At 40.2% G+C, this 126246-nt stretch overlaps 4 protein-coding genes across 9 annotated transcripts; 1 reads left to right on the plus strand and 3 right to left on the minus strand.

Annotated features, from left to right (window-relative positions):
- Positions 1 to 8593: 8593 nt before the first annotated feature.
- RAD54B (RAD54 homolog B) lies at positions 8594 to 71315 on the minus strand. Of its 2 annotated transcripts, XM_039706345.1 has the most exons (15): positions 71083 to 71315; positions 67778 to 67938; positions 66952 to 67123; positions 31855 to 32055; positions 28417 to 28704; positions 25878 to 26040; positions 24971 to 25196; positions 19426 to 19633; positions 18747 to 18886; positions 17886 to 18176; positions 16306 to 16481; positions 13893 to 14154; positions 12531 to 12597; positions 12008 to 12208; positions 8594 to 9432 (listed from the first exon to the last, which is right to left on the minus strand). In XM_039706345.1, exons 1-15 carry the CDS (start codon positions 71195 to 71197, stop codon positions 9206 to 9208), a joined length of 2898 nt encoding a protein of 965 aa, XP_039562279.1. In that variant the 5' UTR covers positions 71198 to 71315; the 3' UTR covers positions 8594 to 9205. The 2 variants fall into 2 exon arrangements, with proteins under 2 accessions (XP_039562279.1, XP_039562280.1); XM_039706346.1 differs by lacking the exons at positions 66952 to 67123; positions 67778 to 67938; positions 71083 to 71315 and adding an exon at positions 53411 to 53860.
- LOC120500868 (fibrinogen silencer binding protein) lies at positions 47002 to 53141 on the minus strand. Its single transcript, XM_039706350.1, has 2 exons — positions 52706 to 53141; positions 47002 to 48478 (listed from the first exon to the last, which is right to left on the minus strand). The coding sequence occupies exons 1-2, from the start codon at positions 53074 to 53076 to the stop codon at positions 47953 to 47955; spliced, it is 897 nt and encodes a 298-aa protein (XP_039562284.1). The 5' UTR covers positions 53077 to 53141; the 3' UTR covers positions 47002 to 47952.
- On the plus strand, positions 71276 to 91691 carry LOC120500867 (RING finger protein 151-like). 3 transcript variants are annotated; one of them, XM_039706348.1, is made up of 8 exons: positions 71276 to 71399; positions 76136 to 76244; positions 77191 to 77417; positions 78644 to 78783; positions 80541 to 80703; positions 82480 to 82600; positions 83558 to 83772; positions 90818 to 91691. In XM_039706348.1, exons 3-8 carry the CDS (start codon positions 77212 to 77214, stop codon positions 90927 to 90929), a joined length of 957 nt encoding a protein of 318 aa, XP_039562282.1. In that variant the 5' UTR covers positions 71276 to 71399; positions 76136 to 76244; positions 77191 to 77211; the 3' UTR covers positions 90930 to 91691. The 3 variants fall into 3 exon arrangements, with proteins under 3 accessions (XP_039562282.1, XP_039562281.1, XP_039562283.1); XM_039706347.1 differs by having other exon boundaries at positions 77194 to 77417; XM_039706349.1 differs by lacking the exon at positions 90818 to 91691 and having other exon boundaries at positions 77194 to 77417; positions 83558 to 84897.
- A 1280-nt stretch (positions 91692 to 92971) lies between these two features.
- On the minus strand, positions 92972 to 119819 carry VIRMA (vir like m6A methyltransferase associated). Of its 3 annotated transcripts, none has more exons than XM_039706209.1 (25): positions 119711 to 119819; positions 116937 to 117052; positions 116606 to 116692; positions 116165 to 116213; positions 115533 to 115701; positions 114500 to 114622; positions 113349 to 113651; positions 111531 to 112677; positions 110014 to 110505; positions 109117 to 109271; positions 107103 to 107185; positions 106566 to 106659; positions 105885 to 106429; positions 105081 to 105316; positions 104097 to 104349; positions 102346 to 102563; positions 101035 to 101167; positions 100331 to 100483; positions 98391 to 98551; positions 98022 to 98118; positions 96896 to 97062; positions 96407 to 96738; positions 96247 to 96327; positions 95423 to 95566; positions 92972 to 94968 (listed from the first exon to the last, which is right to left on the minus strand). In XM_039706209.1, exons 1-25 carry the CDS (start codon positions 119771 to 119773, stop codon positions 94811 to 94813), a joined length of 5559 nt encoding a protein of 1852 aa, XP_039562143.1. In that variant the 5' UTR covers positions 119774 to 119819; the 3' UTR covers positions 92972 to 94810. The 3 variants fall into 3 exon arrangements, with proteins under 3 accessions (XP_039562143.1, XP_039562142.1, XP_039562144.1); XM_039706208.1 differs by having other exon boundaries at positions 96247 to 96330; XM_039706210.1 differs by lacking the exon at positions 96247 to 96327.
- Positions 119820 to 126246: the final 6427 nt, after the last annotated feature.

Raw genomic sequence — 126246 nt, forward strand, 5'->3', positions numbered from 1 at the left:
CTAGGGAAAAGAAAAGAAATTGTCTGAGGATAACTTTTACAGGCACATCTCAGTGCAGAACTAAATAAGCCGTGTCCTGGGGGAAATTTCATGTCCTCTTGACAATGTATGCTCAAGGTGATTGCTGGTGAGTAATATTTTTCTTGGAAACTTCTTTCCAGAAGTTGCTTGCATGCCAAAGTAGGGGGAAAGCAGAAATTATTTTCCAAACAAATTTTGTTCATAGGAGTGTTAAGTTCAGCAATATTTTCACGTTCAGCATGTTCTTCCCTTTTAATACAGTGTCTGTGGTTTTTTGAGACCATCAAGGTAATTTCTGGGCTGTGTTTAGCTTTCAAATCAAAGGTGAGATTTTTTTGCAACACTTCAGCAGTTTCTTCAACAGCTTCTCAGACCATTAAACCTTGCAACATCTTTGGGAGGAGATACACAGATTACTATTGCTTTTGAGTTAAGCTTTTCTTTATTGTACAGCTATGCAAAACAACATAGTTTGTCAATGGCTAGACAAAGAATAGAGTCATTGCTAAAAGCATCTTGATGAAAGCTCCTGCTACAGTTTCAAGTGGCTTTCGGGTTCAGGCAATAGTCCACTGTTCCTCTGCATGCCGCAGGCTCCTTGTTAACTCTGGCTTCTGGAAGCTGCCAACACACAGTTTGTAAAAGACCTCACAACTCTTTTCAGCCTGCTGATTTCATCCTGGTCGTATCCTCCACAAAGCAGGATTTCTGAACTCTTTCATCATATCAGGTTTTAAAACCTCATTGCTCCTGAGCAGATTCTTTGTTCTTCATCTATCATAGGTTTTAGACCCCAAGGAACCCTTGACAATAGTTGGTGACCATTAGTCAGTCACATGCCTTACAGATCTGTACTTTCTCCATATTCCTAATACAGGCCAGGAGGAGCCTTAGGAGGTCCTCTAGTTTAACCTTCTACTGAGAAAAGCACCAACTTCAGTGTTAGATCAGGTTACTTGGGATTTTGTTTCAGTTTGGTTTCAAAAACTGCTAAGCATAGAGCTCCCACAGACTTCTGGGAGGCCTCTTTCAATGTTAATCTCTTTTGATCTATGGGGTGGTTGTTGTGGTTGTTGTTGTTATTATTATTTCCAGTCAGATTTCAGATTTTCTCATTCTACAGTCAATAACTATCTCCTCTTTTGTTGTGCACCTCTGATAAGTGTCCAGATCCCCCTTCTCTCCAAACCTAAGGTTGGATTACTGATTTCTCCCATAGACAGACAAGTGTTGCGCAGAATTTGATGAATTTATCTTCACATCACTGCTATCTGATCAAGAGTTCCTAACTGCACCTATGAGGTGGAGCATAGATACCAGAGACAGCAATTGAAAGTCACAGAATCTCAGAATAAACTGAGTTGGAAGTGAATATCAAGAGCAGCGAGTCCAACTCCCGGCGCTGCGCTGGACCATCCCCAAAAGTCACACCTTGTGCCTGAGAGTGTTTTCACTTTTTGAACTCTGTTTGGCTTGGTGCTGTGACTACTTCCCTGGGAAGCCTGTTCCAGTGCCCAACCACCCTTTACCTAAAGAACCTCTTCCTGACATCCAACTAAACCTCCCCTGAACAACTTCAGGCCATTCCCTTGTGTTCTGTCACTGGTCACCAGAGAGAAGAGATCAGTATCTGCCCCTCCTCTTCCTCTCATGGTAAAGAACATCTTCTTTACCAAAGATGTAACACAATTTATTCCCAGATTGCTGTCCATCCTCTTAGCTGGATGAAGCACAGAAATGGAATCCGTGCTCACCCAAGACTTCACTGTGATGCATGTGTACAAGGTCATTAAATGTTCCTCCTTTGGATGCTCTCTAATAATATATTGTTGTGACCAAGATATTGGCTAATTTGGAACGACTGCTATGAAATGATACCAGATTTCTATATATGTAGAAAGCACCAATCCATTCACATCAGCTGTAACACAATTTATTCCCAGGTTGCTGTCCATCCTCTTAGCTGGATGAAGCACAGAAATGGAATCCGTGCTCACCCAAGACTTCACTGTGATGCATGTGTACAAGGTCATTAAATGTCCACAAGGCAACACTAATCCTGAAAGTCCACAGCTTGCAAAACAGTATCTGTGTCTTTTAAGACGTCATGCTGCAATGAAGGCTGTAAACTTTTTCATCTGGATTATACTTTCAAATTCCCAGTGATTCACAAATCAATAGCAAAGAAGTCAATGACTCTAGAAGCTTTCAGACATGAGCTGAGAGGAAATAATTGCTTTGCCAGTGACTCCACGGGTGTATTGGGTTTGAGTATGAAGATTTTGGCAGCAGGGGGCTCCAGGTGTGGCTTCTGTGAGAGGCTGCTTAAAGCTTCCTCCATGTCTGATAGAGCCAATGCCAGCCAGCTCCAAGCCAGAGCCACAGCTGGCCAAGGCTGAGTCAATCAGGAATGGTGGTGACACCTCGGGGATAATGTGTTTAAGGGGGAGGCAGAAAGGAAGGGTCTGGAAATGTGGAACAGCTGCTGAAGGAGAGGAATGAGAACATGTGAGAGAAACACTGGCATAGAGGATGAGGAGAAGGTGTTCCAGGTGCCAAAGCTGAGGCTCCCCTGGAACCCACGGTGCAGAGCATGGGGGTCCAGAGGGGAGCAGAGATCCACCTGCAGCCTGTGGAGCACCCCACCGGAGCAGTGGGTGACTGAAGGAGACTGTGGCAGCATGGAAAGCCCACACTGGAGCAGGCCCCTGGCAGGACCTGTGGCCCCATGGTGAGAGCAGCTTTGCTGGCAGGACTTGTGACCCTGCAGGGGAGCAGCCTGTTCCTGAAGGATTGCACCCCAGGGAAGGGACCCTCTCTGCAGCCTAAGGGAAGGACTCACATTGAGCAGTCTGTGGAGCATTCTGCCTCCCATGGGACAGACCCCATGCTGAAAAAGGAGTAGTGTGAGCAGTTCTGTCTCTGGAGAGGAAGGAGAGGCTTAGACAACCTGTGATGAACTGACTGCAACCCCCATTCCCTGTCCCCCTGCACTGCTGGGGGGGAGGAGCGAGAGAAAACTGGGCGTGAAGTTGAGCCCAGAAAAGTGAGGGTGTGGGAAGTTATTTTAAGATTTATTTCTCATTATCCTACTTAGAATTCAATTTGCAATGTTGCATTTATTTCCCCAAGTCAAGTCTGTTCTGCCCATGATGGCAATCAGTGAGTGATTTCCCCCGGTCCTCATCTCAACCTGTGAGCCTTTTGTCATATTTTCACACCCCTGTACAGGTGAAGAGGAGAGTGATAGGGCAGCTTTGGTGGGCACCTGGTCTCTAATCAAGGTTAACCAACCACAGTGAGCATTTACTGAAAGCAGAATGTGAGACCAGGAATCAAGGAGTCCATTACAGGACCTGGAGGAAAGCACTCTCACTCCTTTCACCAAACTCAATCCCTCTTTCTGTTTAGTAGTGATATCTGGTTCCAGTCCTGATTTTTTTTTTTACCTTTTGTCCCCACACATCCTGCTCAGTCAGCAGGTCAGCATTTAAGCCTTTGTTTGCCCAGTCTTCATCCTCTCTCCCATCATCTCCTTGCTTTCCTACGTCCCCTCCACTCCCTTTTCTCTCTCCATGACAACCCTGATCTCTCCAGTTTCCTTACCCCAAATCACCACCTTGGTAGTGTTACTGCAGTGAGTGACATGGTTCTTTTTTCCTCCTGGAGGTGGATGGGATGGCTGATTTAGGACGTGGATGAGACAGTTCCTGGCTGTCAACTGAGGCACTGTGCCCTGCCCAGCAGAGACCAACTGGAATGAAGAACTGCAGAAAGAATCTCTTGAAACAACTCTGGTCAGACTGCATTTAGTCACTCTGTGGGATATGGGGCATTCAGGTAAAAGCTCTGAGGGAATGCAGCTTGCTCAAACTAATAACACTTTGCAGCTCTGAGTCTCATAAAAGCCTAGTGTAGAAGAAATCAGGGTACATTTTAGCTGCTCAAAAGAAAAAATATTCCTACTGCTTGTTTTTTTGAAAATATTTATAAACTGGTGCAGAAACTAAGGGGAAGAGTGAAAAACATGTTAGTGCAGAAGCCATGTCTTTTTCTCCTATTTTTTCCCACCTCTATTTTAAGTCCTTATCCAAAATATGAAGGCAAGAAGGCATTTCAGCAGAAGGGTTTCCAGTTCTGGAATAAGGACAAAACAAAGTGTTTTCTCCTACCCTGTCTTAGGAACAGATCAGATATTTTTGCTGAAGGTTTTGATGTGACACAAACATAAATCAGCCTGGCAGCAAGAAACTGATGGGGGAAAAAAGAGGAAAAGTTTCATAGTAGCAAAGGGAAGAGGAAAGTGGTGTATAGCAGGAAGTGCTGGCCAGCTTTAGCATTAGGAAGTACTGTTAACCCCTTCTACATTTGTAGTACATACATCAAATGTGACATTAGCATGAATAACACACAAAGGTTCATCTACTTAACTCATTGCTTTGGGAATTGAATTTAGATCTTGGCTCTGCAAAGTTTTGGCTAAGCCTTGATTCCGGCACAGAACTCTGACTCAATGAGGCTGTGGAGACCTGTCTGCCCAAACCACCTACAGGATGAAAACCCTATCAAAGGCAACATGTTCCAGGTGGAAGGAGGACATTTCAGACTGAACTTCTATTGTTGAGCAAATCTATCCCTCAAAAGGAACCTTGAAAAGTCAAGAGTCAAGAGGGAACTCACTATTACATGTCATAACTCACACTCTAGGAAACTAAAACCTGGGCCAAGGTAGGGATATGTGAACTGGGGGAAAAGATCTATGACTAACTGACAGAAAACACTCAAAAGCTAGCTCACAGGGGCCCAGGCTTTTGTCACAGTGACTGACATTTTGCCTACTTGGAAGGAAATTAATTAGAGGAGAATGAAGAGCATATGTTGTCAAGTGGGTGTAAATCAAACTAAGCAAACAAAGGAGTACAGGGAGAACTCAGGCTGACATCAAGGCTGAGAGAGAAGAAAAGGCTGGAAGCAGCAACAGCCACAGAGATGGGCAAATTTCCTCCAAATCTGTTTATATTTCCACATGTTGATGAAAGGCCAGGAGAAAGGTAGCAGCAACCAAGGTACCCAAGAAGGGAAATTTCTAGCACAATACTCACAAGCTGGTTGCAGTGTTCAGGATTACTGACCTGGTCCTGACTGGTGCTGCTTGTGCAAACACGTACCATCATACATTCTAAGTCCTGTGAGTACCTGTGCCTACAAAAGCAGTCTTGCTTTTGTACCAAGGAAAAGCACACAAGGCCACGTTAAAAGCTGTTCTGAATTCAGCTTATTCTTCAGTTACTCCATAAAGCCCAAAGTGGTTTTTCTCATTGTTCTTTATAGCCTTCCCAGATCTTCTGGCCACAAACACATAATTTATTTAAGCCACGCATAAACAACCATGATTTACGTCAACTTTTCATTCAATGGAAAGCACATGAAAGAACTACTTTCCTTCTGTGTGTTACTTGCCTGCAAGGGCTGGAACATGTCTTTCCAAATTCCTGGTGGTAAACCCAAGCAGTTGTCAAAGCTTGTTCCATATTTGGCATTTTAAGAACTTCCCATGAGTTTTTTCCATTACAGAATCATTCAGTCACCATTTGGCACCTCTCTGTACCAGATGACAAGTGAAATAACTTTATGACCTCTGAAAAAGGCAGACCTTTAACTGGACTTGATGTCATCCTCTTGTCAGAGTGCAAGACATATCTGGCAGTTGCCACACAAACTTGTATGACACTGAAGTGAATCGAGTTATAATTCAGCTTGTAATTCTTTAAGAGAATAATGATTAAGGGTCACCATCTCAGTGATGAGGAAACTTGTGCCAAGATGGTTAAAAGCTGAATCAACAAAAACAGTCACATGAAACCCATTAAAAAAAAACTTTGCTGCAGTATACAGAAATAAATAAAACACCACTCCTTCTGCTTTTTAAAATCAGGGTTGGTCTCAGGCAGGAACACGCAGTACACTTGTCTCTCTGGCAGCATGCCCTGTACCAGAAGTAATTGAAATTCTCCAAAATCCCCTCCTCCCATCTAAGATCTGGCAAGGAACAAACACAGTATCGATTGCTGTATCTGAGGGCTGGCTGACAGGCCTCCCTGCCCAGTGTGATTCAGAGACCTGAGCAGCTATTCTAAGGTTAGCAGTCCATTCCCTAAAGAGTGTGTCTTCCTGATCTGACAGGGTAAGCACTCCTCACTGGGCCACTGGCGAAAACCAGCTCAAACCAGTGTTGTTCCAGGGAGTGCCCTAAAACAGCCTCAGCTCAGACGGAGCACACTCTGACCTGATAACCCTCAACATCTCACACCCACAAAGGCACTGGGATGTGTAGCTGGCACTGCACTCACCACCTGCTGCCCCAGGCATACCTCTATACTGGTCCCATAGCACTAATTAATGTCAAATATTGGCAATTTATGCTCAGTTGTTGTTGAAAGGATATGCTGCTTGCCACTGTGCTTACACCTGTAATATCTGCCACTCTTCGTGTGGCAATGAAGAGGCAATTTGAGACCTGTTGTTAGGCAGATTTTCCTTGCTCCTTGGCATCTGTCCATAAGAACTACCATTAGGTGGATTAATGCTTGCCTCCTTCAAAAACTGGAAAAGGCAACCAAGTACATTAATTAACACCTGGTATTTCAAGCATTGCACTACAACACAGCCATTGCTCCAAGATCCCTTGCCTCCCCCTTTCTGCAGAGCAAGCCTTTGATCTAAGACACTGATTTGTGAGACCATGCAACATAAACTGCATAGGGTTCTAGAGCTGGCAGCACTGGCAAGGAATCCAGAAGCTGCATTTGAGACCATCTGCTAGACCAAGTATCAGATCCACCTGATATTTGTCTTTCAGCACACCAGCCACCTTCCCCATTCTCTAGGGTTTTACACTTGTTAAGAGAAGGGGCAGTGTGGCACAGCTGGAGACTTGAAATCCCCAACATACCTCACCAGTCAACAGCTAGATCAGGGTAAATTCACCACAGGGACTTTTCCTAGGAGGCATTTCTCTCCTAAGGGGGAAGGAATGCACATGTCTACTTGCTGCAGTCTGTATAGAAATGCTGATTATTATACTATGATAAAACATGAGCAGAATGGGCTGGTCTCACTATGAAGGTTGTTGCAGACTACTGTGAGATTCACAGATGGCACAGTAAGTTAGAGCCTGTGTTCATGCTTCCTATATTTTCTCCAATGTATTCTTCCAGTGAGAAACATAATTTTTCAGGATAAATAAAATTTCTGAATCAGATTTTCAATCTGCATCACGTGTAATGCCACGTGCAACCTGTTACTTGGATAGTATTGTCTTACCCACACAACCAAGAAGCACATGCACACTTCCATCATGCCCTAAAGTCGTGACAGGTGAAGGGGGAGACACACTTGACTGGCAGGGTGGATGCAGGAGGAGCTGTCCCCTTGCAGCTGCCACTGCCAGAGATCTGGGACAGCTTGGATAGCTGGGCACAGACAGGGAATTGTACTGAAGTGTGACTGCCACTGAGTGTGTTTGGATGGGCTGCTTTGGCCTTCTTGACCTTGAAGCAGCATTACCCAGTGTGACAGCATCTGCAGAGGTCAGCATGTGCTCCTACAGGCAAGGACAGGAGAGAACTTACAGACATTCATGGGCAGCACAGATATAAGTATCATCAGTCTCAGATAATTATTAATTACAATAACCATCGTTATACAGAGTGCCTAGAATCTCCACCTTGAGATGCAGAGCTGCAAACCTTGTCCTTGCTAAGTGAAATAAGCTGTGTGAACTTTGTCTGACAGCAAATGGGCACCACAGCAGCTGGATAAGTGTGGCCACCACACCACCACTCACAGGGTGAGGAATGAGCTCTTTAGCACCCAGCCTAAAATGTTAAAGATTTAAACTCTACCTGTTAGCATAATTCTAATTATTACCAAGAACACAACATGCATGCCAAAAAGATGTTCAGAATTTATTACTTTCTCAATCATTGTCTCACTTTGGTCTTCATTACTTCCTGGTGTCATCCCATATTAGAGTCACAGGAAACTCAAAAAACCTTCTGAAATAAATATGGATGGCAAATAGAGGTCAGTGCACATGGCTTTCAAGTTCCAAAACTGCATCAAAATGCAAGGACAATGTCTGATGATGGGTTAGGATGGGCTGTGAATTCAATGCCAGTCTAGGGAAAGAGGCAGTACTAACAGTAACACAGGGAATAATTTTAAATGCTTCTGAAATGTGGTTGGGCAATTAGGCTCTGTTGCCACATATACCAAATACCATCATGTGACACAATGCAGAATTATGACAATGGAGCCCTCTCCTCGCTCAAGGTATTTCAAATTCTGCAAGTTTGCAGTATTTCTGAATATTATCCATTCTTCTGCTCTTGTGGGCATTTCAAAGTACTTCACTCAAAACCTACAAACTGATTTTGAATGTTTTGCCTTCAAAGAAGGGTAATACAGTCATTAAAAATATACCATAAAAATGCTCAGTACTTCAGTCTGGCAAAACAAATCCTTAAAATGAGTTAACAAAATGAAAATAACCCTGTACTACTCAACTATGTCTGAGAAATACTTTATTTTCCCAAGTAAAAGCAATAGGAGAATTTGAGAATATTTTTGACACAGCATCAAGCTGTGCCCTCTGAATTTTGGACATTAATGACTATTGCTCTGAATTTCATTAAATTGAAAATTCAACAGAAAAAAACATCTACTTTGTTATAAGGCTGCATTTATACAGACACATAACACTGTTATAACAAAATCCAATCAGAGTCTTGTTATATACATATATATATAGCATTGCCTAATTTATAAAATTTGGCTGAAGATTTGCCAGCTTTACAAGTAATAAATTATTATGATCAAATGAAAACTATAAACCAAAGTAGACTTACAGTAGTAATGTGCTTAAAAAATAATGTGCATATTAATTATGATAGCAAAGGAACAGCATACTGGAAAGCAAAGTTTGTTTTAAAAATCTGTATTATAATTACAGCAGGTATTACTAACTTAGTAATAACTGTAACTTTCTATAAACACCAGGAATCACATTTACCCAAAAACCTCACAAGAAACACACAAAACAGAACTGGGCAAAAAGAACAACAGGTAACTGCACATCAGTTGCTTACAAGGCCTATGACAAGGAGGATGCAGAAAAAGACACTCAAGTTTTATTAGGTGGGGAAGTAGGATTGGTTACATTCTGGAAAATGAAAGAAACATTCTCTTTTATCCTTTCAAGGAAAGGATCAGCAAGAGTCTGATGTTGCCCAGAGAAATGCTTCCATTGCATCAGCTGTGACATGGAAAGTGGCTTCTTTGAATTAGGCTTCCCATGGCTTTGTTCAAGCTGGCAGCTTCTAGATATGGGAGGCTTTTCTGAGGAAGTATCTGAAAAAAATGATGCAGTAAACTAATCAGAGAAAACTCAGACAGAAAAATTCAGTCTGAATCAATAAGACAGCTGGTGATAACAAACAAGAGAAAATAGAACAGCACATATAATCATTCTGTACCAACAAAATCCAAACATATATCCACAGTAAGAGAGGGAAGGCTGCTTCTTGCTCAGTGATTGAGGTTATCAAAATTACCACATGCTAGCATAAAGACAAATCCTTTTACACATGGATGGGAAAGGAAATATCTCATTTGCCAACTTCCTTTCCTCTGTCTTCCTAATTCTGTGACATTTGGCCTGGTCTCATTCTTTGAGTAAATATGAATCTAGATGTATGTTGCAGCAAAATTCACGCTAGCTTCAATTTCTTCCCAGAGGAATCACTCCAGCCAGCTAAGAATAATTTGAGTAGCTGTTTCATTGACTCAGCACACTAGATCTGTACAGTCTGTACATCCAGATTATGCCAAGTTGTTCAATATACACAACACTGTATATCACACTAAGGGAAAGACTATTCCCGGGAGATTAATTCACTTTTAAGATAGGATCCTAAAGCCCCAAATAGCATCAGGTCATTGCAGTGCATGTCACACATTGGTGGCTTTATGATTCACCTGATGCATGGGATAAGTGAAAAAATAATTTTGTATGGAAAAAAATTGCATCAGTACTGTTACTGGTTTAAAACTTGCCATTGAATATTTTCATAGCAATATTATGTGCTCGTTAGGAAAGACCAGTGATATGAGCAGCATGACTCAGACTATTCCTGGTATTTTTAAGTTTCTGAGAGCCCATAAAGACTCATAAACACAAAACTTTCCTTTTGACTGACGTATGATGTTTGAAGTAGATTCAAAATATATTTTTTTACTGGCCAGAAGAAAATTTAGAATAGATGTGTTTACAGATTCTGCCTTCCTAACTCCTAAAATACACTATGATCAGGTAAAAAAACCAGGCTTATAGCTTTATAGCTGAAGTGAAGGGCAGCAGAATAGCAAGCAACCCATCTGCATGATCCATGCACAGGAAATATCCTCCTCTCAAGACCCCTGTAGTTTTCTAAATATCACCCTAGTGTGAATGGACCACAGGAGATGATGGTTGTGAGACCTGTATTATATTGTTTGGCTCCCCTTTAGTTTCTCTTAGAAATGGAGGAGACGATTCGTTGGAAGTTGTTGGCTTTTCTGTACAGCAGAATCTATCCCCAGTAACCTGGAATCTGGTTCCTTGATGCAATAATTTGACAGTCTTCTGTTCTTAGGAAAGGCAAGAGACCAGCTACTGGGGTAGCATTCTGGGGTGATCAACCTGAAGCCCATGACTCAGAACAATTTGACTAGGGAGACAATGAGCCAGCTTGTCCTCTGCTCTTTAGGAAGTCAAACCTTCCCCTCACTCTATCATTACCACCACTTAAGGCTAATAATGGCCTTCAGGTTTTTCCTTGATTTACTGCCAAAAGATTTTGCTCACTGGGAATGGGAACTACCCTTGAAAAAGTCACAGAACCCAAGAGGCCAATGTTGTGATTGAATTGATGAAACCAAAGTATGTTCAAAGCACAAGATAAGAATTCAAGATGTTAAGACAATTGCAAGCTGCTAAATCAAATTGCAAGTACCAGTGTTCATCACAGTAGCAACACAAAATTTCTCTCTCAGAAGGTGCCTTTCCCACACAGATCCTGTAATAGTACCTAAATGGAGGATGGTAAATTTAGAAAATCACTTATGAAGAAACAGAAGGTCTAATTTTTTTCAATCATTAAAGAAAGATACAAAGACGATTTAATCAGCATATGGAGCAAAAATAAAGGAGAAAATCAAATCCCTATGGCTACAGAAGCCCTGTGCTATCTCTAGCCAAGTCCTCCTCATTTTGGGTAGAATGAGATGAGAAAGAAGTACATGTCTAACTTATTACCTGGAAACATGCAAACCATCAAGCAAAAAAGTATTGGGTTTGCATTACTTATTTTCTAGCCCCTGTCTATTGAGAATACACACTCCTGTACCCATTTCCTGAGCTCTTTTTATTGAGATTTCTGTGTGCATTTAGAAGACATCAGTATTGGTAGCACACTATCACTCCTGGATATTTCATGCCCCAAAAGAGAAACATACCAAAGCAATAGACATTCTTTCCTTCAAGAAGCTAGATGAGCTATAAAAACTAAAATTTATAAGATGCAAACATAACTTATGATCACTTATTTTTTTAATCCTGTTTCCAACTTAAACCTGTACACAGCAAGGTGTGAAAACAATTTTGATATGCCAGAAGAACAGGAGACAGGTCCCTACAGAAAGGATAGATGTGAATGTTTGCTACTTGCATGATAAATGAACTGGTTGTTACTGCAAGGAATTAGTCTTCTCCTTTCATGAAGGATTCCTATGGATTAGATAAATCAGACAGAGTGTGGAAGATTCCATAATGAACCTCATTATTTCAATCCTCTTTTACTGAGAATCAAAGATTTCTCCAGAGACAGACTATATATAAAGAATGGATTCCACAGCAGTGGCCAGAGATAATGAAAAACAAACTCACTTTGATGGTCAACCTTTCCCATACAGTCGCACTCAAGCAAGTCATGAGTAACACAGCTGGAATCTTCATGTAGAGTAAAGAGATTTTTCAGCTCCTCAATAGAAAAATGTGTGTGCTCAGATGTCTTGGAAAGGTCTACGACTGCCCCAGAAAGGTCTTGTTTGCTGATCTGTCTTTGATAAATCTTTTCTTCTATTGAACCTGCATTGAAAAGAAAAACAGATAAATTGGGATAATTTTTGACCAGTATTTACAAAGAAGTCAAATCCATTTCTTGATAACAATATACATAGGAAATGCTAAATCGCTATTTTCAGTTATTCAAGAAAAAGTAAAGTGAAGGCAAATGAATCAATGTGATATCTCCATCTTAACTGAACTCAGAAAATATATATATATTTAATGAACAAATAATATATATATTTAAAGAACAAATTATTTTCAAAACCATTCCCTCTCTTTCTTTTATGGACAAAATATCAACACCTGTCTCACTCTGGGTAAGTTGAGCACCGTCTCTGACCTGTGGTTAGCAGCCTGTAGATATGGACAGCATGTTTCTGACCATCTCTCCACACTCTAGCCATTGCCTGAGGAAAGCAAGAAGATGAAGAGCATGAACAGCCTGCTATACAAGGATACTTCACTAAAGCTTGTAGCCTTCACTGACCAAATTACCAGTTCTGCCCACTTGTTCAAAGAGATGTTGTCTGGATAATGCATTCCCTAATAACTGTGCTTGTTTTTTTGTAAGTTTTCTGGTATTAATTGTAAACAGTTTTGAAAATATAACTTTCTTTCTGCCATTTATGCTTCTCTTCCTTTCTGTATACTAAAGTAAGAAAGTAGGTGTTTCAATTATTTCCTGAAAGAAATCCCCTCTTCATATTTGTTTTCCAAGCATTAACAACTATTTAGTATTTCAGGAATACTGATCATTCTTCCTCATCTCCAAAATTGTTTTTTTTCCCACAATACATTTTTAAAAGTGACATTTACATTTCTATTGAAATTCTAAAAATTATTATTTGCACCTCCTTTACTTCTTAAACAAACAAAATGTAAAACTGAGTACTGCTATATGATCTTTTTTTTTGAAAATGAATGGGTTACACCTCAGTACAAACACACACAACAGGTTTGCAGTCTCTGGCAACCTGTAGCAATTTTGTCTGATTTACTAGACATTTTCAAGCAACAAGACAAGTGACCACATGAGGGTACTAATTCACCCTGGGAAGATGAGCAAGGGCTTATTTCAGGTATTAAGGACACAGCATTACTCTACAATAAAACGTTTCTTACTGAGTTAATAAAAAGATTTTTTAATTGTTATTTTTAAGGACTATTTTAACTGAAGACTCTTAAGCCAACTAAATAATCCCTTGAGGCCAACAGTGCCTTTACAAGAATAGCACAGCATTGGCTTTCTTTTCTTTCTTTTGGCATCACTGCCATGTGATTTTCTCATTCTTGCAATTCTGATCAGAGTCTCTCCCTTTTTCTCAGGGATTGCAAATCAACAGCAACGTTTGCTATGCAATCTAATCCCATTTTACTTTTCTTTTTAAAAACACAGCAACTCTCCAGATAAAAAGACATCAAGAGACAAAGAAGATACATGACTCACTCCTCCAAAGAAAGTAGAATTTAATCTTTTTATTTTTTTACTGCAAGAGGGCTTCTACCGATCCCAATATATATAATATGACAGAGAACTATTTATTCTTTTCTTCTCAGGAAGAGTTTTCCCTCATTGTTGTACTTGTCCAGACACAATGTGATAATTGGTAGCAGTAAGACATGTAAAGTCAAGCAATTCAAAATCAGTCAAGAATTCATTTGATGCCCAGCCCAGCCCACATGTACAGAGTTGCTACCAGACCTGAATATCTGTAGCTGGATTCCAGTCAATATCATACAGGATCAAATGAGATGCTCCAACCAGGTTCAGTCCCACTCCACCAGCCTTTGAACTCAGCAAAAAGATGAAAGTTGGGCTGAATTTGCTATTGAAAGTATCCACAATATGTTGTCTCTGTGACACAGGAGTATGGCCATCAAGTCTAGTATAAGAGTATCCATGATGTTTGCATATGTCTTGTAATATATTTAATGTCTGAGTGTAATTGGATACCAACACGACTCTGTCAAACAGCAAAACAAAGTCATCAACCTAGACTTTGGTAAAATTAAAGCCCAATAACAAATCACTGAACACATCTAAGAAAATAAAATTAAGGTGAAAAATTACACATCAACTCAGGCATACTTTTACTTTCTACAACATAAAGCATCTCCAATTAATTAGAAGCACATACCAGATCTGGATGCTTTATACTTACTGTCAAGCATTCAAGTGTTAAATAATTAATGTCTCCTTTTGCAACAGAATTTGGCATAATGCAGACAGCAGGCATTCAGAACCAATCACAAAGAAAGATTATTTTTTAATCTGTTTACACAAAATAACTGTTGTTAAGACAACATTTGCAGAGGATGTTGTAGGAGCTACTAAATAATATATATAGATATATAAACTCTACTTACTGAAAAAGCTGCTATGATTTTTTACTAAAAACCTCAGAAAATTCTAACAAAAATCATAATGAAAGTCAAGTAGGACAGCAGAGATACTTTCCTACATTTTATGGCTGAAAAGAACAGGCATGAAGACTAGTGAAAGATAGACACTGAGTTCTTTTAGAAAGCAAAATCAGTTTGATCCTTTACATTAATGGTCCAAGCTATGTTGGTCTATTTTCTCTGAAATTTTGTCTAATTAGGTTTCAAAGGTTTGAAAATCTAGCATTCTTATCCTACCTAATATTGAGGTGATTCTACTAAGTAGACAAATATCTTTTGAATGTAAGCCATAAGTGAAAGTACAGGGCATTTTCTGCCAGATCTCATTTGGAAGTCTTTAGTCATCTAAACTAAATGTAATATATTTGATTTTTTTTAAAAGTAATGATACCTTTCATTATTTTTAACAATAATTTAGATTAAAAACAAGTTCTGAAGAACTAGACAAATAATTTCAGCAGAAAATGAAAATATTAACATTTTAGAAGTGGTTTAGAATATTTTTATTATTACACTTTACAGCTGAACTACATCCATGACCTGTCTGTAAAGCCTTTGCAAGATTTATTTTTTTGTCAATCAACATAACATTCACAGCTTTGTGTGCACTCAAAAATAGAATACCAACTTCAGATTAGGACTGGAATTGAGTCTGTATATTGCAAAAACTATTCAGTACCAATGAAAGCAGAGAAACCAAAGAAAAAAAACCATGAGCTGCACTGAATTAATGCAACAAAACTTAAAGGCATAAAGTAATGCCTCAACTCAGCAGCCCCTAAAGTACTGCTACAGAGAGATGCACCTTTTACTGACACTCCTGGTTTCTCTGACCTACACAAACTAAAGCCAGTGCCTTTAGATATTCAGTTGTCACTGGTTTCAATGGATGCTAAGTATATAAACTCCATCAACGGGCTCAACTTTCTGATTTGTGAAAAGAAAGTATCTTCATATGCCATTACATCAGTGTCAAGATATCTTCTGTTACTTCCCACTACTGAATTACAGTGTGTCCTATTCAAACATCACTTGAAATAAAAGTTAAATACTTTTGGAGCAGTTGGGCTTTAAGGCATTAGTCCATAAAAAATTATCCTGGGACACCAGGTCATGTGAGGTTCCCACAAATCAGCAATTGCACAGAAATTAATCATGTGCATCCTATTACCCCGTGATAACCAGAAGTTTTCCTGCAAGTCAGTGGCATTTACCACAGGGGAAATAAGTGGTTGCTGGGCAAGTTCATCTGTTGAGAATGGTTGCCCTGAACTTCAAAAAGGCAGCAAGCAGTGAGCAGTTAAGCATGATTAAAGAGGAAATAACTTATAATGTAGTAATGAAAATATTCAGTGCAATTTCATAGACTAATACATCTCATGAAGATATAAAGAACTGGAAAGCCTCTGCAAGTACAGGGTGCAGCACAAGGGCTGTAGCAAACTATCTTACTTGCTTTACAGTGTAAAAAATACAAGTATCACTACCTGGAAAAAATATGAAGAGCAACTTTACAAATTATGTCAGCTGCAATTTCTAATTTCACACTTTAACAAGAAAGCCAGGACTACAATGTTTAAATTAATTTGGCACCCCTGCAAACAGCTGCAATACCTTTATATTGAATGTTATACTCCCATGCCTTTGAAAAGTAAATCAATATCCAGAAGGTCACTCCCATTACCTCCCTTCTACCTGTCTTTCACACTTGCCTTTCAGAAGAGTTGAGCTCATGGATTGCTGCCAACAACTTCACCAGCACCTGCAATTTTCCTGAATCAGTTTCACAGAAAGTGTCTGAAGTGTAATCTTGTGGGAAGACATCTATTACACCTTCATAGAGGCTGGACTCATCATATTCCTCAGACATAGGATCACAGCTTTTTTCCTGTTGAAAAAAAAGGATTAAAATTCCATATCCTAACATATATTTTTTTAAGATTGCTATATTTTTATCACAAAGACAAAAGGAGGCATAAAAAGGTGCCACAAAGCAATGTAGTATGTGAACATGAGCATGACAGACTCCTAACACGGGATTGAAAGCAAAGGTTTAAAATACTTACAGTGTTTATTTTGGTTTACATTCTCTAATCAAAGACATTGTTTGCAGCTAAGTAGAAAGTTGAAATACTCAAAACTGAAAAATGTGTACAATTTCTCCACTTAAACAACCACACAAATGTATTTCCACAGTAAAAATATCTTAAACTTGCGAGTGAGGAGCAAATCAATACATTGTTTAGTCTTTCTAAATCCCATAATATCTTATTATGAAACTTCCCAATCATTCACTCTGTTTAGGAAAATACTGTCATTAAGATTCAGTTATACTACTGGAAATGAAGAAAAGCTGGTAAGCAAAACCAATAAAATAGAAGAAATAAAGGTAATATTTTGCTGTACTTAGAAAATCAGTGTTTCACAGGGAGGAAAAGGCCAAACAACTCAAATGCCAAAACCACAATGGCAATAAATGATTTGCACATACAGTTCTCTCCATCTCTGTATTTAATAAAGGCTTGTGTTTTTGCATATGGAAGGTTTCTAATGCTTATAATATGAAGTAAAGGCAATGAACTTTACTTGGCAGCATTGAAAGTTACAGGGATACTGCACTGTGATATTCCACCAAAGTCATAAAGCATATCTTATAAGAAAGAGTTATATTGCCACCCCCCTTACTTGGACTTCAGCTAGTGTTAGAAGATAGAAGTTACTATTATCAAGTTCTAACTATCATACTATTTGTCTATAGGAATAAGAACATTTCTTTATATACAATCCCAGGAGAAGTGGTGATGGAGACATCTAGTACCACTAGATGAGCTTGCAGCTCCCAGTGTCATTAAGCTTGGAAAAGTGAAAATATCATGTGGACAGGGAGGTTTCAGAGAAACCAGCAGACATATTAGTAATACTAGTACATACTAGTAATCTAGACTAGTAATCTCTTGTTAACAGTGGTCTTTGTAAAATTCACATTTATGTGTAGTTTTACAAATATTCAGAGACAAGGTTAAGAGAAAATACATTAAGAAAGAGAAAACAGCATAAGGCAATAGGAAACTGGTGAGATTCCTTTCCTGAGTACATTCAGTTTTCCTAACACTTGTGCTTTTGAAAGCAGACTTACTAGAGCAAGCTGTATGTGAGAGTATGGAAATTACCTTAAGCAACATGCACATGGATAACACAGTTTTAGTCACTTGTGTCTGCTGAAATGACTAACTGCAAGCACACACCCCCATGCAAACAGGTACCTAAATAGATAAATAGATAAAGCTATAACCTTTATAGCTTTAAACAGAAGACATGGATGATTGCAAAGTTTTTTCAGGGCTCCTATACATATTAGGTGGGGACTATTTTCCAGCCTGCCTTGCAGACACGATGTAATAACACGAGAACCAAGCAGTTTTCGATACAATTCAAGCTGCAGCGCTGTTGGTCGGCAGAAGATTATGCTCTCCTTTTTGGGGGGCAGAAATTTGTTTATAACTTCCTGTGTCCTTCTTAGAATAAAGAGTCCAGTGAGGCGTGTGAGTTCTGCTGCTCTTTTTTCTCCCAATTCCTTTTCCTCCTAAAAGAATAAAGCACAAATAAATTATAATCTTGATTTATCAAAACAATATTCTGTATTATTTTAATTAGGTATTTAAATAACCTTTTAAAATATGATACCACTTTCTGACATGGAACTGTAATGACCAATTCTTCTCCAATTAGTACCACTGCATTAGTTCTATGTCTGGTTTCTAAAGTCTTAAACAAAGGAAAATAATATCCCAGATGACATCCAAGGCTTGAATTATATTCTAGAATTTCTCGAGAAGCAGTGAAAGCATGCAGTGCTGTGGAGAAGCTAAGAATGAATAAAGTATCATCACGTGGCAATGCACATGGCCTTTTGGGGAATGGAGGTGTTGGAAGCACAGTTGTTGCCTGATAATTATTAGGCAGCTGAAATTAGGTGATTTTAACATGTGTGTTTTCCTTCTGCTCCCTTTGGAAAACAAGTGACTATATGTCAAATAGGAAAGTGAAAAGCTTCAGCTACCATTAGTAGTCCTGAGTTTCACTTTGCTCCATAGAATGCAAATTTCACTTTACTATGAATTTTCTTCTATGACTGAATTTTTAAATCAAATACCTCTGTTGCTGAAGGTTCTCTAGATCTGACAATTGGCTCCTCATATATCTTTCTATACGTGGATAAAGAACCGAGTATTCCTGGATTCACAAACTCTATTAATGCATAAAATTCTTGCAGGTCATTTTGGATCGGAGTACCTTGAAAGAGAAAAAAAATAATTCTACAATTGGTTATTTTTTTCTTTAAAGTGATGGAAGAACATTGAATGCAGGGGTTAATATTGACAATGTATCTTGAAAACAGATGTTTTATTTCAATGTGAATTACTCAGAGTCCTCAATTGTTCTAAAACTTTGCTATGAATAACAAGATACCGTACTCCTAACTAAACAGACTGCAGATATAATTGTTCTGACAAAGGAATTTAAAAAGTCACGTTCTAAATCAATTTTATTAAATTGGAAAGGAAAACATTGAGTGTATGCAAAGGAAAACATTAAGTGTATGCAGAGTCCCGATTCTCTTACAGAAGATCTAAGGCTCCTTGCTTGCCTCTGAAGACTGACTTATTTTGCCTTTATGTAAAAAAAATTTGGAAATAACCTGTTTTTACAACACCTGAGATCTCTTAATTTAATACCCATTGCCAAAATTCCAACTGATCTCATGCTTTTCTTTTACCCAAACCTAGCACTATCAACATAAAAAAATACTAGAAGTAACTATAGATACTAACCAGTAAGAATAACTCTCCTCTCACAAGACAGACTAGTAAGGGCTGTAGTTGTCTTAATAGTGCTATTTTTCAGACGATGTCCTTCATCACAGATTAGGAGGTTAAATTCCACAGCCTGAATTTGATCCGAAGATCGCAACAGCATCTCATAACTGATTATCATAACAGAATAAAGTGGAGAACCCATGAATTCTTCTACTTTGTGGTCCTGCAGGCATAAAGGAAAATGCATCATACAACTATTTCATTGAAGATCACAGCCTTAAAAATTATCACATTCCTTAAATATCCACAAATTTCTTCTCACATGACACCAGATATTTACTATCTCCTTCATGACTTGGGATTATTGATTCTTTCCTAATTTGCAAAAGAGCAATTTAGAATTTTATCACCTCATTAAAAGAAAATTTATTATTCTTTTAAGCCTTTAAATCCTCTGAGACACATTGCCATGAAGGTGAAAAGCACAGAGTTCCTGTAATAGCTTCTCACTGCTCGCATTTGGGTAAGCTTCAAATGAATAATTAAAGCCAAGATAATGAAGGGCCACAGGTAGCTCCTTGTACATTCACTTTGGATCTCAGCCTGGTAATGTCCAGTAGGAAGTTATCACAGTCGACCAGAATTCCCATTGTAGATTATTATATTATATTATATTATATTATATATTATATTATATTATGTTGGTATTATTTAACCTATTGGATTGGTTCTGGGTCTCAGGATATAGAATAGTAAAGTTCAGCTTGCTTGGAGCTCAGGTGGGAGAGATTCTGCAGGGAGCTTTCATGGAGGCCAAAGGAACTCCCAGATGCTGGGAGTTTTTCATGGTTGCTCTTCTGGAAGCATGAAAATAGTTCATCCCCTTTAAAAAAAGGGAAATAGATGGAGCAAGAGACCCCTTGGCTTAACTGCAAGCTTCTGAGGCAAAATCAAAAGCAAAGTGCACCAGCAATGGAAAGGTGGATAAATACCTGTTGAGATCTACAGGGGCATTGCAAGAGCCTGAAGAGATGCAGACAGAAAACAAAAGCTCAGCTAGAAACTAATTTAGCCAGAGATGTTGAAAACTGCAAGCCACAGTTCTTTAGGTATGTACAAAAGCAGAAAAGGAAAGGAAAATATTGGCTCACCAATAAACAGGAGAGGTGAATTAGTCACAGCACCTTTTTCACCTCTGTCTTCACCAGCACTGCTGCGTCCCCAGCCCCAGGAACAAAAATCCAGGCTAATTACAGAGCCACCAGGGTCAGTGAAGGAAGGGTGGGGGTGAGTTCCTACAGGAGCTTGACCCCTACAGATTAATGGACCCTGGCACTGCCCCAGGGGTATTAAGAGAGATGACTGACATCACTGCAAGGCCAATGCATAACTTTTGGAGAAGTCAACGGAGAGCAGGGGATGTCCCAGAGGACTGGAAGTATATCCCCACCTACAAGTAGAGTTTAAAGGATGAACTTTTAAGTTATGGAACAAATCTTCATGGGAGCTATCACACATCAGATGAAGCAAGGGATTGGGAAAAGCCAACACGACCTCACCAAGGACAAACTGAGGACAAACTGGTCACCCTCTGTGACAAAGTAAGCTGCTTGGCTGATGTGGGCTGGGACCTTATCACCCTGATCCACTAGTTAAAGTGAAGATGGAGACTCCCTTTTTACAAGAAGTCACATTGAAAAGACAAGGGATAATGGGTACAAGGTTACTCCTGAGGAAATTCCAATTGCACATGAGGAAGATGTTTCACAATGGCAATCACCAGCCATTGGAATAATCTCCCCAGGGGAGTGGTGGAGATTTGTCCGGACAGGATGCTGGGCCATCTTGTCCAGACAGCACTTTTGCCAAGAAAGGTTGGACTGCATGATCCTTGAGGTCCATTTCAATGGGATATTTCATGATTATTCTATAATTAACTTTGTTACTAGAACTTAACATTGATAGGTTCGCCCACAGGTAAGGTCACCCTCAGATTCAGAAAACAAAGAGTCTATAACCTGCTCCAGAAAACATGTCTGTCTACAGGGATTTCTAATCCCTGTATTACTGGTCAGAAAATTACTGCAACCATCTCCTCTCTTATATATCACTCAAGCCCTTTTCCTTCAAAAGACACCAAGAATTTTCCTGTCTATTGAAGGAAATGCACACACTAAATAGTCACTGTAATGGGACAGAGAGCTTCCTCCAAAAAGAAACAGTTATATTTTTGTGCAGACTTGTAAATCTATTATGATTGTCTACCTGTCTTGCAATTATGCATAAAACTGGAAAAATCTACTGTGGCCATGTCCCTTACCTTTCCACTTGGCTCCAGATGCTAATTTCTTGAATGCTGCTTTCTATCTCCTAACGGTGTTCACTAACTAAGCAGGCTATGGGTGCAGCTGACAAGCTGCAACCTCTTTAATTCTGAAAGCAAATCAGTCTAGAGCCTTAGAAGGTATTCTTATTTCCAAACAAGATCAGTTACCAAACACAGACAACTAAGTCTGAAGCCAGATGGCGTAATACATTGTAAAAGCAGCACAAGTTAATTATCACAACCTTTAGAGCCTCCTAGCAGGTGATTCAGATGAATCCATGGGATGAATCCAGCACATTAATCTCACAAAGTACTGTGCAGCAGCTCAGTCCCCTACATGCTGCTCACAACGAGGCCCAGCACATCAGAGGAAACAAGGAGTAGTAAGGACCAGGTAACAAGGACATGCACATTTCTCCAGGTGTTTGGGACTGGACTTGAGTTTTCCTGTTGTTTCCAGGACTGTAGTTAAATGCCTGTTTTCTTGTTATATTTTTACTGCCATTTTCAAAACAGGAGCAGAAAATTTCCCAACACAGGAACAGACACACAGAGGAGCCCTGTAGGGAAGACCCAATGTTGTCCCCCCAGTACACAGGCTCCACATTGTAGCCTTAAAGACAGAGGCAATGCCTCTCTGAACTTTTCCTGGCATGGTCAAGCATCAGAAGATGCCCAGGGTTCAGAAACCATTTTCTTTTTTGTACACTTTCAGGCTGTGAGCTGAGATGGGGAAAGTGCTGAGGCACTGGGGAACAGCCACCAACATCCCTCCCCTGGAAAAATATCAAGTGCACAGGAGAGTTTGAACTCCTCTAAAAAAATATAAAACAGGAGAGTCCCTTACAAGCCTCCGGCAGTCAAACATAATGTATTTCCTACTGTATGTAACAACAGCAGTGGTTGAAGGATGAAAAATTAAAATAAATTTACAAGCTAATTTCAAGTAATTAATTCATACTCTTAACTGGCTCCAAGATATGTCTACATTATAGCCTCCATTTTAGCAATTATCCAAAGTGACTTGACAGATTTAAGTGAGTTGCCTGAAGCCACATATGGAGCAATTATCAATCAGTATTAGAGGTCCACAATGTCCCAGACTTCCACTTTGAACAGATCTCTCTTTGCACTAGTTCAAATACAATGTAGCTGGTAAAGTGTAAATTCAAAAATGCTGAATTATAAAGCAATGTAGACTTGTAATTAATTCTTTTTCCAGGTATTTTGACTCAAAAACCAAATTAAAAAAACTCCAGTATCAAGTGATACTCTTCAGACAGATAAAGGAATTATTCTCTCAAACACATTGCAAATGCTTAAAATAGGAATAAACAAGACCTAATAGCACCCTTTGTGAGGATGTCTTCATTTTAAAAGCAATGTCCTCTACATGGCAATTGCATATTAACATAATTAAACTGTAATCACGTTTTAAAAGCAGGTAATACCCTGGTGTTTTAAAAAGTCTATTACTGAAGGGTTAGGATCAGTTTGTGTCATTTCAGTGTGAAAGTGAGGAAAACATTTTAAAAAACCTACCAGTTCTTTGAATGCATTCCTTATAGGTAAGAACAGAAGAAAATGCTTGAGACAAGCTCTTTCTTTTAAGTTATACTGGAGAAATAACAGTATGGTAATTGCTGTTTTTCCAGAGAAGATAGACAGTAAATTATTTTGAAATACCTCATTATACCCCAGGCAAGTCATATTGTGTCTTCCTTTTGCATGACAGTGTATTCTGTGGTATTTGGGAACAGAGTTGTTGAAGCTGCTGAGTGTCCCCAGTCAAATAGATCCAATGAGATGAGTAAGTTTTAAATTTATTTAAATTTAAAGAAAATGAAAGCTACTGTCATTCTGGGGCACAGTAACTGTCATTAAATTCAGGCTTTCTCCTCCCAACATTATTCATAAAAACTGCAAGAAAACACTTAACTATCTCTAACTAGCCTTTTAGGTTAAAATGTTGCCATATTATATTTTGCCTTGTATCTATTTGTTTTAGGAAATTTCATATCTCCCATCCCAACCTATATTATCTTACAGTTCCTGACAGGTCATTTCCACAACCTGAAACAAGTTACTAAGAAAAACAAATGATACACAATGCACCTATTACACATGCATTGTCTTCAGTGGAAGATCAGCAATTTCAAGAGTTTGCCAATAATGAGTCAAATTTAAAGAAATAATTATTGTTACAAAATTGTGTACAATCTACCAAGAAGTAAAATTCCATTGAAAACTTCTGTTTCATCTGAAATATTCATTCTTCCATTAAGGATAATAGAACAAACTAAAGGCAAATCTGGTTGGTGTAAGAATTGGATAACCTTTAGAATGAAACACTATTTGCTTCATCAGTCTACCTGTATGAAATTATTAGATTAAAAATAATTTTGGAAGATAAGTATCTTCATCTTTGTTGCAAGCACCAATGGAGGTACTACAAGCTCTCCACTTGCCTGGAACTTGTGAATGTTAATACCAGCAGGAACAGCTTCACTACAGGATGGGACAGGGATCAGCATCATCCTGCTTCTTAATAAGATTTGTACTTGTCTGCATTCTTCTAGAGGTGAGAGATAGTCTCATTACCTAACACTGAGACTCTAGGCTTGGTAACTCTTGAGACTTTAAATCATCCCAACAGAGATCTAACTCTTGACTGTGACAGTAAATGCATTTTCAGTCTGAAGTAACCCAAAATAGGCAGCCAAAACAAATTAGAAGTTTTCAATACAGAAAAAAGCAACTACCACAGAAACAGAGTACAAGGCAGATGCTTTGGTGTGTAAGCAGGGAAGGTGTGCACTTTGATACATAACAGAAAACTCCTTAAGCTGAAGAGGCACAGGGAGGAACATGTCACCTTTTACAACTTCAAAGGTGGAACCAGAAGAAAGGTGAGACAGACATATGCTACATGTGAGCTTGGGTTAGGACATTATGACCTGGTGACTGACAGCAAAATACCCATATGGACAATTATCTGAAGAAAAAATAAAGTCTTACAAATAAATGTTAACAGAGAGCTTGGTCTCTAGTTTAAAAAAAAAAAAAAAGAAGAGGAAAAAAACTCATAATTCCTATATTACAAATAAATGTTAACAGAGAATTACTAGGCTTGGTCTCTAGTTAAAAAAAAAAAAAAAAGAAGAGGAAAAAACCTCATAATTCCTATATTCTGAGCCAATAATGACCTAATCCCCTTTTGGAAATAAATCTTACCTGATCAACTGTAAAGACTTTGATCCTTTCACTTCCCAGCCATTTCTGAAATTCCTTTTTCCAGTTTTTCACCAGACTCCCAGGGGTGACTACCAGCGCTCGCTTGAGCACAGGTTTGCATCCATAGGGCCCTTGGCGCAGGAGAGTCCAGACAAGGGCAATGCACTGCAGGGTTTTTCCTAAGCCCATCTCATCTGCCAGAATAGCTCCACATCTGCCACTAACTCTGTAAGAGGTAATGAGGTGCTGCTATCATTTTAAAAGACATATCTGTAACTATCCACAACTGCTTTAGGGATTTGCTTCTGTGCTTGTTTTCTGAAGTGTAAAGAACCTATGTATACTTACTATGTCTCCTGTAGGTTTTTATTCAGTTGTACTAGAAGATCTTAGAAAGAAAATTCTTATTTTCTACAGTAATTCATTAGTCCTCTAAAACAAAAGTTTAAATCTGCCTTTAGAACTAGAATTATCCAATAGCTTAAGGAATCTATGACTTGGGAAAACACTTTTGAAAACAATGTTTTTTTTAACAGGTTGAAATAACATCTTTTTTATTCTAAATGCCAGAATTATAAATTACATGAATAATTTTGAATTATAAGAAATATAAATCCCAGAAAGCAGAGTTTTTCAGCATGGCTTTAATTATATCTGTGTTTACAAAATTTGGTATGTAGAAATGACAGGTCTTTTGGTGCTGTAGCTTCTCATGACATCTGGCAAAATCATGGCAAGTGTGATGCTACATTTAGGTCAGAAAAAACTTGTGCAGCTGCTTTTGAGAGAAAATTACTAATATTAATTAACTGAACAATTGCTCAACACTTCCCAAGATGTCACATTTCAAACATGGGCAGGAAAATATGATAGGTATTAAAAGTCAAAAGGATAATTATTACCTTACCTCATTCCCATTACACATTCATACAGGAATATAACTCCTTCTTTCTGATGTGGGCGGAGATTACTTGCAATGTAAGGATCTACAACTACATCCACCACAGGTAAGCCAGCCTTATTGAACATCCACTGATGACTTGCATTTGGTCGTGGCATAACCAGAGAATCTTCAAGTTCAAAACATAATCAAGCATTACTTTGATTCTGTTAGCAAAACCTATTAAAGTCAATGATCTAATTACTGTTAAAAATACTGCATATTATATTGACCATTCTCAGACTGAAAATGCATTTATAAGTACCTAGATTGCCTTCTACATAAAAACATTCTTTTAAAGAGGTTTTCCAAATAGTTTGTATTTTTCTCAAAGGTAAAGGTGATAAAGTGAGAAATATGAGGGTATTTTTCTGATGAGGTGAAACCGCCAACCTAATAAAAGTTGTTTGATGACTTTGAATTCATAGAGTTAAATTAGAAGTTCCAAAATACTTCTGAATTGAAAATCTAAGGAAAAAAAACCATAAACAATGACCTACATAAAATCTAAATACTCTAAATAGTACTTTTCAAGGGAACATTCTTGCAGTAGCCCAGAAAGACTTCTCTGCCCAGGAGATAAAAGCCACTGATATCCTAAAGGAAAATAGGGGAGGATTGAGTGTGAGCTGACAAAGACTGCCACAGTGCATGAATAAAAGAAGTTGATGTGTTTGAAGACATACAGAGGCAAAGAGAGAATGAAGTATTGAGCAACATCTGAATAACAGTTTTGCTTGCCATAATCTGTTTACAAATATTATGATTTTGCTAGACAATGTCCATACTTGGGTTGCTTCTGCTGCTGCTACACACCTTCACTGAAAAATTGTATTGTCAAAGGACAAAATGAGAAAGCAATTTATGGCTTCTGGTATTTTTATGTCACTAGAGTAAATCTATACTGATAATTTATTCATGGGAATAGGTTGGTTGAAGGCTTATATCAGTCAGGGAGATTTTGTTTCCTAGTGACAAAAGGCTGAGTTCTGATGGATTAAATCAAATTGCCTATGTATATATTTAAAAGCCAGTGGTGACAAAAATATAACTTTTCTGACAAAAATCTGCATGAAAATGAAGAAGAAACAAGGCTTGGATAAACACTGGACTAAAAGCTTAGAAACTCCATGTGGAAGTCATAGCTTTACAGCTTTGTCACTGTGCTCTGCTTTGATGGCTTTCCATTCTCTAGAAGCTACATTTTAATCAACTGTAATCATAGACTTCATGATGAAGTGAAAACCTCTGACTGTTCCAATATCAAGCTCCTGGTCTTGCAAAGTATCTCAGTAACTTCTGGAAGGGGTTATGCAATCAGGCATTAAATAACATGATTCTCCTAAACAAACCTAAAGACTGAGTCCAACCTATTGAAGTGCGAAGTGCTCACAAAATATGATACAATGTATTCAAATTCACCAGAAGTCACAAAAGATAACTAGAATAAAAAGTAACTTTTTAACAAACTAGTGCAGAAACAGCAAGGTTGTTAATTTACATGCTGAATATATTGGCCTTTTTTGGTCAGATTTTCAGTTAGAATGTTAATGCAGCATCATATTGCAATCTCAGGAAGGAACATCCTTAGATAAAATGTAATCAAGTTAAATTAAGACCAGAAGTTGGGTGTTAATAAGGATGCTCTTTTATAATTACCACTTGACTAAGATTTTAATGTTTATTTACACAGCAGCCAGGTAACAGCTTTGAAAAGTCCCACAGTATCAGGATATGATGTAAGAACTCGGATGGAGGTATTATAGTAAGAATGTAGAAAAAAAAGTTGTATTTTTTAAAATAAGCATTGCACTGCTTAGCAACATTTTTTTTATGTTCATTTTTATCTTCTATCTGAAAGACAGAGCTACCAGCAGAATATAGCTCCTATATGGTTTGTAGAAAAAAGAATAGTTCTGCTAAGATAATCAACACCACTTACACAACTGCTCAACCAGCCTGTTCCTATACAATATGTGAACTCTCATGGCTCTTCAGCACATACTGCTTCTAGCACTACAAAACTAAACATTTATTCCAAAACATATCTGGTTGAGTTTTGGTTACACTCACTGGCTGTGAAGGATCAGGCATTGACAGAAGCAATTCTCTCAAAGTGGCACAATTTTTCTATTACTGATCCTCCACTGCAATTACTGTGCTGCCACGTTATGGCTGTATTTCACTGATCCCAGTGGGAAGCTGGAACTCATCTAGAGCTTCTAGTATGTGTCAGATTGTTTCAATGATCAGTAAAACTCATTTTCCTTGGCAAAACTCTTAGAAACTACCCTAATGTGTTTCCACAGCCATCTGTAACAACTATGAAAAACTTTATTCAGTGCAGAGTATTTTACTTGTTAGAAACACACATGACAAAATCCTAGTACTGTCTGTCAGAAATACTTCAGTAATACATTGAGTAACATGAAAATTTTGGTTACACATTCAACATTTTTTGAGAGTCAGAGGATGTTTAAAAAAAACTTTAAAATTTCAATCTTACTTGTAGCATTTGGATCATGGCGAGGTTTGCAGTTCTGAGATTCTCTGAGCACATTCTCTTTAGTACTGGGTTGACAGACATTTTTGAATGGTTTACAGAATGGTTTTGTATTCGTTTGAGATAATGCAGTTGCATCTGTGTCGTGAGTCCCTATTCCAGCCTGAAAACACCTGCCACTGCTGAAATCATCTGCTGAAATTACACCCATCACTTCAATTTCTTTCCCACCGACCATCAGTGTCTGACCTTCATCAAGGCTGTCTAACTCTTTAGCTTTATATCCAGTACCTAAAAGAACATAAAAATGAAATAATTAGGACAACACAGCAAGTACTACTTCCTTAACATAGTACTCATCTGCAGGAAGGAAACACTGTAAAAAAGTATCTCACTCTGAAACATTTAATTGTTACACATAAAGCCTTTCCCTCCTTAACAGAGTGACATGTGAGTGCTAATAATCAGAATTAGCAGAGTATATGAGCAAAGACTCAGTCATCCTCATCACCAACCAAGTCTACCGAATGTCAAATAACTGTTCAAGGCAGCTTTTAAAAAGTAGCTCCATATGGTAAAATCCAGAAGTTTCCCTTAATAACCATCCTAAGTCCTTTTCCCTTTCTTTCATGCCACCAAAAGAAGTCTCCTAACCCCTCTCGCTATTGATATAAACAGTGTATTCTACTTTTAAAATAATTCTTAATTAGTTTTCTTACACTTAATGATTTAGATGCCTCTGAAATCTTCACTTCTACATATGCTCTGGAACATGCTCTGATTATTGCCAAGATTTATAAGTAAGTTCAATAGTTGTTGGGCTTGGTCAGGTGGGCATTCTCATTGCAGCTACAGCTGGTCTCATTACAAAATACAGCTACAGCTGCCTCTTCCTTTTAAGACAACAGTGTAGGAAAGAGTGGGGGTTCCTTCTTTTAAATAGCATTCTACTGGTTGAAGCTCTCACATAAGAAACAGAGGACATATAATTTATTTTCTTAACTCAGAGAGGTCAAAGCCACATCTCTGCTTCAGAATTCTTTACCTCAGTTGTTGAATTTGTGTAAATTTGGATAAACAGGCTTGGATTAAAAAACAGGCCAAACAAACAACAACAAAAAAAAACCACAAAAAAACCTCACAAAACACCAACCTCCCACCTCCCCCCCAAAAAAACCAAAGCAGACCAAAAAAAAGGCATGACTGCATAGACCAGCAGTTAAATCACTCAGGTGTGAAGAAAGAAGCAAGGCCACCCAAGGCACATTTTATCCAACAGACACCATATATAAAGTATAAAGACTCCTGCAAACTGTTTGCAAAGCTTGGGTCTGTCACTTCTAGGAACGTGAAAGATTTGAAGGTGAAGCTCTGCATTTGAATTCCTTTAAGAGGAAAAAATTACCGAGGTGTTTCACAGTCTAAGAGTCTAAGCAAGTGCTGAAAAACAGTCAGGCCAAAAGGGAAAGGGAGATACTTTTTTCCTCTCCTCTGGAAGTATTCAGAAAGCACACAGTGAACCTCGTCTGGCTCTTGAAGGAACACTTGCTTTCAGGAAAGAGCTGAAGATGCCTGAACACAAAAGAATACATGTGTCTTCCTAAAGAGGATGCTTAGGGAGGGCATTTATGATCTCCTTTGCTCTGCATTTTTGTTTTCTGTTATAATCTTTACATAGCTTCAGGTTGAACATACTCCATACAGGTGTATCCCTGTGCAGGCTCTGGTCAGAAAAGTCTCATGCTAAGACAGGATGGGCTTTAAGGGCAGATGGAAAATGAGAAGGCAAAAAGCAAAACTGTTTATGCAGCTGCCAGAAATAACAGTTTCTGTAACATACAGCAATTTACAAGAGAGCACGTCCTAAATTCTTTGCAATGCATTATTAAGGAATTAGGACATTGCAGAGGAGAACAGTAAGATGTTCTGCTGCCTCAAAAATGAGCTATAAGCTGTGCTGATTTTAGGTTCCCTTGTGCCATCCTTGATCCTGCCATGGTAAGCCTAAGGAAAAAAAAGAAAAATTCTTCCTTTGCCTTTTTCTTCCCATTTAAAAATAATAATCCCAAGGGCTCATACACATTCACTATGAACTTCCCAGTATTACATACAATTTTGGAGGCAAGCACCACTGCTGGACCTTTCCTTCTCGCTCACTGAGTTAAATAATTGCAGAAATTTAAGACTCACACTGCTTAAATTGGCCAATTTGTTATCTTCTTAAAATCAATATATGAATTGAAAGCAACTCTGAATGGGCAAGTTAGCACTAATGACATTGGTATTGTCCTCTCTGACACCATCAAAGACGGTAAAAAAACTTTCAAGTTTTTTTTAAGTTAAGTTTTAAGAGAAAATCACAATGTTCATTTTTCTATTGTGTTTGCTGCTAATTCAAGAAGACAGGACTTGAAAAAACACATGAACAACAGGGTGGTGGCTGATGCATTCCAGGCATTACTCTCTTTCACTCTGCCTTTTTCAAAAACAAGCAAGTCTGTACACATATTGCTTTGCTATAAATAAATTCAAATTAACTTCTAAGTCACAGTCTGATTTGCAAATCAAAACTGCCTGGTCCTAACAAGGCTCACAATGTCATGAGATCACAATGTCATGATTGTAACAAAAGAGCAGAGAAGCCATCTCTGACCTAAAATAAATCAAATTATGCTTTGCAAAAACATTGTCCAATCCTGCTCCCTGACAGAATATCTTTGGCTCCATTAGCAAAGTTAATTCTTGCTTTGCTTTCAGTAAAAAATTACTGCTTCAAGTTGATGGCAGCCTATGGTTTGCAAGTCTTATTTTTAACTCTGATATCAACCCAAACTATGTCTTACAGCAGCAGCTGCTGCTAAAACTACAAGACTAAAAATTGCTACACGGTTGACTTTGGCTGAGCTGGAAAATGTTGCTGTTTGCCTGTCTTTCCAACAAAGATAATATTTTTAGTTGTTTGACTGGCTGAAAAGTAAAGATCCAACCTCTAAAATTCCTGATCGCTCTAGTGCTGACTGGAATATCTACAAGAAACTTACCTGTATCTTTTCACCAAATTTTAACTCTTTCACTTCTGCATTATGCGAGCAGACAAAGCTGTTACTTAGCATTTCTGCTGAAGTACAGCCGTTGATTTCCAGATTCTCTCTTTGGACTAGCATTTGGTGTTTCTGTGAATTATGTTATTCAGCCTGCTCCAGCCACCCCCATTCATCTGCCTTATATGTAATAAATATAAAGCTGTCTTGCAGTCTTCCCCCCACCCCGAGAAAAAAGACAAACCAAAAGCAAACCCAAAATCTCCACCGTTTTTTCATCCGGTGGTCAACACTGGTGTGAAGAACTAAAATATCTAAAGAGCTGGGTCTCTGTTAATTCAAAGCACAGTGATTTTTTCTGCCAGGTGTTCCGTTGAGCAAGTATGACATTCTACAGTACCTCTGCCAATGTCTTTGCCTTCCATATCTTTCAATATTACTGACTTTCCTTTTATAATGAGAATAGCATCGCCTTCCCACTTCTTGTGCTTTTTCTTTGATGCCTTACACCACACGACACTGAAATACTTCACAAGGCAGTCAGGTGCTTCCTGAGCTGCTTCTTCCTTTGCAGTCCCTGATGTTGGCAAATACAGTGCATCTAAAAGGGAAATAAAATAACAAAGAATATCTCACGTTCTCCTGATAAGGTGTACAGTCTTTTGCATTTCAAAAAAACAAGACCAATCTATAAAATTCATCTTACATACACAAAGTGGTATATTTCTTGTCTTATGGTAAATTTGGATTGAGACAGAACACCACACAAGGACTAATCCTGAAAAAAAATCAAACCCAAAACAATGTTACATTGTTTCAGAAAGTATGTACTTGCAAGGAAATCAGATTATTTGTCACATTAGTAAGTGACCTCCGAATTTGACATATATACAAAACTATAAGAATAGAAAAAGAATAAAAAGAAAAGCTGAAAAAAAGCAAAAGGGAAATGACCACAGGAGAAAATGAAAACAGGGTCCTCGTGAGATGGTGCTGGACAATGTTCTGAAAGCAAGGACAGGAACACAGAACTCAGAAAAGGGAACAAAGGAGTCCAGGAATCAGATCTGGAGCTGAAGTCATCTGTACTAAGTAGCAGAATAACCAGAACTGTAATAACACAAAGTGTAATTTCAACTTCTTTCCTTGCACCCCTCAAAAATAACTAATTGCACAAATCTTGAAGCAGATCATCTCTTCAACTCAAACACTGTTAGGCTTAGATTGATTTAGATTTGTCAGCAGTTCCCCAGTTATAAGTGCCATGGATGTAAATATTAACAGGCAATATTTAGGTTAATAAGGTTAAGAAATGACAACAGAACAGACAGCAATCTGAGACAAGTAATGGTAGAGAAGTCACCAGCATTACCTAAAGGAATATCTGTAGCATTCCTTTTCAGCACATGCACAGTTTCAAAAGGAGAATCAGACTAATTTTCATTAAAATACCCTTGCATGCTGGTTAAAAGCTTAAATAGGTTTGCTCCTTTGATTCCATCTGGGATTCAACACTATACAAATCTGTTACAAAAAAGCACTTATGCCACAGACTAACTTTTCCAAAATTTGCAAGTGTGCTGGTATTTAAAGGAGAAGCAGCAAGAGGAAATTCTTGCTCACAGTAACAGTCTGACAAAGAAGCAGCTTTACCACTTCTACATATTCCTAAAACTGCAAAATGCTCCTAAGTTACACACCTAAAATGAGTTCAATTTTTCAGACTAATGTTTACTAAAAAGGTATTATCTAAATGAAAAATGCTGTATTTATCTAGTTGAATTTTCTTTCCAAAACCCCCAGAAGTTGTATTGTCTGTACAGAACTCTATGCTGATGCCTAAAGCAGACAGGATTTTCCATACGTAGATGTTTCTTCAGTGCATTAGCCAACATCTGTAGTTTCGTGCAGCAGATGTGTCCTCATCCCCAAGGAATAACAGAGCAGCTACTAAACACTGGCATTTCACAGAAGGATAAGAATATGGAACTCAGTAACCCTTTTTGAAATGTAGGGAATTCTTTGTAGATGAATCTTGGTAAATGAACCAGACAGCAACAAACAATCCTTGCAGCTCTGTGAAAGAGTTAAAAGGCTCTATTGGATCTTCAGTATTCACAACTGCTAAGATTTAGAGAAGTAAAAGAGAGAGGGGGGAAGAGAGGAAACCTGTACCTTGCAAAAGATTAATTTTATTCTATATTGAGCTTCTAATTGTAAATTGATTCAACAGATAAATACAAGATGGTTTTCTTTTTGTTTTTCAAAGTGATTCTCTTAGTTCAGTCAACTACTTTCCTTATATTAAGATTTTTAACTATTACTGCAAGAATTGGAGATTTCACTGCAGGATTTTCTTCTTCTCTCTTGAAGGATGGCATCCATAAACAAATGACCACTTATTTGTCTCCCTCACTGACCTCCCACATGAGTTTGGTGACCCCTGAGATCCGTGTTATGCTCATTGCTCTTTTACTCAGGGCATCCTGGATGGTATTATCTGAATCACCAGTAGCTTAACTTTCAAGTCAACAACAAGTGTTCAAACTTTTCTTATCCCTGCTTCATTTAAAATAATTAGAAAATAAATAATTTAGAAACAAACCTGGAAATTGACAGTCTTTTGTTATAGTGACTTTTTCTGAGAAATATTTCCAAAGCATGCTTTCCCCAGTAAGAAGCAAACTGGGCACCAATATTCCAAGCAATACTACCATGCTCCTATGGGGAAAATGAAAAATTATAGCCTCTGCAATGTTCAGATTTCTTCCCTCAATTTGTCTTCTGAATTACCATAACTTCTGTTTACAGAAATATTCAATAACAATTTGTTTCTATGCCACATAAATTATCTTCCTTTTACCAATAACTACAGTATACTTTCAGATAAAAGTGTGAGGTTGGTTTTTTTTATTAAACATTTTTATGTAAAAATAATTACATCCTCTCAAAATTATCTTTCACATAATTTCCTTGCATAGAAAACCTAAACCTGTTCCCCAACAATGCTGATTAGGTACTTGCATTCAACCTTCTTTTTATCTTATCAGATTTGTTTGTATTCAGCTTCACACCTATTTAACTTTAAAGATTATTCCAGTGCAATAGCAGAATATTCAAATTCAATAAATACAATGTCATGAGCTTTTCAGGAACTGAAATGAGAATGGTATGATATGCACAGGAACTAAGTTCAGTGTTTGATATAGGGGTACAGTGAGCAGTGGATTCAAGAGACTCGCCTTGCTGCTCAGAGACCATAGACAGTATGTGAAATAGAGCTGGATTTGCTGACACCCTGGAAGACAAACTGCAACTGTACCTTCTGGGCTCTGCTGTTAATCAGTTCAGAGTGAAAATAATAAGTAACAGCAACCATGCATACCCTGTGGTATGAGAAACATCAGGAAATCATGCCCACTCATTTCTCTCCCAAGCAGCCAAAAGCCCAGCCTGGCAGGGGGGTTTGCTTAACCATGAAGAAACAGTAGCAAGAGGCATGGCTTTCCTCCTTAAAGGAAGGGCTTGGGAACTTTAAAGACACGGCTAACAAGGCTTGGAAAAGCTTCCACAAATAAAGCTTTCTCTCTGTGGTTGAGAAAACAAGGGATTAGGTTTCAAGATATAAACCATAGCCTCGCTGATATGAGGAAAAGTTTCAGCAGCCTCAGGAAGGTGATGATTTACAGAAATCGGGACGGGATCCAGGAGAGGGGACGGGAGCATTCCAATGGCAAACCAGTTTAACCAGTTTCTGATGAGCAGGATTTAGAGAAAATGCATCGATTAAGTGCATTAGGTTACTCCCAATGCAGCAAGAAAGCAGCTGCTCTATGAAAGACTACCCAAGGTGACTCCAGCATTCATCTCCAGGGCGCTGCGGCTGCAGCGCTGCGAGGGGCACGCTCCGCTCCGGTGAGCCAGGCACTGGCTCCTTGGCCTGGGTGTGGTTCAATGGATGGCATGGATGGCTTAACCCCATCCAACTGCAGGCTGCTGCCACAGCCCATGAGCTCACCTTTCCTTCCCTCTCCTGCTCTGCTTCTCATCCAGCAGCTGCAGGAAAGCCAGCGCCATGAATGCCATCACCACCTACAGCCAATATAGGGAAGGGGTACGTGCAGCTTGGACCAAGGAGACTGGGAGGCTGCCCATCTTTCTGTTGCAGCTACTGTTAGGTTGGGGTGATTTTTAAACCATGGGTCCTGTGTTACCCATTGCCTTCACACCTGAACTTCCACAACATAAGCATGTATGAAATGACAGGCAAGTTTTCCCTCAACTGCTCTGAATCTTGTCAATAAAAAGTACTGTCACAATGCAAAAATTACAGCTTAGAGAGGACAACTTTGATTCGAGTTGCACTCTATAGCACTAAGGAATAATCAAGAAGTAGAGGAAGGCAAATCAAAAAATCTGAACTGCAGTAAAAGGAGACTGAGGCTTTGAATGAATCACAGCCCAAATCCTAAGCCAGAGCTCTGCTGTAGCCTCTGCAGTGACTCTGCTCAGGTGCCATCAGTCTGTTCCATGGAGCCTGTACCATCTCCTTCTGAGCAGAGGAAGTAATGGAAAAATTCCTTAATTCATTTGTAACATTTTGAGAACAGACATTTACATAGCAGCTAAATGTCTAGTTGCATATGGAAGATCTATATGTCACACACTCCTAAGATATCCCAGGAATATTTAAAGCAATATGAGTCAGATAGCATTATCTTTCACTTGCAAAGCTATTTCAGTCTAATAATAAACTTAATACTATGTTAACATGTAAATGTATATCACTGTGCCTCCAAGATGGAAAAAAAAAATGTAATAACTCTTCCCAATGCACTTCTGTGAGACCTCAGGAGGAGTGCAAACAGTAAGAGTCAAGCTGCCTTGCCCTAAACCTACAGGGATCAATGACAGTTGGGATTACATTTCAGTCATTTGATTACAAGCCAGTGCTTTGTACCTCTCTTTCCAAGACAAAATGTATTTGTAATTAATTTCTAATGTATGAGCATAGATCACAAACTCACCTAAAGACTGATATTTCAAGCAGGAATATTTTATTTGGAAAACACATCATTGTTCTAAATGCAAAATTATTTTAAAATAAAAGTTCAAAAAAAAATTAGGATTTTTAAACTTCTGTTTCAATGTCTCTTAATAATATGAAATGCCAATCAAACTAGCCTCTAGATTCCTGACCATGCAATACTATGAGGATTTCCTTCAGTAGATTTGATTTTACAAAGCTAATAACTTTGGAGTCCACAGTACATCTTCTATGCTAGCTGTCTCAGTTTAAGCACTCATATTCACACACATGCACAATGTTCATAGAAACTGGCAGTGAAAGAAAAATCACTGTTTATAAGAAAAAAAATCACAGATTAATCCAGTCTTAGCCACAATGAACTCTTATTTCTTGTAGAAGATCTACTAACTCAATACTCTGGCAAAGAATCTAAAAATCTGTGGAGGAGATAACACGTTTTTGGTTTGGTTTTTTTTTGCTAAGCTAAAACTTTTTCCATTTCTGAAAGCTAAAAGCTCTTAAAAAAATGCAGTTTGTATAGTATCTACAGCTTAATTTCTTGAGAATTACACACTGGACATGCTCTAACTGAGACTGAGAACAGCTTTCACTGCTCAGATCAAAACTGAGTTTCTTCCACAATTCCAGCAGGGAAATTTTCCACAGCCTCTCCTTCAGACTATGCTCCTCTCTCCTGGCACCACACAGGTTAGGATGGCAGAAGGGACATGGACCAGCTATAAGAGAAAGCAATTTTGGAGATGAAGCCTGAAAACAAGAAAGACTATTGCTGGAAAGGAAGGCTGAGGTTGAACCAGTGGAAAATTGGCAACTGAATAAAAGACTGGAAGTCTGAGCTGGAAGCAGAGCATGCAGGGAAAGGCTAGAAACCAGACAGGGAATAAAAGAGCAAGAAGTCAACAGGGTATGTTAGGAAGATGGTTAGGGAGAACCACTCAGGCAGACTGGGATTGGGGTCCAGTCAAGGACCAGACAGAGAGTTGGAATTTTCTGAGTAGGAGGTGGTGCAAAAAAAAAAAAACCTTACTGCCTCTCATCTCTGACCCTCAAAATGCAAGATTCCATATGAAAACGTGAAAACAGTGGAAACAGCTGGAAAACACTGAGGGAAACCACAGGACAATTTGGGAGGAAAAAAATGAGAACAAGACCTGATTAGGCAATGGGAATGACAGGGAAATGGCAATGAGAGGGAAAATAGAAGTGAAAAATGACAACAGAAGAAACCAACTAAAGACAACATGGTATTGTCACATAAAAAATGGCAAGCAGTTGAGCACGGAAGGGCACTGACTGCACAAAGACATGAAGGGCATTCACATAAACACAACATCCTGGTATACAGGGCAGACTTGGGCTTGGTACCTGCTCTACAGGTAAATAGGGCTGCAATGGAAGGCTTAGGTGCAATGTAAGAGATGGAGATAATTAAGCTCCTGAACTGGATCCATTTCATACATCATTCTCTACAAGACAAACCCAAATCAATTCTGAGTTTAGGACTAGCAGAAGACCTAGTGCAGAATCAGACACATATTTCTAGTGGACAAGTCCACTTGATTTGTCCACTAGAAGATATACCACTTTGTATAGGCAAAGCAGGAGCTAGATCTTGTATCACAGTATCACCTTTGTTGAAGTCCCCTCAGTACCTTCTGCTCCCTAACATGAAAAATTTTTGGTCTTTCTATTGCTTTGCTGTCATCAAACTTGGGCAAAACTCACTGGGCAAACCACTGCATGACTTGATATTAATGGTGTACACCTAATTCAATGATGTCTTAATGCAGTAATTTTGATTTATTACTTCAAAGGGGAAAGATAAGGTTGTCAACCCTGTATTACATAGATGAAAATACCAAATTATATGGAATAATCTGTTTAGAAATGTTAATTTGCTCCAAAACCCAAAAGATTAACAACCTTGTGGTAAGAAACTATGTTACCTACCTGCCCACCACCCTTATGACCCATCTTCATCAAGTGAATAGGTCTAAGGTTGTGAAGTCAAGCAAAGTTTGAAGATGTTAAAAATAAGGTGTTCCAGTGACCTGATCTGCCCCACTGTGCATATACACCCATGATAAAGTCTTCAGAGAAAGCATGCTGCACTACACTGCCATGGGACCTCTTGTTCATTCAGTGCAGAGAACTGAACTGCTGCAAAGGCAGGAACAGTGGCAGGAAAAAAAGCTGCTGTTGCCTCTGCCACCCATGCACTGCTTTATTGCAAATTGCAAAAGGTGTGGGATGGACAAGGCTGCAAGGACAGATAGTCAAATCTTGTGGTTAGATAAGCTGAATAATGCCATAAAGAACTGGACTTTAGTTGCATGTCTTCTGGAGTTTCTCTGTGATGTAAAGAAAGTAATTTAACCCCAACTTTGAGCAACAAACATTTGTTTGAGCACCTGACTTGTGATTCAGTCTCATTAGTATGAACAGTGAACACTCATGGGTGTAACTGGAAGTTGTGGTTGGGAAAGATTAACTGTACAGTATCCTAAAGCACTGAGACAATGCAGTCCTCCATGATTCAGTCTGCACCATCCATAAAAGTAGGGCCTTTTGGTGTTATTCTCTCTGCCTCAACTCACACTTCATCTCCTAGAAAGTGGAGGTTGCATCAAGTTTTTGTCTCACATGGATGTTGTGAAATGTAATTAATTACATCTCATAGGCACTCAGATACCATCACAATGAGCACCAGAGTAAAAAATTTAGCTAATTAATTCAAAATAGTTTGAAAAATGTGCCGAGAACAAGGTGTAGCTCTATAACTGAACAAAGAGGTGGAAAGAAAATACTGAATAGTGACTCACTGAGTTGATGGAGTCCATTCTGTGACCTGGCAAGGAAGCCCACAGAAATACAATCCTTAATCATGTACCTAATGATGATACCCAACCGAATGTGAAAACTGGGTTCAGGTTGTGCTATTTGAGAGTTTTTGAACACTTGAGTAGTAACCTTTATTTTCAAATAGGAGCCTTCGATATACAATAACAGAGCTGGTACATGTACTTAATTCAAACCTGTAGCAACAATCCTCTCATCGCCATTTAATGAAACATTTACCTCTTAAGGGAATCATCTGTAGAAGAGGGAGGATGGAGAGCACATACTTTCAAAATTACAGCTCCATGGCAGAAAACTATTCTTCCTAAATCTCTCAGCTATCTAAAAATCCAACCGACTCCAGCTTTCACTGTAAAAATTTAATGAACTAAGCTGAAAGCTTCTGTCAGGTCTACAGAAATAGATGTGCAAGTCCTATTATCAAAGGAAAAAGCAGCATCATTGAGAATTCTGAAAGGCTGCAGGCATCATTCGGTGCAGTGAGCCAGATCAGCTCGGTAAAACATTGGAACCAGCAAATGCCATCCAAATCGACTGTTTACTATACTTCTTAATGTTGCCATCCACACTGAAAGTTGTTTTGATTAATTTGTCAAGTAAAGGGGTTTTTATTTCAAAAAATAAATGCAGAAGTGAGACCAAAAGCAAAATGTTTTCTTGGGTTCTGTAAATATTGAACGTTATTGCAATAAATTATAGTGTAAATGTGCTATGAAAATACTCCAAATATTTAAATTACAAAAAAACCCATATTATTAAAAAATAGTTAATGGACTATTACACAATCACAGGCTAATTGTAGACTTCTCAAAATGCAGTCATTTTTGGAAGCAGTTTGCAGAGATATACATGTTCATCCTTTTGTGTTTAAACCTAAATGGAAGGTACTCAGCTAAACCCATATGTGGTACTTCGAAAATATGTGGTTTGGCATTCTCTTAAGCATTTCTAATTACTTCTGTAATTTTTTTTTACAAAACTATTAGAGAACTATTTCTGTACTGTACAAAATCTCTGTTTCTGAAGTGCAAAGACTTAGATCTGTAACAAAAAGCAAGCAGGCAGAAAGGGATTTATTAAGATTACATATCCTTCATATTAACATCTGTTGTAGCACATACTGAAAGTAAAAATATTTTTAATGTCCTGTTTGTGTTTGTTAATGGCCATCTTTGATTTTCCTGGATTGTAGTAAAGAGTCTTTAAAATACAAGTAATCAATAAAACTTATGCCCACTGTCACAAGCATGAAACACAACATATTCCTGTCCTAAATTATTTAAACAGCACTGTTTAAAATTTATGACATTACCCTGGGAAGAGGCACACAAAGGATGAGTCATATTTTTTAGAATTTTCATGTGTTATGCAGCAATGATTACTTGCAGAGTGGCTGACGAAATATTTGGAAAGGGGAAAAGTAATCTTTCCAAATCAAGTTACATAACTTTGATTTACATAAATGTAATCCATTCAGTAGTCCAAGCAGAAAAGTAATATTTATGGCCCAAACACAAAAACCTAGAGCTTTAGTTGTAATTCTTACCAGGAAAGCAAAATAGAACCAGGAAAATGAAAGAAGGAACAGAAGAAATTCATCACTGTGGAGATACGAGGTGTTTACTGTGCTGCCTTTGTTGGCTCTGGATGTAAGAAAACTGAATACAACTTAAATTGCATAGAAATTCCAATGCAAATTAACAAGATGACTCCATGCAGGAAGCCCAAAATTCATAATGCCTTTAACAGAGCCTAGTTTATGTTAACCCTGCCTATTTTTGGTCCTGAGCTGACCACTTATATAAGGAAACGCTAGAAGACATGGAGATGTGGCAGCTTTCCATCTGCAGCCCAGCTCCACTTGCTACTCCCAAAGGACTTCCTTTGACCCTTGGTGTCACTGGAAAGCCTCTGCAGCACGTGCAGCTCTTCTTACCAACTGCCCCCATGTGTATCTCATTGGGTATATGTGTGCCTACAAACAAACGTGCATGGGCATGCTCATGAGAAAAGGATGACATTTAGAAAAAGATTAAATCTATCTCTATTTCCTTTGAAAACAAGTTTTAGAGATGCCCACTACATCTTCAGAGCTAAAGTATCTGAAACTCTCCGAGTAGATTTAAGTCCTGCAATGCTGAAAAACATATTTAGTGCTATCTCAAAAGTTCACTTAGGAATTGTGTATTTTCAAAATGCAAGTACAGCAAACTAGCACATACAGTTACATAACAAAAACTATTCTGAAAGGAATAGATTTTATCTAGCAGAAATAGTTATAACAAACAGCAAAGGCTAAATTCCCTAAATGAACTTAGTCCAGTCCTTTTCGCACACACACTATGCAGCACTCTGAATCACAGAGCTACAACCCATATTTTCCAGGCTATTGCTGGTCTTTTTGGAAAAGAGCTGGGCCATTACCCATCCAGCTGGACAGTCCAACAGCTCTGAAATCCTTGCTGCCCTAAAAGAAGGACACATGTGCTTGAGATCCTTGTTGTCATCTGCAACCTTCTGGATGTAAACAGAGGCTTCCCCACTGAGGGTGTCTGTCCCATGACTGGCAAAACTACAGACACATTTTCCTGCTTTCATTCAAGGTGCTTGCAGCTGAGAACTCCCTGATCCACCCTCAAGAGTGCAGCATGCTTAGGCTGGAAAGCTTTACTAAGAATCAGTTGTTAGGGACTACATCCGAAGTGTAACAAACTTGTTGTAAAATGATCACCTTCTGCGTTCGTTAATGACCTACACATTAATACAAACTTGAGTGAGGTTTTATAGGAATGGCCAAAGACCAGTCTGATGCCAAGTTTCAAGTACTTTTTCAAAAGCACAGGGAAACTGGAACACTACAAAGGAAAGATGATAAAAATTCAATATATGCTAAACAGAGTATTCTCCCTGCAATTTGTTTCACAGGAAAGAGATGAGTCATCAACAAACACATATATAGAACACACACACTCTAGCCAGAGAGGAGGTAACAGCATAAAGTAGCTTGGTCAAACTGATAGTTAATGCTACTAAGGTCACCTAGGCATGTACAACCTACTGCCAAAGCCTCCTCACAGTGCAAAGCAGTGCAGACATTACTTGGGTGAAACCTGCAGAGTTTACAAGTCAGTTTTGTCTGGGGGTGGCTTACAGTGCAGCCCGAAACAAATGCCATATGACAATGGAGAACACAGCAATAGCAATATAACATACTGGTTTTAATCCTGTATTTCTGTTAGGTACCACACGTAAAAGCTTTGTCTTTACAAAATGATGTTCTCTATAATATCAACAAGTGGCTTATGTAAAATGCTGAGTTATGATAAATTACTTCTTCACATGACATATTCAGTGATTAACAACAAATACAACTCGACACTACTGCAAGTGGTTATATGATGTAATGCAGGACAAACAATATTATAACAATGTTGGACTAACCACAGGCAGTCCAACATCCCTCCCCAAACTAGATAAACACTTTGTCCAATTGCTTCTGCTAAATGAAAGCTAAAAATAAAAGTAAAAAAAAAATCAGTCATTTATAAGCTGGTTTACTTATTTCAAGCATGTGGAAAGTTCCAAACTTTGAAAATTTACATATTTTGAGAAGTATTAGCAATACAGACAAGACTTTCAACAATATACAAACAAAGCAAACAAATGGCAACACAGAATACTGTAAACAAAATGACAGCCCCAACAAACTGGGCCCTCAAGTCAACTAAATCTGGAGGGGCAATGTAAGCCAGTGGAATTGTTTTTTCATTATATTTATGTCAAATTATGCTAATTATTGTGCCTAACTATAAATGAAAATCAAGAGCCAAAAGGGAATGGCCAGGAAACAAGAGTCCTTTTCAAAAAAATATATAATTGCATGTGTAAAATACCAAAAAAAAAAATCAGTAGCATTTTCCAAGTCTGCAGTTTTGTTAAAGAGCAAATAGAAATCATAAATTACGTGGAGTAACTGCTGATTAAGTATTCAATTACAATTATATTATATTCTTCTTGTGTGAGTAATACAGAGTCAAACAAGGTGTTATACTGAAGAGATATCTAATCTAGATGCATCAACAAATACAAATCATTCTGTGTAATCACTAGGATAAAACAGAGTGAAAATCCCATAGCATGGAAGAAAGGCAGGGGCAGTGGGAATGCCTACAGATGGCTGAGCTCTCCTTGGGTTCTCTGACCCTCATCCACCTCCCCACATACACAAATCAAAAGCAAGGTTTTCAACTATTTTACCACTGGACAACTGCAGGTTTTACAAGGAAGACACATTTTGTTAGTTAGCATTCAATAGAACTTCAGGAAACTGCATCTTTAGCTGGAGAAAAACTTTACCCAGACAAACTGGATGCCATTTAAGAGCAAGCACCACTACACAGATTGCCACCAAGGCGAGCACTTCTGGTTTTAGCAGAGATAGAACACAGAAACAGAGGTCACAGAATGATTGAAATTTAGTTCTGTATTACACAGACAGCTAACAGACATTATTTTAACTATTGTAAACAGCACTTTTTTTTAATCTAAGACACAAGCAGTAAGATTTCTCAAATTATTTGAGACCTGGATGTTGAAAAGAGAATATTTGTTAGGAATACACACTGAGAAGCTATATTTAACGTATTCTAATGCTAAAAGTGTTCTTTTTAGAGGCTTCTTTTTATTTTAATAGGCAAAATGGAAAAGTAATCAACATCTTAGGAAAACAACATTTTATCATCTTCTTGAGTAACCATTTTATTATTTTACTAAGTTAAAATTGACATGGAAGCATCCTAAAGCACTTTAAAAAAAGACATAGGAAATTTTAAAAGACAACTTAGCCAGGCAGCCTGGGTAGCACAATTTCTTGTTTCTTCCTCCCACTCAGAAACAACTATCATTTAATTGTAAGGAACTTAATGGCTTTGACTACTGGAAATCCAGTAAGCACAAGTTTGCCCAAAGTAGACAGCATGCAAGCTCAAGTTTATGTATTTTAATTGAAGGGGGGAAAATCTCAAGTCATAAAATGTGTAGAAGTATAAATTAAAGAAATAAATTTACGCTAGTTAAGGGGAAAATATTAGAAAACAGGAGTATGACAAGTACAATTAGTTACAAGCAATCTCTCCAAGTCTTGGAGTGTTCTCTCTTACCATTTTTACCTGATAAGAATTCTCATCTAAGGCAAGCATTCCACAGGAATCAAAAGCTTACAGGAGGAAGCAGGAACAAAAAAAGCAATATAATTAGGTAGCAGCAATGAAATTATAGACTGATTGCTAACCAGTTACTTGGATAGATGAAATTACACAAGATGCTATCACAATTATCACAAGGTTATCATAGGTACAATTTTTTATTCTAATCCTAAACATAAATCCATTAGATGTTTGGAATTAAGTTACTCCTACAGCCTGTTTATTACAGTTATCTTAGTAGAAGGACATGAACATATGGTAGAAATTTGTCCTTGCCTAAAATTACTCTGCCTGTACTCTGTACATTATAAACATGCAGACAGGGAATGGCACTGCCAGATGTAGCAGAGGGAGTAAGAGGATAAGAATGAGGGTGAAGGAGGGAAGGGCTTCCTACCATCCCTTTCACACATGCTAGCATGGTATCACTTGCTGGAACAGTAAAAATTCATAGCATTTCATGGTCCAGAAGGACCAGCCACAGCTGTGGTGCATGTACCCAACATTAGGAATACATGGAAAAAAACCAGGAACAGGCACAGAGAAGTGAGAAGTCTGACTCAGAAAGATAACCTGATACTGCAAAGCAGATGTGGAGTGGGAAAGAAATGCAAATTCACCAACACAGAGAGGTATAAGATATAGTCAGCATCACACTGAACTGAGAGAGCAATATAATGGCACTAAAGGAGGAAACAGCTCCAAGTGTAAGGAAGGAAATAATCATCTCACTAGTAATGAAAGGAGCAAGTTCCATGGGCACTCAAGAGATGTCTCCCCCTTTCGCAAGGTCCCCAAAAGTCACAAGAAACAAAACTCAGAACACAGCAAATGAGAAGCATGAGGTCTCTGAACTAGAGGTGCTGCTTGCAAATAAGAATAAAAGTCTTCCACTAACAAGTGACACAAAGTCCAAACAATGAAATATGGAAGAACACCAACTGTAAGGGGACAGTGCATTTTATTTCTTCACTCATTTGCAACCCTCCCCTTCCAATATCAAGATCACAAGGGAGACTTTGCTCTATGCAGAGTCCTATTTTTGCAACTACTTTGCCTCTCAGTTGAGAAAAACTATAAGCTTTCCAAGACTGAAAACTCCTCTAGTTCTAGTCCTCAAAATAAAAATGCCATGCTAGTAGCAACCCTGCAAGTCACCTCTTCATACAGCATCAAAAGACAACATTCTAAAGTCTCCAGAGCATTTTGGTGGCCAGTGTTAAGAGTACCTATAATTCAAAATCACTGCAAGACACTCAGCCATATGGGAATGATTTTATGAACTGTTAAAACCTTGCTCATTTGCATAATATATAAAAACAGAAACTAGAAATTAATTCCTTACCACTAGAAACCAGAATTCTGATTTTCAACTAAAAGGTTAAGATCCTACATATCCAAACTACAAGACATGGGCAGATAATTTAGTGCTGTTTCCCATTTCTGAGAAGCAGAACAAATAAAATCTATATTTATTTATTAAAGCCAGCATTTTGATTCTTGTAAACTCACAGAATGAGTATCTCCTTGAAGCATTTCCAGCTACACAAAAACAGATCAATGTCCTTGAACTAAGAAACACAGCAGAAAGCCAAGGACTGTACTGGAACAAAGGCCACTTATCCAGGCATCATCATTTTCAGTACACACAAAAATTCCCAGAACACTTACAGTACTCTCTTCTCAAGAAAACAAAGTATTGAGGAACTCCAGATTGTCAACACCTGTTTTCACTGTTCTTTAGTTTTTCTCAGTTTGTAAATAAAATAATTGCTTCCCTTTACTTTTCCTACCTGAAACTTTTGTAAAATTATCCTGGGCAGTGACAGTCAAGATTATTATATCACAAAATTTAACTACAATTCTTTAAGCTCCATTAGCTCCTCAACTGCACTTATATGCTTCCAGTCTCCAGTTTTCAGTAAGTACCAACCCCTGTGGTATCTGATTTACTCAGACCAACGAGGAGGTGTGAGGCTTACCTCACTGAGAGTCTGCTGATGCAGACCACTGCCCCATGCTTGCATGCAGATGTTTGTGGGAGTGGGGAAAGAAACAAATTTGGGAAAACAGTGATGACAGGAGTGAGGAAGAAATAGTCTCCTTCCTATTGCATTAGTTCATTCTGTTGTTGGGACCCTCTGAGATGGGAGGCACCAGAGGAATTACATTCCCTTTGTTGTTTTTCCTTGATGCTGTCCTTCATTTCCTTTTCTTGCTGTAAAGGTTAGAGGCAGGGGAAAGCATTGTCACAGGGAAAAAGGAGCCAGAGGTCTAAGGCAGCTGTGGATCCATTCTAACAGGCAGGAGACTAAGAATTAGGAAGAAATTAATCAGCTGGGACTGATATTTTTCACATATTTTTCTTCCAGTTATGAAAGATGATCATAACTGCAGAGGAAACAGCTGCTACCAGGACAGACAGAAGAATCAATTTTGTTTTCATTTGGGGCTTTTTATTTGAAACTAATTGAAAGATCGGAACAACAGGATCTATAAAAGGGACCCAGAATAACACAATCTTCTGTTGATTTCAAGTCACATGTTACTTACATACAGAAACTATTTTATTTCAGTAGCTTATAGTCATAGTGATATTGATCAAAGGCACCTGCAACTGTCTTGGTTGCACATGCACTGCAGTAATTATGCATGCAAATGAGCAAAGTAGATATTTATGTGGTTGATCACCAGTATAATTACTATAACTGAATACACAATCATGGTAACTGTACACACAAATTACACATGCATGCAGTCTTAAAAACCAAGTGTTGCATTCATTGTCTCTATTTTGATAACATCCTATGGAAACACTTCTCCACTGGAAACAATTAAAAAGTATTAACTTTTAAAAAGATGTACATTTATTCAACTGTCTACTGAACATTAAAAAAATATAACAATCCAGTAATTTTGTTTTCCAAGCTGATATATCAGCAAAATGTCACTACTGTCATAAGATTTACCAACTTGAAAAGAATAAAACATTTAAGCATGGCCTCTCGTTCTTATATGCATTTATTTATCTGCAACTTCATTAAGATATTAAAGGTGATTATTTGAAAAAATAATGCATATGACCAAAATTTTTAACAAGAACAGAATTAAATTTCCATTAGCTCACCACAACTCTAGAGATAAGTGGAAATACTTGTAAAGTTTGGATTTTTATCAATCTAAACACTTAAACATGGATTTGACTATACTTTAGACCAGAAGAGTTGGTGCATTCAAACCCATACGAGGTATTTTTCTAAGGTACTTAAACAACATATGCTTTCATGTCTCAAGCCCAGATCTTGATCCATCCATATTAACATAAGAAACACTTTTGCATTTATTATTAAGTATTTCAAAGAATATGACACGAGTAATAAAATATTTAGATATTGCTGTATTCTGGCAGATCACGGCGTAGTCGTATTGCCTTCAGCTTCTCTACTTTGATTTTTGTTCGCAACAGTTCTTCTTCCAGTTGCTGCTTTCTTTTCAAACCATCCCTTTTTTCTTGGACATAAAGACCAATTTTTCTTTGGTTTTCTAATATTATTTGATGCTCCTCTTTCAGCATTTGTAACATCTGTGGGTCATAGCCACACATTGGTCTAAAGCGTTCTCCAACCTCAAGCCTAAAAAACTCATCTCTTCTTGGTACAGGGGAAGGAGACATCATCACTCTCATATCAACTGAAGACACTGATGTTGAAGGAGACCTTTCCATAATATGCACCAGCTGGTGTTCTTCCTCTTGTTCTAAGTTCTCATTTTGCTGTGAGTCTATAATCAGAGAAGGAGGAGGTTTGACATCCTCTTCCGACTGCAAGTCCATCATGACTGTCGCAGGATGGTGATCCAACATTGCCTGTGGTGAACTGGTACCAGCAATTGTTTCTTTATCGATACTAGCACTAGAACACACAAAATCATATTTAAACAAGCCATTAAAAACTATTTTAAAAGGCATAGCTGTAAGTAACCAAAGCTTCATTTGAATACTGCTCTATGTCCAGGACTCTGCTTCATTACCTGAACACCACTTGTGCCCCTCTTCCTACCACACAGACACAGCCCTGTCTTACTCAGATTTTATTGCTCTAAAGGCAGTACAGAAAATAGAGAACTCATCTGGTAGGCCCCTCTGACAGTGAAAAAGCAAGAAGGGCTATTAATGACAAATGAAAATATTAAAAAAAAAGCAGCACCAAGTCATGCAAGTAACAGATGAAAAATTTTATATAATATAAAAAGTCATTTTAAAAGCACATTAATTTAGATGGAGTGGACTATGGCAGAAACATTTCCATCTCCCAAACTTATTTGTCTCCCCCTGTTTTAATGTGCTCCTTTTTTCTGTTCATACACCCCAGTATTTAGGGGTTTTTTTTCAACATAAAATATCACTAAATAAAAGTACAGAAAGAGCCTTGGGAAAAGAAACCAGAGGCTAAAACACAACCCTTGCCAGTAGATTTGGGAACCAAGCTAATCCTTGCTCCTTGTCTTTGAATCGTCCATCTTAATATTTCTTCTGAAGCTTCAAGACACAGAAATGCTTCCATTAAGAGCAGCCTATAGTTCTGTGCATTTCTTTTTTAGAGAACAACACCCACTTGACTCATCTGTCTTTGTGTAAATCCCTGAGTCAGCAGCATCTCAAATCATGATTTGGCATTGCACTGGCTTTGATGATAATAATGGCTCAAGCTGTTCCTGACACTTGTCTACCATCAGTTGTGTTTGAAACCCTACACTTCTGCACATCACTCCTTTATTCAGGTAATGCTTTTTTAAGCCAGATCAGCTTCTTGATCTATTACTGTACAGATCTACAAAGAATACTTGCAGCATGACTGGGATGGCAGTATAGAGTTACACGGGAACACGAATATATTAACTTGGGATTGACAGCCAAGTCAGTGCACTCTCATGGCCAGGACTGTCTAAAACAGAGGCTATAACTGGTGGTTGCACATTCAAAACATTTCTGAACCCTTCAAAAACTGGTGCTAGCAGTCAAAGGCAGCATGTGGATCCATGATTAACGTAATGTTCATAGATGCTCCCCAATCCTGGGGGACCTGAGTCACCATCTTAAGTCTGGGGGTGAGCAATGGAGTTTTTCTACACCTTAAAATGCCTTCAGAGCCCTACAAGCCACATACTGAGAAACTATCTGATTATTAAAACACCATCCTAGTTGGTAAGAGATGTGGGTTCAAATTCCCACAAGCAAAGAAGAAATGTAATTTATACATCCTGTTCTCACATAAATGCACTACCTCCTTAATAACTTCTGGTACTCCCATGGTCTTCAAAACTCTGGGTTTAAAAGAAATAAGTAATCATAGTTGCAATTTCTGAAGGACCCTGACCTAGCCTGCCATCTATTAACATGAAAATGCATTTTCTATAATAAAAGCATGGAAGTTTCTCAATATTCAGTTGCAAAAAGGCCCATCAGGGTCAGAGCAATATGTTTTCCAAACATAAAGCCTGTCAACCACACAAACTATTTAAACTTAAGATTCTTTAAAAATTACTGTCCATCTGAAGCAGGTATTGAAAACTGACCTTTCATTAATCCCCTGAAGAAAAAACCAAGATAATCTTAATTCTATTGACTGTTACCTGAGCTGCCTATAGAGTATCAATTATATCACCTTACTCCCTTCTACCTCATGCCACAAAGCTTCACTTTTTCCTACATGCTTCTTTCTCACACTGTTTTAGTCCTCTCAGCATTGGAAGCATTATCCTCCACACAAATTTTCACCTGTTTTCCCCTGTGCTGAGTGTAATTCTGAGTTTTCCCCCTCTTCACAACCACAGCTTCTAATAAAGCTTCTCTCCTTCTTATTTGCTGGCTCCTGGCCAGCTTCTAGCCTGAGAAAAGTGGAAACAACCAGCAGGAGAAGCAGGTCATTCTGACAAAAGGAAATGGAGAGAGAGCAGAAAGAGAAAGTAAGAGAGGTTAAATACGAGAAAGAAAAGTGAGATTTTGTGTAGCATAGACTAAAGCCTCTAAAGAGTGGAAAAAAATCCAGCTCTTAATAGTGTAATCCACACAGAACTACAAAAATTACAAGATCTTCAGGTAACTCTGATGAGGCTTTTTTTTTTCCCTTAGTCAGCCTCTTAAGTGTAAAACAATTAGACAGCAAAGAGAGAAAGAAGGAATTGAGAAACAAAAGAGCTGCCTGTATGGTGGTTACTAATGTTGTTTCTGACAACTTGACTGAAAGAAAGACAAACAACAGTTACCACAATTGGGGCATGGTGTTTATAACCCTGCAGGCACCCATGATTCACCAAGTTTCATTTAATCACAGCGAGCTAGAAATTCCTTAAAGGTGCGATTAAGAATTTGGGCTCGTTATAAGTCATATTTCCCTCCTCCAAACCCTAAGTCATATCCTGGTGAGTTAAAACCCAACACTGGGTTTATAAAATTAGAGTAAAATGCAACTCAGAGAACTATAAAATAATTATGTATTTGGGCAGGGAAAAAAATAATCTTGTAAATTATGTTCTTTTCCCTCAGCCCACAGTGTAGTGGCTGTTCCTAGGAACAACCATTTTGGGTAAGCAGTAATCAAGTCAGTGTTCCCAGACCCATAAAAAACTGCAAAAATTGTTTAAATTACAGGAGACAAACTATGGAGATCATTAGCTCTTAATCATTCACTAAAAGCGTCAGTGCTTTCTATAAGCCGATCTACAAACTAAAGTTCTCACACTATGGTTTTTTCCCCCTCCTTACAAAAGTTGGTAGTCAAGACACTGCAACCTTTATTAGCGCAATTAAAAGCCTCATTTTGCTCCAGAGAATTCTTTGGAATGGTTCCTCCAGGGGCATTCATCAGGAGCAGCAGCACAGTCCAGTTGCTTTAGACTTCTTTACGCAAAGGACCCACAACAGAATATTTTTAGAGCATCTGGCATGTTGGGATTTAGACAATTGTTACCATTCAGTTCAACCAGTGGCACCATGAATCCAATTCAGCGAGTGTGCGCATGCCAGCTTTTCTTAGAGTGTTACGCTGCTGCACTCACTATCAGCATATCTGATTAAAATACGGAAAGTTCGCTTCCCATTAATCTGCTTGGGAAAATAAGAAAAATCAGAGCTTTCTCAAGGTTGCTGGGGAGTTATTTGACTTCCCTCCCCCACTCCCTAGCTTAGTTTTTGTATCTGGAGGAACCAAAATCCGACCCAGGCATTTTTTGATCCCTCAAGGACCAATACAGAACCAGCAGAGTGTTGCAAGTCAGATATGAGGGGCATTAGCCAGCTGTGGGAGAAAGCCTGCACAGTGCCTGCCTGTATTATGTCTGGCTCAAATCTAGACAGTGTGTCTCACTTTACTGAGCAGTAAAAAAAAGAAACCTTGCAAAAAAAAAAAAAAAGAGAAAACTTCTAGGGCTGTACCTCTCAGTTTCTCTCTGTATTTAAACTACCTCACATACGACACAGAACTGCTTGGAGTTTAGACTGCAATTAGCTTTGCTCCAGCTTCAGGGAACCATCGTCAGTACAAGAAAAGTATAATTTAAAAAAACATTTGCACTCACAAAGGCACTGCAGTGTGGAGAATCAATTTTTTTTTTCCCTTTAAAGGGTTGGGATTAGCTAAAACATAACATGCAAACACCAAAGTAAATGAGAGAAAAAAGGTGAATAAGGTTTCTTAGCTCTGTGAACTAACTTTATTAAAAATCCTATATAAACTGGTAACAGTTCCATATGTTGCAAAATGACTGCAGTATTACCTTAAATGGAGGAGAATAGCCATCACTTTGCCAGTGTTTGAATAATCTGCCTATTAAAAGGTAGGGGAGGGGTAGAGGTTGGAGCTACTATTTCTCTTTGATTCTCTCTTAACCCTCACTTTCCAGAGTATGACAAAGACTCTGAAACAAGCTTTGAAACAGCTGAAAAAAATGAATGCAATACTAAGTCAACATAAAGCTTCTCATAAAACAACAGCAGTATTATTTTTGTCATTGTTTCCCATTTGGGAATTTTCTCTGATAAACACTTCCTTTAGGTGCCTGAGCACAAGCAAAAGCATTACAAAGTAGATAGGAGGCGCCATAATTTTCATTCAGTAACAAAATAAAAAGAATTGTCTCACCTTTGAACACCGCTCCTGTCTCTTAAACACACATTGGAAATCTGTGGAATCATTTCCACAACTTTCTTGGTTGGCTCGGAAATGCTGCTTTTACAATCTGAGTGAGTCTCCTTTTGCTGCAATAGCTCCTGTTTGGCATATTCTTTGAGCCTCTTGTACAGCGTGCGCAGGCCCTGTGCAGTACGAGGAGGGCGATCTACTCCGATGGCATTGTAGTTATCAGCTATAATATCCCAGCATTTGTTTTTTTCCACTATTACAGAATGCTTATTGGTATGTTCCTCGAGAATTTTAACATACGGCTTCACGAGTTTTAGCAAATCGAGCTTTTCAGATAAGGTAAAATTAGAAGATCTGGCCTTCCCAACCATTGTTATCTTTGAATTAAGGAAGCCGTTCCTGGAGCCACCATGCAGTCCCTAGCTCTGCTCAGCTCTTTTTCACAAACAGAAAAAGATCAGGCTTAACTAGGCTAGTCTCATTTAGGCCCACGCCTACAAGGGAGGGTTTATTAAAATTCCTTCAGCTTAAGCTGACGCAGGTTCAGGAAATCTGCTTAAGCCAAGCCTGACCTACATAAGGCTTCAGACTGAAGAAGGCGAGAAGAAACAAGCAAAATACACTTTTGTATGAAGAGACCAGACATATGCAGGATTTAAAAACATAAAGGTTTAAAGATTAGCACGTTACCCAGCTAAAAATTACCTAATTTAGCTGGAGTAACAAGCTCTGACACATCTCCCAGCTCCCTCACACAATCTCAAACTGAAACCGTGCAGGAGATGATTTTACATGTAACGACGTCCCCCCCAAAAAAAGCAACAATTGCTTTGTGCGAGGCTGGGCGCGTTACGGGGAGCGGGAGGCGAGAGGCGGCGGCGCGTGTGGAGAGAGCCCCGGCAGAGCCCCCGGCGCCATTTGCATAGAGCTGGTCCTGCTGTCAGTCACTGCGGGGCGGCATCTCCCCCAGCCGGCTGGTTACGCTCGGGCTTCGCCGCAAAGCTCGGCTTCTCCGCACTTGGCAGCCGGCGACAGCCACCGGCACGGGGGCTTCTTAAAGAGCCCGCTGCGCTCCCGGGCCGAGCTCCGGCGCCGGAGGAGCGGCACGAACGCCTCGGTGCGAGCGGGCCCCGAGCGCCGCCGCGCCGGCCCTGAGGCGGCTCCCGGGCGAGCCCCGGCATCGCCCCGCGGCCGGGGCTGCGAGCCGGCCCCGCAAGGGCTGGGGCTGCCCGCGGCCCTGACAGATTACCGAGTGCGTTACAGCGTGTCCATGCTGGGGTTTTCATAATATCCACCAGCAAACAGCTGACTTTTGTTATATTTATCCAGGCGTTTTTTCAGGATGAAAAAAGAATCTGATTTTTATTAACAAGATGTGCCTCCATGTCTAATGTTTGCTCAACAACGTATCACCTTAAAGCAAGCCTTCACATAAAAACGCATGCAAGGCTTTACATTTCTGTGGTCTAAACTAAAGCAACAAATTGGAGAAAGAGAAAACCCAGTCGATAGAAGGAAAGGTGTTCTCAAGTACAAAAAGCAAAAACTAAGTTTGAAAAATGACGTACTCCACTGAAAGCGTCCGGAGGGTGGAAACAAACACCACTTGAGATAGTGGCAACAGCTTCCTAAGCTTAACATGTCCAGCCTTGAAAACAAGGGAGCCTAGAAGCAGGGGGAAGGAAAGAGAAATAATTATAGCTTGAAATATCCTAAGGCTATAAAGATCTAGGTATAAACTTGTTTGCTCCAAGGGGAAAAATCCCAAAGCAGACACAAGCCGCATTCAAAACAAGAAATTCACACTAAACAAAGGGAGACTTTTAACTGCTAAAAATCAATTAGCATTTAGAATAACAAGCACTTTTGGAACCATTTCTAAGACTTGGCTTGTCAGAACCACCTAACAAAACTGTGACCAGTCCACTTCGCTGGCATTGCTTTCAAGCCAAAATTAAATAAAGCATTTTATAGTCTGAAGCCTATTACACTTAAATTTGAGAAACAAAATACTCTTGTGGTTAGAAGCACTGTATGAAAACCATTACTTATAAACACCTAATCCTCTCCTATTTCCCCTCCCTTTGCACTTTACTAATATTAAGAATGTAAAGCTGGTGGTTCGAGTTTTGGGTTTTTTTAAATTTATGTTTAGTTGTTCTTCAGTAACTGAACAAAAATTGGATGTGCTTCTCATAGTTTAGACTCTGGCAGTATCAGCATTGAGGAGTCACAGGTGAGCCTACGCTGCACCCTCCACTGCTGGAGCAGTTTTGCAGTGCCCACCCAAGACTCTTGACTTTTTAGAGACAGAAATAAGTCAGTGATTAAAGGCTCCTCCCCATAGCACAAAGAGCACAAATGAACAATGTGGGGCAGAGGAACCCCAACAGCCCAAATGAAAGAAACCAAGGCCCCAGGGGCAAGAGAGACCCAGAGTCCACAGGAGAGGCGCTCTCTAGACCACCTCAGACACAAGGAGGGGGCTACTGCCCACTGGGTATGGGACTCATTGTGAGATGCCAGAAAGAGTATGTTGGAATTGCAGAAGGCAGTACAGGATATTTAGAAGAAGAACTGAAGGCAACACAAGGGACAGTGAACCATGAAAGTGGTTTGGGAAAGAACAAGCATAAGAGGATACTGAGGGGGGGAAAGGGCTAACAGGGGCCAGGTGTATGTAGGCAGGTGGCTGCCCAGTATGGTTATTGAGCCATGCCCTGGGCCTGAGCGCTGCAGATTGTCCGATCTGCTTGTTCAACTACATTTGTAACTGTTTTCCTGGGTGAGAGAAAATATCCATTGGGTGTGGCCATGTACAGAAACAAAGATGCCAGCAGCTGGAGTTGTACCACCACGGGTCAGGGACCCAGGGTGCTCGAGGCACCAGAAGGCAGAGGCCGGAGCGCAGGCACACGGCCTGGATAGCTGTGCCAGTGCGTGACCTCGGGCAAACTCCAAGCCACACCAGCCATGCAGAAGGCTTGGGAGCAGAGCAACCATGAGCCTGGGCCAGATACTGCAGAGACCAGAAGGTCTGAGATTTGGCTACTGGAGGGACACCAGCACACCTGGGGCCAGGTCAGACCAGCTTCCAGAGACCCAATGCGTGTTTGTGCATCAGCTGGGAGACCAGGGGATCCAGGCACCAGTAACTGAGCAGAGAAAGAATTTAAGGCCACTTGCTGGAGGATCCATGTTGTGTACATAAGCATTAGCCACAAACAAGCTTTCTTGACAGTCAGCCAGTGAATGGAAAGGATGAGGCCATTGAAGCTGCTTGTATTTGTGTGAGCACTGAACTTTTTGATTCTGTCCGTAAGTACACAGAATGTACACATGTGTACATGTGCCTCTTAAAGATACATCCTTGTGGTCCTGGCCACGAGGAGCTGCAGCAGTCTCCTCTGTAATGGGCTACCAGATGCAGCAATTCCCAATATTAGACTTCTCTAAACTTGTATTACTTTATTACCTTAGTGCATAATGTTGCTAGAGAGACTAAGTTTCCACACTAATGTAATTATAGCAAAATACTGCTATAAAGTTTTCTTTTGAGCAAAAGCCTGATGAAATGCCTGAATTGCATATTGTTCTGCATGAGTGTAAAATAACCATTGTAAAAAATGAAGCTGGCTGCCAACCAAGATTTTTTTCCTTCTTTTCTTTCCCCCCCCCTTTTAAAATAGTTCTGCTCACCAGCTTAAGGTTATATCAGTGCTTGGATAAGAAATCACAGAATGTGAAAAGCCTGGATATTAATGATACATATAGACACCTTCAAGCTAAAACAGTAGGTGTAGCTCCAAGACAATTACAAAAACCAAAAATGTTGCCACAATCCACCTTTCATCCTACACCTTCCACCAACACTTGCACTTATGCAACACAGTGCACAGCCAGTTCAGCAAGATGATCTAGCTACAGAATAATCTATTTATTTTGCAAGCATAAGAATTTAATATTAATTTAATAATTGGTTTAAGTCAACATAGATGTGGTACATTGTCAAAACAGTCATTTCTGCCTCCCCCCAACCATGTCATGTTCCTGCCCCAGCACTCACAAACCTGGACAACTCATATTAATCATTTTTTTCTGAGCTGGGTTAGTTTTAATCACCAGCAGTTCCCTAATCCAGTATGCCACAGAAACTCACAGAAAGAAATATACTGAAAAAGCTTCTTCATACTCTATTTGGATCATTGTAGGGTGAATTGCAAACCATATTCCTAAAGACCTGTATTACCACAACTGACAGCAAACCACAGGTAGCAGGAGAGAAATTCTGCTCACCACTGAAGGAAATATACATACATGCACCCCTTCCATCACTTCACTACCTTCTATACCTCCTGGTTTTGCTATGAAAAAGTCTAGAATTAAAGCCAGAAAATGATACAAACAGTGCATCCTGGAGAACTACTGAGAGGAATGAATCACAGCTATAATAGAGTCAGGAATTAAAGTAGCCAAATCACTAAGGATTGCTGGAAAAGCTCAATGGCCACAAATTTTACAAGTGATAGGTTTGTATCACAGCCGCTAACTGCATCAAGTGGCCCATGTAAATTTAGACACTTTATAAGACAGAACATCCTGAAAAGGAGAAGGTCTTAAATGAGGGGAGAATTTTGGAGGGAGAGGGAGGATCTTTTGTCACACAGAAGTGAGGAAGGATCTCTCCATGACAGATTTAAAAAAAGAATCACTCTAAGGTACATGAGACAGAGGGGAAAAGACATTTGAGAAAACTGAGGATGCCCTAAGAAAGAATGTGTCTTGAAAGATCCTATTTGGAACAGAGAACAAACATGAATGTTGAAAGGAATGACACCAGTTTAAGTGATTCAGGCTGGGACCTTCTAGTGCAAAAAATACAAATCACCAGATTGCTAAGCCCTGTGAAGGTGCTCTGCTCACAAAGTGGTAGCCCCAGGATAAGTCTGAAGGACTTCTGTTCCTATTTAGTAACACGCAAGCAAACCAGCTCTGCAGAGACCTGGGGTTAGCATTTGCAATCACCTAGCAGCCTGAAAATCCTTGAGAAGAAGAGGATGATTTTAGCAAAGCTAAAATGGAACCCTGGCACGCCTGTGCTTACAAAAAAATGTAGAAAGATTCAGCAGTTAGGATGGGGTATGTTACACATCACTGAATATACTGGGCTATTATGGCAGAGGAAACATTTGGCAAGTATCAAGGCAGTTGCTTACCCTTGCAAATGAATTTGGCAGCTGCATAAGATGAGAGTGTCTATAGGTAGTAAGGGCTGCAAAACTTCCATTAGGTCATCATATAGTCCTCTCTACTGACACAACAGCAAGACTGTGCCAAGTCATTCGATCTGCCTGTCTTTAAGAGCCTGCTCAGCAAAGGGTGGGTAAGAAAACTTTCAACTCAGAAGGTTTCTCACAAGGACAGTTGTTTTATGAGCAGTGTCTAAAGGTAAGGGTTGCAGGCATTAATCAATAAGGAAAGGGCTGAAGATGACAAAAGTTTTGTGAACCAAAAGTTGTAATATAACTTTACCTGGAAGTTACAGTGCTTAAATACATTTGCAACAGACCCTTTAGAAATAATACTTTTAGGTCATTTGTGTTTCAAATGGCTTTCTCATGTCACTTGAATTTTTTTTCTCATCTTCATCAGCACTTTGACCATCAGTTTACATTTTATTGTTCTTATCTTTGATGTACCTGGACCTCTCAGCACTCCTTTCCTTTTCCTGCACAATTATTTCTAAACCTCTGTCCTGCATGGGATGTGAGACAAATAAGGCAAAGCTTTACCTCTTTTCTTTGTCCTGAATCTATTTTTGTGATCAGCATCTAGCATGTATTAACTTCCAACCTCTAACAGTTCTTGAAACTGCTGCAAGAACACGGGTTCCAGCCTCCTTCAGAGCTCTTACCAGCTAAAATTCCAAGCATAAAAGATAAATACAATTCTGTCCCCTCTGCTAAGGCATTCTCTCCACATTTAGTCCACTGAAATTGGGAATATACGAATTAGCCAATTAAAATGCCCTCCATGCCAAATTTTAAAGAATCTATCTTAATCTCAGTGTGACATTCCAAGACCCACACATTCAGATCTGTAACCATCCTTCAAACTGTTTGGCTTAAAGCCACAGGACTCTATAATATTGTGTGACTGTACAGCTCCATGAATTAGCTCTTCACTTTATAAGTTGTGTCCTTAAAAATAGAAAAGCTAGAACCCCATTACTTACAAATTAAGAAAAGCATCCATTCCTAATACATGCTTATACCTTCTCTGAGCCTCTCTTCCAACAAGCTTTTTGATGGCTAATCAGAAGCAGCTGAGAAATATAGAAAGGTTTGAAAGTATGATTTTCCCAGGATATTTTCCCTAAATTCTCATTTCTTCACTAGCAAGATAGCCCCTAGGAAAAGAAATAGTGTAAGAGGAGCCAAGTTTCTGCAAGTTTCCTGTTTTGTTCATAGAGAGATTAAAATTTTGGAGATTATGCTTTTACATACTATCCTGAAAATACTACCCTGGGCACTATTCCCTGCATTTGACAGAGAAACAGCTTTCTCCATTCTTCTAATCTTGCTTAGTTGATGTTTTGAAGACAGTGAGATAACCATCTTATCATTATCTTGTTGGCTCAAGGAAAGTCATTGTGACAAAGCTTCTGTTGGAAGGAAAACTTAAGGCCCAAAGCCAAAAGCTGGGACTGAACTCTAGTTAGACTGACACGGCAACAAAGGCGATCCAGACAATGAGCACAGCCACAGAGAGATTTGGCAACTAGCTTTGAAGGCATTCAGGCCTAGTCTGTCATAATACTCATGACAGCTCAAAAAAACCCTCTCAGTTCCCTTCAGTAAGGCATTTCTTGTCCCTCCACCTGATAGCTGCATTCCTTCATCTTCTCTTAAGTCCACCTTCGTTTCTACTGGAGACAGGAGTGCTGGGAATATACCAACTCCCCACACTCCAAACCAGAACTTTACAAAGGGTGAGAGAAAGGAAAATAAAGATGTGAGAAAGTGCAAATAGCCATGCATTTCTCTTTTGCCCATCTTACATTGGTATAGCCTGGTAACAGATTTTGAAAATCAAAAAATAAGTAAGAAGAAAGAAACTATGTGTACAGCTCCCCTCAGAATGGATGAGGGAATAGAAAGAATTATTACTGATAAACCTGAATTCTTTAAGATAATCTCTATGCAGAGTATTTTCCAAGTGCCTCCTTTTTAAAGTTACAGTATTAGATAATTTCTTTTCCTGTATATTGCAGACTATATGCTGTGTGCTTGCATGCAAATCTAGGGAGTTAAATTGTAATAAATATATTGGGATAGTAAGTTCATTTCCCAACATATCCCTAGCCAGCCTTTGGAAAGGGGTGTTTGCTTTATATCTGCAGTTTCCAAGTAGACCTCTCTTTCTGCACAACTATTTAAGTCCTTCTGCTTGTTTGCTTATATATTTTTACTTTCAATAACTTACTGCCTTTTTTTAAAAATGCATGAGAGATTATCATCGTTACATGGAGCACAGCTTTCTTCAATAATGCTCAAAAGTAAAAATAAGCACTGCTCAAAAGTAAAGAACCTGAAAATTTATATGTTTCATTGTAAAGAAGCACAGTTCCATTTAAGAGACGAGTTACTACTGTGAAACTTTCATTTCAATCCCTCCAATTTCCTTGTAAAATGTTGAATATCTTACATCTAATATAATTCTTTTTCTTTATTCTCTGATCATGTAATACCTTTCTGATTTCTGGTTTCCTTCCCCTCTCGTTCATTATCTTCATTAGCTCAAATGCAAAGCACATTTAACTGGGGCAAATGAAAAGCACATTTCTCTGCCAATTCACTGCTCTTTTCTCCAATGTGTGAATATCTTGGTTATATCATCTATAATTGCATAAAACCTAGTTATTCATATGACAGCAAGATATGATCATACCAAATTATAAATTAACTGTGGAAATATCCCACTAGAATTATGCAAGTCTGGATTTGTTTTACAGCAGCATTGCAGATGAATACCCCTCCAGGAAGGCAGTTTTTCTTTTCAGCTGTAGTTGCTGAACATTATATGAGACGTTGCCTTTGGTGGTGAAGCTGCTGTAAAGTTCCTTCTTTCCATCTCACTCTTGGCTGCTAATTCTACTAGCACTGTGTAGCTCAGCACTCAGCTGGTGGCCATCCCAAATTCAAGATGAATGAACACAGTTAGGAACCTGACAACAGCCCAGGGAACACCGAGTGTGCACAACCAGCTGGGGAAACACTAGGCAAGGCCTTAAGACAGCAGTGGAGTAGAGGACATCATTTCATACCCCAAGGAAGAGAACCCAGTAAAAGGTGTTGTCTTGAGGAGATGTCAAAGAATCCCAAAGCTACAAAGCAGAAAACACAAGACCCACTGTGACTGATGTATAAATGAACACTTCTGGAACCAGCACCCAATCAGATATGGACAATTTATCTCACAATGAATTTACATCAGTCCAGTTTTATCAACCAGTCCCCATCTCTTGAGATGGACTGATCAAACAAGCACAGATGACACCTAAACAGCAAAGAAACTATCCTGAATCGAGAATAAACTTGTCTATAAATTTGTATGTTCACTATTATAAACTATTCTTCTAGAACGTTGCAGGGAGAAGGAGAATATTTTGAATCATAAAGTATATCAAAGTAATTTGTTACTATTTTGAATAAGAAATTACAACAAAATTTACAGACTTGTAAAATATTACTTGCAAACAATGCAGTAATAAATTACTTACACTCAGACATCCAGTCACACCCTATCTGTTCTAAGATGTGCTTGGTAATTATTAAGAGCTACAGATGATTATGGAGTATCTTTTACTCAAAGATTTAACCGCTTTACCAGCTGTTTATAAAACTTTTAAAGGACACACAGAACTGCAGCTACACATGCAGCTCTACCACTAAAACAGACTGACTGAAATATCTTTTCTAGTTCATCTGTGAAGTACAACAACAGAAATTAAATTAATATTTGTACTTTTGCAGATATCAAAGTAATTCTAGGAATAATCTGTTTCATTATGAGATGCCAGGCACAAACATTTTTAGTTCTCTTACTAGAAACAGTAAGTAGGCAGTTAGACGGAAACTGGACAATATGAAAGTCCTGAAAATAATTTTTTTTAATCCTCTGATTAAAAGTGACAGGTAATTGATTTCTACTGTCATAAATTAACAGTGGATTTTATCTAAATACTCACATTAATTGGTTAAAAGGACTTTATCCATATCAAGTGATAAGAGGTATCAGACAGACCTGTGATAATGTTCTAGAAAGCTGAAGGGAGTACATTATGAAAAATTAAGCTTAAGTATGCAAAGCATCCAAACCTTACAGACAAATGTAGTCAGTAAACATTAACATTTCAGAGAAGATAGAGAAAATATATTCAAAACTGTATGCAAATAATAAGCACAGTTGATATTATCATGAAAAGACATTCAGAAACATCTATTTAGAGACATGAGGTGAGCACATTAACCCCATTAAGAAATACAGTTGCAATTTGTCCTCGCTGTTAGCTCAAAGATAGTATCTGACCATGACTTCTGGCAACATTCCTCTTGGAAGATGCATTAGCAGATGTTAGTGATAGATGAAAAACAAGGTACTCTTGAACCAAAAACCAACCAAACAGGTGGTGAGCTGTAACAGAATGAAACTCCTTCTCCATTCTTTCTGCTCACCTACATCCGGTTCAAACAATGGAATCTCAGCCTGACCGGAATGCTGCTCTGAGCGTTCAGGTGAAAGAGCTGCTCACTTCCACACACAAAACAGCAAGCCCAAAGGGCAAAACACAGCAACATTCTTCTAGATTAAAGTAGCAACAGAAAGTAAGCTGTAAACTCAGATAATAAACATAAATTAAATTATGTTTGCTTTATACAAATAAAACAAATATATGTTAAATCCTTAAATTGAAGGCAACGTGAGTAAAAACCTCAGTTCTTGCCAATCCCGCTCGCTAGCAACACTGAGGAGATAATAAGTATAGTTTAGAGATCTGCCTGTCCATTGTTTCTTCAAATGCAAATTATTTGTATTTTCTTGTTATTGCTAATAGAAACTCAGAATGCCATGAGGACAAGTAGAAACTGAGCACTTGAGAATATACAACAATATCCTTCCAAACACATCAATGGTTTTGTTTGCAGTTACTGGTAAATAGTTTAGGAATGTTTAAGTAATTTTCATTTTTAAAGAGCGTGCACACTTAGCTGAATTCTTTGAAGGCATGTGAGAAAAAGTATTAATGCCAATGTCAAATAAATCACCTCCCTCCCAAAGATCCATTGTGTGAACAAGTATTATATTCTGAATACAAAACAAAGGTACCAAAGAGATTGCCATGTTCATTCCTCTTAAAAAGAGGTAAATATCAGTTCTTAAAGAAGTAGTAAAGTTCATTTTCCTACAAAGAAACATGTAACATTGTCTTCCAGCATTCAGAACTTAGAATCACGTCTTAAACTGCCCAAGGAAAACGTTCAAAATCTTACAGTTCAAACACTCCTAAAATTACAACACATATGTAGGTTTCATTCAACTGTTGCTACAAACTTGTTAAATGTCTCAGGAAATACCTCATCTCACAGAATTTCAGAGTCCCTTGCATTTCACTTTCATTAATGACATTTTAGTGAAAAGGTTTTTTTTTTAAAGTTGCTTAGAAAAACAAATATTTTTTAAGCCAGATATGCTATAATTTTAAGATTGATTCCATCTAATAAAATCCTTACTTGTCTGCTCCAAGAAATGGACACCGTGTGTCAGATAACTGAGTTTTATTGGGGTTTTTTTCGTTTGTGGTTTTTGGTTTTTTTTTAAAGAATGCACAGCATTTTCAGGGCTGGGTTTCAGATAGATTAGGTCTATGAACAGTGCAGTTGTCCAATGGTTCACAGGTGTTTCAAAAGAATTTCAATGGAACCTAGGGTATTTATTTACACATTCCACTGCTGCACTGGAAACCCAAACACAGCAGCTTTGAGTGTGGTACATAACTATCAAACTGTTTATCATCTGCACTAAATGATATGGAGACCAAAATAATGCATACACACAGACTTTTCCATCTTAAAATTATTTTAATGCCCCTTTAACAGAGTATGAGGCTCCAGAGACTGACAGTCAAACATAATTCCATTACAATATTAATAATAATAAAAACCCACAACTGACTGGCTTTTACAACTGGTTTCTATTACTTCTGAATTTCATACCAAAGCCAGCTTTGACAAAACAATTTAATTTCACACTACAAAGAAGGTTATGATTTACATAATCAAAGTAATTACTACATTAGTTGTAATGAAGAGCAGACAAAAGTGACATAAAGGGCAGAAACTGTCTTGGAAAATCTAAGTTATTAAAAAATTACTTAAAATTTAAGAAGACTCAATACAGGTTTGTTTTCTCACTACAGTGCTCTCATCACTAGTGAACCTGAAGAAAATAACTAACATTGACATTAGACTTCCTTCTTTTATACCACATTTCATGACAGCTTTTCAAAGGCTTGCAGGGTCAGCCCCATTCTGCATGCACAGAAATGGCTTTGGCACAAAATGCCTTGTTCAGAAAGGTAACAGCACATCAACAGAAGCAGCTCACCCAGTTTCAGTCCACAACTTTTTGGTTATTTTCTAAAGTCATCACAGAGGACCCGTACCAGCTGCAACCAGAATTCATGATATGGAAAAAACATTTAGTATCTTTTCCACTTCATAACTTTTTTTGCTGGAATGACTGCTGATTTCCCAGATTATTTTCGTGACAGAACACGGCGTGTTTTGTTCACTAAGGGATTAAAGGAAGACAACAGGAAACGGACTTCCAGCACTTGATAAAACCCGGGACTAAAGTAAGATAACAAGAAACACTTCCAGCTCTTGATAAAACCCGGGACTAAAGTAAGATAACAGGAAACAGACCTTTCAGCACTTGATAAAACCCACATTGTCCAAAATGCGCTTGCCTAACAACTTTTAAGTTTCAGAGAGACAAGCATTGGTACTAAATAAAGAAAGGGTTGCCCAGAGGAAATCTGAAGTAGACTACCGGCCTTCATCTAGAGACCACCGGGAGGCAGGATACGACCACCTAGCAACAGAAGAACACCTAGGCAGAGTACAACTTAAAGGACACGTGGGCAGGAAAGGATACAGTATAAAAACCGACTGGAACTGACTGTGGCTGCGGCAGTGGCGGAGCACAGACTCTCCTGCTGCCCAGCGCTGATTTGCTTATGCCTTGCTTGCTGTAATCAATAAATTCTTATTTGATTATACCAATAAGGCGTGTCTCTATTATCACATTTTGGAATTAAATCAGCTATTTATCTCTTAAGTGCACTGCTAAGCAGAACTAGCAGATACAAATTTTTGCAGATGTACCTATAGGGAAGCATGACCCCTCAACATGTCCCATAGACACTGAAAATTTTCTTGAAGTCTAGGCATCAAATGGAAGTTTCAGCATGCAGCAGATAAACACGAAAGCCATAAGACAAAGACATGCAAGGAAGCTGAATTTCCCCACATTAGCTCTGCCAAACAAAATGCATACACTCTGGGTCACAAACCATGCCAGCGGCAGCATCCTATCAGAGTAAAACATTCCCATTTGGCAACTGGGAGATCACTGAATCCAGGAGCCCACCACTAAGTAGACCAAGTGGCTAAGACAAGTTCTGGCAGGACCTACAGTGTTCTTGTAACCCTAGGACTGCTGGTCTGTGTACCAGGAGCTGGACTGGGAGCTGTGGGCCTCTGTGGCTCGTGCCCACACCTGGGGTGCCTGACAAATCAAGGAGCCAGCTACTGAACAGACTGAGTGCATAAGGTCAGTTACTGGAGGGATCTAAATTCTCTGTGTGCACGTGTATTTACATATAAATACATGGGTATTCATTTGTTTTTCCACAAACAGGCTTTCACCTGTCAGAGTCAGAGAAGGGAAGGGAGTGTCCATGGGCACTGCTTGTGCTTGCCTGAGCGCTGTGTTCCACATCCGTGTCGGTCTATGTCATGCCTATGTGACCAGTCATGTGTCTGTGTATATAGAACATATGTGTGCACATATGTGTGCATTATTGGGAATAATCTCCTTCTGGGAATTAGCCTCACTACTGGCTGGACCTTGGGACATGGAGCTATGTCAGTTTTGCTTCAATGAGGCTTCCAGATTTAAGAGGTCTTATAACAAACATAATTAAATGCAACTGTTAAAGCCTTCCAATTATTCAAGGTGATAAGAGGCCCTGAAATGCTCTTTTAAAACTGCACTCACTGCACAAAGCATTATTAATTAAATGACCCTTACACCATCATTATCAGTGTAATTAATTACAAAGAAACAACAGTGAAATAACTGTAAGACAGGTGTTTAAAATGCCTGAGCTGGCTCCAAAAGGAGCGATTTTCATCCATCAATGTTAGTAATCCAGTTCAAGTGCCAGGCTTTCGAGATGTACTTGGCTCCTAAGGTCATACACTTGCATTCACACAACACAGAACTGTGCTGCATCTGTGGTCAGGGCACACCAATACTGGGAAATGAAGGCACTCAACCCCACAATGTTGTTCAGGTCCATCCAAGTGCACTTGCTATAGTTCAGGCACTTCAATTTCTTTGCAGTGCGTGCTATCCTGGTTTTTTGGAGGCATTCATTACCAGGGCACAGCTGATGAAGTGCACACCCACAAATGAGCAAAGCCAGTTCTGCTCTGTGGCTAATGTTGGTTTAAACCTTAAGTGTCCACTGGAGACACTAAAGAAAACCTCATTAATTCTGAAAAAAAACCTGAATCCATTCAGAATGGTTAGCTTTCTCTGCATGAGGTCAGAAAGGTCTCCAAATTACAACTTCCCCACTATTTACGGTATTACAATTCTTATATTGCACCAACTGTAGATTAGAATGAATTGACTACAAGGCTCCTCTAGAAGACACAACCCTGGATACCAACACTACCAACTAGCTTCCAGAACAGCGTGGTTCTTTCCTTTTTAATTAAAAAATTTGTCTAACGCTTGTTTCCTTCACTCTATCCAGTATAACACCAAATAATGCCACCACTGCACAACGCTTATAATAGTACTTCACAAAAGTTTAGTATATGCAGTCTATCATTCATAAGCTTTAAAATTCTGTTATGATACATGGTAGTAAAAAAGAAAGAGCATCTTACCAGTTTTGGGCACATTTAGCGTTTTCTTTTCTGCCTTGCTACACTTGTCAATGCTGAAACATGCTTTTGTCTTTACTTTTCCAGTTGACTCCACAGACTGTGTACAATTTTCATTTTGATTCTGGATATTTATTTTAGGTAGCAATGAAGCACCTCCCTCTTTCTCATCTATCTGCAAAAGAGAAATTGGTTCACAATAGAATTTCCTGCATGCAGGTGAAGAGAAATAGAGAAAAGAGCAACAAGACATTTCAAGACATATTAATTGTCATTATCAAATAGTTATATATATCTGTACATCTCTGCAAAACTGTATGCATCACAACAACACGTGTGTGCACACAATACCAAACACTTGTGTAAATAGTTTATTAATTTAATACAAGTCTTCTGTAGATAAATAAAAATTGTGCTGCTTTTGTGTGTCAATATTAAAGGTTTCAGACAAAATCCCTTTGCAGCAGAACTGCAACTCAGCATACTGAGACTTTATGACAAGTATCCTAGCTTTTTAACTGCTTTTACAAAAAAAAAAAAATCCAATAAAGCCCATGCCAAGATGCAGTCCCCACCTCATTTACACTTGAGAATTGCATTTGGGCTCAATACTGATTAATTTTATTTTTTTGAAAAACATTTTTCTGCAACCACTCCACAGTAAGAGAAGCCTAACCTGAGAAGCAAAGTCAAAGGTACTGACTGCAAAGCTGTCAAAATTTTTTCTGAATAGAATTTTTTTAAGCAGAGATTGTTTGTGGTGAGCTCAGATGTTATCTTTTAATCACAATACTGTACCAAATACTTGTTAGTGCACTGTTCAGTTTACCTCCTTTAACTTAATTTCTTGGTCCATCTCCTTAGTTTCATTCTTGGGACAAACAGCAGTACATTTTCCTGGTGGTATGAACCTTGGCTTTTTGCCAGCATTTCCTAGGACTTGACTTGGAGCTGCAGATCTCCTCATATTCAGCTGTACTGCTCTGCAGGCTGGACAGGAAGGAAGGAAGGAAGCAGATAAAGACAACTCTAGTCAGGATAGGCTTTAAATATAAAAATATATCCATAGATGACAACAAAAGCACTATTTCAAAATATAAAAGAGCATCCAAGCTCTTCAAATAACAATATTCACAAGCACAATAACATTTAATAAAAAGTAGTATCATTGCAATGCTTTAAGTACTAAGAAAGATTGACAACAGCAAATTCTGCAGCTGAACACATTGATGTTCCTTTAAAAAGCCACTAATGCAGTTCCCAATAGCAGTAAATGCTCTGGAGATGCACAGTGTAGGGCCACTTAGCAAACTTAGACCATAAAAAGTACAACAATTTTAAGCAAAACTTACTATTCTATACACTGGAAACATAATTTTGAAAAGCCCATTATTAGTGGACAATGAATCTTGAAGGTATGTCTCATACCTGGTATGAGTATTTAGCATTAAACAGTCAATTCCATTGGTCATTCAGGTTCATCATAATAAGATTAACATTCAGCAGAAAATTATCACTGAATTACAGTGGAAATTATTGCTCCACTTGAACAGTGGAATGAATGTATTGTAGATTTTCCCTCAAAATATAAGACCATTATTCCCCTGAGCAGCCTTAGGGCAAAACCAAACATATGTCAATGTTAATTTGACAAAGTTTACTTTGCAACCAGTAGAAAAACTAGTTATAATCTTAATGCTTCAAAGTAGTAGACAGAAATCAAACAAAAGAAGAAAACTCCAACAGAATGAAACAGCAGCCAAAATGAAGAAGGCAAGCACAACTTACTTCTCCATTTACACACATTTATTTTAAATGATCCCCCAACTACTGCATTAAAAATAAACTGTAATACAGATTGCAGAATCAAACATCTGCACCATCTCAAAAGCATGTTTGCATCCTGCTGCAACACTGTGTGTTTCTGCACCTTTCTTGGTGCTACTCTGCACTCCAGTGGCTTCCTGGGGCACAACCACCCTCCCTTCCAAGGTTTGCACTGAAGTAGTGACAGAGCACTGCCAAAACACTTTGCAAACATGCAGGGACTGGCAGCAGGAGTACTGCTCTCTCCCCATGTCTGCACAATTAGCATATATATGATGCTGCTACTAAGACATAAATCTCAGGGGCAAAATGGCCTCAACTGTTGTCACTTCCACTGTGGCTATTATTAAAAATACAAGGAAAGAAGCCTGTGTCTACAGCAGTTCACTTAAGTGAGGCTTACCTGACAACAGTGATAGCAAATGCAACCCTATGCAATAAGGCAGTAGCTTGGTTATTATAACAGGAGTATTTGTGGCTTGAAAAGCCACTGTGAACACTGCAAAGGTGTCAAGAACCTTCAGGGAGAGCAGACTGCAAGTGCTAGTGCTCAGCAGAGCCAGCTTCAGGTGCCATGGCAATCTGAACAAGCTCTCTACCCAACCCTACACTGCACAGTGGCACTTGGGAAGACAGCACAGGACACGCCAGGGCAATGCATGAGGACTGTGCATAGCATGGCTGCAGTGCTACACCAACCCTGCCCCTGCACTTGAGGTTCTGTGGGACAGAGAAGCTGCACAATTCATAAATTGCACATATCCATGATTAAAGTGCTCTAATTCCTAAAACCATTTGGCCATTGCACTGTCATTTGGTCTAAAACCACAAAAACAAACTCATTAGAAGATCTGAAAATTACCAAGACATTTGAAGACACTATTCTTGCTATCTCAGTAACTTCACTGTTACCAGTATTACCTGCTTGCAATTACGAAGTCCCTTACAGGTTTGTGGGTTTTAAAACTAAACACTGCATGTAGAAATACATATTCGTCTTTTAAAATACAAGCTTTCATAAAATATAATAAAAATATGTTAAAAAATATAATAACCAAAATGTTTACATTTTGTCCCTTTACACTACTACCCAATAGGAACAGAACATCAGGGATGTACAACAAACCACTGATGCCAGGTCTTTCAGATATAATCAGAGTGAGCGTAGTGAGGCAAGGAACAGCTCCAGACTACAACTAAATTAAGAATATGCAAATAAGCCCTTTCCTCAGAGACGGGCCGATACACCAGGGCACCTTGCACCCGCCTGCCTGTCGGTCTGGCTGCAGGGAAGCAGCTGCATGCAATGCAAGCAGCGCTGCTCCCAGCTGCTATTGGCAACCGTGCCTGGCAAACCCAGCGCAGCACGAAACCACAGCGCAATCCGCCTCACGGCCCCTCTGCTTTGTCACGCGTTGAGTTCGGTTCGCTGCTTTGGTCCTTAAGGGCGCATTGGTGGCCGCACTGAAAATTAAACACACGCACAAAGAACTTGGAAGATTTCACACGCGCAGCTCAACGCGGTGTGCTCGGAGCTCTGCTAAAGGCAGCCCAGAGCTCGCAGGCTGCTCCCGAGGGTTGGAGGCGGCACGGCCGGCACAGCACGGCACGGCACGGCACGGCACGGCACAGGCACAGCACGGCACGGCACAGGCACGGCACGGCAAAGCACGGCACGGCACGGCACGGCACAGGCACAGCACGGCACGGCCCAGGCACGGCACGGCACAGCACGGCACGGCACGGCACGGCACGGCACGGCACGGCACGGCACGGCACGGCACGGCACGGCACGGCACGGCACGGCACGGCACGGCACGGCACGGCACGGCACGGCACGGCACGGCACGGCACGGCACGGCACGGCACGGCACGGCACGGCACGGCACGGCACGGCACGGCGGGGCTGCGGGCAGCTACAGAGGCGGCACGGCGCCAGCTTTCACCCAGCTAAACTGCAGCAGCGACTGCATCGCCTTCGACACCAACATTCCGAAAAACCTCTTCAGATCAGAAGTAGCTGTAATGAACTTTTACAAGAGCACGTAGCGATAGGACAAGGGGGGATGGCTTCAAACTGAGGGAGCGGGTTTAGATTAGATGTAAGGCAGAAACTCTTCACTCTGAGGATGGTGAGGCGCTGGGACAGGTTGCCCAGAGAAGTTGCGGATGCCCCATCGCTCAAGGCCAGGCAGAATGAAGCTCTGAGCAACGTGACCGAGTGAAAGCTGTCCCTGCCCGCGGCAGGGGAGCTGGAGATAGATTATTTGTAGGGTGTTTCCCAGGCCCCGCCCGCGGCTCCCGTACCTGCGCTCCCGCCGCCGCCTCTGCGCTCAATTGTCCCGCCGCGCGCTCCCGGCAGCCCCACCGCCCGCACCGCGCGTGCGCCCTGCGCGGCCTTCCCTGCCCGCCGGGCGCGCATGCGCGCGGGCCGTGCCGCGGGCCGGGACCCTGGAAAGGCGCTTCCCGCCCGCGGGAGGCGCTGCCGTGCGCATGCGCAGTGCCGGCCTGCGGCGTCTGTGCCACACGCAGCATGGCGGAGCGGCTGCCCGCCGCGCCGCCGTCGAGCGAGGGCGGCCGTAAAGGGGAGCTGGGCTGCGCGACAGCGAGCGGCGGCGGGCGGGGTGAGTGAGCGGGGCCGCGGGGCCGGGCCGGGCCGGGCCGGGGCAGCGGGACCGGGGAGGGACGTGCTGCGCGGGGTCCTGCTCAGCGTTTGTCAGGGCCCAGCGCCGGGCCGGCGGCGGCGTCGCTGGCGTGTGGGAAGAGCGCGGGCAGGGGTGTGCAGCTGTAAGGGCGCTTGTCCTGCCTGGGGCAGCGCAGCTGCTGTCTCGTGGTGTCGGGTCCCTCCTCCTGCTGCCAGGCCAGCTCTCTGCCCTGTGTCCAGGATCGCTGTCCGTCCCCGAAGCGCCTTCCCGGGCCGGATCCGGAGGCCTTTCCCTGCTGCTGCACGGAATTCCCTCGCACGGCCCCGGGGGAGCGGGCTCCTCTCGCCGGGGCTCGGCTGGGCCGGACAGCCCGGCCCTGCGCCGCCTCGGGGGTGGCCGCAGCATTAGTTAGATTGGAAAGATCTCTGGGTCAGCCAGCCCGTTCCCGTGGCTGACCACCCTTTCTGTGAAGGAATTCTTTCTGCTGTCCAGCCTGGAACCCAGCCCCCGCACAGCCTGAGCCCGTGTGGCCTCTCCTCCTGTCGCTGGTCCCCTGGGAGGAGAGCCCAGCCCTCACCTGGCTGCAGTCTCCTCTCAGGTGACCGATATGGTCCCTCTGAGCCTCTTTTTCTCCAGGCTAAGTACCCCCAGCTCCCTCTGCCGCTCCTCATGGGACTGCAGATCCTTCACCAACTCCATGGCCTTTCTCTGGACTCTGGTCTGTGCAAGGCAGGTCATGGATGGCACTGTTCTCAGTAGGCTTTGCAGGGCAGCAAGTGTTGTACAAAAATGGTCTTTGTCAGAATAGCTACAGTAGTTAAGTAGCTCCCAGAAGAGGCCTTAAGTTGCCTCATATTTTTTATATAAGCTTTAAAAAAAAAAATCAGTTGTTTGCATCAGTGTAGGGTGGTGTTGCTGTTCATTTATTCTTACCCTTCTCTGTCCCTTTTCTCTTACACGAGTGTTCATCCAGCTCCCCAGTGTACCAGTCTGGGGAGCTGAGCTGAGGGAGTAGCCCCCCTCAGCATCCTTGACCACTGCTGCTGTCTGTCTTTCTGTCAGAACCCAAGACATCTCTCTGAATACCCTAAATGTGTCAAAGCCCTGGCAGGAAGCCAGAGACACCTGGAAATTCAATCTTAATTCATGGAGCAAATTGCCAACCTTATATGAAGAATTACAAGCCACAGAAGTTTAAGTAGCATAGTAGTAGCAATCACAGGGTGAAAAGAAAAAATTTAGAACAATGTACAAGGAGGTTTTAAACCTTGTACAAGAGAGTTTAGAATTCTACACATGAGAGTCAAAAGTTCCAAGATGGAGAGATTTAAATGTACCCTATCCTTCTTCTTTCTTCTCCCTAGCATCCATGTTCAAAATGATATTAACATTCACAGATTAAAGTAGAAAGTCACTGTCTAACATAAATCATAAGTTTTAAAACATTATTATAAACATAATATACATAATTTTAGTATAAAAGATAGCACCAGCCCAAGAGGCGGGGTGTGTGCCTCAGACCAACCTGCAAAACAAACCTTGGCAGGCCAGACAGAAAATGGTTGAGATAAAATATAGTAACCTTGAGAACGTGAACCAAAGACTTCTTGTCTCCTTCTTCAGCTGCTGGGTGAGAGAAAAGAGACTTTTAACAGAGACACACCTGAGATCTTCCCAGCCAGACCAGACCAAGAGGAAATCCCGAGATCTTTCTTCCCTTTCTGCCCTGGCTGCAGTTTCTTATCCCTGGTCATGTCTTGCTTACACAGTCCCTAGAGCTTTTGCTGAGCCATCTACTAGAAATTCTAGCTTAACAAATCAAATCAGGGTATAGTTGTCTGGTGAGTTGCATGAGCCAGTTTAGGAAAGGGGCAAATTAAATGTTCCCAATGATTCAAAGAAGGAAGTGGAGAGAGGTGGGGAGCACTTTAATTTGTGGATAGCTAGGCTTGGGCTACCATAAGAAAACTGCCAAAGTTAATTTTTTTTTTCCCCAATTCAGTCTTAAAACAGGTCAGTTACTGAGAGCAATGCATCAAGTGCCTGAGAAACCATTTGTACAGTCACATGTGAAGGGGTGAGCCTGCCCCTCTGGGCACTCATGCTGGCTTGGAGTGGCTTACAGTGTCAGAGTGGCAAGAAACACATAAAATATTGCTTCTGTATAGCAGGATTTGTGAAAATAAAGGCTGAAGAAATGTCATGTCTCAGTGTCACCTCATCCCTGGGCCCTGCACAGCCTCTGTTCCTCCAGCATTTCTGAAAATGCTGTCTTAGCCATGCACATCTGTAGTTCCGTGGTTCACTCCAGACTTTAAACAGTTACACTTTGTTTTGTCACATGGAAAAGAAGCATTTTTTAAAAATCAGAAGCTACTGCAGATGCAAAAATGAAGGTCACTAATTTCATTTCAGTGTCCTGACTTTCACAGTGGAATAGCTTTGATTAGTGCCAGGTATTTAGCACGCTATGTGATGATGTTGTTGGGAACTACATCCCAGCTGTATTCTCCCTGTTATCATATCCACACCAAATCTCTGTCTGAGGGCAGTGAAGTCCACAACTCAAGGCTGGTTTTGGATGTGCATCTGCCTGGCAAACAGCGTGGGATGACAATTGTTGAAAAGTGGCTTGATACCTCTGAAGTCTGGAGACTTTTGCTTGTCTGCAGGGAAAATAGAACATATGAAACAATAAGAAGCAAATAGCATGTCATAGTTTGTGTGCTCTCTCTCCCAAACAAAGAAATCTGTGCACAATGATACCCTTACAATTTATGCACCCTCCCCTACGTGCTCTTCACACGGCCCTTTTAGTCCAGTGGTGATTTTTGGTCTGGGATCTTCTAACAGCTTTTTGGATTCTCTCTCCACGTCCACGCAGGCAAGCTGTTAACTGTTCTTATCTTGAGTTGCAGCTTCTGCTGATGACCATGAGCTCCTTATCTTCTGGTCTGTGCTACTTGTGCACCTGCCCCCTGGTAGAGCATGGGAAGCTAAAATAAAGTCCTAGACTTAGGATAAACATTACTTAGCAACAACTAAAACATTGGTGTGTTGTCAACATTCTCATTCTAAAAGCAAAGCACAGCTCTGTAGCAGCTACTGGGAAAATTGCTAAGGAAATTAACTCAGATCCAGCCAAAAACATGTCTAGGACAAAAGTCCATAGCTTTCAGCCTAAGGCTTCCAGCAGCCCAAGCTCCATACAGCATTCTAAATCACAGAGTATTATAATTCTGTGTGACTTATTCTAAATAGAAGTTAATTGCTTAAGCTAAGCAACTGACATCTTCAAGAAAATAATTTTAATTTCTAGGTGCAATCAAAAAAGGAGTGTGACAATTGGTGAATTGTAGTAGAATTGGGAAAATAAAGTTTTGAGGTCAAATGGAGGAGAGAGAAGTTTCTGGGGATAAGCAGAAGCTGAAAATTATCTCATTTTGTGGTAAAGTGATCTGTACTGCCAAAGTGCATGACATTCATCAGATACTCTCCCTCTGCTTATCTCTTGACTAAGATGCATCTCTTGAACTTGATAAGAAAATAAAACATCTCTGGTTCTTCAGGTCAGGAAAGTTCTACTGGGAGAAGGCTGGAACTTCAGTAGCAGCTGTTGTCATAGGTCCCAGATCCATGGCCACAAGGGTTCCAGCACTGTGTTTTGCTGCTCCAACATGAGTCCTGAAAATGTCCTGAAGAATCCCCCTTGATTGGATTTTTTGCCTCAAAGTTCCCATCTGCTCTTCATTTGAACTTCAGTTTGGCTGGGGCTTTATACATCCATATATATTTATATACACAAGCACATGTATATAATATATATATGTTGTTGTTGCTGTTGCACTTCACTTCTCTGTTAAGCACAAATAAAGTTTTTTGTTCCCCATTTCATAAAAATACTCTTTCTTGCATTCTGTTAGTCTTCAAACTCACTAAAATATGCTGAAGAGTGACTTGGAAGACGATCCTCAGGGACTAGCAGTGTTTGTGCAAAATCTAGCTCACAGCATCCACAATTCCAGTAGAACAGTAGAGCAGGACAGTAAAAGTACTTAGTTTTTCTCTCTTACCTGTCCTTGAAAGTTTTCTAAAAGCAGAATCCTCTTGGATCCACCAAACCACATCAAGGTGCTAGGTTTACAGTTCATGTTATCTAATGTATATATGCTGTTTAAGTCCTCTAGCATAACTTAAGAGGTTTAATAATGACATCTTTTATGATGTTTTAAGTGAGCAACCCTAGTTATGCTACACAGCAATGATATTTGCCAATACAACAAACTTGACTGTAATAGGTTTGTTTCAAAAATGAACTGCTTGTCTTGACTGGATTAGAACAGGTTGATAAGGAACTTCCATCTTTTTCAGGAATATAATTTTACCAGATTTCAGTTCTACTTTTCAATAATACTAATTCTGTTGTCTTCAGTCTTACAAACAAAACTGGCTTCAAAATTGATCATTAGCAGGGTGTTCAGTTTTGTGATAAATATCTGCATCAGTAGTAATTGAAACAGAGACTGAAGATTATTTTCACCCTAAACTAGTCAGTTCTTCTGTGTTGAATTGTAGTTTTTCAGTGGCTTGCTTTGGAAAACTTGGTTTTAATGGGCTGTTAGGACAGCATCTATTCAGTAGCTGGCTTGTTAGCCATAGGACTCAGTAACTTAGGAAACACTACTGAGCCTTACTCTTTCTAATTTTTCTCATAGGCATAATAAAGCAGTGAAGAGAAACTGAAGGAAGCATTACATGCCTCACTGATAACTGTTTCTGAAGTATTTGGGCAAACTACATATATATGTATTAAAATCTACAAAGGTAAGAAGTCTTCCTTTTCTATTTTCTTTAGAAAAACTCTTTCATGAGTCTCAGTGGGTTTACAAAAGTAACTTTATCTCTAAAGGAGCAATGTGGAGCCTAAAACTTATTCTTTTAAGCAAGTTCTGTGGAGTCTTGCCAAATTCCACAAGGTTTTTCATGACAGAATTTAGATGAAGGCAGATTGCCCATTAGTTCTTCTTCACAAAGCTTTGAAATCCATTCAAAAGCTTCTCAGTTTTATAGAACAGATCATGTAGGAAAAGACAGTAGCTCTTCATAGTTGCAGGGTTAGCTGCAGTTTTTGGCTTCTTTTACTTCCTGAATATTAAGTGTGTCTTTAAGCATGTGGAGATCTCATGCTGTTCCCTCTGAAATGGAGGTCTACAGTGACTAGAGAATCCTTTTTTCAGCATGAAAGCAACATCTTAAGTGATGTTCATCACTTAAGGATGAACATCAGTCCAGAATTTGCTAGCTGAAAGTGCCACAGCTATTGTTGGTAAGAACACCGTTTTGTAAGTTTGTTAGGCATTATATGAAAGGTATTAAAATGGAAAGCAAACATTTGCATTTGAACTTCTTTGATGTTTCTACTTTGGGTAGAATTCATGTAAATAGAAACTGTATCTTTCACAGTGGCTGCTAGAATTGTGTTCAATAACAGCATTCAGAAGAAGCGCAGCTCCACTGTGTCAAAGTCTTTGCTTTCAGAGTTCAGAATGTCGTGATAGAAAATTGTGATTCTGACATCCAGCAGTACAATTCTCAAATTCCCACTTAAATCTGAAAGTCTCTGAAGTGTGTAAAACAATTCACATATTCGCTTCTTTATTCATTATATGGTCTCCTTATTTTTAGAATTGCTTTCAGGCCTCTTTGTGGACCTACCCATACAGATTGAGCACAAAGGTTGCTTTGTTTCTGTGTGTTTGGGGTTTTTGAGCAGGTTGAAGGTGTGGAGAGCATGGGTTACGACATTGAGCGCTTCGTGGGCTATGTTAATGAAGGGCTGTTGTGCTCCATCTGCCGGGACGTGTTGGAAGATCCGCTGCAGGCTCCCTGCGAGCACGCGTTCTGCACTGCCTGCATCCATGGGTGGCTCGTGCATCACAGTAACTGCCCTGAAGACAGACAAGTGATTGATGTGTCTTTGCTGCGACCTCTCTACAGGTATCCAATAATCTTGCTGTGTGCTGAAATTACATGAATTTAGGATTTCTCCATTTTGCTTGCACAGCTTCATCTCCTGTCGATACTGTTGCTCAGGCTGTCTTTATCCAGTATGCCTGCAGCAGACACCAACACTTACATGGAAGCACTAGTTAGCATTTTCTGTTTATTATAACTGTTATGGTGTCAGGATTTCAAAACTGAAAGGACACTTAGCTTGTTCTCCACCTTTTTATATCTTGAATGCTGATTCTAGATGCCTGTCTGGATATTTTTCTGAATGTCCTTTACAGCATCAAAACTTTTCCATACTTGATTTTAGAGAAAGCAAGCAAAGCGACTCTGGATGACAGTCACTACACACTCTGTATCTCTTTCCTTTTCAGTCTTAGTTAGATGCTGTAGTGGGGTTTTTAATTTACAATTCCTGGAGATATTAACCAAATTTTTGAACTTCAAATCCTTTTTAAAAAAGATCTTTGGGCATAGGAGTGTCTGAACCACCTTGTCATGTAAATCAGGCTGTTCTCACTAGTGCCTTCTATAACTGGTCAGGCAGTTGGACCATGATTGTTGTTGGTCTTTCCCAAGCAAACTGTTCTATTTTAAGCTGTTAATTCTTGCAAGTGTCAGAACAAAACAGTTTCAACAATAGATGCTGCTTGCTATTTAACATCTGCATTATCTAATCTTGCTCAGAGTAACAGTTATGTATTTAAAGTCTCCAGCTACAGTAAATTTAACTTTGTTAATACTCATAACGTAATTTCTCATTCATGAGATTTTACTATCTGGAAGTTAGCTACAGTGTAGACAGAGCACTAGAGTTTAATTTTTAAATTGTTTTGTCTGTACTTACTGTAGTCCTTTAGACTGGCATGTTTAGAACCACGGAACTTAAATGGCAAATGAGTAGCCCTGGTGTTTGTAATTGATAATATCTGCTGAGCCAGTGAAAGGTCACAATTAAAAATTATTCAAAAACAAAGATTTCATTTGCTCATTTAAATTTGGAGACTGAATTTTCCATTAACATTCTTTCTTTTTTGTTTTTTTTTTTCTGATATGGTCACTTGAATTTTTAAAAAAAGAAATAAATTCAGCTAGTTACTCACAGTTTTTCCTAATGGAGATTAGAATCTTGCTTTCTTTTCCCAAAAGTTGAAAATACATATTTTTCAATAATGTTCCCAGATTTAAGAACAAATTATTTTCTTTGCATGTAGATATATGAAAAATGATTTAAACCGTCTTCAGCTACATTGCAGAAACAGAGAGTATGGCTGTGAAATGGTTTGTTCTCTGGAGTCTATAGACAGGCATGAAAGGGAGTGTGAGTACAGTCAGATACCTTGCTCCAATGCTGGTGAGTAACATTCAAAGAAGTTGAATCCTTTATATTAAACAAACACGTTTGTCATCTTCCCATCAATAGAACTGCAATAATGGCCATTATTTTTTAACAGAAATGCAAAGCTTTGGCATGATCTGTTCTTTACAGCAGTGTTTTTGAACAAAATATAATACCAGTTTATGGCAGTCATGATGATTAGCAACTATTTCTTATCCAAAAACGAACCAAAATTAATATTATGAACTTTGAATGCATGAAAATGTAGTAGTGCATTAGTTTTGCTTATGAGTTTGTTTTGCTGTTCTGACTGCATGTTTTGATGTTTGAATGGATGCAGTAGCCCCTGCAGAAGACTTAGGGGTCATAATTTATTTATAAAACACCTGGTTGCCTGGTGCATGTGCAGCTGTCAACTCTGTGACATGGCTTTAACAAGAATATATCTTGGAAAAAAGAATTATTCTAAGCTAAATTCTAGTTAGAATTGAGGTTTTTATTTAAAGCAAGGCTACACCTCCTGAAAAAGAAACATACCTCTAAGAAGGAACATACTGTTAAAATTTCCCAGTTGAATTAATTTGAAATGTTGTCTGTTCCTAGATTAAGTTAAAATCTAATTAACGATGCTAAAGACATAGTTGAGTCTGCCATTGTAAAATTAATTATGAGATGATTAAGGTACTAGACCTGTTCTGCTAGAAGTTATGATTTTTCTCAGAAGTGACTTCTGCAGATGATTGATTCACCTGTTCTACTTCCTACAGAAACAGCAGTGTTTTACAGATTTATGTTTTTACACCACAGTGGGTGTCTGGTGTTTGGGATGTGAAGACTCTTAGATCTCTTCAACTCTGTCCCAAAAATTCATGGAGTGTGTTTTGAGTACCTCAATTACAAATCATTATATTTATTAGTAAAGCTCTTCTAGTACTCATTTGTCATTTTCTGGCATGGTTTGTTGGGAAGTTTCAATACTCCATTGTTTCAGTTTCCTTAAGTTGATATTCTCTTCAAATTAAATGCAAGTGTGTATTTCAACAAAGTGAGCCTCAACAATTAAACCACAACTTCCTGAGTTTGACTTCATAAGTTGAGACTACAAACTTTAAGTTTAGAGTGTTAAATATAGCAATAATTTGTATAGTGCTTATTTTTGATTCTTTACATTTTGTTTTTAATTACTACAGAACTGCAAAGTTTGTGTCCTAGAATTTCTGTGAAAATATTTCTATCTTTATATGAGTTATTAAATGTTCACAAATAAATGTTCTAACTTATTATTGTGGTCTACTACATTATGGACAAGACCAACAAATTGTCTGGCAAACAAGTTTACATTCCATCTCACCCACATCTCTCTTTACTATGTCTTTGGACCTTTCTTTAAGTTTGATAGCATAATATTTTTTTACACATGTGTATTCTGTATGAATTCCAGTCATTGAAATCTATGATGGTAGCACAGGCAAGCTGCTAGTCTTAGTTTTGCATCAGGATTGTAATTACTGAAGTTGATTTAATGCCAGACCAGCAGTAGTAACCTTTACATAAAATACCTCCTTCCAACCTTTCTGTGTTCTCAGTTAATGGATAAATGTCTTAGTAAGACCTCTTAACAGTGTTTTTTGAGTAGCTACGTATGTGTAACTGTCATATTTCATATCCTAAAGAAATCCCTTCCCTCACCTTCCTTTCTTGAGTGTTTTTGTCTGGAAAGGCCCAAGTGCTTTAGTTGTAGCTGGCTGTGCTGCCTTGCTCCCCTCGCCCAGGCTGCACGGTGCAGGTCGAGCGGCGTCACCTGGACGGGCACCTGGCGGTGTGCGAGTTCCGGAGCCGGGCGTGCCCCAACGGCTGCGGCTACACCTTGCTCAGCGCTGAGGACTCGCAGCACAACTGCGTGGCCGAGCTGAGGACCGAGCTGGAGCTGCTCCGGTACAGAGCTTCTCTTCCTCTCGGGTCTCTCTTGGGCTGGGCTTAAAGGCACTGCATCAAGCACTTTGAAATTCTAGCACTGCTTTCTGGTATGTGTTAAATGGTCCATGAATTACTTGATGATGCTAATGGGCCAGAATTTTATTATGTGTCAGCATAGGCTTTAAATTCTTGCCGTTTTGGTTCTTTTTTGTTGGGTATTGTTGCAGTTCGTTTGAGGGGGCTCCCCAGGGAGTCCCCGGAGGGCCCCCTAAGCTGTGAGATCACTGGTATCAGCCAGCACAAGGAGACTCCACACGGCTTCTGAGGGTGCTGATTAGATGAGGGTTTATTGGGGATCCCACCCCCGGGAGCAGCATGGTTTCTGAGGGAGAAGGGGAAAGGGGGAGGGAGGGGGAGAGAGGGAGAGCCTAAGGAGAGATGGGCCGAGAGGGAGTCTGGTCTTGCTCAGTTTAACAGGGAGATGCAAAGTGGGCATGGAGTAAGACTTGGGCCAATGGGATTGCTGATATGTGAGACTTCAGGGGAGGATCACAGCTTGGAATAAACCGTACATTTTCGAGGGGTGACACAGAGCAAAACATTTAGCTAAAATGTAACACCACAGGACATTTTTTTCCAAGTTACCGTAAATCTTAAAATACTTTGCAGTTGAACTTGCTTAAAATTGCTTGCAGTTGAACAGAATTGCTATTTAAAATGACAAAAATCCTAAGAAAATGGAAGCTGGCAATTTAATTTTTCTACTGGCCTGTTGTACAGACAAAGCCACATTACTTAATAATTGTATTTAGTTTATGTTTTTACAGATTGAGAAGATAAAAATCTGTAATTATTTTGGCAGGTACAGGTAGATTCAACCACTGAAGGTCTAATTTTGATTTTTTTTTAAGTTCTGGTAGATAAACAGTCAGTGAATATGACTCTTCTTACCAGCATCATTGTTTTCCTCTTACATAGGTTTCCCTTTTCATTATATTCTAGTTGTGCTTTTTTTTCCCCACTCATGCTCCTTCCCATTTGTATCTTTCAGCTCCTAAGTGTTGTGCTTTTGAACACTGCTGTGAAGTCAGGCTCAAATATGGTTTAAATGCATTGAGACACAAGTGATTCTGCTACCTGGTTTCTGAACTCAAAAGGTTCATGTAGTGCCATCTGGTTTTGGCTGTGGAGCTGTGTGAGTGACTAGGCTGTAACATTTACTGTATACTGTCATTTAGTGTCCACCATAAAAGTGAACAAGATTACACAGAGCCATGGAATAGTTTAGATTGAAAAAGAGCTTTAACATCATTGAGTCCAGCAGTTAATCCAGCACTGCCAGGCCCACCACTAAACTGTGTTTGTAAGTGCCTGCCATGTCCACACACCAGGCTGTCTCACTTCCTTACATATTTAGCAGTACTATAGGATTCAGACTTTTTATCTTGGCTGCCTCTATTTCATAACACTCAGCAAAAACATACTGTAGGCAAACAGCAGAAAATCACTTAAAGTCATAAATACACCTGCTTGAGCTCTTGGAATTTTATTTGAGGAATATGATATGATTGTCCCTCTATAGGCTCCTCATGGGCACTTTAATGCCCCTGGGCACAATGCACTTCTTTATGCGGTTTTTCTTTTTAAATTAATAAATCATGCCTCTACAGAGGCATCCTGTAGAGCTTGATGGGAATCAGTTCAGTCTGCTTGGCTGCCAGAAGGCTTTCTGGATTTTGAAGATCATTCTTTTCTCTGCTTACAAGACTTAACAAGGAGAAATAAACTTTTTAGGTCAGAAATGATCTGCAGAGTGGAAGAGGCAAAACACGAGATGGAGTCAAGGTTAGATTCACAGAGAAGGCATATGGTCCAAAAAGAGAGTATTCTGCAAAATGAAATTGAAGAACTAAAGGTAAATACAATGCTTTTTTTCCCCTCTCTTAACAGTCTAGGTTTTTGCTTTTCCCAGTAGCAGTTTCTTATTTTGTAAATAAAGTCTCATACAGAGGAAAATGGCATTAAGTATGGGAAGCAAAACCATCACAGCCTTTCCAGGTTAGCTCTGTGGAGAAGCAGGCTGGATGCTGTGTTCCTGTGGTTTGTCTGCTTCGGGTTCACTGGAGCTCACCTGGGTACTCCACCCATGTTCTAGTGTGTAACATTGTCAGCAGATCAATCTGAAACTGATTTCAGTGTCTAAATGTAGAGTATACATCACAAACCGGATGTAATTAAACACCCAGCTCCATTTTTAATTGCTGTGCAAAATGGCTTAGTCCAGAGCTGACACAGAGCCCTACTGCCAAGAGTGGTATTTGCACTGTGATCAGAACATTGGAAAGGTTCACAGTAAACTTCATCAAGTAACAAGCAAGGCTGTCTTATCCTTTTATTCATCCTCTTTTAGTATATCACAGAAAAATTATTTCTAAAGAAATAATTTTTAAAAGCTTTATAAAGTTTTTAAAAATGTATAGTTTACACATTTAGTTTTACTGGATTTGATGTTAAATCCTTGAAGAATGTATCTGAACATAACCACAATCATATTTTATTTGGATTCTTGAAAAAGAAAATAAAAGCAGCACGTGGGTAAGTTGGCTGTTTCTTATCATACTTCGTAAGAAACAAAATAAGAAAACTAAACATTTTTGGAAAACATATGGGAATCTTTAGAACAAGACTATCCCACAAGGTGAATGCTGGATTGGGTCTCAAATTGTTGACATTTGTTACATTATCAAAAAATTATTTTGGTGGTTTTTATTCCAAAGACTCCATCACCCTATGTGTGTGGCCAGTTTGACTTCATTGCACCATCATTAGAAGAGGGTTTGTTTCTTGCAGTAAATTTGTGTTTGCATTGCAGAGCCAGATGTCACGACTGATGTCAGATGTGCGGTCTCTGATGGCTGCGGAGCGGCAGCACCGTCAGGAGCTGGAGCAGGCAGAGCTGGAAAAACGGGAGTTGATGGAGCTGCTGAAGGGGCTGCAGAAGGACTGTAGATTGACTACTGCAGAGGGAAGCAGGAAGTCCAATTTCCGTCCTTTGACACGACTAGAGAGTGTAAAAAGAAAACCTAGGGAAGTTACAGTTATCTAAATAGTACTAAGCTCAAAAATCATTTTCTTCAAATACTGGCTTCTGGCAAACTACTTTCATGGAATGATTGGTAAAGTTTATATAATTTCTGGTTTACTAGGGTTTTTTTGAGGTCTAAATTACAACTGTATTTCCTTTGGGGCCATAAAAACAAACAGAAGATTTTTTTCCTGAGGGAATACTGGTCATTAAAACCAATTGGAAGACATATTTTTAGGTATTGTTTTTATAAAAAGGGAAAGGAGACTAGATTTGTTCTCTCTTTTCTGCATCACTTACAGGAATCTTTCAGCACTGAAAGCTACAGCTTTTTTAAGTCAAAGATACGGACTGTTATTGACCAGGAAGAAAAAAACATTTCAGTATCTCTGTTTGAAACAAAAAAGCAAATGTGACCATTTGGGATGTACTTAATTTGGGGAAAAGTGAATAGTAGAATTAGTAAGTCAGTAATAGAAATTAATAAGATTTTGTTTGTTTGTAGTCAGTAGAAGGTCTTATTTCAAAGGTGGAAAGCAAGCACTTTAAATTGTAATTCTTCTGCTATGTAACAGCTTTGGGTGAGGTTGACTGTTGCTTTAGAGCTTCTTCTCATTTCCGAGGCTGATAGCACACTGAAGAGACTAATACTAAAGCCCGAGGTAGCAGAATAACCTAAAACCCTTTAAACAGATGTGTGAATAACTTTGAGTGTGTGGGAATGGATCTGCTTCTTACTTTAGAATTTGAAGCTTTTATATGTGAAACTATCAGGTATTTGTACAGGATCTTTTAAGCATAAGGCCAGTCATTTGGTACTCAATATCTTTGAAGTATATATAAATACCTAGAGTATCCTTGATTTTCTTGTGGCAGGTTTAAGGCTACTTGATATGCACAAGAGATGAATATTTGCACAGTCACTTGGGTTTCAGACGTTAGTGCTCAGGCAGGCTTCAGGGAGTGCCAGAGCGTGGCACTGGCATCAGAGGGTACCAGAACACCTGTGTGAGTGCAGGTTGGTCAGTGATCTGCTCTGCTTAGCAGGACTATCAAAGCAGGGGTGCAAGGGTTAAGGGGCGTTAGAGCATCTGAGGAAGAGGGTGGCTGATAGAGCCATTCTCTGCCTCCCCTGAGGCAAGTGTACCAGTCAAATGCACCTCAGAAAGTGGAGGATCACTATCTGTGTTAGTGCTCAGGCAGGCTTCAGGGAGTGCCAGAGCGTGGCACTGGCATCAGAGGGTAACAGAACACCTGTGTGAGTGCAGGTAGGTCAGTGATCTGCTCTGCTTAGCAGTACTGTCAAAGCAGGGGTGCAAGGGTTAAGGGGCATTAGAGCATCTGAGGAATAGGGTGGCTGGTAGAGCCATTCTCTACCTCCCCTGAGGCAAGTGTACCAGTCAAATGCACCTCAGAAAGTGGAGGATCACTAGAGATGTGGCAGGTCTGTGATGCAGGCAAAACCATTGGCCCGGCTAAAGAGCATCTACACCAACACACAGTGTGGGCAGTGAGCAGGAGGAGATGGAAGCCGTTGTTCAGCAGGAAGGTTTTGACATTGTCACCTTCACAGAAGGTGGGGTGACTGTCATCATGGGAGTGCTGCAATGGCTGCATATAAGCTCTTTGGAAGAGACAGGTGAAGCAGGAGAGGTGGTTGGTTGCACTGTACAATAGGGAGTGTTTGAATTATATTGAAGTTGATGATGAAGATGACAAGGTTGAGTGCCTGTGGGTAAGGACACAGGGAAGGTCAGCAGGGCAGATGTCATGTGGGAGTCCCTTAGAGACCACCGAGCCAGGAACAGGCTGATGAGGCATTCTACAAGCAGTGGCAGAGGCGTCACAGCCTTTGTGCTCATGGGTGGCTTCAACTTGTCACATGTCGGCTGGAAATACAGCAGAGAGGAAGCAGCCTAGGGAGTTCCTGGAGTGTGTGGAAGACAGCTTTCTAACTAACCCAACTGGTAAATGAGCCTAACAGAGAAGGGGCCCTCTTGCTTGTGGGCAAAGAAAGGCTGGTGGGTGATAGGATGGTCAGTGGCCATCTTGGGCAGAGTGACCACAAACTGTTAGGGTTTTCTGTACTGGGTGAAGTAAGGAGGGGCACCAGCAAAACTTCTGCCTTGGACTTTGGGGAGGAGACCTTGGCCTGTTTAGGACATTGATTGACCAAGTCCCTTGGAAGGCAGTTCTGAAGAGCAAAGGAGTCCAGGAAGGCTGGATATGCTTTAAAAAGGAGTTGTTAAATATTCAGGAACAGACTGTCCCCATGTGTGGAAAGACAAGTTGTATGGGGAAAAAGACCAGTGTGGTTAAACAGAGAACTTAAGGTGGAACTTAGAGGGAAAAAAGAGAATATATAATCTCTGGAAGGAGGGTCAGGTAACGTGGGGGAACTACAAGGACATCACAAGTTTATAGAGGAAGAAGATTAAAAGGGACAAAGCCCAACTAGACCTTGCATTGGCCACTACAGTTAAAGACAACAAAAAAAGTTTGTATAAGTACGTTGACAGCAAAAGGAGGGTCAAGGAGTGTCTTCACCATTAATTGAATCCAGAGGGTGGTGTAGTAACAGGGGTTGAGGAAAAGGCAGAGGTACTTAATGCCTTCTTTGCCTCAGTCTTCAATATCGAGATCAGTTGTCCTCAGGATACGCAGCTCCCTGAGATGGAAGTTGTTGATGTACAAATGAGTGAAGCTGCCGTAGTCCAGGAGCCTTTGCCTCAGTCTTCAATATCAAGATCACTTGTCCTCAGGATACGCAGCTCCCTGAGATGGAAGTTGTTGATGTACAAATGAGTGAAGCTCCTGTAGTCCAGGACAAGATGGTTAGTGACCTGCAGTGCCAGTTAGACACTCACAGGGCTATGGGCCCTGATTGGATCCACCCCAGAGTAATGAGGGAGCTGGCAGAAGTACTCACTGGCACTGGTGAGGCTGCACCTTGAGTGCTGTGTCCAGTTCTGGGCCCCTCTGTTTGGGAAGGACATTGGGATGCTTGAGCACGTCCAGAAGAGGTAATGAGGCTGGTGAGGGGCTTGGAACACAAGCCCTGTGAGGAACGACTGAGGGAGCTGGGGATGTTTAGCCTGGAGAAAAGGAGACTCAGAGGTGACTTTATCACTCTTTACAGCTCCCTGAAACATGTTTGAACATGTCCAGAAGAGGCAACGAGGCTGGTGAGGGGCTTGGAACACAAGCCCTGTGAGGAACGACTGAGGGAGCTGGGGATGTTTAGCCTGGAGAAAAGGAGACTCAGAGCTGACCTCATCACTCTCTACAGCTCCCTGAAAGGTGGCTGTAGTCAGGTGGGGTTGGTCTCTTTCTCCAGGCAGCAACTGACAGAACCAGAGGACACAGTCTCGAGCTATGGAAAGAGCAATAAGGTACTGGAATGGCCAGCCTGGCGAGGTGGTGGAGTCACCATCCCTGGATGTGTTTAATAAAGACTGGATGTGGCACTCCGTGGATGTGCCATGGTTTAGTTGAGGTGTTAGGGCATGGGTTGGACTCGATGATCTTGAAGGTCTCTTCCAAGCTAATGATTCTGTGAATTTGCCAACACACTTTCAATCATCTATCAACTGGAGTCCTGCTTAACTGGAGAAGTTCCAGGTGACTGGAGATTACCAGATGTAAGTGAATTTGCCAAAACACTTTCAATCATCTATCAGCAGTCCTGCTTAACTGGAGAAGTTCCAGGTGACTGGAGATTACCAGATGTAACACCCATTTATAAGAATGGTTGGAGGGATGATCTGAGGAACTACAGGCCTGTCAGCCTGACCTCAGCTCTGGGCAAGGTTCTGGAAGAGATCATCCTAAGTGCCATTACATGGTACAGGCAGGACAACCAAGGGATCGAGCCCAGAAAACATAGATTGAAGGAAGGCAGGTCCTGCTTGACTGATCTGATCTCATATGACTAAGAGCCTGGTGAGAAGGCTGTGGATGTTGTTTATCTAGACTTCAGTAAAGCATTTCACACCATCTTTCACAGCGTCCTCCTAGAAAAACTGGCTGCTTGGGACTTGGATGGGTGGACTCTCCAATGGTTGTGAGGCCCAGAGTGTGGTGGGGAATGGAGCTAAGTCTGGTTGGCAGCTGGTCACTAGTGGTGTTCCCTAGGGCTCAGAATTTGGGCCAGTCCTGTTTTAACACTATTATTAATGATCTGGACGTGGGGATTGAGTGCATCCTGAGTAAATTTGCAGACACCACCAGGTCAGATGGGAGTGTTGATCTCCTTAAGGGTAGGAAGGCTGTGCAGACAGACCTGGACAAACTCGATCTGTGTGCCAAGGACAAGTGCACGAGGTTCAGTAACACAAAGTGCTGGGTCCTGCACTTGGCTTGCAGCAGCCTCATGCAGTGCTACAGGCTGAGGGCAGAGTGGCTCAAGAACTGTACAGCAGAAAGGGGCTTGGGTGTGCTGGTTAACAACCAGCTTAATATGAGCCAGTGTGAGCCCAGGTGGCTAAGAAGGCCAGTGGCATCCTGGCCTGTATCAGAAATAGTGTGGTAGTGATTGTCCCTCTGCATTTGGCACTGGTGAGGCCACACCTCGAGTGCTGTGTCCAGTTTTGGCCCTTCACTTTAAAAAGGAAATTGAAATGCTGAAGTGTGTCCAGCAAAGGGCAACAAAGCTCATGTAAAGTCTAGAAAGCTTGTCTTGTGAGGAGCAGCTGAAAGAGCTGGGTGTGTGAGTCTAGAGAAGAGGAGGCTCAGAGGGGATCTCTTCACTCTCTACAACTCCCTGAAAGGAGGGTATAGCCAGGTGGGGAGTGGTCTCTACTACTGTGTCTACAGTGAGAGGATAAGAGGAAATGGCCTTAAGCTCAGACAGGGGAGATTCAGATTTGATGTTAGAAAAAAATTAAAATTTCAGTGTTAGGGTGGTCAAGTGTTAGAATAGGGTACCCAGGGAGCTGGTGGAGTCACCATCCCTGGAGGTGTTGAAGAGTTGTCAGGATCTGGGGCTGAGCAGTGGTTTAGTGGTTTACAGGGTTGCTGGGTTGGCAATTGAACTTGGTCTCTTCCACCCTTGATGATTCTAGGATTTGAAGTTTGCAGTAGGATTTTTTAACAGACCTACAAATCAAGGAGGCATTTATCTATAAGCACTGCATGAGAAATCTGTTCAAAGACTTTCTCCAGACTTTTTACACGGCCTGTTCATGTTGCTTTCAGTGGTATAACTAAGCCATATTCTCAGCTCACCAGTGGACTAACTATAGAGATACCTGGCCTTCTGTTTACTGAATGTGTTAAATCAGTTTTGGAGGCTCAGGAAGATGTGTGCAGGTTCAACAACCTGATTTGTTAATTTTATAGTTCAGAAAGCAACTGCATTACTGTGCATGCCTTTCTGTCACTCAGAGCAATGCTTTTATAGCTAATAGCATAACCAAAGAGAGAGGCAGCAATCTGCTTTAGCACATAGTCTGCATTATGAAGATTTGTGGTCGGAGCTGTCTGAATTACAGGCATTAATAAATCCTTCTAACTTGCTGTTTCTTTAGTACCACTGAGGCAGATGTGCACATATTCAGGTCTTACGTATTTAAAAACTGGTCTTGTGTATTTAAAAACAGACATAAATAGCTCTTTGTAAAGTAATTGAGAGTATTTGGGGCACTAGCAATCTCACCAATTCATGCCATAGCACATCTCTTAAGCAGCCATATTTAATAATCTAATCCAGTAAACCAGTAGCTATGATTTGGGAAGACCTTCATCCACACTAAATGTTCAGTGGTCAGTTCACTTACATCAATGTGTGTATCAAAGCAATAGGTAGGAAGCAAGAATGCTGTTACTCTGTTCTGGACAAGCAAGCTGTGAGTGTCTGTGCTCTGCGTGACGTTATTGCAGCATTCATGCTAATTTTCAAGCTTTTTTGCAACACCAGATTTCACGCTGTTAGGTTCAGTTAGTGCTTTACTGTGTACTGTAACTGTGTGGTTGTGATGTGACTTTACCTACTTTGCCTAATGTAAAGAAGAAAATTACTTCAAAATCCATTAGAACTTGATGAGCTGGATCATCTTTCCTGAGTCAGAGGGCAGTAACCCAATCTCTTCTGTTCTGACCACAGAAGAAAGCAAGCTGTTTGCTCTGTGCATTCCCCATAATGGGATCTCTGCATTTGTTTGCTTTAGAAACTTCACCCACACATTTCTGACTAAATTCCTCCTAGTATGGGAAATAGGGTTTATTTAATGTTTACCTAGCATTTGGCCTGCTGTCTTTTTGCTAAGTGGTGGACATGAAAGTGTGAGAAAACATGTCCTAGGTGGCAAGGAAGGACTTTCTGCTCTGCTATCAAGCTCTGACAGTCTGAACTTCCAGTGTGGAAATGTGACAATGCTTTGGGTCCACCAGCTGCTGGCATGGGCTGTCAGTTTGGGTTTCCTTTAGCAGCAAAGAAGCACTTTCAGAGTTGTTTTAAATAAGCACACGGTAGCTAATGGCATCAGGTCCCTCTGGTGACTTTAAGCTTTATGCCATTCCTCTGGGTTGGGAATGGGTTCTGCATTTCAGATTTTCCTCTGCTAATGAACCCCTCACAGGGTGGCATTGCTGAAGTATCATCATCATTTGACCTGTCTTACAATTGACTAGACTGATATTAAATAGCCCATTATGTTAATATTTCATCTACTTCTTGCTTTTCCAGTCTCATGTATTATGCAGCTCTTAATGGCAGTTGGCAGCAGCAAGGGATTTTTTTTCTGTCTTTCAAATAGTCTGTTAATCCTGTTCACAAAAACTGAGACTCCAAATATTGTACTAGACTTGACGTAAGTTAAAGACATTCACTTGAAAATGACACTTCCCTAGTCATGATCATACTTTAGCATTATATGAAACACTGCTGAAAGTGCATTACAGGATTCCAGCACAGAATTACTGGCATTACTATTCTCATACTAAATCACACTTTAATCAGTTCCATTTCCACACAAGTGGAACTGCTGCTCTGAGTACCAGTAACTGTGCAAATTGTTGTATTTTGAATTGCTGCTTCTGTCTTTGCAGCTGGAAGAGAGAGAGCAAAGAGAGAGAACAAGTGTGGTGTGACTGTTCCTTCAGCCCAAAAGCAGAGATGTGGCTCCACCAGCTTATGCCACCAGCCAGCTTACCAGTGTGAGCTGCCAGCATGTGGCAGGGAGTTAACATGGCGATAGAATTAAATGGAGATTAAGTCTTTTATCCACAGTTAGGTGGATACACAATGTCACAGTACCAAGCCTGGGAGATTCAGAAACAAAACTCAGAGCAAGTGGTTGAGTAAGGTATGTGGAACTTGCATATGCCAGAGTTTCTTGGCAGCACAGAAGGGAAGGGAATTGCACAGTCAAGCAAAATACCTGCTATGGTGATGTATTTTGACTGGCCAAAAGTGGTTTTATCTGAACTTTTCTTAGGTGTTTGTATGAAGTAGCATTTTAATACTCCCTGGTTGCAAAAAGTTCCTACAATTTATAGAAATTGGTAGCCTTGCAAATGAAATTTTCCATGTGCTGTCCTCTTGGATGTTTCTGGCATGGTGCTTCTGTACAGCCGCTTTCCTTAGGAGTGCTGTTAGTATTGACAGGAGCAGTACTAGCCTTGCCTTCTCCCGTACTGCTGTCAGGTGGGGTACGCTAGGTCAGGGAGATTTTACCACGCAGAAGATGCCTTTATAAAGACCTACAATTCTATGCAACTTTCTATTAACTGGGTAAACATTGAACTGTCTTCCAGCATTATGGGTCGCTGCCAGTCTATTTACATTTTCTACCTTTATATGCACAAGGATAAACCAGCACTTAACAGACCTTAATCTCTGGTGTGTATAAGAAATGGTAACACTTTGTATCACTTTGTATAAAAGTTGAACTAATAAAGGGTCTACACCATAATTAAAACACCTTGGTTCACTTCATTCTGTACTGAAGTTTGAGTACCATCTTTATCAGATGGAATAGCAACATTTAGGTACACTGGCCTGCAGAGCCCAGGAGTCACAAATGCACTGCAGTCACAGGCTTGGTGCCCTGGAGGAGGCAAGGCTGCATTTTCCCTCCTAGGGGAAGCAATAAACAAAGCAGGTGTTCAGTCAAACTATCCCTTCTCCAGATTTCCCTCCCACCTCACAGATGGGAGTTTCTGAATGGGATGAGTTTGGAAGGCAAAGCGCTGGCAAAAATTTGAGAATTCCTGGAGTCCAACACTCCAGTCCTGCACAGGCAATAGGACAATGAAGGGGCAAGAGGGAAAAACTCATTCTCTGTCCATCAACTGCAGGAATCTTACCCCTAGTGCAATTTTTTTAATGGCCACTGGTGGGAACATGTAACAAGAGCAAAACAACAGAGCTGTTGTACTTGCTTAAACATGAGCAATCTGGACTTGGGGCACTCAAGCAGGAATTTGCTGCATGCAGTCCTCTGCCTTCACCGACTAGGGACATTCTCTTACCTGATGGAGGAGTTACTCAGCAGAAGAAAAAAGGCTGAAAGCCAACATGGCACAACCAGAGACCAGCCCAGGATCTGGGCTGATAACCTGTTTTATCTCCTACACCTCTCCATGTGCACCTGGCCCTCAGCCACGTTACAGACTGCACAGCAGCTAAAGATAATGGAAACAAAACCAAATGCACACAACTTGTCTTGCCCTTATGCCACACACAAACTGTGCCTGTCTGTCCGTGCTGCACTGGAGATCTCTCCTGCCTCACTCACCCACCTCCCCCTGTTCTGCTCATCAGGTCAGCACAGGAGTCTCTGAAGTCAGCCACTTCCTGCTGTTCCAGTCAGGAAACAAAACCTGAAAATGTCTTTTTTTAGCCAGAGTATCAAAAGCAAAATTGAACACTTCTTTGAAGTGTTATTTACTCATGGTAGCAATCCCATTTTAAAAAGCAAACCAAGTAACACCCGAGTTTTAAACAGCATTATTTCATGCTGATTTTATCCATGAAAGGAACCACTTTGTAATGAAGGGTCACAGAACTAAATTCATTAGTAAAAAAGGCAAAACAAAACAAAAAACATGATATACACACACTTATTTTTTCAAGTTTAAATTTACACAGCTTTTGTACACCAATGTAACCAACCCTTTACTTCCTGCTAGTTTGAAAATTACTAATGTGGCATGCTGTATATTTTAAACTCTGAAGAACCAGTACTGAATATTTACATATTTATTCCATGGTTGACACTTTACTTTTAATTTCAAATTCCCTGACAAAACAAATTATTTATATCCCTGCTAGTTTTGAAAACAGTAACATTTCTAAAAAAATAAAACCACCTTAAAGACATGGTATAAAGGAGCGACTCAGCTTTAAAAATATTTATGCAGTGCTCCTTAAAAAAATAGCATTAATGACAGCAATGTCTGTGAAAGCTCCTCCCATTTTAGTCATTATTAGTAAAATTACATCTCCCTCTTATTTTACTATTCAGAAAATTGTTTGGCTTCCAATCCAAATTTGTCCATGTTATTTTAAATAAGGTTAAACCCTTTAAGAACCGATAGTTCCTCGTAGGTGCCATCAATCAATTCATGGATGTTTCCCACTTTCATAGGTTATGCAATTACCTCCCAAGCAGTGGGACAGTCTCAGAGTCTCCATGCAGGAAAAATATAAAAGGGGCCTTCCTGTGTATCAAATGAAAAACCTACTTAATTTAGTCAGGCAGCATAAAGGTAAAATCATTTCAATTTAAATATTTCCATACTTTAGAAACACTTGAAACATGATATGGGCAGTATTTAAGTAGAGTAAGTCCTCTCTACAGTACTTCTGTAATGTCAACAGACCAAGCATAAGTGAAAATCAAACTAAGTCTCACAGTGGAGCTCATTTGCAAATATTGCATGTGGCTTTTAGAGTACCACACTCCACCCTGTCCAAAAATGCAATGGCTATTGAAAAAGCTCTTAATTCTATGAAACCCATGGAGCCCAAAGGAATGAAAACACATAAAACCTTACTTCACTGATTCAATATGAAAACAAATTCAGAATTTAATCAAGTAGTGATATTTCTGTATTAATTCCTACTCCTCCTTTTTCTCTTTGCACTGTGTCTCAGTCTATTCACAGGAACAAAACTCCAGTTCTTTACAGACCAGGTTTAACATCACTACCTGACTACATGCTGGCTCAGGTTATACACCTGTGTCTCTGCCCTCTCCTCAACTACGTTAGGCAGAGAAGAGGCAGGGAACAAATTAACTCCAGGTACTCTAAGGGTGTGAGTATTTGCTTTTTAGCTGAAAGTATATGCTGCTTTCCAGTGAAATAACTCCTGTGCTCCTAATGCATAAGCTGGAGTTGTAAAGTACGTGATGGAATGTTGACTTATTCTCCCTTAAGTTAGTGACAGTTTTTATTTAAATTTTACCTGGTGTGGGACTTAGAATTTTCTAATCTCATTTCCTAAGATGTCCAACAAAACCTACATAAATTACATTTACATTTGTGTACTTTAACAGATCCATTACTTTCAGTTATTCTTCTATCATCGGCTACTTCACCTGCTGGCAGACACACCTCATTCATTAATAAACCCAGACTGGCTAACAAAATAACAAAGGAAAAAAGGGCTAATGGCTCTAAACCTGAGAGAAAAAAAAAAAACAGAATTGCCTTACATACATATTTTAATTTTCTTGCAGTAATAAGTCACACACAAAACACTTGCACCTTTCTTTTGGCACAAAGAATATTTAAGAAGTCCTTCAAGTCTTAACTCAAAGAGGTGCTTTACTGAGTATTGTCTATTGAAATCCACAAAAAAATTGAAACATTCTTTCAAAAGGAACAAAAAATTTACAATTGTACACAAAAAGTCTTGGATTTTATTGAAATTTCAATTCTTGTATCAAACAAAAGCTTTTTCTTCAGACAAAAATATTCTCTTGGTGTCCTCCAGATACCAGAAACTCTGAATTGGTCCGTTAGTGACGCTGCTTGCTTTGTCATCTTCACAGAAGTCCACAAGGTTGAGCTGTTCCACCACTGGGTCTTATTTTATCGTGTGAAGGAACGTACATGACGACCTCTTCCACTGCCTCCACTAACAAATTTCCCTCTTGAGCCACCACTGCTACTACTATTAGCACTTGTCCAAGACGGTCCAATTCCTCCACGGCCTCTGGAAGCACGATCGCGAGGACTCGGTCGGTAGCCTTAAAGCAAAGAAAAGTATACTCAGTTGGAAAAAAAAAAAAAAAAAGCCCTAGGCGGAGTAGCTGCTGAGAAAGCGTAAGAAACAAAACCAGGATGAGATACAAACAGCGTCTGTTTCCTCCTTTTAATTTTCACTTTTCTTTTAGGCAAGCATTGCTGCTTTAATTGCGCTATGATTACCATGGAGGTACGAAGACAATTGAATGGCAAAAGTCTGAGTGCAAAATTAAGATTCTGCGATCAAGTGTTCAATTCAGCAAGTTTTATGGGTTACAGGGCAGCTCGTACGAAAGCACGTATTTGACACAGTCTCACTGACAACTGTTCATATATGCTTAAAACATTTGCTGAATTTCAAGGTGTCTGCAGCATCCTTGCATGGTTTCATTTGTAAAGCAAAAATGAAATTCAAGGATTTCTCTATAGTTCGATGCCCATATGAATACCATGTACCTGCTGAACTTAATGGTCTCAGTGGTGGCAGTGGACCCCTGTTAAAATTGCTTTGACCACCTCTACTGTCATTGTAGGTTCCCCTGGGCGTACTCTGTGCACTCCAACTTGAGCCTCGAGCACCTTCACGACGACTGTAATTTCCTAGATAGGGAGAGAAAAACCAACACGCTGTTGAGCAAACATCACTGCGTTTGGGTTGTTTACCATTTCAATCTTCGCAACACTCAGGGTGGTAACACATTTACACAATTCAAACAGATAAGTATACTCTGTATCAACATACCAGCAGTATTCCAACTTGTAGACTTCAAGTTACTCTGCTCTGCACAGAATCAGGGAACAGATCTATTTATCAGGCAAAGACTCAAGCTGAAAAGAATTCACATTATCTAGCCTATTAAGACAGACTCTTTTACTTTCAGATTTTGTGGTGAAATAAATTCTAGTATTTATAACTTTATGAACAGAAGTATTTTCTGGTTTTACTTTGCAAAGACTTGCCCCGGTTATGGGACGGAAGGAAAAGGAATGCAATCTTGACTGTATATGAAAGAAATTTAACACACTGTTGGTCACAATCTCTAGATTCACTGAAAATTGCATCCTATTCTTGTCAGGATCTTCCATCGTTTTATTCCAAAGCCCCATTTAAACCCAGATATGTACTGTGGTGCTGGATTTCAGAAACTACCATGTCATAAAAGGCAGGGAAGCACTCCAAGAGTTGCTGAAACAGCTGACTCCTTTTGTAAAAGAGAGGCAGAAAGGCAGCATGGGAATTCACAGCCCTGTTTCAGTTGTACAGCTTTGGAGGTTCTCACCTTCAAGAGAAACTTTCCTGGTGCTAAACAACTCATTGCAACAACTCTGCTTCAGGAAGATCTCACACCGGGGACGATGAACTGCTAGGAAATTGGGTTAGTATTACTGAAGCAATTTTAGCATGCATTTACTCAATTTCTAATACAGGAACCAACATACCTTTTGAAGCAGGTGGTGTAAAGAACCTGTTCTGACTGTGAAAAGCTCCTCGTCCTCCACGATTCCCTGAGAACCCACCACGTGAAGAAATCTTCTGTGACACTTTTGGTGGCCTTTTGGCTGGTGGTATCCCATCTGGAGCAACCACTTCTTTGCTCTCTGCAGCAACAAAATCATCCACATGCATGGAGGGTGGCCTGCTCGTGTTCTGTTTCCTCTGACGGAAGATGTCATGTGGTCGAATTCCTTGTCCAAATCCTCCCCTTCCTCTTCCTCTGGGTGGTGGCACAACATGAGCTCTCTTTGCAGGTTCTATGTACTCAGATTTCCCACTGTCATGACAAACCATATTTAGTTAGCTAATGTAACACTGTACTACTGACGATCAGACATTGGACATACTGGAGATGCAATTTGAAAGGTATCTGACATTTTGACAACATACAAATCAATGCTGAAGACTCTGTTAACTCATTAAACTCATTTTACCTTGAAGTTATGAAGGTCTCATGCTTGTGCTTGCCAAGCTTGAACCCTTTTGTGGTTTTTGTGCGTCCAGGAGATGATGGTTCTGACAAAAATGACCTCTCCAATTCAGCTTGCAAGTCAAAGTCACTGCAGCCCTTCTCTGACAGTTCAATTAAGTCAACTTTTACCTTCAAAGAGAGAGTTTAATCAAAGCAATCATTACTGGCACTTCCAAAAAAGAAAAAAACGAGCAGCAGTAACAAAACAAAAAATGAAGTAGAGCTGCAGCAAAATTATCTTGACAGATCTGAACACAAAAGGAGTGAAGAGCATAAGTAACTCTGAAATATGAACATCTGTCTTGTCACTTAATGACCCACAGTGGGACAATTCTCTTGCTTAAGGTACAACTCTATAAATTTATTAATGTCACTTTTATACAGTTTTAGTTTTGCCTAAGAAATTAAAACATAACCATCTTTGCCTGTAAATTAAAAGAGTAAAACTAAAAAAGAATTAAGGCAATGAAGTCAACAGAAACTGATTATTTCTCACACAAGAAATTAAGACAATGCCAGTTCCTCAGTTCTAAAAAAACAGGAATGCTACTGTATTTTTCACTATTAGTGTTATAGTTTAGATTATAAAAGTGTCAAAAACCGTGAAAAGCTTTTGTGCAGGTTTCATTTACTGCTCCCATGTTTCCCCCTTCTGTCACATCAGAGCAAGCATTTAAATAAAAAAAGTGAAGATATCAGGCTCTTGTGGATATTCATGCAATGACAGAAGACAAGCAAGGAGAAGAAACTAAATCACATTCTTTTCTACATTTAACACAAACTGATGAAAAGCCTCAACAGCAGTGAAAAAGCAGTTTGGGACTGACACAGCAACTACACCCTAAGGTACTGCAAAAGATCCCAATTTTGTAGCAGCTTCCAAGTCAATCTGAAGGCATTTGATAACCCTTTTAACAAATGCCAACCTTTCTATCTGGGTCAAGTTAGGAAGGTGAGCTCAGGAAAATAAACCATTTGGCCATATGAACTTCAGATGCTACTATTGTATTGTAACTATTGTTAATGCGAGGGTTCACATTAACCCTCATTTTAAAATCCACTTCAGATACATTAATGAAGCCTTTTACCATATCCAGGTCAGTGTCTATTTCTTCAGCCTGAAAGGGTGAGAACCACATGGACTTCAGCTGGTCATCCATCACATCTGCCAACACATACGTAGTCCTACAACGAAACAAGGCCAAAGGCCTGTCTGGTTATGAACCACAACCAACAGCACCACAGGACTTGGGGTGAACATTGCTGCCCTACCCTTGATACTCACATGACATCAAATACATTGGGACTCATGGGTAGTAGTGACAACAGTGCTAGATCCTGTTTTTAATATACTTAAAATATATGTATAAATTTTAATATACTTATACAAATGTATAAATTACTCCATTTTCTCAAATAAATCACAGGTAGACTGCTGACACACTCAACCATTTTACCTGTTGTTAAACAAGTTCTGAAGAGAGTCTGGTGCAGAAAGAGTAGGCTCAACATCTTGGTCACTCAGTGGACAAGAATCACCCGCTGATTCCAACATCTGCCTTACTCCAACAATGTTGTCCAGTAAGGATTCAAGGCCATCATCTTCCTTAGAACGATCCTATGTCAACACAGAACAAGTCAGAATTTTTTCCCCTCTGCAGAGAAGGAATAATGTTTTGCTGATTTATTAAAAAAGGGGGAGGTACTATGCAACAGTCCACCCAGCCATAAACAGTGAAACCAAGACACCTGAATACACAAACAACAGCAGAAAGCTCCTAGGTGTGGTATTAAACACACCATGTCACCACATGCACATTCTAGGTTCCATTCCCAACTGATGCAATATCTTTTATAACAGTCCCAAGGAAGACACTGCCCCAGGTTTTATTGAAGAAGCTCTCTGTTAAAGCATTTTGATGTCCTGTGTCTGCTGTTCCTCATACAAAACAATTGTGGCTTTTAATCTCTTAGCTAAAAGATGTAGGCAGCCAGGGAAGAGACAGGAGGGAATATAGCACTTGAAAGGCATTTGTGATCCACAGGCTGTGGAGGAGCTGTTTCATGGACTCTTAAATTAGCCTACTGCATGGCTGCCATCAGTTACACAGAATCAGATTTGAATATCAGAGTTAAGCTTGCAATTATAATCACAGAAAAGTTGGATGCATTGAATTCTGCATGTCCCAGCTGTTTCATGGTTTGACCCCCATGGCAAAACCATGACAAGCTGTTTCATGGACTCTTAAGTTAGCCTACTGCATGGCTGCCATCAGGTACACAGAATCAGATTTGAATATCAGAGTTAAGCTTGCAATTATAATCACAGAAAAGTTGGATGCATTGAATTCTGCATGTCCTCTAGTCCATCACTGCTGGAAGCAAAGCCAGGCCACGTCAGCCATAACTTTATCCAGTCTTGTCTAAAAACAGCTCCAGTGACACAGAGCCCACAGCCCCACTGACCTGTTCAGTGCTTTGCTTCTCTCTCAGCAATTAATTTTTTTTTTCCTAATGTCAACCTGGACCTCTGAAGCCACAATCTGTGGAGGGCATTGCCCCTTGATTTATCATCTGGAATTGCCAAGAGAAGTTTGATTCCACCATCTTTGTTACTATCTTCCCAAACAGCTGTGGCAAACTCTGAAACAGCTCCTGAGCCCTCTTCACCAGGCTAAACAAGCCCAGCTTCTTCCTCCTCTCTCTCTAGCATATGTGCTATAGGTGCCTGACCACCTTGGCCTCTCTAGACCCAGTGAGAGGGCAAAGCTGGTCACAGTGAACACAAGCCTCACATGAGAGCTCAGCAGCCTCCCATGGTGGGAGACAACAAGGGTCCTGGATGTGCTGACCACACTCCTTCCAGGATGGCTGAGAACACACACATTCACCTGCTTCTAGTGACCTTTCACTGCTGGCCCACATTTAACTTAACCCATCATTTAACCACCTGGCCCTTGTCAGCCCAGCCTGCAACAAGGCATGGGATTATCCTGCTTTCACTGCAGATTGCATTTTTCCTCATGAACCACACAAACTTTCTGCTAAATCAATCCTAAAGCATTTATTGGGATCTCTCTGGACTGAGGCTTTGCTGTATGTCAGGTTAGTCATTCCCCCCATCCTACTGGCATCCACAAATTCACTGAAAAGGTATCCATGGTTCAGGCCTCTGATGAAAACATTTAACAATATCCAGCTCCCAGTATTAATTCCACTTACCAGTAACATCAAGCCACTGCTAAGCTGAGGTTCCTGCTGTTTATTACATTAACAATCTGCTTCACCACTACCCTGCACCCTTTGCTTCTAGGCATGTGCTGCCTTCCATGACACCGTTAGCTGCCTGGGCTAACAGAAAACCGCAACATCAACTTGATTATTTGAATTCTTTTACCATAACATGTTTCTCCAGATCAAGAAGCAGGCTTTCTGGGGTTTCTTCTTTGTTCTGCAGTAGATGTTTTAACTCTGCAGTGGTAAGACCCAGCGTTCTTCCTGAATGGGATCCATCTGTTTCCATAAGGCTTCCATCATCTCCACAACATCCCTGAAATATTTGACAGTTGGAGAGTAAGTTCTCATGAATGTTCAGTACTTCTGGATTGCAAACCCCTTTGAATTCAAACACACATTAGAGCAAATACAGCAAAATGAGGTCTCTTGATTTAGAAACATATGATGTAAATTATTTTAACAAAGCAAGTTTATATACTGCATCAAGATGAATGCAAGCCTTTTCTGCACTAGATGAGGTCTGTATCACAGATTTTATAGTTCTTTCTATACTACACATCTAACAGGATGCTGTGAATTTAAAACTGGGACACCACAGCATACTATTCACTTAGGAAATCAGTATGAACCCATATGCCTTTCTTCCTACTGAAAACCTCTCTTACTTACTAAACATAAATCCTTGCCCAGCTTTCACAGATTTATTAAAAACTAAAGATGGCACTAACATTACTGATGGAAAAGCCTCACCCAGCAATCTGCAGAATCAACTGCTTTCTGAAATAATTGTTCCTGAGCATTAGGAACACTGCAGATTTCCAGGAAATGGAGCTGAGTTTAAGCATTCAGTACATATTCACTTACCAGTGTATCAGAGTTTAGAATCTGTCGCATAAAATCCAAAAATGAAGAGGCCAGTTCACCCGTGTCTTTGCTGAAACTAGTTATTACTCGCTTTAATACAGTGTACAGAGCATTGCTGTGTTTTCTTAGAGAGCTGTTTTCAAAACAAAAAGAGAGAAAATACTTTATTAGCACATACATCGTGACCATTCCACCATAACTGGGTAGAAGAAAATGGCATATATGCAAAATAAACCTGGCAAATTTTACAATTATTAAGTTCAGCCTTGATTACAAAGCTGGAGCTTCATTATTTTCTCTGTACTAGACTCCTGTTTTCACCAGTACTGTCTGCAGATATTTCAGAGTGCACACATACAGCTATATGTACCATCTCCAAAACATTGAAGAAATTACAATTTCATCTTTGGCAGAAAAGGGACTGAAGTACAGGAATATGTGCTTACAAAAGGACCTTATATATGAAGCAGGATCATGCTTGCAGCTACAATTTCACACCATCCCCTGATGCCTAACTGCAGAAAACAAACTGTAAAGGGAACACAAAGAGAAATAGCAAGGCTGTGCACTGAAGCTGACAGCTGGACACACGGGATCCAGCATCTCTAAGATGCAAAAACAGCATCTCTAACTTGCTTATTTTTTATTGGTGGCTATATGGCTTCTTGCATCCATGACTTAAAGTGTTTTGAACAACCTTATATTGACAAGGCTCTTTTTTCTCTCTGCAAACCTCACCTTTTTGCCTCTGCACTCCAGCAAACAGAAACAGGTCCAAATACAGGACAAAGAATCGAGTGTCAAAACAACATGTTGTCCAATAAGTGTATATATTCTGTTCAAAGCGAGTGAACAAAAATAGTTTGGAAAAAAACAACTCATTTCTAAAGTCTTAATTGTCTGGAGGTCAGAACACTGGGGGAAGTGCAAACTGAATCCCCTAAAAATAGAGGAATTACAGACAGTTCTCCAGTGTTCCAGATGAGAGCTCTTTGAGTGTCTCAAAAAGGAAAGAACAAGAGCACTACATCTCATTCTAATCCTCCAGCCTTGGAGTGGGGAAACAGAGTGTACAAACATGTTTCCAATGCTTTGTCACCTTCTTGAAACTAAGTGCTTCTGTGCATACTGCAGAAATTATTCAGAGTATGAAGGAAGACCAAAATAGTGAGTAAAACACTGAAGCCCCAAAGAGAAACAAAAGCTTAGATGCCTTATCCTCAACATTTTCTACTAAATGTGTAAAAAATTATTACACACTACAGTTTTTAAACAATTTTAAGCTGTCAGTGATATCCTAAAATACCATACCTCTTCAAGTGGTAGAAGCCATAGTCATGCTCTGTAAGGAACATCATTGTGCGGATGCATGTCAGCAGACAACTGTAACTGCTCTCAGAATTTGTTAATGTTTCCATCAGACAGTCACAAATTAAGGGCATCAGCTCTTTGCTTGGTAAGGAGTTGGAAAGCTGCTCTAATTCAGACACAGAGCCTTCTGATGAACTTGGTAAAATAAGTGCAATATCCTAAAAGAATTATTATACACATAGTAAAAATGTATTCTGTATGTCTGCAGTAAATATAAACCATACACAAAGTCAGAAGCACTGGGTTCTTTCACTATCCCTTTATCATCTTATTCCAGTATTTCAGTTATTATTGACCAGCAAAATACTAACCTAGAGTATCCTTTTTGTTCAGTTCTGTTAAGGGTTACAAACCATTATTTATTTCAAAAACATAAAAGCTTCAAATTCTGAAATATCATAGCAGAGCTAAAATTAAAGTCAAATAGTCATTGGATAGCATACACAAGTTCCTGCCTAGGGAGTCAATGTGTTCCTCAATGTCAAAACACTGGTCAAAAGAGGCTGAAGCTCCTTGGCTGGTTCAGCCTGGAGAAGAGAAGGCTGAGGGGTCACCTCACAGCAATCCACAACAGCCTTAAGGGGAGCAGCAGAGGGGCAGGTGCTCCCCTCCCGCTGCCGACCAGCGACAGGACACAGGGAAATGGAATGAAGCTGCACCAAGGGACATTCAGGTTGGACATCAGGAAAAGGTTCTTCACTGAGAGGCTGGTCAGTCACTGGAAAAGGGTCCTCAGGGAAGTGATTAGGCCCCAAGCCTGTCAGAGTTCAGAGAGCATCTGGATGACACTTTTAGTGATGGTTTAGTTTTAGATATTCCTGTGAAGGGCAAGGAGTTAGACTTGATGATCCTTATGGATCCCCTCCGATTTGAGATATGCTTTGAGTCCAAGGTTCTGTGAAAACTAAGAGGCTGCAGACACCACCTATGAAGTTTAGGACCTTCTGTCACTTCCATATTTTACATAAAATAAAACAAGATTGATTTTCCCATTGAGTTTGTATGGACAGAGAAATCTTGTTAATATGCAAGTGGCTGATTATCTCTACTGACCAACAACATCCAAACGTCTTTTGTGTAACTGAGTAAGCATTAGATCAAATAAATACATGCTTCAGTGAGACAAATAATGGCCTGCAAATCTGTGCACACATTAATGAGAAACTACAGGGCCAGTCTACAAATCAACTTTCAACTAGCATTTCTCACCTTGCTCTAGTAACTTTCCTTTTTTTAATGAAGGAGTTTCACAGTACCAGCATATCATACATATCTTTATATTTGGAATACATTTTCAAGAGGTTTCAGTTAGATCACTAAGAGATACACATTTATTTAACTAGGTAAGAAGTGAGCAGTGACAACTCAAGTTTTGTCAGTAGCCCACATGGAGAAATGTTATCCCTCTCTCAGCTGATGGGACAGGAAATCTTTCTGCCATTCAGTTTCTGGTCTCTAATGAGCTACCAGAACAGGGCACATAATGCAGAAGACATGTCATAAAATGGAATTTACATTCAAGAACAAGAAAGCAGCACATTGCCAAAGTAGCCAACCATGCACACTTTTTTGTGTTTTAACAATGTTATTTTTTTTTAATTTTGGAAAAAGAGGGGTACTTAAGAAATAACCTCATTTAATTTGTCTCCTACAATATTCAACACACATTATGCATTAAATATAGTAAATACCTGATCACAGAGGGACTGCAAAAGGGAAGTTACATATTCAGAGCACTGTTGATGAGTGACATTGTCCCCAGCTGATCGCATCAAAGCCAAGAGCTCCTGGAAAACCTCTCCATACTTTTCATCTCCTTTAGTAGTTCCATTGATAAGATGCAAAATAGCCAATTTACAAGCTTTATGTGAAGCCAGGGCATCCAATAAAGCAAGCAGTCGAGTGGTCTGCCCAGTGTACTGTTTCTCCTTGTCTTCTGTGTTGCTGAAAGGGTATCAGTGCACTGTGAAAAAGCTGGTTTAAAGTGATCTATGAAACTATAACAAAAACCATCACAGGAATCATACAATTCTGCATTTTAGAAAAAAATCCACCTGGTTTGCATACTTAAACTTACAGTTCCATTTACTATTCGAAAACTGCTCAATTTTCACTAAAGAACTTCTGGTCACATAATTAATTAATCTACTGTGCATTTAATATACTGTAAGGCATCTAATTGTATAAGATATATATGCTGTTATGTAAACAGTATCTAAGTGGATAATAATGTTTTCAAGAAAGAGCACTCAATTTCAAAACCCTCCGAACCTGTATCATTCAACTTCCACCAGTTTACAAACATCTATACACATACATCATCCCAGTACAGCAAAATTTACTGTCCCACTCTTCTTATTTGTGCCATATAGGTCCTTAAAAGTACTTTATAGGCGAGATGAGGCTTTGCAAAGCCAACCTGAAGAAAGTCTTCCTAAAATACTTACCATAAACATGCAACATAAATATCTACATCAAAACCTAGAGGTATGAGCTGGTTCTCTGGCAACCTTAAGCATTATCAGAACACAGCATATAGCACTGGAATGAGAAATTGTTCAGCCCATACTGAATAACATTTCCAAAAGTATTTTCCTCCTGTAAATCTACTGTGCAGAAACAAGGTGAATTTAACAGTTCATCAACAAAATCTTTGCAAGAGAAAACAAAAATACCTTTGCAGGTCTTCTACAATTAGATCCAATACTGTCCTCATGATGAGAAGAGCAGTAGGTGAAGCCAAGTCACACAGCTGAACACAAATGCGCCTCAGCATGTGCTGAATGGGCTGGCAGGACGAGCCGGAGAAAGAGCGAACGATCTCCTGGATCAGCTTGGCCTGCACGTGGAGGTGCATACTCCACAGCTTCCTGGTGTTGAGTGCCACTGCAATGTCATGGGCTTCAATTACCTGCAGGAACAGGACAGGAGGGTTCTTCCTGTCAATTTTTATTATAAAACCTGAATTCTATCACAATGTATAAACAAAGTACAACTACTGTCCACATTAAAAATATGGAATGCCATTTTCATTGTCAGCAAATGACAGGGCATGAGCCAGCAAATTAGGTACTCCTTCAGGAGCAAGGATGGTCACACACCTTTTATGTGTACTTATTAAAGATCACAAATTCAAGATCCATGACAAAAGAAAGAAAAGCCTTAATATACCAAGTCCAGCATTCAGAGTTAAATTAAAAGCTTCAGAGACAGTCACTTAAGTAACAGAACAGAAGTCTAGATAATCTCACAAGGGACAAAAGAACAACATATGACTGGAAGCTTAAGAAAAATACTCAAAATAATACCAATTTTGTTTCTGCTGAATAAGACTTATCTACAAAGAATCTGTATGAGCCCAAATGCTTTACTACAACTTTAATTCATCCTTTCATGTATCTGTTCTTTCCACCACTACAAAAATGGCCAAAGCATTATATAAAAATAATAAAAATTATTTAAATACATCTAAGTAATACCTGAGTAGTCTGCATGGGCAGTGGAAGAGGCAACAACTCTGAAAGCAGTATAAGTCCAGAGAAAAAGCCTTCAGGAATTCTCAAAATTGATGAGAGAACTTCCTTCAGCATTAAAGACCAAGTATTGTTCGCTAAAGTTTCCTCAGAAATGGTAAGTTTTTCATTAACACCTTGTGTAAAAGTCAGTAAGACATCAACAATGTCATTCTGGATTTTTTGTTCATCACTATCTAAGCGGCCTGAGAGAGGAATAGAGCAGAGGAGCATGTGTAAAGAAACAAGTGCTGCAGGAACACGCATGTCCTTGAATTCAAAGGATCCACCCCTCAGGAGCTCTGTCAGCATTGTTTTAAGGAGAGTCAGTGTACAGCGGGCCATGGAAATAGTGGTGACTCTGTGCAGCGTGGTGCCCATGTTGACATGGAGTCGCCAAGGCTGAATGAGGATGCTGTTCAGCTTCTGCAACACCCGGATGAAGGTGTCCATTCCCTCAGAAGAGAAGAGCTGAATAACTGCAAGATTCCATTTAAGGTCTTTCTGTTGACCTGTACAGAAAAGAAATAACATTTCTGTATTTCTAATTTCTCCTGGGCAATCACAGTCACACTTTAGCCAGGTTTAAACAGAAGACTCAGGAAACTAAGATTTGTACTTTAACCTGTACAAGTACATCAGCCATACCTTCTACCATGGGTGGTGGACATGCAATATGACAGAGAACACGAAGTGCAGTGGGAAGACCAACTCCATCTGGAGTCATCAAACTGTCAATATTCTTTTAGGGGAAAAGAAAAAGAAAAAAAAGGAATGAGCCTGTATTACAAGGAAGGACTTTATGAGTATACTGCTTGCTTAGTATTCAAATTCTGTATTTAGTTACTATAAGTGTGTCACAAAACTTAAGTTTAATTTTTGGTAAGCAGTCATAAATAAGGCAGAAACAAAAAAAAAGAGCATGAACATTTGCACTGTGATTTACAGAAAGCTAAAAGATTTAAACAATTAGATCTTTGCATCATATATTTACCTTAGATTTTGTTTCAATAAATATAACAATGCAAGACCCAGCCTAGATCATAAGTTTTAACAGAAACATCTCTTTTGGATAACAGTATGTATTTTTAAATATGTTAGTACATATCTAAGACAAAATATCAGACTACAAAAGGTCTAAGCTTATAGAACATAAACAAAAGCATCTACCTATATTTTACTGACCTGTTTGATATATTCAATAAGATTTGGAATACAATTTATTTCAAATCTAAGATTTTTCAAGGGTTCAAGCCACTTGCTGAGCTCTGGGGAAAAAAAAGGACTTAAGTCAGTGAATTTATGATCATAAAAACTTTTTCAATCAAAATATACTTAATTTACACAATAGGCACTAAAGCCAAGTGCAAAATTTGCGAGGCTCATAGTGCAGCTGTAGCCAGCTGAAAAGCATCAACAAAAACAGAACTTCAGGACAGGCAATATATACTATGCACAGTGACAAAATTTGGCTCAAGTCAACCTGAAGGCAATTTTCATCTCATTATCTGCATTACCTGTAATCAAATAATTTTTTACAAAAGACACTAAGGGGCACTGTCAGCTAAAGAAAAGAACCAAATCACATACCCCTTAATGTACACAATAGGTTATTACAAAGTACAAAACTTCTATTAAGTGCCCAAATAGAGCCAATCTCTGCCCTCACACATGCTAGAAATCCTTAAAGATTATCAGTCTCTCTTAGTCTAGAATAACCTGAAAGTCCCAGGTTCCTGAGATAAGAGATTTAAAGATTTAAAAACCATTGCTCCTGAAAATATTTATAGAAACATGAAGATCAGGTGTATATGAATTGATGACTCAGACTGATTTCATGATTTGGTTTAATAAACTAGCCCTGCTTCTCATAAAGTAGTCTGATGTTCAGGTGAGGAGCAAAAATAAGAGCATGACAGAGGAGAGATTTAAACTAAAACTTTGAAGAATTCTGATTTCTTTCATGCATTTAAGTTTTGGAAGAAATTATTGGTATGTCTACATGAGTCGGTTAACCAGTACAGAGCACAACTTTGGACATCAGAGTCTCAATGTTCAGGTGTCAGAATAGCCTCAGCAGGATTTTTCTGCGTGTCCCAGGCCTGATCAAGTCAACACAAGCTGGGAAGACACCAAGACACATCTTGGACATCAAAAGATGTCACAACAGAGTAACATGGACTATTCCATGTCAGCTGGCCTAGGTGCCCTAGAACAGTCCCAGGATTATTTAGCAGTAAAGATTTTGTCAGACTACATCACTGTCCTGGCTCCACATGGGATAGAGCTTGTTTTCCTCCTAGTTGCTGTTCAGTGCTGTGTTTTGGATTCAGCATGAGAACAACACTGGTAACACACTGATGTTTTGGTTGCTGCTAACCCTAAGTCAGTGCTCACCCTAAGTCAAGAACTTTCCAGTGTCTCATGCTCTGTGAATGAGGAGCTGCACAAGAAGCTGGGAGGGAGCACAGCCAGGAGAACAGACCCAAACTGTCCAAAGGGATATTCCACACCACAGGATGTCCTGCTCAGTATGAAAACTGGGAGAGATGATCACTGCTTGGGAGGAGCTGGGCACTGATCACCAGGTGGGCAACTGCACTGTGCATCATTTGTTTTTTTGGGTTTTATCTCTTCTCTCCTTTTTATTATAATTATTACTGTTGTTATCATTAGTACTATTATTACTATTACATGTTACTTTTTTCAAATATTTAACTTCTTATCTCAATCCAGAAGTTTTACTTGTTTTTCTCTGATTCTCCTTCTCATCCCACTGGGGGTGGGTGGCAGGGTGAGCAACAGTGGTGTGGTACTCAGTGTCCAGTGGGGGTGAAACCACAGCAATAGCAAGAGTAAACAAAAATAAGACTCAGCTCACTGACTACTTAGTGCACTTCTACAAAAATTTGCTCTCCTATTATCAAAACAGTTTGAATAATTTCAAATTTCCTGTAATTATCCAAAATTCATGGTAGATATTTTACTTGAAAAAAAAATTTAACTATAAATATTTCCTATTTAACTCTCATTAACAGGAAAAAAAAAGTGCATTATCTCAGTGACTCAACTAATCAGATGCAACTGGAAAAGTAATTTCATTGTCCAAGCCAGACAATTGTGAAGCACCAATTACTCGCATATAAAAGATTTCTTCTATACATTCAAACAATTCAGTTGATAATTACACATACTGTACCTTGCAACTTGGTGTTATTTTCATCTGCTTTACAAAGCTTCAGCAGAGGTGCTGAGTGCTGTTCCAGCATTTGAACATCACTGGAAGATTGTACCACCAGCAAAACAAGGATGCAGGCATAATTATAAGCAACTGATTTCTTAGACTTTGAGTCTCTGAAACAACAACAAGGCTTTTCTTTAGATCTCAGCTAACACAATTAGGTATCTGTTAGATTTTCATTATTTGACCCCTAAAAATATACCTACAGAACTTATACTTTCAACAAGGATTGTCCCATATAATTACCAATGAAAGAAACCCAAACAATTTCCTCCTATGTTTTTTGGCAAGTGAACATTTTTTGCTGCATTGTACATCTTCATTTCAGCATCAACAAACCATGAGATCCAATCAAGTGGCATGCAAATATTTTTATGTAACTTTATCTGTTTCACAAATAATTTTAAAATCACTTCTATCTAAAGTAGTACAACTGCCTGTCCAGAGAAAACAACAACTGTATTTAACATCTACAAGAACTTGAAGAATTGAGGGATTCCCATCCCAGAGTAGTGTGCAGTACTCTTCATACCCAGTCAAACCTTTTGCTTGTTTCACAGACATTTTATGCTTGAATAAAAACCGCCTACTTACTAATTTTTTCACATAATCAAAAGTTTGCCCTACATATTTTACAAAAACTTTGTGGATGACCTACACAGATTTGGGTTACTAAGTACTTGATTACAAATGACAGGCCTGATTTTGCATTATATGCTTCTACTTAAAAAACATTTTGGCTTTGAATAAAAACACCAGGATCTAAAAGAAAATAATTTTAGATTTACTGAATTATTTATAAAATATACTTTTAAAATTAAAAAACTAAAGGAAATAAATAAATGCATACATTACCCCAAAGCTTCTTTGGAATAGTACTCCATTAAAGTAATAAGACTTTGGAGATTTTTTTCCAGACTGAATACATGAGCCACAGCAGATCTTCCTACAGGGTTAAAGGTGATCAAGTAAAGGTTGTGCAGTGTTCCCAGCAGATCTGAGTGGTCAGTCTCCTCGCTGGCCGTGCACCGCTGGAAGTGGCAGAACAATTCCGAAATGCACTGTAATGTCTGTGTTGAATGCAGGAGCCACAGGGCAAAAGTATCCTCGTTGGCACCATCTGACTGCAGACCTTCCTCTTGGTCTGGATCAGAAAACTGACAAAGTGCTCTAACCAACAAGTTTGTTGCTTCGTGCTCAGAAATAAAGAAAAGAAGACCCTTCTGTGACTGTGCCAAGAAACGCAATATATCTCGGATAGCCTGGAGCACACCTGGATGTGCACCCGTCACTGGAAGAGACAGCAGCAAAGTAATGCATTCCAAGAAATGGTGACTATGAAGATATCTGAAAAAAAAACCCAAACCAAAATCAGGAAAATAACCAGCAATGCTACAAATATTTGTCAGCACATAAAACTATGTACCTCCTAGCTTCAGTACTTATTGCTCTGTGGACTACAATAAATAATAACTAATTATGAAGTAGTACAAAATTTAAACCTTACAAAATGTAATTGCTATAATATTTACAAGAAATAAGTACTGAAATTCTGATCTCCATTAAAAAACCCAAACAATAAAAAAACCTCAACCATATTGACACACAAAACAGGACACTCTATTTTATTGAATTTGCTGCATCTGAATCCTCATCAGTGCAGATTCAATGTTTTAAATGTGCTAGAAAATCTGTTACAGCATATCTAGCAGGTAATTTTTGAACTCTCTGCACACAGATGCTTATATTCAGTCATGACCTACACCACTGCTACCAAAGAAATCTGTCAGTATTTAGAGAAGTACCTTCTAGACAGAAACCTGTTAATAGAGCAAGAACCCATGAGATGTTTTAACTGGCTGAAGGCAGGCAGGCCTCAGCTCCTCTGCCTGTTCTGTGAAAGTGAGCACAGTGACACAACTGCACGTCCTTTTCATGAATCTGAGGCCAGTTTGCATCTTGCCATCTTGACATCCACACTGAGGAATTTCAGATCTATTTTATCCATACACACAGTTATGTTCCGAAATGACAAATTAAACACTCCAGATTTACAACCATTTTCAAACTGGACAGCACTTAGCATAACTGGTCAGCATCTATGAATGCATCTGAAGGGCAAGCACATTACCAGTAATAAGGAGATGTTAACTTCTGGCTAGGTACATTCTAGGTTCATCAAAAGCCAACAAAATAACAGGCACATTAACTTATCAAACTCTCAAAGACTTCATATCCACAATCTAGAATCTTCCAAAAAAGAATGAAGTGAAATATCTAGCCAAGTGTTATTCAACAAAGTCACCCCTGAAATATATTTCTATCAAGCTGGAGGAAACAGACTCTAGAAACTGAATTTGCAACTGCTGTACCTAAAGAGGACAGGGTAAGGATCATCCCTTTCTGGAGGGCCCGTAATGCGTGCCATGGTTGGGAAAGATTTCACAGGGGGCTGAATCATTGTATGAGGAGCAGTTTCCATCAAATGGAAGATCTCTTCAAGCAGACTAACAAGTTTTTCCATCTCTCCTTCGCTTATATTAGAAGATTCCAAAAGATGATCCATATCCATAGGAGCCTCCACATCATTTTCATATTCTTGGTTGGTTCTTTCAAGTCCATCCTGGTCCTGTTCTGGCTCTGTGTGATTAGGAAGAGGAGGAGTGTTCTCTGCTAACTGATCCACCACCTTTTTAATGTCTGACAGAATCTCGTAGAAGTGACATTTCTGGAGAATTGCAGAACCAGCTGTAACAACTCGCACAGTCTGATCTAACAGTATGAGTTCCAGGAGTTTCTGATAACCACTTTTTTCATGTATATCTGTGCCACCTCTTAGAAACATTTCCATTCCCTCCGTCATACTAATGACACTATCCAAAGCTTTAAAAGCATTAAGTTTAAGGGATGATGATACATGATCTGCAAACAACAGTTCAAACAACACATTAATAACTCCTGCCTGCAAGAGTGCCGTTATTCCTTGAGTCCCACATTCTGCTAACGAGGACACCAATTTTGTCCCAGCTTTGAGCTGTCGAACATTCAAAGCAATGGGCTGTTTGAGAGCCACCTGAAGGTTTAAAGCCTGCAGGGTCCAGTCTACTAGCTGGGTAATATAGTCTTGCTTTGTGTCTTTCACCAGCAGGTAGCTCAATTCTTTAACTATTAAACTTGGAATTTCTTCTAATGCCGTGACCCACTTTGCACCCCTTTCCTCTTGATATAATTCCAACAGTTCAGTTAATTTAACTGAGCCTTCCACTGCCCCTGAATTTTCTTTTTCTGGGTCTTGGTCCTTTATTTTAGCAACTTCATTTTCAAATACAGTCTTGTAAGGGCAGCTGAAGTATAAAAGAGGTCCAAGCTCCTTTTCAAAAGGTTCATATGTCACAGGAGGCACGGATGCCAGATCCTCAGGAGTATATTCAATATCAAAGCTTGGATACTTAAATGTTTCACGTTCTAGATCAGCAATTACATCTTCATCACTTGAAATCTGCTCATAGCCATCATCTCCTACAACGAGAAAGATTAAGTTACCAAATCAGTTATGAATAAACCAGTTCATAACTGCAGAGAATATCTTCCAAATACAAAGTAGTGATTCATTTACACAAATATTACTGGCTACAGAACAACCACACTCTAACATACAAAAAGCCTTCTCCATCAAGATACGAGTGAAAGCCCCTCCTGACAGGGGTTTTTTATGTAATGATGGAGTCATTTAAAAGAAGTTCAACTAGAATACACATTACTACAACTATATTGTCCAATTTTCTTCCTGTGATTGCACCTATAAAAAAACTTCTAGCCTGCAATTTTGCATCATTATAGGTGCGATCTTTATTTAAGACAAGAAGACGACAACCAAATATATAAACAACTTCACTTGGATTTTACTTAAGAAATGATCTTTCACCACTTTCCTACATTTTTTAACAAAATTTAACAAGATTGAATGTTCATTCCCACCTATACAACTGTATCTATTTTCCTCCATTTACAGGAAGTTTTACTATAAAGCAATAAATATTGCACTGCAAGATACTGCTCTTGAGATGTCAGGACCACAAATAAGGTAATAACAAAGGGAAAAATATTCAGTTCCCTTGCACATACTCATCATGAAGGTACTGCCATCAAAATTTCATAAACCTGTTTTTTTTCTGAAGTCTACAACTTACCATCACCTTCTTCCTCCTCTTCACCCTCTTCTTCATCTTCATCATCTTCCTCCTCCTCCTCTTCTTCCTCATCAGCAATACTCTCTACTGTATGACCATCATCATCATCATCGTCATCATCGTCCTCATCCTCCTCCTCCTCCACATCCACATCATCATCATCTTCCCCTTCTTCAGGTTGATCTTCCTCTACCTCTCCATCATCTGAGTACTGGCTTTCTTGATGAATGGACGTTCGGTCAGGAGAAATCGGCTCAAAGTAATCCTCCCTATGGTCCACATCATCTTCTTTTTCCCCAACCACTAAAAACAGATACAAAGTTTCAGATATAAGAGCACTTTTCCAAAATCCAAAGATATTAAACAGGACTGGCCCTATGAGTAGATCCCATCTGGCCCCGTACACTTGGCCTGACTATTCCCTCCTTGATTACTGAGGGTTCATTCAGCTCCCTGTATCTGTCTTCCAGCCCAGGATACCTGCAGAGTAACTGCTTTTCCTGCTAAAGACTGAGGCAAAGAAGTCATTAACTTACCTCAGCCTTTTATACATCCTTTGTCACCATGTATCCCCCTGCATCCAATAAAAGAGATTCTCCACAGCCCTCTTTTTTTTTTGCTAATCAATCACTTAGTTCAGCAAGACTATGAATATGGAGAGTTCTTATATTTTATTGCCTCTAATGGCAGTAGATACATTTTAGGTTTCTGCATCACATACACTAGAGATGCAAAAAAAGCATCTTTAAAATCTTGTAGAGATTTGACTGAACACAATCACTTAGTTCAGCAAGACTATGAATATGGAGAGTTCTTGGCACTTCTAACCAATACAAAGACTGGGTAACTTGGCAAATGCTGCAGAATAATGCAGAAGGACAATGGATACCAGAGTCAACAGAACACTTATATAAAACATGAGCAGCACGTTCAACAGTGTATTGGTTAACAGCCAACATTCTCAATCTACTATCTTTAAAAATGATGAAAATTAACAAACCCAAAACCTATTTTTCTCCAAATCCCTTTCCTGAAACTGTTCAGCAGAAGCAACAGCAGATAAGAAACTTCACACTGGGCAGGAACACAGAATTCTGCCTCCTCTAAGCAGTGATGTGCAGCAAATAAAACACAGCCTCTTCTCAATCTACCTGACACTGGCATAGGTTCATCCTCATCATCATCAGGAGGAGGAGGGCCTGGAGGTGTCCTTGGTCCCCTGGGCTGTGGTCTTGGAGGACTGCCATTGAATTGGTCTTCTTTCTCTCCATCAACTATATTTATTGGGAAAATAAAAACTTGCATTTAATGAAACCACAGGAATAAAAGCAGAAAATTTTTGGGTTTCAGGTCTACTTTTGACTGGGGAACACCATTGCCCAGCCTTTATTTTATCTATATTCTGCGTTACATGAGGCAACTTTCTAAAGTCACTTTTGATGAAGTAATTTTTGATGTAAACAAGAACTACGTCAATAAACAAGCTTATTAACACTATTGATTTTTTACTTAATACTTATTTAAAACTTACATGAGTAATTGCCAATTTTGGTTTTGACACTACTCATACTCTATCAATAATATCTGAATTGCTTTAAAAAAAAGTTCACATTTTCACCAAACTCGACTGGTTTTTACAGTTTACAACTGTCTTTTACTGAGCATAGTATTCAAATTTTGCAGTCTTCCAGCCATACATTGAACAACAGTTCTAATTTTAAATCTAAAATCAAAATTAAAGCAGAAATTTGACCACGGACTCTGTTCATGGCTGTTCTAAAGCCAGTGCAGAGCACTCTTCTGTAACGTATTTTACACAAGTCACATGAGCAAAGTTAACTATGACTGTGAAACTTTCTTATGATTTTAATACTATTCTAATCACTTTTTTAATATTCCAATCATATACATTGTAATGACTTCACACAAGTAAAAGTGCATTGTTACCACCCAAAGTAACTAGCAACACATCAAATAAACCACTCTCATAAAAGCACTGGATGAGACCCTACTTAAAATCATTCCATATAAATCTAGAAGAAAATATGAAACTAAAGACACAATAAAGAAAAATTAAACCCACTGTAATCTAAAATGTGGAAGAACTGGAGATTTGTTTTTCAGGTGGGACACTGTAACACTGATTTGTAGAAGAAAAAAAATCTGTCTTCTCCCAAGACTCACCATGTTTTGGATTCCTTTTCAATCCAGGCTGCTGCTGGGGAGGTGGAGGTGGCGGGGGTGGTGGAGGAGGTGACTCTCTCTCGTGAGTTATTACCCTGTCAACTGAGCCATATATGGCCAAGGTCAGACAGTTGTACCACCCCCTAAGAACCAATCCATCCGTGTTGACCTGTTGGTTTAAAAAAAAAAAAGTAAAAGCATTTAAAGACAACTCCAAAAGAGTTATTCTAGCATCACTGTATCAGTATCTGCACAAAAGCCAAAAAACATCCAACATTTTGAAAACTGAGAACATGTTAAACACATCAATCATTGCAACAAATGATCTTTCTCTAAAAGCATTAAATTCCTTGCAATATAGACATTGACTAGATAGATCCTTAATCTACTACAGCCTATTAACACAAAAAAAAAAAACCCAACCAAAAAACCAAAAGACAATACAAAAACCACAAGAAAACTCTAAAGAGTATCTAAACTACAAGCAGGTTTTAGGATAAGGATTGAAACAAAGAACACTTTACACACCACATGAAACCATATTTACAGTGCTAATACACCACATTAAACCATATTTACACCTAAATGACAGATATACAGGGAAAGAAGAGGTTTAAATCTCACTGCATTACCTTTGCATTGGGCCTGAAAATAATTGAAGTGTTTTCATCATATTCAAGGCTGTTAAATGAAAGATACAAAGTAATTTTTCATTAATATGAAGAAGTAAAACACAGCAATACTAATCACACAAGCCAACAATAAAACACTGAACAAATACATACAAGAAAGAAAAATCACTTCTTTCTACAGAATTCTTTGCATTAATATATATGGGCTCTGTAAATCTAAAATAACATAAATTTTTCTTACTTTAAGAAAAGTAAGCATAAACCTCTGTCCTTCCACACAGATCAGAGGAAAAGGATAAGAACACAAACAAGCAAAATCCAAACCAAATATGAAAGTCATGGGAGATACAGGATTTTCTATTGCACATTCTCTGCACTATAAAAATTTTCAGAGAGAAAAGGTAGATAATGAAGTCACACACTAATCTTGAAGGAACTTACCTTCCCAGCCGATCAAAAACAGGGGCACTTGGTTTGCTGACATTGTTGAAAAACAAGTCCAGTTGAAATGAATGGGGGGAAGTCTCTCTAGGAACAAAATGAAAGTAAAATTAAATTAGATGAGTTCTTTATCAGAGTAAGCAGGACTACCAATGAGAAAAAACTCACAAAATTATACTGTTTAAGGAACGCCCCAAAATAATTACAACTTCAGCAAACACATAAATACATTTTACATTTTTATGTAGGAAGGTCTATTGAGAGATAAAAGTTCAACAAAAAGATAAGAGGAAGCTTTTCCTGAATCTGATCCCTGGTATCTGTCACTCACCCATAAGCCCTGTTGTCAGGCAAACTTGTGTGAGCTCTCACTCCTGGAGGAATGACTCGGACTTCATTGATGTAAACCACGCATGGAAAACGAACCACATCAATGTTGGTACTTTGCTACAAAACAAAGAGGAAGCAAGGTCTAGGAAATGTAAAACACAAACAACAAAATGTACTTGTGTTCTACACTAACAGAATATGCTGCAATCTTAATAATGAAATTCAATTCTGTAAAATGCTAAACACTGATAAACACCGTTACACAGAAAAAGAGAGTTTTTAATACAATCTCAGCACTTTTGATATATTTGACACTATTTTTTCATAGAAAGTGTTACTAATTTATCTACTTAATTTATTACCTTTATTTGCAAGGATTTTAAACAGTAACAGGTTGGTTTTTTCCAGACAGAAAGTATGCGTGATTCTAAACATTAGCAAATTTCATATTTCAAATATAGTTATAAAAATTATGATACTGTAATTCAGTACATCTGACTTATAAGAGTAAGTACAAAAATCTGTACAAAATTTTCATATGATCTTTATTTTTCCAATTTTGCAGCACCTGAAAATCTTTAGCAAATATAATTTCTGTTTAGCACACAGAAACAGCAAGTATAAAGAATTCTTCCACTCTCCAAAAAGACAATGGAGTGAACTAGAAAGTTATCAAACTTATATTAACTTTCTATGTAGCAGCTACTAAATAATTAATGCTGGATGTCTTCTCTCACTAAAATCACTGCATTAGATCTTATGACATTTATCCATCATTTTTATCATATATTTGCTCATAAAACAGTACACATATATAACTTCATGTTCAATTGTAAACATATAAAGACTTTCTTAAAAGAAGCTCAGAATCACATTTCCAATCAGCAAGCTGAATTAGCAGACTGATAGGAAAAGAACCCAAGCCACTGATCTGTCTATTAACACAACTAAAAAAATTAAAATTAAAAAACAAGTTGATCTGCAGTCAAAATTTGTCTCCTTCACTACAATCAGAAAGCAAATGAAACCAGCAGAAAGCAAGTACTGAAATTTTTAGAAAGCTGGTAAGCAATGAGACAGAACAAGTGGGCTTTTCAAAGCAGCTTTTAAGAGATGCTTTTAGGCATGTGTTACTGTCTTCTAAAAAATCGATGCAGACATTTTTTAGCACACAATACAAGAGCCTGGCCTGTGGGCTGATGTGTTGGAGGCTGGATGGTGGAACCAAAGGAATGCTGCTAGGACAGGGAGCACAGACACAGACACAGGAACAGAGCGAGCGCAGCCTGCATGGAGTGAGGGCTGTGGGAGCTCATCTGTGCCTCTAAAAAACATCTGAGTCATGCAGAGACTCAGATTTCTGGAGCAAGGGCTGCTCTGGGGAGCTTCATCCCCAGCAGCTCCACCCAAATAAAGCCAAATGCCTCTCTGAACAACACCGGATCCTGCCCTGACAGCCATGCACCAACATCACCAAAACTGCAAGTGAATTCACTTCTCCTACAAAACATTTAAAAAGCCCCTACATCAGAACTACCCAACAGCAGTCAAACTGCACAGCTAAGCCAAAGAAATGATTCCATTCAAAAACACAGCAGTGCCTTTCAAGAACTGCAAGTTCCAGTGCAACACTCACAATCCACAAAGCAGAAGAATTAGCTTTGTTCTAAGGCTTTCAAGAAACACATGAAATCCCTAAGCTTCAGGTCTGGACAATGCTACTGGAATGGCAGTGACAGTAAATGATTTTAAAAGATTAAAAATGTTCAAACCTAAGCTTCAGGTTTGGACAATGCTGTGGAATGGCAGTGACAGTAAATGATTTTAAAAGATTAAAAATGTTCAACAAGAGAACAGAGGGTCCTGGAGAGGAATAAGAATGCCTACTGTTTCTACCCAGGGGAACAGCACTGGGCAGCACTCCCCACCTAACACTGTTTTAAACACTGGAATTAAAACCATATTTGGGGCTAGCTGCTCCACACAGCTAGAAGACTCCTGAATAACTCTGCAATTGCATTTCATTGCAGCACGAGCTCAAAATACTCCATTTTCTTTCCCTAATGCCTATCCATGAACACAGTCCAGTTATTCTATGAATTTGAAATGTGTTTGTCATGTTACAGTACACAATCACTTTCCCCTAACAGTCCCACTCCTCCTCCCTGAGCAGCACATCGGGCTCAACCCCAGACAAATCTGCTGCCAGACCAGCAGTTTCAAAGATGCTCAGGATCCCAACACTCCCAAAGTGCAATATCTGCATGACCTACCACTGCCAAAAAAGCCTGACATACGCCTTTTGTGTAAAGCGAATAAATCCAAGGGAATACCTCACAAACACACAAATACCCCTCCTCGTCATCATCAGCTACACAAGAGCATCAGGAATCTCACAAGCGCCAGGGCATGGCCCTCTACTCGACTTCTTCCATTACATCGCCTTCTCGAATCACGCTTATCTTCTTTGTTCTCCGCTCGCCTCCACTCCCGACCACCCCAAATCCCCGCTGCTTCCCCACCGCGCTCCGCCCCCTGCCAGCAGCACCTCGGGCTGCCAGGACCGCGGCTGGAGCGAGGCTCCGCGTCAGGCGAGCGGGAAGGAGGCGGCAGCCGCCCCTTGAGGGCACCGGCCCCGGGCTGCTCCTGCCCCACCGCCGCCGGGGCCCGCCCCAGCGGGGCTTCCGCACTCCCGGGAGGCCTGGCGCGAGCAAGGGGGCGCCAGCAGCAGCCCAGGAAAAGGGAGAGGAGAGGCGGACCCGAGCCCCGTTTTACCTCCGCGCTCTGGTGCTTGAACGTGTCCAGGAACAGCAGCTCGGTGGCGGCATCCGCCGCCATCTTGGCCGGGCCGCGGGGGACGCGCTTCCGGCGCGCGCGCGCGAGAGCTTCCGGGCCGCGCGGGGCGGGGCCGGCGGAGGGCGGGGGCTGAGGGCGGGGCCGAGTGCAGAGCTCAGGGCGGGGCTGAGGGCGGGGTCGGGCTGAGGGCGGGTCGGGTGCTGCCGCCCTCAGCGCCGGCCCTGGAGACACAGCCCGGCTTGCTTCAGCACTCACGGAGTCACAGAAAGAAATAGGTCGGAAAAAAGCTCTGAGATCGTCGAGTCCAACCTTTCCCGTGCTAAAAGTGGGGCCGCAGTGGGGGTTGTGAGCAGCGGGGCGGTGCCCGCGCTCCCCACAGACCCCGGGCCTCGCTGGGCGTCACCGCAGCCGCGCCGAGCCTTTGCCGCGCTCGGTTTCACGAGCTCCCTGCTGGTTCCTTTCAGCCCCGCCTGAGAAAACCTTTGCAGCTTTTCCCGTGCTTAAAGCAAACTCTTTTCAGGTGAAGAACTTGTCGCTTCTGTCAAGCTCGTGGGGCACAATTCCTTTCAACCTTTCCAGATGTACCTGTTTAGCATCCATCGCCCTTCTGCAACAGCAGTGAAGTTGGACAAGCACTGGGAACAGCACGAAGCCAAAGGCAGCCCGTGGCCAGGAGAATGATGTGGAATTGATCTTACGCAAGCGGTGCTGGTTACACAAGTTTTCTGTAGGAGCTCTATGCCTGACAGCAAAGCTTCACCGTGTGCCTTTGGAGGAAGCTGTAAAAAGATGGGTTACATCTCTAGATGGAAATAGCTCAGCCAAATACCTGCACTTTCCTTAACGGTGATAATTAATTAGCCCTTGCTATCTGCCTCTTGTGTCTGAAACAGCTGCTTGTGAAATACACTGGTTTATGTGTGTATCAGGACTTCACAAGCCCCTTTCTTGTTCCAGTAGCTGAGCTTGCTGTTCTCTCAGCACTCCAAACTTTCACTTAACACCAGGAGCAGCAGTCCTCTAGCTGTACTCCACATGAAAATGTTGCATCACTTTGAACAAGGCTGTGGTTCAATGTATCCATTTGCGGTGGTGAAACCAGTTCAGGAAGCTCCCGTCCCTGCAGCACGTGTTGGGGAGCCGGCCACAGCAGGCAATTCCCCAATGAGTTCTGCTGGCACACCTGAAGAGGTGCTTTGTGGTAGTGCAGGAATACTCATTAACTAGAATTTCTTCCCAGTTCGCTGAAAACATGGTTCTTCCTCATGCTATTTGAACACTCGTAGTTAAAGTGCAAATCCCCTGAAAGAAATATTTTACAATCTTAAAACCAAGGGGCATCCTTGGCCATGCTGGTAGATTTGCCTGCTGTCATTCTTGCCCCAGCATGGATCCTGTCTCATCCTGATGAATTACTAAACTCCTGAAGTAAAATACAATATGTAGAAAAGAAGAAAAATCCCTTTATATGCATTTTACTAAAGTAGCACAATGCGTGGATCCTGTCTCATCCTGATGAATTACCAGATCTAAACTCCTGAAGTAAAATACAATATGTAGAAAAGAAGAAAAATCCCTTTATATGCATTTTACTAAAGTAGCACAATGCATTTTGACACCTGGCATAGCTTGTTTTGATGACATTTGGGGCTCTTTGGAGATTTCTGTGGGCCAGTGGCTTTGCAGCTGCTCCAAACGTGGGCATCACCGTGCGTGCCTTTGTGCCAGAGGAGCGCAGTCCCTGTCAGATGATTCTCTGCTGGGATAGCCTGCAACAGTACTGCAGCCAGCCCAGCCCGTCAGAGCCTTTGGAGCTGGCAGGGGAATTCCAGCCCTGCACGTTTATCTGCAGGGACTCCCTCGCTGCTGGGAGCAGCTGCAGCTCTGGATGTGAACAGAATCAGCTTTGCAGGACTCCATTTAGATGGCTCTGAATGCAGTGTCATGGACTTCAGCACATGGCTGGGCTTACACATAGGCATTTCCTTGCTGCAACAACAGCAGTGCTTGAATGTCACACACAGTTGCATGATATCAAGAAGCAATTTGTGTATTTTGGGGGGGTATTTTCTCCACTGATGAAAGTGGAGACAACAGAATTTGGTTAGGAGCAGCAGTTATCTTAGAAACATTTAAAAAAAAAGGTGACAAACATAACACATTCCAAAATTAATAATAGAGATGATTCTCCAATTTCAGTTGTAAGAAGTTGATATTCTGGAAGGAAAGCAGGGAAAAGTGATACAGGTGGGATACTTGTCAGAGGCCAAAGGTCTGTGTAGGAAAGGATAACAGCTGCAGGTGGTATTGGGATGAAGACCCTTCTGTAAAGGAATAGAGCAGGGCAGGAGATGCAGAACTGGCAGAAAAAATCTGGACATATTGAGAAGTGCAAAGTCACAGGTTGTTTGTTTGTTAGGAAGGGGATCAATGGGTGAAAGAAGGAAGCTTCAGAAAAATGGAGGAAATATATAAGAGGACACATGAGTCTCTTGCAGTGTTGGGGGCAGGGGGTGTGAGCTCCTTGGCAAGAAGAAGGGTGTGAGTTGTTTCAGAACTGTCCTGTTACAGTAAGTGGAACAAAAGGACACGTGGTGGGAAATCACCTGAACTAATAAAAAAATGACAGAAAAACGCTTACATTGAGATTTGCAAAGGGCCGGGCAGACACAGCAGGCAGGAAACAAAGGATTGCCAGAGAGGAGATGAGTACAGCCAGAGTGTGCTGGCAGGAGCCCTGAGAGATCGATTTGCTTCAAAGCACCCCAGTACCTTCCTGTAGATAACAATGCCCATGTCATCTGGAAGGTGACACTTCATGCAAAGACTATGCTTGACCAGTCCCAGGACAACGGAATGGCCTGGGACAAGCAGCTGGAATGGGAGTACACAAATGCCAAGAGCCTGGGCAACACAGCCCAGGAACCTGACCAGCTGGTGCATGTTGTTAGACCAGATGCTGCAAGCATGCAAGAAAGAGGGTGGAATGGGAACTGACTGGAAAACAGGTGTTTTAGGGAATGTATTAGCCAGGAAAGAGAAAAATAAAAGGTAATGGTTCTACAGTGGCAATTAGTGACAAGCAGCTTCATAAACAAATGAATAAATGCAACAAGGATTAGCCAGTAACCCAAAAGACATAATGGGAATTCAAAATACTTTCAGGGTACAGTTTCACTTTTGAAAGGGATTACTGTACATAATGCAACCTGCTGTAGCAATAATTTGGGGACTCTCATGCTCCTAGATGGACAGAGACACAGGATGAAACAATGAGGCAGAAGAGAGAAGAAAAAAAGTGCATAAGCCAGAATACAACACATCATTAGTAAAGGAATAGGTGTTCATCCAAAAATCATTCTCACAAAGACAAGGGCTGCATCTCAAAAGCCAAGCTGGCACTGAGAAAGAAACTGCCTAGGAAAGATGATTAAGTTTCACTGAAAGACGAGCAGCCAGCCAAGCCAGAACTCTTTGTCTGGCATGCTCCACTGTGAAGTAATTTCAGAAATGTTCTGGACTTTTATACTAAAGTATAAATGTTTTCTAAGAAGTTGCAGTAAACTAAGACCTGAAAGGAAAACTGCACAAAGAAATCCTATGCCATTGAATCCTTCTGCTCCGGGCTAAGCAGAGAGCACTAAGCAAACTCCCTGTGTGAGGACAAACTCACTCCTCAGATGAGCTGGTGCTCAGTACAGATCACCTGCATCCACTACTGAGGACAAACACCCCAGACCTTCACAAATGTTTTACTCTGTGCATCAAAAGCTGGAAGACAAACGCACAAAGAAAACCAGGTGCTCTAAACCACGGACAAATAGGGTACAATTATCTGTTTGCTGATATTGGATTCACATGAAAAAATTCAGCTACTGCTTTTAAAAACTGGAGGGATTAATTTGACATTTTAAGCCCTTAAATTGCAGTCTCTACCAGTGAATGTCAATTTTGAAATCTTGGACCAGAGAGAGTGAAAATTACTCCAGCCATCGTGTGTCATGTTGGAATTTGGTAGCAGCCCCCACAAGGAGAACCAGGCTGCACCAAACCACAGTAGGTCAGGAAGAGGACGCCAGGCACTATGGGGACAAGTCAGTGGCTGACAGGATCCCCAGCAGTGGTGAAACACACCTGCTCCCTTCCTGACAAACAAATGTGTTTGTGCTAATGAAAGGTGGTGCAAGCTCTGAACCTGCAGCAGTATAAGGAAAGTCCAGTTGAGCAACCAGGTGACATGATCGGTGAGCAGCTGGCTCACAAGTCAGGTGCGAAGAGTTATAGTGAATGGGGTGACATCAGGCTGGCAATCTGTCAGTAGTGGGGTTCCACAAGGCTCCATCCTTGGAGCAGTTATTTTCAATGTCTTCATTAAAAGACTTGGACATGAGACTCAAAGACATACTAAGTTTGCTGACAACACCAAATTGGGAGGAGCTGTCAATTCCTTTGAGGGCAAAGAGGCCCTGCAGAGGGTCATTGACAAATTAAGAGAGATGGGCAATCACCAACTCTATGAAGTTTAACAAAGGTTAGTGCCAGATTGTGCACCTGGGATGAGGCAATCCTGGATGTACAGACAGCCTGGGGAATGAGAGACTGGAGAGCAGCACCACAGAAAGGACCTGGGGGTCCTAGTCAGTGGAGAGTTGAATGTGAGCCAGCAGTGCCCTGGCAGCCAGGAGGGCCCACCCTGTCCTGGGGGGCATCAGGCACAGCATGGCCAGCAGGGCAAGGGAGGGGATTGTCCTGCTCTGCTCTGCTCTGGGCAGCCTCACCTCGAGTGTTGTGTGACATTTTGATCACCGCAATATAAGAAAGATATAAACCTCTTAGAGAGTGTCCAAAGGAGGGCCATCAGAATAGTGAAAGGCCTTGAGGGGAAACTTTATTAGGAGCAGCTGAGAAGAAAGGAGAAGACTGAGGTGAGACCTCATAACTGTCCTCAACATCCTCACAAGGAGCAAGTACATATCTCTTCATTCTTGTGACCAGTGACAAGAACTACGTATCACTTCATTCTTGTGACCAGTGACAAGAACTTGATCAAACAGCATGAAGCTGAGTCAGGAAAGGTCTATGTTAGATATCAAGAAAAGGTTTTTCACCCAGAGGGTTGCTGGGCACTGGAACAGGATCCCCAGGGAAGTGGTCACAGCACCAAGCCTTCATTAGTTCAAAAATCATTTGGACAGTTCTCTCAGGAACATAGTGTGATTCTTGAGGTGTCCTGCACAAGGCCAGGAGTTGTACTCAATGATCCTGATGGGTCCCCTTGTTGCCTATTTCCCAACATGGAAATAAAACGCAAGATAATTTTAGTAAGGAGGTAATATAAAAGAGGATCTTTAATGAAGGCCTTCAGGGGCAGTTATGGAAAATGTCCACTAAAACCCACCCCCTCCGGGGATGAGTACATTTCTCTAGGTTTTAGAAAATTAGTAAAATTGATAAAAAGCACTAATTAGAAGGACAAGTGGTGATGCAATTCCCCCCCAGGTCAAGCCCCTTCTCTGGAGCTCCCCCTTCAGCACTGGTTGTACTTTGTCCATGAGAATGTATCTCAAAGAGTTGTTCTCAGGCTTGGTTCCCAAGAAGAACCAAGAACCAGAGCCACCGGGGCCTTGTACCCCCCGGGGTTTAGAACTCTGGAATTTGTTTTGTCTTTCTGCTTAGAGAAAGGCCATGGAAAAGTACTGGGAAAACTGGCTACTAATTCAATAGGTGACAGAGTTACAAATATATGTGTAAAGAACACAGAGAACATAGAAAAAAAAAAAAAGGCAAAACCCAAATGGCATCACCCTCTAATTCAGTATATTCCATGAGTCTGTGATCTCAGTAAAAATTTCAAGACGCACCATCTCAATGAAGTTGGAAATTAACAACTGGTGTCTTAAAGAATTAAGTATATTACAGGATTTCCCTTCAGACAGAAAGTGTTGTTTACTCTGTGTTCTGTGATTTGTCATGAAAAAAAATTTGTGTTGGAGAATTATGTATTTTAAAAGGAGATTTTAAAATAGAGATTTCACCATAAAACAAGAGAGATTGTCAAAAGGTCCAAAATCGCCAGCTCATCGAGGGAAGGCTGCGAAAGCCAAACCAGCCAGCTTTCAACACACGACTTGATCCGCCGTCCCAGAACCGTAGGGAAGCTGCGATGCCGCTGCCTTAAGGACCACAGAGGAAAAGGCTTTACCGCCCTGAGCCCCCGCTCTCCCTCGGAGCTGCTCCCGGGCACAGCCCGGCAACACAGCGCTCCCCGACCAAAGCGGGGGCTGTTACCAGCGGCGTGGCCATCTCCCCCGCCCTTCCGTCCGGGGGACGGAGCTGCCCTGGCAGGGCAGGAGCGGAGCTGCCCTCTGCGACATGTCCCGGCAGGACCGGGCGATCCCGCCCCGCCGCTGAGGAGTTGCACCATCCCGGTGCAGCGCGGCTCGGCAGGGTCCGGGCCGCCGTCGGGGCACGCTGAGGCTCCTCTGGGGCTCAGGGCTGCTCCTCCACCGTCGCGT

This window comes from Passer montanus, unplaced genomic scaffold, assembly GCF_014805655.1.
Source record: "Passer montanus isolate IOZ18808 unplaced genomic scaffold, ASM1480565v1 scaffold19, whole genome shotgun sequence".
Classification (NCBI taxonomy): domain Eukaryota; kingdom Metazoa; phylum Chordata; class Aves; order Passeriformes; family Passeridae; genus Passer; species Passer montanus.

Bases quoted from the DNA above. Each gene is read 5' to 3' on its own strand.
- LOC120500868 (XM_039706350.1), bottom strand. From the start codon at position 53,076: ATGGTTGGGAAGGCCAGATCTTCTAATTTTACCTTATCTGAAAAGCTC. The intron at 48,479-52,705 runs GTGAGACAATTC...TGTGTGTTCTAG, and splicing joins GACAGGAGCGGTGTTCAAAG to TGCTAGTATCGATAAAGAAA.
- RAD54B (XM_039706345.1), bottom strand. From the start codon at position 71,197: ATGCGCGCCCGGCGGGCAGGGAAGGCCGCGCAGGGCGCACGCGCGGTG. The intron at 28,705-31,854 runs GTACTGTAGAAT...ATGTTCTTTTAG, and splicing joins AGGCAAAGACATTGGCAGAG to GTACTGGATATAAAGCTAAA. The intron at 25,197-25,877 runs GTAAGGTAATAA...TACCTCTTACAG, and splicing joins GAATGTGTAATGGGAATGAG to AGTTAGTGGCAGATGTGGAG.
- LOC120500867 (XM_039706348.1), top strand. From the start codon at position 77,212: ATGGGTTACGACATTGAGCGCTTCGTGGGCTATGTTAATGAAGGGCTG. The intron at 78,784-80,540 runs GTGAGTAACATT...CCCCTCGCCCAG, and splicing joins GATACCTTGCTCCAATGCTG to GCTGCACGGTGCAGGTCGAG. The intron at 83,773-90,817 runs GGAAGTTACAGT...CTGTCTTTGCAG, and splicing joins AGTGTAAAAAGAAAACCTAG to CTGGAAGAGAGAGAGCAAAG.
- VIRMA (XM_039706208.1), bottom strand. From the start codon at position 119,773: ATGGCGGCGGATGCCGCCACCGAGCTGCTGTTCCTGGACACGTTCAAG. The intron at 117,053-119,710 runs GTAAAACGGGGC...TTTGTTTTGTAG, and splicing joins TCAAGCACCAGAGCGCGGAG to CAAAGTACCAACATTGATGT. The intron at 95,567-96,246 runs GTGAGAACCTCC...CTCCCTATCTAG, and splicing joins CAGGAAAGTTTCTCTTGAAG to GAAATTACAGTCGTCGTGAA.